Here is a 101,274-nt window from a genome sequence, read left to right as displayed (position 1 = left end):
TCAGGGATCCTGTCCTTTTCTTTTTTTTTTTTTTTTTTTTTTTACTTATTCTCTGGGGTTTGTGCCGAAATAAACCGCTCCAGCGGCTGGCGATGCGGAGGGAGGGTTGCCTTAGTCATTTCCGAAGGGCTTGTTTCGGCGGAGTACACCGAATGGCTCTGCGAGTCTGGCTGGGGCTGTGTACGTGGGAGGAGAGACATTTTTATCACAAAGGTAAGTGGTGTGGCACACAATAGGTTTAGCTTGGCTCTCTCCACCTGATCCACGTTATTAACACCGCTGATCTGGGTCCTTAAGGCTAATCCATATGCAATATTGCTCTGAACCAAACCCAATCACCAAGCTGTTTATCACTATGCATTATTCATCGATAGGCATCTTTGTACATGCATACATTAAATGTTAATTTAGAGGCATCTGTGTCCAAATGGTTACCAAGCACCTTCATAAGATTCAGGCGAAAAAAACCACCAAAAGCAAAAAATAAGTAAATAATAATAATAATAATCTCAGAGCCGTTTCCCCCTGCAAGCCACACCCAAATCAATGCATTTTTACTAAATGGTGGAAAAAAACCCAACACCAAGGTCACAACCAAGTGAAGCCCTGTAATAAATGCACAGCACAGTGATAAAAGACTCCAGACTAAAAGGAAAGAAATCAGCCTGCAGCGTGGCCCTGAAGGATGAAGATGATGTGCTCTGGTAACTAATGAAGGAGGGAGAAATCCAAAGACAGAGGCCCTCCAGGGGAAAAGCTCCACCTCCTTCCCCTTCTGGGACCGTAACCGTGGATCAGCCAGGGCTGTAGCCACACTGATCTCAGGTGCTTTGTCGGGGATTGGAGGCCAACATATGGTCTCTCAGGTACACTGAAGTCCTGTATTATTTAAGGTTTATAAATATTAATAGTCATAGCATTGCTGATCAGGCAGTCCACAGAAGCTGCAGAGTGCTGACAGAGGCTCCAGCAAACTGAAAGCCTTGAAGCGACTGTGTTGACACGTTCTGCCGTTTGCTGAAAGGTATGCAGTGGCTTTCAGGGATAGCCTTAAATAAAGCTCATTCATCACTTGGCACATCCTTGGAAGATGCTCAGATGGCCACGGACACAGGCCTCTGTGGAGGGATGGAAAGAGAACCGTCTGCCAATAAGCTAGCCTAGAGGCTGTGAAGGGACTGAGACAAGATTGAAATCCTGCAGACAAGACCACAACTTCCAAACGTTTCAGACCTGATAAAGGTCGCTCCCAAAAGCTGAGGTTTCCAACCATACAGCTCTGACTCTCTTTTCCAATAAACCCTCAAAACACGGACAACAGTCACATACTGAACAGCCATCTCCAAGTATTTCCCCTTTCCACAGGCACCTGAGGACGCTCTCAGCAGCGTCTGCAGTTATTTTGTGTTCAGCTCCAGTTGTGCTCACGGGAAGTCCATCAAAGACACCTTACCACAGGCTGATCTGTTGAGTCTCTGGTTGGCCTCACATATCAAACCAAAGATGACTTCAGTCACCCATGTGGAAACTCAGGCACTCCAAAAGAATCACTGAACTAATAAAAGGAATCCTCCTTTGACAGTATTCTGCTTTTTGGATATTTCATAGGGTGTTTGTGCATTACTCTCTCTGTCTTTATGGCCCTTTTATGGACACTGAAAAATACTGGGGTAATTTCAAGTTTTTATTCCAACCTGTGAAACTCAAGTATCAGATCTTGAGAAATGTCCAGTAGTAGCAAATTCTACTCATTCTTTTTCTTACACTTGAACAGAAACATTTTGATACACCTACATGACTCCACAGCTTTATTCCTAGGATATTCCTTTTCCTACAGGAAGAGTGCTGTCCTGAGTAAAGCTCAACGAGCCAGTGCACTGGGAACTTAGACCCCCAAAATCACTCTGACTTTGGGACCAGCCATGGAAACTTATTATCTACGTGAGTCCCGTTGAGCCTCTATAATGTCTGACATCCAGGTCTTGTTTAAGATCCCAGAATTCCCAGCCAGATATATGAGATTCCTTACCAACTTTGTTATCATAAAAAGAGCATAGGCTGATGCAACTTACATTTGAGTTTGTTTACAGCTAGTTAGCATGGCACAACTTCTGGGTGGTAATATATTAAACCAGCAACTGGATATACCCATGCTCTAAGCACGGAAATAACCAAATTTTGCTGAAAAATCACCAGACGCTGATAATCAATGTGTGCTTAATAATCCCATAGGGTGTCTATTTTCACTCTGAACCACAGAAATTACTTTGAAAATGACACTGACCCTCATCTGAATTTCATAAACCCAGCATCAATAAGAAAAATTCCTCAGATAACAGCACATACTTAGCCCTACTGACAACAAAGGTGGAGAAACACTGAAGAGTGGCATAAACACAACCTGAGAAACGAATCGGGCCAGTTGGAGTTAAACTGGTAGCCTTCAGTCTCCATGCAGCAGATTCCATATTCCAATCCTGTAATGAGTATTAATTGGTTCTTGCAATGTCAGAGCGATACAGGTATGCAGAGTAGAATAACTAACTTGAACACTTATTTGCAGATAAACTATTTAGCAATACATGAAAAATTAGTTAATTTTATCAGTTAATATCATCCACACACCACATAATAAAAGGAACAAAAGAGGGAAACTGAGTGGAATCGCAACATCAGGTTTTCTCAACATCATAACACTCTGGACGCTTCTGGGCAAGTGACTTCTAGTAGCAATATCTCAACACCGCAAAAAAGTAAAGTGATGAAGAGAGCTTGCATGGCCTGCCTGAAACGGCAGAGGAAAGCGGTGGCAGAACTGGCTTAATTTAAGCTTCTTTTATGCTACTGCACAAAAGTCCTAAGTGACATAAGTACTCACTACCTTAAGCATTGCAGTACCACATGACAAAAGATAATCCCTGCCTGGGGATTTGCCCTGGCAAAGACAAGAAAAAGGATCGCAGGAAGAGCACGAGGATTTCACAAGGATCCTTTTGCAAAAGAGTTTTACAATGATATAGAGGGGAAGATGTGAGCACAAAGATATGAAGGAGGCAGGCTCCTCGTCAAACAAGTGGAAAATTAGGTCTCTCTACTTACATACTACTACTCCCTCTGGGCTACAGTGCTCTGGTATCTGTGGCCTGCCTAGAAAAACTCAGGAGCATAGGACTCCTTCACTAACCTGCGTTGCATCAATGGCTCTAGTGATTTCTGATCTCCTATTCCGTCTGGCCAAGCCGTGCCAACTTACTTCTCATGCATGAAATGACGAATGATGCTTTATCACATTTCATTGCCATAGTTACTTACGCATGCAGGGTAAGGCTGAACAATCAACCTTGATTTGAATTAGAAACAATGCAATCTAAGCTCTACGTTGCTTTATTTGCCTACCATCCTTAGGTGAGACAATTGCTGCAAATCCAGAATTTTCTTCATTATTTAAAGATTAAGAACCCAGCCAGAAATTACAGCAGTATATTCTGCCATTAAATTGCCATTATTAAAAGAAATGACAGCAACTACTTCCAAATCTGGGGCTCCTCCTATTGCAAATAATTAATTATTAATACTACCAGTGGGTGCAAAATTTATCATGCAAGGCAGGGTCCCATTGAAATTCGGATATTTGCAAAAGCAGAACTCCAGAAAACCTACATTCTCCAGTGAAAATGAGCAAAGAAAGAGACCGGCATGAGCCACCATGACTTACAGAACTCTAGCCTGGGCCCTCCGTAGGACAGGGCCCCTAAGATCTAGCCAGGGCCAGGGTTTTCATGGCAACCAGATACCTGGCAGATAATCATGAATGTAACAAACCCCTTGCACAGGGCAGATTTACCTGTCCCTGGCTGCAGAGGTACCATGCTCAATGCCTCCAACATCTGAACAGTGGCCCTAAGGAGCACAGGTCAAAACCTTACCAGAGAAAGCTGCAGTTACCCATACAAATGAATTAGGTGTTTGTGCCAAAGCATGGGCTTATGGTAGCTGAAGCGCAGCTGGCATTCACACTCAGGAGCAAATTCAAGTGAAAAAGTAGACATTTTTAAGTCAATGGCAGTCCTTCAATTAAAATTCATTGGGTCACAATTTAAGAATACAGTTTTGTCCTCAGAATTAAATCAAGTTGATATCATGTTTTCAGCTGGGTCCACTGAGAGGAGACTCCACGGTGAAGTTAGCTAAATGCTTTTACTGAACGTAGAGGAAAATCTTCATGATGCCTGGCAGCATGGGGCTAAAAGCAGAGATCGAATGACCACTCTTATATACACTAGCAAGTGATTTTCAAAGAGAAGCTGAACAAAGCTTGAATATAAATCCACAACCAAATTTCAAGGATGCTCAGAGCAAGGACTTGATCGCCTGTGCTGACCTCTGCAACCGTCATTGCTTACAAAATTATGCAGCCCTTAAAAATACCAGCTTGTTGCACGTGCCACTGCCAGTGACTTTCCCTGCCTGACCACAAGCTGGGAAAGCCATCGTTCCTCTCTCTAGTTGTTGCCTTACCTATTGCTGATCCCTGCATCTGACCCTGTGATTTTCATTTCCTAAGGTGCAGGCTCAGTATCAAGAGGTGGCAGTGAATAACTATATTTCCAGAATATTCCTTGAACATTAAGAATCAAACCAAATCCTAAAATGCTTCATTGGGTTGGAATTGTTCTGGCATAGCACAAAACCTGAAAGACCAAGTTGTCTACAGAGAAATCATTAACCAGCTTCCCTTCGGGATATGATAATTGCTGGAGTGGTTGACAGCTTTTCTTGGCCTTGAGCACTCAAAGACAAGACACATTATTTCAGAAACATTAAGGACCAGAAGAAAGTCTTTTGATAAATGACTAAAGTCCATTCAAATGCTGAAACAAAGCTCATTTATTTCCATGGTCCTTTTTATTTCTGCTTATCCTATGCCTCTCTTTTCCTTTATGGTTTTGTCCTCAGCAACCTCAACTAATGTAAACCAGCCCTGGTGAATTTCTGCCAATCAAGGTTTGCTGCCAGTGGGTTTTAGTCCATGGAAACAGATGGTCTGAAAGCCACATTGTGCCACTGTGCCCACAGCCAATAGTACAAATATTTAGTCAATTAGAAGGGGATTTTCCAAAGGCACAAATGGAAATCAGGCACACAACTCCCATTGACTTCCAGAGGGAGTGGAGAGCCCCACTGCCTTCAAAACCTCTTCTTACTAATTCAGTCTTTATAAAATAAATGCATGTGAAAGGTACCAGCCTGCTCTGAAAAGAGACATTTTTCAGCTATTCCCAGGATGATAATCATGGATAGAAGCAATAGGAATGTCTCTGAAGTGTTCAGTATTTAAGACAAAAGTTCCAGCAAAACTGCTGATTTCATTAAGGTCCGTAAATGTCCTGTGACATTTCGAAGCCTTGCAATAGGTTGTGTGGATTGATTACAGCTGAGGATTGAGGTATGCTTCTTCCAGACAGTGTCATTAAGAGAACTCACCCGTCTAACCGCAAAAAAGTATCATTAAATATTAACATTTCCTCTGAACACCTCTCTAAGAATATGAGAGCTACTGGCTTACCACCATTAAAATCTGTATGGAACTGGGACTCAGCAGGAAATAGCTATTGATTTGTGGACTGGAAATGATTTAAAATTTTGCCAGCGTTTTCCCAGGAAAAGGACCCAAAATGGACAATGACAATCTTTACTATTGCAGCATGGCTTAAAATAGAGACCTTCTAAGTCAGGGAGCTCTGGTCAAAAAGCGAAGGAGAAGAATGGGTGAATATTACTGTTTATGTCCTGTCACCGGGGTCTTTTAGGCTGCTCTCTATCTCTCCAGATAAGATCTTTCCATTGCAAGCATGCCAGAGCTGTGATCCACATGGCTTCACGCACCTTCTAAGGACTATGTTAATAAATAATGATGGCAACAATAATAGTAAGGGTCATAAAGCATATCATGCTCTATGAATGATTCACTCATTTGACTTTGAGTGTTACAGCTCTCTGGTTTCCTTTAAGACAGGACACAATAGCACTAAAAATAAAAGTCAGCATTAAACTCGACATGAGAAGTATCCCAGACTCACGATTAATGCATACTACTTGGCTTAACATGCTGCTATTACATCGAAGATGCAGTCCAGCTTCACCTTCCCTTTCAACTGCTCTAGAATTGCTCTCTCCTGTCCCTGCTATTTCACAGCAATTCCTGTAGCACTTCCCACTAAGTGGAACTGCCTCCCCATTTACTGGAATGGAAACACTTAACTCTACAGAATATTCTGGGGCATCATCTGCTGTGTTGCACTCATAATATAGGATGATGGGCCACCATACAGGATGATGGGCTCAGAGAAGGCTTCCTTGGACACTGAAACCAGTTTTCTGCACTCACAGGCAGCGATGTAATCAACACTTGGATCAGAACTATGCTTCGAATATTCATTACACATGCGTGCACACACGCACGTCCCACGAGCAGAGACATGTTTCCCCTATCCCTTATCTCAAGACTTTTCACTGTAGAGATCTGAGCTACACAAGTTAAAAGAAAAGAGAAGGAGGGCACATCCAGGGTCCAGGTAAAGAAGGGATGCTGGGTGAAAATGCCCAGGTGAGTTCAGAAGATGTTACTTATGCTGATGGTTCTGTTTACCAACATCACTGGATGAAAGCTCTGCCGGCTCATAGCACAAAAGCATCTCACCCCTCTGTGCTTGGTGATGGCTTTAGAGCCTATTTTGAACACATCGCACCGGGCTGCACAGGTGGGCATTTAGGAGACAGTTCTGAATACACTGCTAATCCTGCTTACACACATGGAGTGACTTACTTGGTGAACCCAAGGAGAGAGAAAGGGAAAGTCCATCGATAAAGGTAAATAGACTATCATGCTTTATTCTGCAATAAAAATGCCAACCAGAGACAATAATACCGAAGAGAGAATCACTACACTGGAAAGCTATTGAACATTATGGCTAAGCTGGGCCATCGTACCAGGTCGATACCATTTCCAACTGCAAAGACAAGGAAGAACCCTACTAAAGCAAACAGATTTCCAAGTAGTGCAACACTTTCAAGTGAAACAGATAGAACTAAAGCTTCCCAATATGCTCAATATTACTACCGCAGCATGTCCTGTGCTATATAATATTATAAACATACACAAAAGACGCAGTCTTTTCCAAAGGTCTCAAGCAGAGGTTTTCTTGATGACCAGTGTTTCAAGGGACATGCTGAACTGGGATTTGGTTCAACGGCAGAAAGAAGAATGTGAAGGACAAATAGTTAAACAAAAATTTCATGCTGGAAATTCCAAAGCAAAAATCGAGTCAAGTCATCAAACCTCAGAATTTGGAAAGCGAGAAAAAGAAAAACTTCACTTTTCTTCCTTGTTTTTACAAAGGTTTCTCTTCTCTCCAAGTGTGATGTCTGGGAGAACCACTGCTAACTGTTAAGAAGCATTAGTGTTGCCGAATTTAAAAGTTAAGCTAAGAAGAAAAAGCTTCAAGCAGAAACCTGCACTGGGCTGTCTCTGTACTGCTCAGTTTCTTCATTTTGCTGACACAGCTTGACAACCTCACCAGGCCATACTGCCCAGCAGGAGAGAGTTCAGTTACTTCTGAAGACGCCTTCAGCTAAGCACTCATACGAGGCACCGAAAATCATTTGTCATTTTTGAAAATCTCATCTCATTACATTTTAAATAGACGGGACAGACAAAGGCAGCATTATTAGCCTCACTGTACACATGGGAAATGAGGCATAGAAATTCAAATGACCCACCTAAAACCGCAGAAGCAGCCTGTCACATGGAGCAATAGCAAGACGCTGGTCCAGGCTCTTGTTTGTCTGTAGTCAGCCCTATTTGGGGATCCTCCTAGCCACCACCACTGCTCTGTTCACTCTGCCTCCGTAGTTTTCAGCCCTTCTTTCTAGGCAGGGGCAGAAGCAGGCAAAAGCCAGGAGTAACAGTAGTAGTAAGAAAGAAGCAATGCAAAAACCAGACCTCTTCGTGCTGCTCTGTAGAACCCATTAAGTCTGGGGGCGTTGCAGTTGCTGCTAACATGAACCAACGTCCTCATGTTGCGCTTATTAAATAAATCTAATCTTATTAAACTGCATTACAAGCTTTTATTTCAGAAATCTGTGTGCCTCCCAGATCACCCAGAGAATTAACTCCTGAGTGGACTATGCCTTTCCTCCCCACAGCTTGCAGAAGGCACTCCTGACAAAACCATCATCCCTGCCGACTACCTAGCTCCCAAGGACCAGAACAGGCTCAGAGCACTTTGCATGCGTTACAGGCCAAAGCCCTAGTTGCAGCTCGTTGCTTTGCAGCTGCGACTGTCAGGACGGGAAACCCCAGCAAGCAGCAACGGCTTCCCTTGAATTAGGGAGGGAGGTGACAGCATGGCGGGCGCTCCAGTGAGGGGATGGGAGAGGCCCTTTGCATCTTGCTGCCATCTGTAGCACACTAATCAGAGGGCTGCCAGCTGCTGCTTTTGAAAGGAACAGTAATGTGTCACCAGCACATGGAGACCCCTCATCCTCCTCTGCCAGGGTATCCCTGCACAGCCAGAGACATATGCCAGTGTCGCGCCTCACTTTCCCTGGGCAGGATGAGGCGTGACACACAGGGCGATGGTTTCCCCCACCGGTGAAATGCATACTCTCTTTTAAACAGTAAGGGAGGATGGGAGCATCTAAGAAGCTGCTTTAACATCCACATAAATTTGGTACTGGTGTTTCAAAAAGAGAACAAGTTGCATACCCTCCAATATGGGCTGTATATATGGAAATACTTGTTTAAAATCATCCCAAGAGCCTGTTGTAATTCAGTGAAAATGCAGGGTATTACTAACTCTTCCAGAAGAGCAGTACCAAGAGGTCAGGCTCTGTGTTACACTCTCTGCAAAACAGCCTTTCCTCCCCCTTGTATGCTGGGATTTTGTTTTAATGATCTGAGGTCAACATGAAACAATTTGTTAAACAAACTTCAGTGAATCAAAATGTAACATTTCAGACTGACCTGCCTTCCACCTGATATGAAACATCTCATTTGGGGGTTGAACAGGTTTTTTTTTAAGCTCGAGTTGTACTTTTCGTAGGATCAAAGGAAATGTTTGCACAGAAAGACATTCTGACTTCAAAACGAAGAACTGCAGTTTTTCAAGAACCAGCATGAATATGTTAACCCTTTAAAGAGAAAAAAAGGAAAGGAATTCTCTCTCAAACAATTTGATGAAGTGTTCAAATCCATTTTAAGCATGGCTCAATAGATAGATTTGATACTCACTTCACATATTTGGATAAAGAATATTCACAAAGGCCTCACACTGTAACCACGACAAATCTCGAGCATGGACAATGCCCAGGCCCAAGCAAATTTAGCTGAGCTACCATTTGGAAGACACACAGAGTCAGGGAATGCCCCAGGGATCCCGGCATTGCCAACACTGCCCCACTGCAAGTGTAAGAACATTTCCAAACAACGAGCATGGCTTCAGTATCTGACAACAGTGCTCTAAGGAAGACACACGTTACTCTTCAGCAGCTTCAATACTGAAACTGCGATGCGAAAGAAAACGGATCACACCTACATCTCCTGACTGATCTGTGCATCTCCTTGCAAACAACCAGCCCAGATTCAGAAACACGCGATGGCCTCAGCAGTACTGGTAGAGCAATTCTCCCACTGAGATTTATGCTACGATTAAGGTGTTTTGCAGAATTCAGTGCTCCATACTTTGAAGTCTGAGCCCCAGAATATGGCAGAATTCTCCCCAGGTTCAATAGTGCCCAATTAGTTTTTAATCTGGAGCAGTTTTTCCAGTCTTACAGAGGAAAAACAAACAAACAATCTCCCTCAAATTAGTCACCATTTTCTTTCCCAAACAGAAGCCAACAAATTAGCATTACAGTGGGAAATATGCATCGGCCGCTCTACAATTTCCTGTTCGCTTTGCTAATGTGTGCAAATGTAAGAGTTAGGCGGAGGGCTCTAATCTGCAAGGCTTCTTTGGCTAGGTATGCAGTGAAATAAATACACATACTTGCGTGAGCCTTTACAAGCAAACCCTCCTACTTTAGCACGCTTACTTCTCTGTTCTGCACTGCATACCAAAACCTGTCAAGAGAAGCAGCATTGTCAGTTGTCTGCTATACCGGAGGGGGAATGAAAACTGAGGCTCCTCACTTGGCTCTGCAACTGACTCGCTTGGTGACCTTCGGCATGTCACTGCCTTCACCTGCGCCTACTAAGTGGCAATAAAAAACTGGCTGGATGGCCGAGCCCAAAGAGTGGTGGTGAATGGACTTAAATCCAGTTGGCGTCCGGTCACAAGTGGTGTTCCCCAGGGCTCAGTGTTGGGGCCGGTCCTTCAGTATCTTCATTGATGACCTGGATGAGGGGATCGAGGGCACCCTCAGTAAGTTTGCAGATGACACCAAGTTGGGCGGCAGCGTTGATCTGCTGGAGGGCAGGAAGGCCCTGCAGAGGGACCTGGACAGGATGCATCGATGAGCCAAGGCCAACTGTATGAGATTCAACAAGGCTCAGTGCCGGGTCCTGCACTTGGGTCACAACAACCCCAGGCAACGCCACAGGCTGGGGGAGGAGTGGCTGGAGAGCTGCCTGGCAGAAAAGGACCTGGGGGTGTTGGTCAACAGCTGGCTGAATATGAGCCAGCAGTGTGCTCAGGTGGCCAAGAGGGCCAATGGCATCCTGGCTTGTATCAGGAATAGTGTGGCCAGCAGGACCAGGGAGGTGACAGTGCCCCTGTACTCGGCACTGGTGAGGCCGCACCTCGAGTGCTGTGTTCAGTGTTGGGCCCCTCACTACAAGAAGGACATGGAGGTGCTGGAGTGTGGCCAGAGGAGGGCAACGAAGCTGGGGAAGGGTCTGGAGCACAAATCTGGTGAGGAGCGGCTGGGGGAGCTGGGGTTGTTTAGTCTGGAGAAGAGGAGGCTGAGGGGAGCCCTCATTGCTCTCTACAACTGCCTGAAAGGAGGCTGTAGCCAGGTGGGGGTCGGTCTCTTCTCCCAAGTAACAAATGATAGGACAAGAGGAAATGGCCTCAGGTTTCGGCAGTGGAGGTTTAGGTCAGATATTAGGAAAAATTTCTTCATCAAAAGGGTTGTCAAGCACTGGAGCAGGCTGCCCAGGGCAGTGGTTGAGTCCCCATCCCTGGAGGTATTTAAAAGATGGGTTGAGGTGGTGCTTGAGGACATGGTTTAGTGGTGGACTTGGCAGTGCTAGGTTGACGGTTGGACTCGATGATCTTAAGGGTCCTTTCCAACCCAAACGATTCTATGATTCTAATACTAATTATCTGCAAAGATGATAGATTCATTAATTCTTTAGTGAGTAGCAAATTATTTCAGATGTGGGGATTAAAGAACAAAAAACCTCAGTAACAAAATGAAATTACTTAAGAGGTCTACTGCATTATACGCTAATTAATCAGCACCTCAAAAACCAGGTTTGAGAAATTTTAGTGTTAAGGTAAGTAGTTATTTTCTAATAAGAACCTGTGCATGACTTAGCACAAACAGTATACACATCATCTGAAAGTCCAGTCGGTTTGGAGGAGCAGGATTTTAAAGCACATCATTTTTCAAAGGATCTCTTTCAATTCAAGGTAGGACAGATTCTGTGAGCCTAAAATATATTCACAACTTTAACAAGCAGCAGCAGCAGCAGCAAAATTCAAGTTAAGGCAAATCCTGAAAAAACATTTCAACAGCATCTTGGGCAGCATTGGGGAATAAATTTTTTGGTCATGCAGAAACGATGCTCTAACTGAGGATAAATTGCAGGGTGCTGAGAGGAGATGGTTACCACTATCTCTAGGAACAATAAGTTGGGAAGCGGGTTTGATTCCTGTATGAGAACACAAGGAACTCTATCTCTGGAAACCCGTCTCCTCATTGGAGATAATGATTCAGTCTCTCTCTCACCTGTGACTCTCCTCCAACATCCTTTTTTTTGGTAGCTACCCATATACGTATAGCCTCTAGCACTAGGTCATTTTCAGGGTCATGTTGTTTCAGTACCGTTCTAAAGAAAATTTGTTAATGTGCCAGCATCCCCAAATTCCTGAGCGCTTTGCCCGGTTCTGATGTTCGTTCTTTTGACCCGAGCAAGCCACTTCCCTTCTGTGGGATCCATCTACACATTTGTTAAATGGCAGCAATAATATTGACCTGCTGCTCACAACTGGTTAAAGAATAGATTCACCCGTGCTTTATGCTGTTTTCCACGGTAGCAGCAAGTCCCAGAGGGAGAGCCTGCTGGCAGAAGGAAAAGAGCCGCATTGTGTCTGGAGAGGGGATGCCTGGATCGTGATAAAGGAAGACAAAGTCAGCCTTCAGAGCCCAGCACTGCTAGCTGCCGAACCCCGCTGGCCCTCGTTCATCTCACAAAAACACCACTATAAACTGCCACCTCCCAAAAATGCCCAGCACTCCCTCCTCCAAAGATCCAGACCGTTGCCTGCATAAAGCTGCTTGCTCCAAATTTCTCCTCTGTGTGTACAATCGACATATGGCGTGTTGTTGAATGCAGAGACAAAAGGAAGAAAACGCAGGCTCACAAAGGAACCCCCAGCTAAAAAGCACCATCCATTCATGGGTTAAAAATGAAAGCAAGCCTTGAGGATGTTTGAAACAGCAGGGTATCAGCTGGAGCCTGCATGGAGGCTTTTCCCATTGCCATTCATAACAAAATCAGGAGGCAGAAAGTTACTATAGCAATGGCAACAGAATGCAGCATGGGTGCTCTTCAGAGGGCAGGAAGAGCTCTTAAAGAAATGCAGGGGTCTGTTCTCCTCATCCTTCGGGGCTGCCAAACACAGATCAGCTCCAGTTTGCCAATACACCCCCCTCTCTATATAATGCTTATTGTAGATCACTGAATTTTAGCTTCAACAGCTTAAGCAACACTGAAATGAGGCCCAGCTGAAGACAAAAGACGACCATCCACCCACTTACTCTCCAGGTGCTGAAAGCAGCCAAAAAGTAACCCATGGCTGCACAATAAAAAGCCTGGGCTCACTTTATATGACAAAAAGCACTGGGCAGTAAAAACATCTGTGGCTACAGACCCCTCCACTACTGCCTTTGTTCAGACAGTTTATCACGCGTTATAGCTTTGGAACCGATTTGCCCACTTCCAACACGTTGAAGTTTTGCTGGTGGATGGATGTGATCACGCTGGCCAGCACCGTGACAAGTGCATCGCAAGGGATTCTGCAGCACAGATGTTCAGAATCAGATTCAAACCTTGCCATAAGTTTACCTGCAGAGCTGGACTCAGTGACTGACTGAGCCCCTACAAGAGGATTCGGCACAAGTAAGGCTTAAGCAGCACATGAGTCCTGGATGTGGCTCATCTGAAATGAATGCAATGTTGTTGGTTCAGCTCTAGGGATCAAAGTTTCCATACCTGCTGAGGCAAAACTAAGCTCATCTCTTAACAGATCCAATTGTCCGGACAAAAACGCAGAAAAGACCTGGGGAATACTGGACCAGAAGGACTGACTGGGACAGAGACCAGCCCTCTGCAACTGCAGGCAGCCCCGCAACACAGGGCTGGTTCAGATGCATCCATACAAGACCCTCTCCCTACACCATAGATCATTTTCTAAAAGACTAAAATCACAACTTAAATATTGACCAGGAGAGATGCAGGGCATGTTGAAGGGCTATTAAGTGAAAATAAAGAGACTATCCACCAAAGAACATTACATTATGAATGTAAATTAAAGCAGCCATAATACCTGTTAACCCCTGGGTCTTTTAACAGATGATGGGAGCACAAAAGTGGCTTAAAACAGTCACTCATGTCTCCCTCCCGTTTATCCCCATGTCAAATCGAGCAATTAAAATCAGACCTGTAGGAATTTTCCCATTCAGTGAAAGCTTTGGGCTACGTTTGCACCCTCTATTACAAAAGCTGCGGTCTTGAGTCCTGCCACAGATCTACAGTGTAGAAAAAGAGCAGACTGAGGCCACTTTTACATAAAAACTTTTCCTTGCAATCTGTATTTTCATTTCTTTATTAGCAGTACCACCCTCTTTAACCATTCGCAAGGCAATGATCAAACCAGCAGCAAACATTTGTCCCCACGTGGTGCCTGCTTTAATTTAGTCAGCTAGATGGCAGGCACTTCTGATTGCCCGTCTGACGGCTTTGTTTGCCTAATAGATCTTACCTTGTCTTCTCTAATTTTTAGTGCTGACCAGTTCTCCGCACAAAATGGGGGTCTGCAGCAAGCACTTATTTCAAAAGAGGCCTCGTTGCCTTGGTTACCAATCATCAAGCCTAGGCCTTTGCAAGCTCTGTCGAAATCTACCTTCGCCTTGGTTTTGTCCTGTTTTTCGTACTACCGAGAGATTTCTGCTCTCAGGCAGCGCAGCAGAAAGCTGGACTTAAATGAATAAATTAAATAAATAAAAAACCTGAGGGAAATGCCCTCTGATGTGCATCATTCATGAGGCCTTGCATAAATCACAAGGTCAGTGAGAAATAACAAAAACAGCAGCAGAGGACACACCGCTATATTAGTTTAGCCACAACGACTACGCAAGTAGGTTTAACAGCAAAATACGCTCAGCCTACGTCCTGAGGAGCTGGCACTCTCTCTGCTGTCAATTAGCAGCGGCGGCGAGACAGAACTGAAACTGGGACATCGCTGGTGCTGTGTGCGCCTAAAGCCCTTGGCAGTCCCTGCCACACAAAGCCCCAATCTTCATAGTCCAACGAAGGCATGGGAGGAAAGAAATCCCGTTATACCCATTTTACAGAGGAAGAATGGAAGCTCAGAGGCAGGATTTCTAAAGAGCGCAGCAGATGGGTTTGCAAAGTGAAGGACAAAGGCAAGAAGCGACAAGGCTGTAGCCACTGCTTAGAGATCCTTACCAGGGGCACACATTCGGTCACTTCATACAGCCTGTATCCCTCACTTGAGCCCGTTTTGAAACCACATCTGCTCAGTCCTCGCCCGGCACCAGATGCACAAGATCTGCCTCCCCATCTGTGAGCAGCCTCCTCTTCCTCAACACGTAACTGCCGACACGTGATTTCTGTTCTGTCCAGCGGAGCCGACTTTAGGCCTATGCATTATTTCAACCTACTCAAAAAAGCGCGTAAGTCAGCTTTGAAGGCTACACACAGGCCCTAGACAGGGGCGGGGGGGTGTATTTGGCGTATGCACTCAAACCAGCTTGGATTAAGAGTGCTGAAGAGTCATCAATACAGCACAGACCAAAATTTAGACAGAGAGATTAATCAGTGCCTACTTTTGATAAACAGATACATCGAGAGAAACTTTGATGTGTCAGTGGATAAATCTAAAGAAGAAAATGAAGCCAAATCCAATGAAAACAATGCTTACTGTTTCTGTTAACTATTCTCCTGTTCCTAGAAACTATTTTCTGCATCCACTATTACACAGTTAAAAATAATATCCAATTTTATTTTTTAGCACTGGCTGGGAGAATTGATTCAGAGCCCACTAAAACATTAACACATACTGAGAAACGTCTCTGCATTCTTCTGCGTAGAGAGCAAGTTAGATTCGGTTAATCCCGTTTTTGGAAAGTACAGGCCACATTCTTAGCAGTGTAAATCAACGTGACTCCATTAAACAACCATTCCTATCTATGTTTATGGTATTTCAAATTGTCACATCAAGTGCCAATTGTACATGAAATAAATAAGATATCATGCAGCTCTCATGCTCCACCTATATTGAATTGAAAAGGCCACCTCTAACTCTTCACCATCTCTTTCAGTGTTGCAAGCTTAATTAGATCCTCCAGACAGAAACAATCCACTCCACACACAGGACTGCCAGAAAGGAAAAAGAAAAAGGAATTTTAATTGCACTGTAATCCTTTCAGCTAGGTTTCTTGCAAACACTACATTTCAGGGACCTAACAGACTAGAACTAAAAGCAAAATTCACTATGAACCTTTAAAAAGAAAACATACTAAAATAAATATGATCTGCAAGATCCACAGACTGTGTTAATCTCCAGGCAGTTGGCCATGCTGTAGTTTAATGTAAGGAAGTAATATAAATTAAACCATTTGTCACTCCTAACCCAATGGAAAAAAGGAAACGGCCAATTTGTCAGCTGACTTTGCCTTCATTGTAATTGCTGTATCCATCTTTCCTGCTTCTCTGAACCTCACCACCACAGGCCGTAGTCCAAGCTGTCAGCAGTTCTCACACGGTTCTTCAGATTGTCGCTGAGAAAATGTTTCATTCTATAGTTCATATATCTCGATGAGAGCCCTATAAATAGACACTATTTTCTACCCTTGTTACTGTGCTGTATCCATCACCGTAACAACAAAATTACCTTTCAGCACTGCATTAAGTCAATGGTTCTCCAACTACAAAGCGCTAATGTCTATGAGGCCATGGTAAATGGTCCGCTGAGCCATACTGCACACTAAAATAAACTACATTTTCATTATGAGTTCCATTATGATAACAAAAGCGGTCCCAATCTCCACAAAATATTCAAGGTTGACAACAGACTGCCAACCCAATTACTGACAATACAGCCAAAGATTTGCCAAGAGGACTTAAGGTCCAGCTCCCACTTTGGTTTGTGGGTGCATCAGGCAGTGCTCTGCTGTACACGAAAAAGAGCTGGGAGGATGTGTATTGGTGTGGCTTGCTTAGGGAGTTGACTCTGGTGTTATCCGCCACCCAGACCCTGTCAGAACCTCCAACCCAAATTCCGTTCGGCAGCACTTTATTCCAAGCCAGGCAGGGATTATGGACTCGTGCCCGTTTGCTACATTCACCCAAACAACGAACCTGCTCCTCCACATGGAGCATACAGGCTAAATCACGCAGCTGCCGAGAGTGATTCTGAACTCTTCCCACAGCTCTCCTCACACGTACACAGCTGCCTTCCTTTCACTACAGTTTTAAAGCAAAGTTTACAAGAAGCTTTTAGTTTTGACCATAAAGATGTCAAAGCAAAACTCCCAATAACTTCCAAAGATAGGGTCCTGACAGGCCTTCTGCCAGACGTGCAGTACTAGGTGGAGCAGCTTAGCTGTGCTGCTCTTCCAGGTTGCAGGATGTGATGATTTGGGACTTCAAAGGGGTTTTGTGTAGACGTGAGGGTGTTTTGCAACCCGTGTGAAAATCAGATTGCATGTGCTCGTTGTGCTTGTCCCTGATTGCCCTAGTTAATGAGTTTTTAGTGCACTGAACCCTACTTAATACATTGCTTAATAAAGTGAGAGTAATTAATCAATTATCCAAAGGGCCCAGCTTATGATCATTCTTACACACTTATCACACGCGCCAGAGTCCTTTCCCCCCCTCTTTCCTCAGCATCACAAATCACCCCTTTTTGATGACTGGCCCCCAGGCACAACGAGGGACCTCTCTTCCCCAGGACAGTTGCAGGCCGGGTGGTATAACATGGCTGCTGGCCACACTTTGTTCCTGTTGTGTGATCTTCTTTACCAAAACTGAACGCTGCTGAGCTGTCCGTGCTACTACCAGTTTGATATTAACATTTTAATTGCAATTGCTTGTATTCTAGTTGTGAAGTGCAAACCTATTGCACTGGGTGCTAGACAGTCGCTACGGTCAGACTGAGCCTGCTCCAAACTCTTCATGACCTAAAACTATCATTTGCTTCAATACACAAAATTGCCATTGCTGACAGAGCTCCAGAAGTTTTTGCTGTTTCTACTTGGCTTTTTCCTCAGACTATCTCCTACTGCTATGCTGACCTTGATGGACACCAAGTCTCTCCTCCTACTTTAGCCCACTGAAGCTTCTGACCTTCTTGCATGTTCCCTCTAACTCAAGTTGTCCCTCTCTCCCCCATGGCATCGCAAGAGTAAAACATTTGGAAGTCATCCTGAAAGAGGAACTACTATAAATGGCCAGACTTTGCTATTTACTCCCCAGAGCTGAGAAAAAGAAATGTCTTCCTTTATCTTAGAACTAACAAAATGAACTAGGGCTCCTACAGGAGCCCTGTTTCCTCCTGTTTTCTGTGAGGAAAGCAGAATTTCTTCCACCTTAGTGACAAATGGTGTTTCACTTCCAGTGGCGAGGGGGGGAAATCCTAAGCAACCCTTTGAAATCACCTAAGACCTTTACACTCCTCACAACACATTTCCACAATACTCTGGGGGTCAGTGTTCTTTACTGAACTCCACAGTGAACAGCTCCGGGATACATCTGGTTTGCCTGGTATCTTTCTGGATGTAGCAAACATGCAGGTTTCTTTTCTTGCCGGAGGACAAGACAGCACCTGCATGGCCATCTAACCTTAAAACGCGGGGGGCAGGAGGGGAGTAAGCCTTGGATAGAGTACAGAAACAGAAAGGACTTAAATATCAGACTTCCACTGAAAAAAAGCCACCCTAATTTAGGCAAAGATCATCACAGGACTTCAGACCATCATATTTCATTCAGCTATGCCTGGATACGTCTGAATACATCAGGGTCAGGCCCTGCCAGAACAATTCATCCAGTCTATGACTCATTCTGTCCTGCCCTCCTTCCCTTTGCTCACTCAGACACAGGCAAAGGAGAGGCTCTCAGCTGGACAAGTCCTTCTGTCAGCTCATCCCTGTCATATGAGACGGGGAGGCATTGAAACCTGCAGTTCTTAATAATTCCATGGGGTCCTGCGTAGAGTTGGACAAAACAATCCTTCACCCCTGAATTAACACATAAGCACGAATAAATTCAACAAGAGCGCAGTACCAGACACAAGTCTGATCAAGGAGCGCATAGCAGAACGAGCAAGCTAGTGCAAACAGACCCACATACCAGAATGGGTGGATCTACGGTGACACTCGGGAAATATTGGGTCTGACAGCCAGGCTGCAGCGCTGGAGGGCAGCAACTTCTTGCCACGGTGTTTGTTTTTCTTATGATTTCTGAATCAGGAAAGTCAGGCAGCTGATCCTAGAAATAACAGCTGGGAGCAGCCCAACACTCAACACCATTGTCATGAACAGCTCTTCTGAAGCTCCTGATGTTAAAGGGAGGGCGCAGAATAGAAACCCAGTGGCCAGACGCCCATCCTGACATGAAAAACCCTAAACTGTTTACAGCAAGGATTTCAAAAGTGCTTAGCAATTAAGATTGCCGACCTGAGATGTCTTACAGAGGCCTAGACTATTAGTGTGCCTGCCTCCAGCAAACTGTGCATCAAATTTCCTGGCACATGGGAACAGAGAGATCTTCTCATAGAATGTCCTTGGTTGGAAGGGACCCACAAGGATCATCGAGTCCAACTCCTGTCCCTGCACAGGACAACCCCAAAGATCACACCATATGTCTGAGGGCGTTGTCCAAATGCTTCTTAAATGTTTCCATGGCAAGGAAATAGAGCTGAGAATCAGGGAAGGAAGAAGGCATTGCATTTTTATTTTCATTTATTTATTTCCTCACCCCCTTCATTTGTCAGACAGAGACCCTGAAGGAAGCAGGAGGAGGCCACTAAACAGGAGCCTCAGCTGCAGGGAGCTTTAAATCCCTGGAGACAACCTTAAATGGTGGTGAGAGTCTGTATTGCTTTGCCAGGACAGAAAGCAGAGAGGAGCATGTGTGCTAGCAATGCACACAGCCTAGTTTTACAACAGCCCTCTGAAAGAGTTTAGCTTCTTCAGTAAACCCAAGGTGCCCTAAGATTACTACCTATGGTACAACAGGCTGTAATCTATGGGAATCTATTTATAACTTTTCCTATAAAGTTCTTAGAAAACTACCTTTCTGAATCAGAGCTATTTTAGTAGTCAACCAGTGAAAGAACAGCCTACAGCAAGATCAGGGCATTAATTGACACAGAATAGTTACGTGATGCTGTTCAGGCTGGAGTTGTTTGCAAGCATCTGTGAAAGCACCTAGAGAAAAAGCTGCTTATTGCTGAAATCCAGGGAACTCTACGTCCCTCTTGGAAGGGACAGAACAATGCAGGTGCTTGGAGCAACGGGGGTGGGAGGATAAATACAGCTGCAACTCAGGGAAGACAACAGTGATTTCTTTTGCAATACCCACACATTGCTTGATTGCTACCTGGCCAAGCAGAAAGAAAGGGAGGGCAGTGGCAACACGTCACCGTATTTAAATGGTTACCAAGAAACTGGCTGAAGGGAAGAAAACAAAGGCTCCCCAGCGGACTGGCAAGCAGAACAGAAACTCAACCGCATTCGTACCGTGGTTTTACCAGCCATTGCCTGCACCGAGACACCAGCCGCTTCCTAGCTGCTAGCCCTCCCTCTGCAGACTGCTTTGTGAACCTGCTTGGATGCGATTCATCTGACAAGCTAGACAATTTCTAAAGAAAGCCTCCCTTCACTTACGCCTGCAATTAGGCTGGCCATTGCCTTCTCGTCAGATTAATCCAAAATTATGCATCCACCAGTACTCTGCGAGAGATTACAGCTCAGCACAGGGACAGCTGTTACAAGCTTTATACTCAATTTATGTATAAAAGGCCTTATAAAAATTTGTGTTATCCCACCCTGGTATGTTTAGAGGAAAAATACACACAGATAGAAAAAATACGACCTAACAAGTACAACATAAGGCCATCCAGGCTGCTGTGATTAAATGCTTTACAGAAGCACCTTTAGGCTAAATCCTATTCCTTATTTCCCTGTCTGATCCTAATACTACAAATGTGTATCACACCTTCTTCTTTGCTCATATGACCATTCAAATAGATACTGATTTTACTCATTTTATTCCCCTTAATCTTGGGCCAAATCTCCTTGTACTTATCCTCAAAGAGAAACACAATGTAATTTATGCATCAAGTGAAACTTTTTCTTTTATCTCAAAGAAGTATCCCCCCACTCAAGAGGGGGAAAAAAAAAAAAAAAAAAAAAAAGACTGCAGACTTCCTTTTAACTATTCAAAATAGTAAAGTATCTTTACAGCTGTGAGAAAATATGGTGTCAGTTTTACCTAGGCTATAGGTGACTGGGTTTTTTAAACCTTTCAGAATTACAATCTGCTCTAGCCAAGAGCCAGATGTTGAGTTTCCTTCAGATGTTACACAGGACCAACACACACAAAGGCCACATGACAAAGAATCAGCGTCCACTGATTTAATTTTATTTTTTTTTAAAAATCAAGTGTGGTTTTCTAGGGAAGTTGTTGCTTTACCAGGAAGGGTAGGTTGCCGGAGTTCTTGGTTAATCAAGCTGCTGAAGGGTTAATTATCTCTCAGAATACACATGGGGTGGGGAAGAAATCATTGCGGGGCGCCAAGTTGCTAGGGAGTAGAGGTTTCAGGAACAAAAGGCAAACGGGTGCTTGGGGCAAGGAATCTCCATCCCTCTCTTTGCAAAGCATCATGTGCATCTGCAGCATGGTATTAGGGATGACTAATAATAAACTGTAGTGCTGGGCACCTGCTAGACTAATTGCAGCACAGCATGTTCGAGTGCTGTGCGGAGAGCATCTGGAGACAGAACTGAAGTCAATGCAGCGTAAGAGCTCACAGAAAGAAGCGTGTTAGCATGCTGGCTCCCGAGTGCCAGACCACTGCTAAATCTCTGCTTTGGGCTGGGGAACGCAGATCCCTTTAACAAGACGACAGAAGGAATAGCTGTCAGTTGAGACTCCTATGCTCTGTCCCTCACTCTGAAGCCTGCAGAAGCCAGTGGGAAGACTCGCTCTGGCTTTGAATCAGGCTCTCTGCTGCCAATGTGCTGCGTGGCCATGGCAACCCAGAATCGCCTGGGAGGTCGCAACACTGGCGAAGAGCTTTGCCTTCGCTTCACAAGAGGTCTGAGTGAGGTTCACTTCTGAGCAGAGATCTGGCGTGAGGCCTGGGCAGCACTTACGTCCCACAAAAGGCGGCCTGTACATGAGGAACTTGACCCATGTCTCTTATCAGTACAGTTGATGAATTGGAGCTGCTTGTATTGCATACAGTCATTCCTCAGAAAATAAGCCTTTGCTTGACCCTGTTGAAATCTACAATTCCCAGTGAAGGATGAGGCGTAGCACAAACTTGGGTTACTGTAACTCTAACCCAGTGCCCAGCCTGCCTAGAAGCCTCGGCCTCTCTTCCCCATACTTTAGACCAGTCCTCTTTTGACAGATGCAAGGACGCTGGGTAGCACCCACTGCTCCTGCAGGACCCTCGCAGGAAGTTTCCCCACCCCGAGCCGCTTTGCCGCAGCTTTCCCCCAGCAGCTCGGGTGCGTGACGCAGCTTTAGCGTACGATCTGTCACGCCGAGCCCTCTGACAGCACGACGACGTCAGACGCTAGAGAGCAGGTCTTGCAGCCAACACAGTCCTGCACGGGCCAGTTCATCAGTCTGAAAGCTCTTGTTCCAGGTTGCTAGCAAATTCAGGCAGAGATGATAAAATCAAATATATTTAAGCAGCTTTTAGAAGCTTGACCAAAAAGACATAGAAACTTACTTCAGGAAAAGAAAAAAGCGGCTGATGATTGAATATAATCATAGTTCTATGGAAAAAAACAGTGGTGCCAGCATAGTACATTTGAATGTTAATCAAGCCCCATTTCTCTTAAAGTCAAAATAAGAAGATATTTAGCGGTGCATTGGATAAAAGCCTTCAGGAGGTTTAAATTATTCTGTCCAACCAATATTCTAATCGCTCTGCCTAACCTCTAGAGATCATCATTAGGTTTCTGGCTCGCTGCCCCACTGCATGTGATAAAAGCATTTCAGGCTTACCAATGAGGTTTTCATCGCTCCCCATAGGAGGTCTGGGAAGGCCGCTGGATTCTGCCTCGGGAACAATGCAGATTTCCTCGCCGATAAAAACGGTAGGGAATAGATTATATAACAGGCTCTGTGTATGCACTGGAAGAGAAAGGATCTTAACATGACAGCATCGGTCATCCCACTTCGTACCATCTACATTCTGATGCGCAAGCATGTCTATAGGCTTCAGCTATGCCGCACGACAGAATTTGCCATAATGCCCCAGTTTGGTTCACACAAATAAGCTGATATCCACAGACACCAAACACGGACCCGCTACTACGCGGCGAGGCTCCGCATGTATTAATTTATTGCGGAAACAAGGCGACAGATTTTCAGATCCTGACCCTCATGGTACAGTTCATGCGGCAATCACATTGCCTGATCACACTGAACAAGTACAGTGTTGTGGTGTATATGAATGTGAAATACTCACATTACACTTCATCTATCAAAAACAAGAGATTAAAAATACCCTTACTGACTCAGCAAGCTAACATGCAAGTCCAGTTCAGACCAGTAATTTAAGATTAAAGACCATCATCTCATTACTTCACTAAGATACGGCCCACAAAAACAGCTCACCAAAAATCGAGTTCCACGCACTTTTGAATCTCATAGGAATATTCTTCTATAGGAATAGAAATTTAGTAATTGCTTCATGGGTCATCAAATCTGGCCTTATAAGCAAAGACAGACATACCATATAATCTACTTCAAAAACTAATCAAACCAGAACAGGTCAGAGAGCACACATCAGCATACAATTTGCTGACACTAGAATTATCTACACTGGCTGAGAATCTGGAAAAAATATCATTGGTGTTTGAGATCTTTACACAAAAGGACTATAGAAATCTTTTGCTTTTAAATGACGACATTAACACCTTTCTATGGTAAGTTAATATTTCCATTTTACAGATGAGGACCGAGTCACAAAGACTTTCCTAGAGCCCATATTAAGTCAGTGGCATAAAGAAGGCTGCTCCTTTAAGTACTCACTCTGGAAAACAAAACCACAGCTCATGTTTCTAGCCCAATAAAAATAAAACTAACCTTAACGCTTGGAGAACAAATTCAAAGTAAACCACATTAAAAAAAAAAAGAAACGGTCAAGTTCACCAGAATGGGTAAATAGTAAAATAAACTGGTAAGAAAAAGGTGTAACCAGTGAAGTTGTATAGCTTGTACTGTTTTGGCTTTCAGTGGATGTGTCAATTATGCATGCAAATTTGCATGCTCAACTAGGTGTGTACATCAAGAACAACACACAAGCGCTTTGGGGCAAAAAAAAGACATCTTCCCATGTTTGTAGAATCACAAAACCTGAGTCAGAGGGTTAAGAGAGAGACAGGCTGGGAAGAAAATCTCTTCTGTTGTGCCTTTTCTCCTTCTTTTTTGTTACACTCATCCAATTACCTATTCATAAATGCTCATGACTGACTTAATACTTCCAGTGCCACTGCGTTTGTCCTCCTCCTGCATTCATCAGCCTAAGTATTGCCGGCAGCTCTTTGCCTACTCTCCGGAAACCCGTAACTCTTGCGCAGAAGTACTGAAATCTAACCCCCCCCCCCAACTAATTTTACATTAGCTTTGCTCTGACTGCACTCCCAAGTGGAACAGCAATGATTTATAAGCGACTCTCACTTTTGCAGAAGGAACAGAGCACTGTTCAGCACCAGTCTCTCTCTCGCTCGTACACATTTCTGCTGAGAAATAAAAGCCCAAGCGTGAAAAGTGCCAGAAGACAACCTCGTGAATAGGCCTGCTGTGGTGACATCACTTATCATACCACTACGGTACCAGCCAATTGAGGAGGTTTCTCGCGCAGCCGTTATTTCTCACCTAGCAGGGAAGCCTATCGGAAAATGTTACAGCGCTGGGAAAGGACTCACTCTTATTGTTGATGCTTATCTTGCCACACCTCCTCTCTTTCCCCTTCCCACTCCAGCGTGCATACGCACACACATGCACATACACACACAGAGAACACAGCAGAGGCAAAACAACAACGCGTAGCAAAAATCCGTTTCTGAGTATGAGGCTTTTGGCAGTGATTCACAGAAGAACTTCCCGCTGGTTCTGGAGATCCTTGGTTTTGTTCAGCAATTTCAGTGGGAGGAAGGAGCTTCCTCTTCCAAGTCACTGATCATTTTAACTCATTGTTACGACACTGTGCAGCTAACAGTCTGTATTTCTATCCCAAATATATTAAAAGCAATTCACCTCCAGCCAGATAGCCCAATCACGCCTGTAACCCTGTGGAAAGACAGCAGGGAATTTAAAGCTAGGGTTATGTTCTCACTTTCCCCAGATATCTCTGTTAATTTAGCTGGACAAGACCTACTTCTTAGCACAGAGAAGCAAAGCCCAACATCAGATATGGGTAAATTGCAATGCTGCAACCTGAGGCTTTCAAGTGCATGCTGTGTTTACACCAGAGGTACTTCACTGCAGCTGCCATCTAGGAGGAGAAATAGGGAATCGGCACATAATATTGTCACAGGATGAAGCAAGTATTAAAATAATTGGTAGGAACCCTGGAGATCTCTTCTACCTCTCAGCCAGTGCTCTTAAGGAAGCAGCTGTAATTGTCAATTGCTTCTCACTCGGAAATAAAATGACCATTGGTCCATCAAGTAAGCAACCCTGTATAGTCTTTTGGTTCTGGTGCAGACTACTCACGTGCGAGGAAAAAAAAACAGGCCCTCTCTGAGAGAATTCAAAAGGAGACTAGGTTGTACTCTAGGCACACAGCTTTAAAGCCACGTAACTCGGCAGCACCTAAAAAGCCTATGAGTACCAACAGATTTTTATGTCACACTCACTGCAAAAATATTTGAGCACTGCTCCAAGTCCGGAGAGCAGAGTCACTACAAGGCTTTACTTGCGAGTATGCAAAGATCAAGCTGAAAAATCCAACTCCGGTATCCATCTTGCTCCTGTTGACTCCAATATGAACATTTGTTCCTAGCTTATCAGTATTTATAAAAACATCCGTATTTAAAAAAAAAAAACAGAATCCTGCAACTAGAGCTGCCTAGATAACGCCAGGAAAAGGAAGGCTCTGTGCTTTCCCAGCGCTGGGGCAGCCCAGCCGCACCAAACCCTGCCACGCTGCACAGGCGGCCACTTTCTGCAGCTCGTTCAGACCTCGGCCGTTCCGCTACGCTGCTAGGTGCAGGTAGGGGTTATTATGGACCTCTGCCCATCGGAAGCTGACTGCAGAGCACCGGGCAGATGACCGGGACTTTTGTCAGTGCCTGCTTGTCGTGGTTTAACCCCAGCCAGCAACTAAGCACCACGCAGCCGCTCGCTCAGTCCCCCCCGGTGGGATGGGGGAGAGAATCGCAAGAGTAAAAGTGAGAAAACTCGTGGGTTGAGACAAAGACAGTTTAATGGGGAAAGCAAAAGCTGCGCGCACAAGCAAAGCAAAGCAAGGAATTAATTCGCTACTTCCCATGGGCAGGCAGGTGCTCAGCCATCCCCAGGGAAGCAGGGCTCCATCACGCGTAACGGTGACTTGGGAAGACAAACGCCATCATGCTGAACGTCCCCCCCTTCCTTCTTCTTCCCCCAGCTTTATATACTGGGCATGACGCCATACAGTATGGCATAGCCCCTTGGCCAGTCTGGGCCAGCTGTCCTGGCTGTGCCCCCTCCCAGCTGCTTGTGTACCTGGCAGAACACAAGAAGCTGGAAAGTCCTTGACTGGTGTAAGCTGTACTCAGAAAGAACCAAAACATCAGTGTGTTACCAACGTTAGTCTCATTCTAAATCCAAAACACAGCACTCTACCAGCTACCAAGAAGAAAATTTACTCTATCCCAGCTGAAACCAGGACACTGCTTGATTCACTACCCTCTCACCAACACCTAACTAGTCTTTACGAAACTCAAATATTGGCAGCTATAGCTGCTTCTTCATCTCATCTCCGACAAGCAAAACACTGGCAGAAATAGTGACTTATTTCTGCAGGCTCCCTTCTCTATGAAATTCAGAGCTGTAAGCAATTATGTTTTATCCAGCACCAGTGGCAGTGAACACTGGTCACAAAGCATCCTCCAGGCCTTCAGGGGGACTTCTCAGACAGAGAAGTCCAGAAGATGATTCCAAGTTTGGAGCTGAATCCCAATTTAGCTTACTTATTAAGCCTGCACCACCCTCTCACCTAGAAACACGACAGACTACTTTCTTTATAACCTACTTCCTTTGAGGTGAAAGCAAAACAGTGACTCCTGAACACGCACCCTCCTGGGCTTTACCAGATCCAACCACACAGATCAACCACAGATTAACGGAGTGCAAGATCTAAGTGACCACGTACCCACCTGAAGACATTGCAGATCTCGTGGAACCAGGAAACGCACCACAAAACAAGGCAATGTTTTGTCTCAATAACTGAAACTCTCCATGAAATAGGTGGGTACACAAAGAGACTGTGCTCGCTCGTGGTATTTGACCAGAAATGAGAAGCAGCATGAAAACACAAGCAAATGAAGGAAACGGAAGGAACGCTCAACAGAGAAGACTGGGCAGACGACAGGAAAGAGGAGTGCAATGAAGCAAGATGAGAACAGAAGCATCCAAGCAATGAACTTTATGGTGAATAATGGAAAAGCAGAAGCAAGAGGTTTTCAATCAATAGTACGCTGCAGAGGAGACATGTTGCTCCAGCTGCAGATCTGTCGGAATGGCCTCAGAAAGGCTCTTTACATGTGAAGGACAAGCAAATTGCTTGCTCCTGTTCACAAAATAATCTGGAAGAATGATGACTGTAGCTGCCATTTGAAATGCCACACATGCACCTTTTATATTTTGTTTGGTCAAAAGCTCATGTAACATTTTTAAAGTAAATGAGGAATAATTTTTTGGTTTTTTGTTGGTTTTTTTGGGTTTTTGTTTTTGTTTTTGTTTTTTAGGAAAGGAGGGGTAACAAGTATGTTTCACTGAAGATTTTGCACACATCATTTTTCTATTGGTCACAGATAAATGATTGTCTCCCAGCATGTATTTACATGCATGTTACACGTCAGTAGTAAAAGGCTGTGAAAATTCCCAGAAAAGATTTGTCTTAAAATAGAGAGATTTTCATTAAAACACTTATTTAGGAGACACAGTCTATAAGGTGTATGCACCTGAGAGGCAAAGGCTCCTTCATCTACCACAGAAAGGCATTCCGGGATCCAGTGGCTGAAATTTAAACTTCGGTCCAAAGTAAGATGTAAGTTAAAGGCCGTAACAGCTGAATCAGGTGGGAGGTCCAGCACAACTCCATACACTGAAATCTTTGCAAGGATATATGCATCCTTCTGTGACCTAAATTATATACCTTAACTGTAACAAACAGTTGTAGGACTCACTATTCTTCCCTTTCATTATATACACCAGAATAAGCACTTACGGTATTTTCTGGCCTTAAAATTCATTAATCTGTCTTTAGAGAACAAACTGCAAGTTAAACAAACTGTACCAATGAAAAAAAAAAAAAGTCTCTCTCAACAAACTCCACAATCTTATCAGAAAAGCATCAGGAAACAGTTTAAAATAGAAAACGCTAGTTTCCATACTCTCAATTTTCTGGCAGCAGCTCAAAAAGTTAAGTCATGTTTACTTTCCTTAATGGAAAACCACCACTCGCTCTCCCCCTAATGTCAAGACTAATCATGCTTTAAGTACTGCAAGCAGAAGTTTGGCTGATTCAGCTGCGCTTAGCCAAGCTGGCATACAGTGCAGGACACAAAGACTGATTTAATGAAACGGAAATTAATTTAGCTTTTTCTTTTTCATGTGGAAGCTGTATGCGGCACGAGATTTCTCCAGGAGTATCCTAAGGTTTTCGTTTTGTTTTTAAAGTGATGATTGAACTATACAGCATAGTTCAAGAGTCCTAGCATTTTATTTGGTCTTCAAGACCCAAAACACAAAGGAGTCTTCATCTGTAACTGCGTACAAGGCAAAGATCCTACAAACACTTGCAACAGAATCAGGATTTCATTTTTAGACAGAATTTTTACATGTATGCACACACACACACAAATGTATAAATAACATTTTTATATAGAACTTTTTCATAAAACACAGAATTCAAAGTAAATTCTAATCTTTTCATATATATACAGTTAAGTTTGAAAAAAGTAGGACTCAACATCGCTTGTCGGCCTCACGGGAATAGCTAAGTTAGCTAAATCTCTAGCTGCATTGTAGTTAAGTAAAGGTAAAAGGTAACTTCCCCAGGACGTAACACGAAACACTTCTTGGTGCTGATTACAGAGGAAGGCAAGACACTACGCAGCTCATTTGTCTAGCTACATTGCATTTAGTTGAACAGGTAAGCAATATCACTATGCTGCCCTAAATTAAGTACGCAAATAAATCCCTTCTCTTCAGTCTTTACTTGAACGCTCTCGTACTCGAATGAAAAGAAACTTGAAGACAGTCCTCAAACTCCATCAAAATGTGATTTATACCAGAATAATCTTAGTGCAAAGATACTGCTGCTTTATGCAATATTATCTTGCATTTATTCTGGTGCAAAGCATTGCATTACAACCGAAAAAGTTTTGACGCACACAATGAATTTTTTTTTCCTGCCACACCTACTAAATAAATGTGTTTATCTCAGTCGGCTGCAGAGAAACAATCTGCTCAAAACCCCCACAACCCTGCTCTCCAAAGCAGTTTCCAACTTGTAGTAATTCAAAGCTTCAAGCCCAAGTTTCGCTGTACGTCCCAGACATCTAAACTTTCTGGAAGTAGGATTTATAATTTTATCTATCTTATTCCTCCGAAAAAATAAATAAATCCCATTTTCACAAAGTAGCTAAAATGGGCAGTTAACAGTATCAGAACGATGACATTTCACACTTAGAATGAACAACTCTCCACATGATACTCCTAGAAATAACCAGTGCTCTTGAACCAAGAATATGGAGGCAGATTAACAATTAGGGTTTATGTCCCTTATTCTTTAATCTGCAAATTTAACAGAATTAGGAAACAGAAGAGAAATACAAGGAGTACAACAGAGTTGACCAATTATACAAAATCTCATTCATTCTACTTTGCGTTTCGTATGCCACTACATTATTTTGCTTTAAAAGTTTTCCTTGACAAGGTGCTGGAGGACTTGGCGCAGGTACACAATGCTGACAATGGAAATATGTTTATTAAGTGCTTCAGGAAAAGAAGTGGATGATCCCAAGTCACTAAAAAAAAACCCAAAACCGCAAGCAATCTTTCAAAAAATTATTCCAGTCTATAAACAGCAGCTTCAATGTTCATATAGTTTCACAATAGTTTCATAAAACGTTATACAAAGCAGTCCTGTAAAAAAAAGAAAATGGAAGAAAGAAAAAGAGAAGAGAGACGCAGCATGAAGTAATTTCAGACAACCAGTTTTGTGAGAGCTTTAATGGCACAAAATGTTTATAAGCTACAACTTATACATGTACTGTAAACTGTATATGTTACAAAGTGCTAACTAATTTATGAAGAATGCATAATCACTTTGGCTCAGTTAACTCCAATATTTCAACAAATGTCAATTAAAAATTTGAATTTCTAACAATCTTCAGCTTTCACTTTTTAAAACAGTAAGTAAATATGCATTTGCTGCAGTTAAGTTAGCCTGCTGCATTTTTAATGTGCGAGTTTATGCATTTTTTTTCTTGATCCTATTTACAAATATTCTAGGCCAGTTTTCACTGAATGTAAGAAAAATGAAGCCTGCATTTTTTTTCCAAAACTGTAAACAGGTATAAAGCTTTTTAAACAACATTTATCTTAACAAAACTTCAACTATCAATAGTTGAAACCCCTTTTCAAATTATACAACAATCTGTTTCTGTTCATTGTAAAACTAGAAGTTGTAGACTTTCATCCAAAGCTTATAGTAGGGTATCAATAAATACTGCATTGTATCATAGCAAGTGTTACAGTGATCATGTATCCATTCCTCATCTATAGTTTTCACAATTTTTACTTCACGGCTCCTTGAAATATTTTAAGCTGTGTTGATACTCTAGCCACAAGCTTGCAATATTATTTATCAGATATTCTGAAGAAGAATTACCTTCTAATTTAGAAAGGGGTAATTTTTTTTTTTTTTTTTTGAAAAAAGTACTCCCTACTTAGTAAAAATCTATTTTTCCACTATTCCAATTTCCATACAAAACAAGGTGCTGTAATTAAAACTGAAAGTGTTTCAGCCTTCCTCCCGTCCCCTCAGTTTTTAGGACTGTAAAATGATGTACTTGATACTATCTAAAACACCCTTCACCACTTCCCCCTTCCCTCCCCCACCTTTGGGTGAAACCCAATATCCACGCTTGAAACAAATATGCAGTTGGAGGCAACTCAAGTGCCACTAGTATTCACAACTAAAAGAAAAAAAGCAGATGTCTTCAAGAGGATTTTTTGTTAGACTGCCCTTTCACCCTGAAAGCATCCTCTAACAGCATTCAGAAGTAGAGAATAAAAATAAATACAGTTTAGCAGTGAATTTGTACTTAACTTTTTTACTTTCTGGGAGCTAAGTAAGTTCTTTTAAACCAAATCTCAATTGGGATTTAGCTTCTATGCACCAACTGTTTCAAGCGATCACTGCTATATCAAATAATCAACTTTTTATAAAGTCTGATGCAAGCAAACAATTATAGGTAGCTGTTCTCTCCAAACTGGCTGACTATATTTTCTTATCATTTTCTACAAGCCAGCCGACTAAAGTTTTTATTTAAACGAGATTTTTGCTAGTCTTAAAATTAGCATTGGTTCCCTAAATACTTAGTATTAAAATCTATACCATATTTTTTTTTATATATTCATATATATATAAAAAAAAGAGTATTCTACCCTTCAGAGTCATGCTACATGTTCTGAAATCCAATAAAATCTATTTAAGGACATGACTGTCCCAATGCTTTGTAACAATTTGGTACTAAAGCTTCACATTTTGAAAAGAAGTGTCACTGAAGGAGGACAAGGCTTAATGTTCCCTAAGATAAAAGTTCAACAACATTAGTGAGAAGTCTATCTAACATGAGACATCACGAGTGACTTTCAGATTCCATGTATCCCCAAAGGAGATTGTACAGTAAACAATGAGAGATAGGAATATTGAAAACTCATTTGCAGAAGACATTTCAGAGCTTTACAACTTCTGAATCTTTACGCACCTGCAAGATTGTCCCCCTTAAAGATAAGTCAAACGCTTCACTTTCTGAAACTGCCGTATCATCGTAAGTGTGAATGCTTCCACAACAAACAGAATCACATCCTTTTATACAGAGTCTAACTACACCTACAGCTGTTGGGTTCTTCCTTAATTTAAAACTACTTTTAAGAGGAAAATTTCACATTTAAAATTTTCCCTTAAGAAAACAGGTAAGGAAAAGAAAAGCTTCTTCACATGCAAACAATGCAACTTTTCTAATATTTTCTAGGCATCAGAGAGGTTTTCCTACAAGGAATAAGGAGCTGACTTCATAGAAAAGACAAGATTACAACAATTACCTAATATTAAAATATGCTGATGGATTTAGTTATCTTACTTTAAAATTTATGCAGTCTTTGCCTCCTGCAAATCAAACTGTGTTAGCCAATACAAGGGGCCAAGTAAAGTCCCCCAAAAGCTGATTTAAAGTGGTTTTTATTGCCAGTGATTTTGTAGTTTATTTCACAACCAGCTTGTTTTTCAAAAGAAAAATTCATTTTCACTCCAATCAATAATTTTCTTCCAAAGAGACTGTTAATTTTATCACCATAATACAGTCAACATTTATACCATGCACAACTGCAATTTAAGTCAGGTTGCACTTAAGGAGGCAACAGCATCACTGATAAAATTAAAACTTGCTGGTGGCATTTTGCATTGAGAGAAGCCCTTGCAACATATAGACAGTTGTAAACTCCGTTCAGCAACTCTGACGTGTCTTGCAGGCCAAGAGGCAGGGGAATGGGAGGAGAGAGGGAAAGAATGTGGATAGCGAAACACCTCAACAGAGTTCCAACACAATACTGAATTCCAGAGTTAGCGAAAACCTGGATATGGAAGGAAAGGGTGAAGTCGGGGTCATGCTTAAAATGGTCTCAAGTCAAATGTACTAAATGAGACAGTAACACCTTCACAGGTCACGTGGATTTCCAGGTTTTGCACTCCATCTTTCAGTAAGTGCTGGCTGAAGGTGTGGTCAGTCGTTTTCCAATGTAGATGCTGAAATAAAAAGTATAAGGCATATCGTATTTCACAGAAATACTCCCTGTTTTCCAAACAGTCCTCACGTACTCAGCTATTCTAATTTGTCTTTCAAGTCAGTCAGACGAGATTCTTCCAAGGGCTTCACGTTCCTTCTATAAAATTACTTAAAGAGGGAGATTTTCAGATGAGCCTAGAAGGACCGATGCTATCCACGTTCAGTAAAAGTGGGTTTCTTCAGGTCCCAAGCTCATTTGAAAACCCCAGTCCAAAAGCTTTTGCGTTGTTTGTAGAGTACCTGACACAGGGGGTCTTGAACAGCCGAGCAACACTCCCAGATTATTCTGGTAAAACAAATAAAGTACTGCCTATAAAGGGAGGGGGTGAGCTTTAAAACACTGAGCATTGAGGATCTACGCAAACGCTGACCTCTAACAAATAAATCCAGGCAAGATTTAATTCGCTGCAGAAATACACAATTTTGCTATGGTACAAATATCTTACAATATATTCTCATATATTCCATCCTCCTAATTTATTTGATAGTTTACAAGAATTTAAAGAGACACTTGAACTACATCCCTAGAAACAAATACGAAGCTAAATAAAAACATATTTTGAGTACATGTCTTTGCCCCCATCACAGAAGAACGTAAGACAGATAAACATAACGTAAGGACTTAAGCAAGCTGACAGATTATGTTGGATAACGCCGGCAATGAAAACATTGCTGAGCAGTCGTAGCTGATCTTGCAGGACACATCCAGCATTTCACATATCTTTCTTTAAGTATTCAAACCTTGACTTCCAGTAATATCACACAACTGCAGCATTAGAAATTAAAAATTACAGAGTATGTGCCATACACACAGAACTTCAGCATCATTATTTGTACAATGTGTTTTTGTAATGGTTAGCAAAAGTTACAGCAGTTTTCCACCTATCCTATTCATACTTTCCCTACGTTATAACCTGAAGCATTTAAGTAGAAGGCGTGGATAATCAAATGGCACACGTTATAACTGCAAAGGTTATTTGCAAATTCGTTATAATCCATGCATTTTCAATACAAGAAACTTGATCTATTCTAGAAATAAAACATATTAATAGCTGCAAAGTTTGAATTGCTGCAAAGTTTTCCTGCATTTCAAAAAGTGCACCAAGCCCGTCTTGGGCAAGGTGCAACAATACTCTAGTTATTCTAGATAAAGCCCTTTTCAACAGGCACCTGACACACAAGTAAAGTGGAAAAGCAAAGCCAGATGCAAAAGTTGAAGTGAGAATTAGATTAATACTTACCCTAGTCCCAAAGCCAAAACATGAGATATGAACAGAGATGGAATGAAAACCTTAAGAAATTCTGCAGAGAAAATGCCACCTTTTTTCATTGCTCCACTTTTTCTCATACTTAAAGACACTGAACGTTTAGGATGTCTGAAATGAAATTCCCTGAAAGAAGAGGGGGAGGGGGGAAAAATTCAACAAGATTTTTTTGTTTCTTTTTTTTTCCCCCCACACAAATGCACAGATCTCTGTAGGAACATTTTTTTTTAAAGTACAAAGAGCTAGAGATCAAAGCAAAAGATCCCTTACATAGAGTAAGGAATCAAAGAGAATAATAGGAGGTATTGTGGAGAGACCACTTACACAGACAGTATAGAGACAAAGGGAGCAGTAGCTGAAGAGAGAGGTAGGTCCGAGAGAGGGAATTTCAGGATGTGATTTGTTAGCAAGAGCCTCATTTTTTGTTCCAAACAGAGATACAGAAGTCTGCCAGATTTAGACAGCATCCTCTATTTTAATAAAAATGCTTTGCATTCAAGGATCTCAACGTTTCCCCTTCCGTGGATGAACATTACATATTTTACATAGAAAGAAAAAAAGGTACAGAGAATTTAGGAGACTTGCTCAACACTATTCCATTCAATAAGCCAAAACTAAATCCCATGAATCCCAGCTCCAAGTACCCAGCTCTCCCAGTAATTATAATTTTGTCAAGCAACCTTGTAATCTGCTTGCTGTGGATTTATATTACTTTCAATGAAAAGGTAATTCTGTTGCTATTAAGATTTTTATACTTCATTGTTTTGACTTTTTGTAGCCTCCCCAAAGAGAAATATATCTTTTTCTAAGATGATCTTATTTGGAGAGCCAGAGTAATTCCATGCAGTTGCGACTTATGATTCTTCTCTTCTTCATATAAAGGAATATTCATTAAAAAAAGAGTTTAACTCACTTGGGAGGAATGTTTTCAGGCCTACTTGACCAGTCTGACACCCAGTCAGCACTTTTCTTCAAAACTTCCAACTCTTTCTCTCCTTCTACTGCTTCTTCTTCAGACTGAAAATACAGAGGGGACAAGCCTTATAACACTCAATTAGCTCCTCCTTATGGTGTTAAATTGAGAGCGACAATAACAGCAGTAAAAAGATAAGCACCGAATGGTGGCACCTGATAAACGAGCAAGTGTTCTTGGCCTACTGATTATTGAGAAGAGATTTTATTACGCTAACAGGAGGATCTGCAGAAGTCAGTATACCACAAATGTTATTACTATATCCAGGACTTCCACATCATTGCAAGTTGTTTGTTTGGGTTTTTTAAAACTGACAAAAAAAAGGACTATTTTAATCCTAAATGTAATAAACCAGCATTATGCAAAAAATATTAAACAAAGTTTTTACAAATGGCAAAAACTAAGTTGATGGCATTCGATTTAAAGTGTACAGAATCTGGCTAAAGCACGGAAAGAGAGCCAAATAAAAAGGTTTCAAAAACAGTATTTTGACTTCTTTAAAGGTGTTATTAGAAATTTGAAATTTATATTACTTGCAGCTAGAAGCTTCTACTGGGTGCGTCCCAGATGCAGTAGGGAAAGGCAAGCACACACTACAATTGTCTTGATCCAAAGATTTAACATTACATCATTAGATGCAAATGTTACCATATGGGAAAAAAATAAATCAGAAAGACTAGAGAACGCCACTGACTTTGGTACAAACTCCTCCTTAGTATTAGAACAATTTCCTAAGTAACCCCTAGTAAAATAAGATAAACCACTTACAACATTAAAGTAGGAACCATACCAAAACCAGACGTAATCAAATAGGACAGTCACAAAAGTGAGACGGCAGACCTAACCAACAACTTCATTCAGATCATTCTGGCTCTATAGGGCAGAACTGCAACAGCCCTACTGTTCGGCCAGGTCTTTGACAAAATTAAATGCAAGGTTTCATTCTTCCAGGAATGCTTTTTATTTATACTGCTGAAGACAGCAAATTCTATTAAATGATCAAACTAAGAGTTCAGCATTAGTCTCCTCTCAGTTTGTATTATGGAGATTACTCACTATCATGTGAGCTGACTATCTGTAGAGCAATAAACCGAACACCCTGAAATCTTGTGCAGAAATATAAACATTTCAAACACAGGTTCGACACACAGAGTGCAAGCAGAGTGTTAAACCATAATATGACTGCTACTAAACAGGCCATTTCTCAGGTTTAGAGATGGAGCCTCATTTTTCCCCTCACTCCAAAGCTATTAATCTCTACAAGTCAAATTTCAATTAATACAGAATGTAAGCCTAAACAGAGTTTACTAACCCTGCCTCGTTGTTAAAAAATAATTGTTCTGGAATGTGCTTTAATTTAATAAAACTTTATTCTGGAAACAACCCCTTAAAAGAAAAGATAATTTAGTTAAACTGACATAAGCTTGAGTGCACAAAAATTTTTCACTGTACCTATTTACAGGGACGTACTATATAAAGTTCTAATAAAAAAGATTGAGTAAAAACCTGCAAGAACAAAGAACAAGACAAGCAAGCAGCCTTACCCAAATGACTAAGCGACACCTCCAAATTTTAAATAAATACGGTTTATAGAATTTATTTGCTTGTACTGCAGCTAACAGCCAAGTTTAGGGTCTCAGAATGAAAAAAAAAATGGCTAGCAAGCAGTAGCTTAATGCAATTTTTTTGATATGTAAAATACATAACATTTTAGACCTTTTGACATGACAGAGAGCTTGCTCTACCCCTCAAGTACTCCCAATACTGATCTATATAAATATATGATCTATACACAATATCCACAACTTTAAAAAATATTTTTAAAAGTTAATGTATTTTAAAGGGTAATGAAGAAAATACCTGAGAACTACTGTCTTTACTTGTGTGCATTTCCACATCAAAAGTTATCTGTCCATCTTCTTGAGGTGAAGGGCTAAAGAAAAATTGATTTCATTATGTCATTTTGTCATACTACACTCTGTCACCTAAAGAATCATTCGTGAAAATAGCATCTCAGCTGAATCATTTCCACATGCACTTCTGCACACTATTCAGATGAGTTATTGACTACGCTACCCTTCAGATCACAAATACCGTTAAAACAGTCTTCTAAAACCCCTCATCTTTTCAATTTTTTCCCCATTTATAATCCTACCTTTCTCAACAGGGCTGACCGTCCTCCCACTGAAGCAAAGAAAACATTGCCCAAAACTACAACTACTACACAAAAGATGTAGATCCCTTCCTTCTTTTAGATAACACTGCCAGTATTGTGAATTATACCTCTTTTTGTATCATTAAAAGCGGAAACATTGCACATCAAAACACCTTTTAATGCTGGGCAAGAATACATATTCCCCTTGTTAGCCTCACTTTGAATATTAAAAATTTGGTAATCTACTTGAGAAATTAATCAACTATCGCACCTCAACCAAGGAAATGCTAGAGAATTTAAGTCAGGAACAATACAAAATGCTGTATGATGTACCAATGCAGGTGTGTCTCATTAAAACACTAAGGGCATCTTTTTAACGTTACTTAAGCTTTCATGAGAAAGGTATGTTTTAGAAATATCCAAAAGAAACCCAAAGCACCACATTTAAGAGCAACTTACTGTTCAGAACTTTTAGAAAAGAATACAAAATATCAAAGTACCTCCCCTTTCTTGTATGTTACTTCAACTGTCAAAAGGGGAAAAGAATTACCAAAAAGTTAACAAGTGAAAAATTAAGTTTAAAAGAAAAAAAAAAAAAAGAAAAAAGAGGAACCTGTCTTCATTCACTTAAAACGTGGGTAATGATTAAAATAATCGTATGCTAGTAAAAGAAACTAGACAACCATCATCTAGCAAACATTTCTGGTTAGGCTGGCAAGTACTGAACTACTGACAGCTCGTTTCTTAGCAACATAGATGTAACAAACTTTATTTTCTATAAACGTAATCATTCTATTTGAAATACTCCCATGGATTATTTTCAAACAGTCTACTACATTCAGTAATTAAATCAGGCCTAACTAATTTTAAATAGCTTTTATATCTGATCAAGCACTTATATAAGCTACACAGTAGACACAACAGTTAGCGTTCACCCAGCAAAACCAAAGGAGGCATAAGAAGAAAGACAGCTAAAATTATATATAGAAACTGCTCAAGTATTTCCAAAATTGCCCCAAAACTTCCTAGAAAAAAGGTACAATGAACACATAAGAATATCATAATGCTCACATGTGCCTCGAAGGATTATATTGCTAAGTAAGAAATATTTTGCCTTCACAGGAAAAAGAGTAGAATACTGAAAGCAAGGAGTACAAATTCTGAGAATCTTTTTTTCTGTTAAGTCCAGAAATATATTTTATTATGCTTGACTAAATATAAAGCAGATGTACATAACATTATTATTAATGAGCCAGTAAAATTAGAAAATTTTTATACCATATGTGATTTATGACAATGTGAGATTTAACTGCGGTGTTGATGTGACTTTCCCGCTCCTGGATTCCTTCTCTTTCTGTAGCAACGATGTATTTTTCAAGTCAGTTGTCTTATTTGACAGCCAGTTATCATGAGCCAGCAAGTGCTCCAAATACCAGAGCATGACAAACTTAGGCCTGAGAAAAAGCTTTACCCCCCCGTTAACATCTACATTGGCTAAAAACTGCAATAAATTGCATGCAGGACAGCAAACGTTTCTTTACCTGTCACAGTGGGAACTACCTCTTGAACTGCTCTGTCCTGATTCGTGCTGGGCGTCCAGGAGAATTTTTTCCATGTCTCCATTGTGGATGGAGGATGACGAAGGGACATGTTCCAGACCTCCGTTTTTCCCATTGCCATTATCATTGCTATTGCCATTGCCGTTCATCTGTAACTCCACCCAGGAACCTGTTGGGCCAGCCAGATGTCACTTCATTAAAAGGAGCGGAACTAAAACCCATCTTAAGTTTATCAATTACACACAGAAAAAAACATGAATATGGTGAATTCAGATAACATACACTGCCGCTGGGAGAAGGCTCACAAACACGTCCTGCAGACAAGAGTGACATGTTTCTTCCTCTTGCATCAACAAAAACACCCCTAAAAAGATATGTTTTGTTGCTACCTGCTTCCAAAACTAGTCAAATGAAGTGTCCCCTCTCTCTTCAACTATTAGTACTTTAATAGGCCACATTTCTCTCTGCAGTTTGAAGCTTCAATTATCTATGTATCACACAATTACACTAGTCGCTCCGCTTCCCTGTTCTACTTTTACGTTCCTTTTTGAAACAAAATTTTCGTCCCCTAGCCCTCTATTACACAACTCCCCGACCTGTGATTTTATATTCTCCTTCTTCCCTCTACTTCCAAAGGCCCCGAATCAAACCCTGATTTTTATATACATCAGGCAGGCTGCCATTCTCGGGCCTCATTCAACTTTCTTTGCCCTGGCCCTCTAGCAAACATCTCCCATTCGACGCCGTCTGCCACCTCTCCTACCCCGCCATAACCGTAATGGGTCATACCACAATTCAGACTAGCAGAGGCTTGAGGCAGGCCTTACGTTTCCTTACACGGCTGAAGTACCATGCTAACATACATTTCGCTGCAGTTAGATTAAAAGATTTTACTGCTAATAAGCCAAAATAAAGAACTGAGTAGCATGAGAAAGCCAGAGTTCTCACCTGTAATAAGTTAATAATTTCAGTGCCATCACTTCGGCCTCTCCCCCCCCACTTTTTTTTCTTTCCTTAGCCAGGGAAGGCTGTATAGCCTACAAGTTGAGATTTACTGTTCCCCCCCCCTTTTTTTTTTAGTTATACCTATGGGATATCCACGTGTGCACTGAGATTTGACAAAAGAGCAAGAGTGTATCATGAATGATAAAAGCCTCTGCTAAAAAGTTCATATACTCTGTAGTTAGGTTGAGGATTTTTATTTTTAAATGTCTTCACTTGTACTTCATGTGCAGATTAACTAAATACAAACCAGTATTTACTGGTATGTTCATTAGTGACATGTTTCAACTGGAAACAATTGGAAATAAACAGGTTTTGGAAATATTCTTAATTCATAAACGTACCATTTAATGTCCTGAGTGGTAAAGATAGAACAGACTTCTACCGATCTACGTGTTCCAAATACATTCCCTATCCAATTGTAATTCCAACCTTCTCCTTAAGACGTACAAGAAGAATCATTTGACCACACAGCTACTTTATTAGCCATGATTACGGAGGGAAAGATCTCCAATTTCTCAAAAACGTACTGTTTTCAATGCAACATTATTTCCCATTATCAGTCAGGTAATGATTTCACACATGCACATTATGTCATCACAACTCCTTTCTAATTTAATTTATGCCACCTGAAGGTGAGCACTTTCAGGTTTTTTGTGTTTGGTTGATTTTTTTATTTTTTTAAAGTTTTGACATCTTCACCACTGGGGTAAAAATATTCAAGAAAAGAAAGCCTAAAGATACAAATACAACAGCCAAAACTACTCCTTAAACGTTATTTGTACAGGTTCTAAGTTTTAACACTGATTTCTTGACTTCTGAAATGCACCTTAGAGTGCCTGCACTTATTTTTTTTTATAGCGAAGGTTTGGCTCTGGGAACTGTATCAGTGACACAGGAAGGGATGTACGTCATAACGAGCTCACCTATTTTCAACTTGATTTTGTGAAGCTGAAACAGAGTTTATCCTTAGTACCAATTATTAACTACGCCATTATACTGATGACCATGTAAGCATCATACTCTTAAGAGTCCTGGTGGCTTACGGTCTGGTTTCCCCAAGCTGTATTCACAAACAAGGAATTTAGGGTGCGCACAGAGCTCTTGTGCACAATCACACGAGGGACACCAACTCTGTACGACATGCGGGGCTTTTCAGATAATGAAGTGTTAACCGGGAAAAGGCAGCCTTTGCTCAGACTAGTCAGCATGAGACAGAGAGACTGTATTATTTCAGATTTATGATTGCTGGTGCCTAAATTTCAAAATAAAAAGGTCACATTGAAAGCGCTATATCAGGAAGGTAGATTTGCCTTGTAGCAACACCTTTACAGCAAGAGGCCGCACCTGCAGAAAAGCACGCGGCAACTGCATTTAGAAGACAGTTAGGCCAGAAAGCTACACGTTCCCCAATAACCACTTTGGAGTAGAGACCATCTATTGGGAGAGTTATAATGGTCAGGATCTGCAAAGACATCTATTATTAAAAAATCAGCAGTGAGTGACAAACAATGTGAAAAGAACAGAGGGCGAAGATGCAAGGGGACGTCCTCCTCTGACACCAGGCACGGGCAGGGAAAAGCCCAGCGGAAGATGATCAGAACTGGTTGCTCTAGTATGCAGCTACTGAACACACCTCCACAGCACTTAAGATTATGCACAAATAAAATCTTTATTAATGTTTATCCCGGACTGACAAAACTCGCCGTTTATCTAAAACGCGTTGTGGCCATACTAGGAAGAACACTCAAATTAAACTGTGAGTAAAGAGTCCCAGCAAGTCGAGCAGTAGTTTACATGACAAGCAGCACGTTCTCCATCTGACCTCACTTTTAATGAGTCAAAATACATTCAAGGAAGCGTAATCTGACATCAAGCTAAAACATGCTACATACTCCCACGGGCACTCACAACCGGTTTGGGAGAGGGAGCCAGAGAGCCCTAGTAGTTTCAAAGACCGATTAGAGGGACGTAAATCCCTGCTTCTTTCAAAAGATGCACAGGAATGTATTTGAGAATAAACCGCGCAAGTAATAGAGAGTGCTTTTTGCCCCAAGCTTTCTTCAAAACTAAGGAAGTTACATTAATCACCCACATGAGAACTTTTAATTTTACCGTATTTCCAATTTGACAATAAAACAGGAAATATGGTAGAATTAAGAGTGGTAGAATTGTCCTCCCTTCACAAATCACATAACACACGCTTTGGGGGAAAAAACAAAACCCACAACTGTTTATATGAATGGTATTTTTCTCCAAAATTGTTTGAATATTGGCCATGTGCGAAGGCTAATTATTTCACTACGAACTGATATACACTGATTTTAATTACATGTTTTTCCATAAGTAGTTTAAACAACGGTAGCTAAACGTGTGGGGAAGAGGGGTCTCATTTTATTTATTCACTCTGTGATTTCATTTGGGTGGCTGGGTGGGGAAATATCAAGGACAATATATAAATTACATACATATATACATTTTATACATATAAAAATACTCTAAACTAGTAGCTCACAAAAAGTCTGAGCCATGGTCAACTTGAATAAACTAAGAAATATCACTTTGACAATGAAGTACACCATTAACCAAAAAAAAAAAAAAAAAAAAAAAAAAAAAAGATAAAAAGAGAGAGAAGAAAAGAAAGCTGTTCAGATTCCCATAATGGTAATTATTAAGCAGATTTTCCATGGCAGAGCTAGATGCGTTCCTGCCTAAGGTGGGATTTCTTCTTTTTGTCAATATGTAACAGAGCTTTATAATAATTAAAATATAGGAAGCATCTAGAATTCCCAGAGCAGGCAAGCAAGCCTTTTTTTTTTTTGTGAACCCAGCAAAGCATAGATTCAGTTACCAGTTTTATTCTCAGGTCTTCTAACCTTTGATTCAAGTGCTAAGGGATCTTTGAATGAAAGGCCCTAAACATGCACAAATGACATACAGAACAAAATGAATAAGTGTCTAAGCTCATTAGCCTGAAAAGGTTCACTGAAAAGCTTCTATAATGGCAGAAAATGTACCTATAACACCAAAGCATTGTGGAGCAGCTGAACATCTGAAAGCAGTCCTAAGCCTACGTGGAGCTGATTGGTTGCATTTGTTTTGTTCACGGAGCACAGACCATCAAACATTTCTTCTCATACCTTGTGCTCACCACCTTCAGTAATCACATTGATTTTGCTAAGCCTTTATGTGCTGACCCAGCGATAAGAGCTACGTGGGCAGATCCAGCACAGGCTTACTGTGCACTCAGCCCTTGTTGCTCCTATCTTACAACGTGTCCCACAGAGTAAGTTAACATGCTAACAGAAAACAAAAAGGAAATATTAAACTATAGAAGCATCAAAGATCGCAACTTCTAAAGTAAGCATCGAGTTAGGCACTAGGCATGTCGCAACTTCAAGACAGCATAATTGTTATTTAAGTACGCTAACAGCCCTGAATAGTTTGCCAAAATACCTGTTTGACTCAGGTGAACATTGTTGTAAACTGCCATCGTTATCACACGGTGTAATGTTACCATAACACAATAGCAGTGTTATGAAATGGGCATAGTTTATTCTTCTTTAATACAATTCACATTGAGTTACAGGAGATCAACCAACCAATATACTTCATTGTCAGTTCGACTTCATTGTAAACCACGAAGGTAACAGTTAATGATTAATGCAATTTATTCACTTCTTCAACTGCAGTATCCTTAATAATTACAAACAAATGAAAGGACACACTGAAGTAGCTGTTTGAAACGAGGGAAAAGCATCTGCCAAGTAAGTACGAGAGCCTACATAAAAACCACCGACGTGCCTTACTAGTGTTATCCTCGGAACAAAAGGATGCAGCAGAGCAGCTGACATCGATGCCGGATATAGAGGAAAATAGCTCACGTCAGTGGTATTGACTCAGCCACTGAATAAACTCATTCCCACAGTCACGCTCCTCCCCCTACCCTGCTGTATCCCCATCTTAGCTGTTAAGACCAGCCACCGAATAAACTCAGTTTAACCACGAAACAAACCCGCTCCTGCTCTCCACGGCTCGCAGCGAGCCACGGCGCTACCTCGCTCCTCCGGCTGCGCTCGCCGCGGCCGATTCACCTCAGCCGGGCCGGCTGCCGCCTCAGCCACCAGCGCTCCGTGCGGAGCAGCCCGGCCCCGCAGCCCCCCGGCCACGGCCCTCCCCGCAGCGCCCCGAGCGCTCGCCCCACTTTCGGCGCGCAGCCCCCCTTCCTTCCCCGCAGCCCCCTCCGCCTTCCCAGCCCCGCGTCCAGCGGCCCCCGCTGCCCTCGGCGCCCCGGGCTCCGCGGACACCCCGGCACCCCGCTCCCGGCCCCGCTCCCGCTCCCGGCCCCGCTCCCGCCGCGCAGCCCCCGCCGAAGCGCTGCCTCCCCCCGCCCGGGCCCCCTCAGGCCTCACCACCCGCCTCTTCCTCACAGCCCCCCCCCCGGCGGACGCCGCCGATTGGCCCCCGGCGGCTCGCGCGGCCCCGTCCTCCGCCAATCGCGGCCCAGAGAAGGGGGGAAGGGGGTCGCGGCCCCCCGGGCCCCCCCGCCCCATCTGCGCCCCTCTCCGCGCGCTGACGGCGGCCGCACTCACTGTTGAGGCCCGGCTCGGTGTGCGTCCCCTCAGCCGGCGGGTTGTTGTTGTTGTTGTGCTGCGGCGGCTCCTGAGGGCTGGACATGGCGGCGCAGGAGCGGCGGCTGAGGCGACTGAGGAGCCGCTGGGGTTGGGACAACAACAACAAACCCGGACTCCGCTCCGGGCCCGGCCACCCCGCCTCCTCGCACTGCGCAGGCGCGGGCCGCGCCGCTCCCGCCCTCCGCCGCTGCGCAGGCGCCGCGCGCCCCGCGCACCATGGCGCTCGCCGGGCTCGCGCACGTCGCGCCGCCGCCGCCGCGCCTGCGCCGGGGCCGGGCGCGCTGTGAGGGAAAGGCGCGGGAGCCGGCGGGAAAGGCGGGCTGCAGCGGCCCGGCCCTCCCCGGCGGCTCTCCGGAGCCGTCCGGCATCACCGCCCTCCCAGGAGAGACAGCTGATGGCGTTCCCTCGCCCTGGCTGGAGGCTCAGCCCCAGGGCCCGCAGCCGTTTTCCAGGCCGTGGATCCTGTTCCGCTTCCAGCAAGAACAAGATCGGCATTCACAGCTCTCTGCTGTCAAACCCATATCGCCGTACCCATCGAGCCTCCAGCTCAGACGAGTTTCCACATGAGACATTGCAGCAAATCCTCCTTCCTAAGCGCAACGGGTGTGAGGCAACCTGTCAAACCTGCATGGCGCAATGGTGCGAGTCTCTGAACGCTTCTTTCCCCTCTCATCAGTCTTCGTTTTGCCTCAGATAATTTTAAGCCAAGTAGTAGGTCCACGTTAAGACACTTTGAAAGAACTAATGGTTTTTAAGATTAAAAGTAATACCCGTCTGAAATGATAGTGTTTAGCAAACAAACCAACCTCGTGCATGGCAATTTTTTTTAATTATTGGCAGACAGTTAGAGAAGATGGCATCTGTGCAACAAAATTGGACGCGTTCTTAACTGGGATGCAAAAGCATAGCTATAAAAAGTGAAATTATTACTGTGCGCCACAGTTTCCTTTCAATATGAAAATGCAGAAGCAACCTCAGGCTATTTATGCACATACCGCAGTCCTGAGAATGGGAGCAACACTGAATTTCCATGGAAGAGACTTTCAAATGCAGTGGGATGCAGATGCAGACATCTGCCTTACCCTGCTGAGGTTTCTTCAGTCGTAACATGAGTAGCGTCTGTACCAATTATCTATTCTAAGTAGCTTTCCTGAAATGATAACATCTAGAAAATAAGGTTCTTCTAAATCAGTAATTTCAAGATAAAAGTCAAAATCAAGCAAGTCAGTTCCTCAAGGCGGAGCGAGTTTTCATAGATACTTGGTATGGCTATTGGCAGAACTTTTCCTGGGATTCTTCTGTTCCTAATCTCCTTTTTCACTGACATTCTCTAACAAAAAGAACCAGCGAGACTAACTTCCTGACAGATGATTATTTAATTCACCTTCACAGCTTGAGAAACCAACTTTACTAACCTCGCTCCATCTGACATGACTTAAACTTCGAGGTTTACTTTGAGGCCTAGAGTCTTTTTGGTGGAACTTTGTAACTGAAGTCCCATCTCATATATATAAGCGTTTTGCTTCCCAACAGCAGTAAAGGAGCCTTTTATATCATAAACCCCTCCCATCAGCAGCCATGAGAATATAAATTGTGGCTTTTCACATTACTGTACCCGTAGTAGGAGTTCAGTAACAGTAATACCGTCAGAGACTGAAGTCACACTGATCCATTCCCATTCGTGTTTTCTTTTGTTACCTCCCCATTACACATGCAAAGAAATGGCGTTTTTTCTGTTTGCGCCAGAACTATTTCTAGCTAGAGAAAAAGCCTGTATGTACAACTGTCACAATCGTCCCATACTAAATACCAGTTTGAAATCTTCTGTTCGTCTTTGCTATGTTGACACGTGTCCAAATACCGAAGCGTGGACATTCGAAATGTGCCTTTCGTAACGTTGACCTTTCCTACCAAATTGACTGCATACCCTGCGTGACTGTATCAAACGTCTAATCTCGTGGAAAATCTGGATGTCCCTCGGATATCACTGGAACAGAATTAGCTACAGGTAGTAAAAAGAAAGCAGTAATTTAAATAATTTAATAAAACAGCTGTTTACGGTAGAAGGGCCGCAGATACATTCTGGATTGGAATCAGAACAATGAGCTGCTTACGATTTTGAACAGAAAACCTGCCTAGGAAACCCTCTCCTACTTTGCAACCCTAACACTCACAGGCTAGCATCATGAGTATTTGTCACCTCCATCATTCAGGAAGCACTGGGCATAATACTTGTGGCATGAATATTTATCAGTAAAGTGGGACTATTAAAATTTGTGAGTCAGAAATAAATTGATCAAGATTATAGAGTGAGTCAGCGCAGAGCCAGAAATAGCATTCACAAGTCCTGACTTTCAGCCCTGTGCTCTAACCACTACACAGGTTCCTTAAGGGAGTTGAATGATGTAATTAATGTTTGTAAAGTAATTTGAATCCTCGGATGGAAAATGCTATGACAATAGCAAGGTTGGAGGGACAGAAAACCACGTTAACAGAAGAGAAACAATGGCTGTAAACTCCTGGGAAAGGCCTTTTGTACTGAAGTGCAATAAAAAGGTTTTGCTTCTAGAAAGTTATAGGAAGCCTTGAAGTTGGTTGAAATCAAACAAGTAACAAGCCACCCGATTTATGTCAAAGAGCTGAACCAAGCTAATCCCACTGGTTTATTCTCATGGTTCCAAGGTGTTCTCATGTTTGAAGCAATTTGAGTAAAGGATGATCTAAAATCTTAAACACGCTGCGATTACTTTTCTTCATTTAGTACTTCTATGCCCCAAGGCTGAAAAAAATGCTAACCTGTTGCTAAGATGGATGCCACCCCAGCACCCAGCAACCACAAAGGCATCTTTTCCCTACGCACCTCAGTTGGTTTCTTTATGCAGGAGGTAGCGATGATGTGTACTGGAAATGTTTTTCTTGTATCTTATATTTAGCAACAACCGATCAAACACACAGTCCTTGCAGACGAGTAGCGATTCCCAAGAGGACTTCGAGGGACAGTCACATCTAACCTTGATCCCTGGCGTTTCTGAAGCCCCCACCTCTCTTTGGTAACATTTTGCCTCCTACTGGAGAGCACCGACACAGAAAAGCCTGCGGCAGAAAAAACTGCGAGTGCTGTTCTCTTCTAGAAGAGAAAGAAAAGATGAATTTTTTGCAAAAGGTTGAGATTATTAAAATTCAAGGGTAAATTGTGTAGCACAATGGAATTGACAGTTTCTTAGTCTCTCGGCTGTATCACAGTAGAAAGAAACGCTTACTGTTTTTATTCCAGCCACTGCTATCGCTTTCTTCCACCGCTCATTTTTACGAGCCCAAACCTTTCTATACCAGGTTAAAGAGCAAACATAGACAAATCACTCAAGACGCCGGTAGCCATTACACAGCAACCTCACTTCCAGCACACCTCTCCCCACCCCGATTCAATACACCAGTGCTTCCATGTACAACAGCCCATTACATGGGAAAGGGCAGGCAAAAGGAAACATCTCCTCTTGTTCAGTTACAGTCAGAAGCGTACATTGTGAGCGGGGAGACTACACCTTCTCTACAGCCCGCGATGAAGAGCTGAAGACCAGTGCGCAGGAAATTACTTCCTAGCGATGTCCTGCCTAACACTACCCAATTCCCGAGCTGCCAATAAAAGAAAATGTCAAAAGATTAGTATGCCAGCATCCAAGAAGGGGAAAAGTACAGGTTTCTGCTTATCAGCACTGAACTTTTTCCAATTAGGCTGAGAATAAAAGAATATGTATTTAAATAATAAGAGGGGCAAGTAGGGTGTTGCTGCATATTCAACGTTTTCAAGGCAGCAGCCACTTCTCAGCAGGAAAATGGTGAAGGGACTTCAGCCACAGAACCTGCCTACACCTCAGCATCGTACCGGTCGGATAACGAACTTACACTGAACATTAATTGTTGGCAATAGTATCGCTGTGGTTTAGAGTACCGTTGTAATTTGGCAGATACTAACCCCATAAGTGGTGGTTGTTGGCATTTAGGTAGCATCACGGGCTTCAAGACAAGACGCGAGGGAACAGAACTCCTCTTGCGTATTTAGTCCAGCATTCGAGGACTGAGAATTGAGAATTTGCATTGGTTTCACCGGGCACTGGAAGAGACCGCTGGAACGGAGCGGCTGCTTTTCTGTGAGTCTGTGTGTTGGTGGAGGGCAGAAGTACCCCAACAGCCACCCTGCCTGGCAGGCTGCCTAGGATAAGGCCCCGAAATCGCAACGCAGAAGCTAGCAGAGTGGGTGTCGTTCAGTGTGCAGTAGGGATAGAGATCAGCAATTGCAAAAATACCTGTAAAGAAAGAAAAGGAGAGGGACAGGAAAGATAAAAAGCAACCTGACAAAATGTATTCTATGCATACTTTTATTAATAAAATATAAGATTTACAGCATATGTCAATGGACAGTGTGCTTAGAGAATTATCTAGTTGGATAGTATGACACCAAAGTCAGTAGCTGGTTTTGGTGAGGGTAAATTAAACCTCAGATGACACGCCAGGGATCACCGCTACTGACAAAACCAAAAATCTTTCCCAGGACTAGCTTTGAAACCCCTGAATCCATCCCAACATGCACAGCTGAGGTCCGAGAGGCAGTTTCGCTTGAATGTAGTATTGCTAGGAGGCTGCACTTTGTTCTATGTGAAATCTACCTGTTCAGTCCTGTGTCGTCTTCACATCCTTTTGTGTCTGTGCTAAGCAACCGTTCCAGTATTCAGTGCATCATCCGGGATATACAGATACAGACAAGAGCAGCAGTCTTGACACCACGACCCTCAATCTTCCCCAAATAGCAGTCGTTAAACCTATACCCTTCTTCGCAAAATGGAGATGAACCGTACCAGCTCTGATGCAAAAGCAGCGTCTGATTACCTCTTTGCCCTTGCGATAAGGAAAAACCTTGGCCCTGATCCTGTGAACACCTATACACATGATTAACGTTACTCAACAAGTTGCTTCCTTAACTATGAGCAAGTATAGTCATTTGAGTAAAATTAGTCACATGCTCTGTGAGTAGGAGTAGGGCCTACTAGTTTATTCACCCATAGGAAAACAGTTGCTGTCCCTGGGGCAGTTAAATTTTTTACAAGGCTAACAGGTGAAGAAAAAAAAAAAAAAAAAAAAAAAGGTAAAACCCTTACAAAGGCTCATGGTCAGGCATGCATGTTACAAGACAAATACTGTATTTAAGAGAACCAGATCTAATAAATATTAGAATTTTTACATTTTCAAACCACTGCACGAGGACTTAAAGAAATTAAAGTATGGTTGCAATAGTAGTCTTGTTAACAACCTCTAACCCAGCCATAATTTTACAGCAGAAACAGTATCTTAGTTGATCAAATAATAGAGGCATTATAATAACCACCTATAACTAAGCCACAGAAATAATTTAAATATAGGTAACTGAAAAGTGAAAATTCTCCCAGTCAAGGTAAGTTCACTACGACTTTAAACTTCACTCTGAACATTTCCATGAAGGAAGAGTAAACCTAAAAGCACAATTAGCAAAAATATCCGGAGGTAAAAACTCATGAGCCTTATAAAGCATCAGTATCTAGTTCATCTTTGGATAAGCCTTATTTGCTGAAGAGTTTACATCTCTCAAATAACTATGAACACTTATTTCATGCAGCTTCTGTACTCCACGTATTTTCTGACCGTTGCACCATTTAACATTTTCTGTAAGTGCAATAACTTTGCAAAGCCAAAAGCCAGAAGAAACACTTGCATGGTAAAACTACATTTCCACTCAGTTACTGATAGCAATAAAATACAGAAAATAGAGCATCTCAGAATGCAGTGCAGTAATTATCTATGTAATCACTTGTATTTTGTACTACATAACATCATACTGCCAGACAAGAATTCAAACAACTCTTTAAAAAGCCACAGGGGACTTGGTACTCTAAAGAGGGCATTAAAGGTATTGTCTCCTAAAACAAGGCATTAAAGAAACCAGGATGAAACTAAACATTAAGACGTTAGTCCCATAAAATGGATTTTAAAACCTGAAAATTCTATTCCTGTTCCAATTTAAGCAACCGTTTAAAAAAAGAGCCTTTAAGGATACTGGAACAGTTAACTGACCTGTTCAGATTATGGCAAAATGTGACAGCAGTTTATGGTTTTGAAGTGGAAGTGGTCAACGCACACCACGGCTGGTATTCTCGTCATTCATGAATGAATGCAGAATCTGGTGAAATCCCTCCCTCTCTTCATTCCCATGAAAAATAATTAATACTGGTTAAAATCATTACAAAAAACATCATTTTATTTTCATGCATCTAAGGTAAAACACAGAGTATTTGTATAAAGAGGTAGATTAAAAAAAAGAAAACAGATTCTCCATTCTTTGTCACTTTTATTCAGTAGTTTGTTTGTTTTTTTTCCTTATTTTCTCTTTTTTGGTGCCAGACATGGCAAGGAGTGATTACAGTCAACTGTTTATTAAAACATTTGTTGCAACACAGACCCCCTTTACCACTGACCCCAAACGGACCCATTTCATGTGCTTTATTTTGTTGTTTTTTTTGTTTGTTTTTTTTTTTCTATACACCACCACCAAGGCTAGGTGGAGGGGGATGAAAGGGAAAGGGGGAGTCCAGGAGGCCAGAAGGAGGAGGAATGCTACAAGCCACAGCAAGAATGAGCTGTATTTAATAAAAAAAGGGGGCCACGAATGATACAGTAATGAGGTTACACAATTAAATCCCATAGCATGATTGAAGGCTTTCCCTGTGTTTGACGTCATCACAATGGAAGGCATAAAAAGTGGAGTAAACCGATGTTGATACAGTCCAATCTAGTCCATTAGGCAAGATGGTGCAAGTAGTCATTTAAATTAAAAAGTGCCCTATCCTCACCTAAATGGCTAGCAGACATGGAGAAGAACGCAGTGACGGATCAACAGAGCTTTCTCCATGTAGCTATAAAAGTGTGTTGTCATATGGCACATTTTTAAACACTGGAAAGGGGTGCCATAATGGACCTCTCATTCTCTTTCGTTTACAGGTACAAATGCTAGATTCAACTATTTCAACTATGCAGGAAGTGGACTCTTCAGTTAGGAATGCCAACCCTAATTCATTTTGTCTTGAAATATATACAAGTTGTTTGTAGTAGCTACGGCAATGATGTTCTCCTTAGGATGCCAGGCTGTGTGTAGAATCTTCTTGTTGAAGTCTAGGCTGTCAACACTGATTTCATCCTTCTTTCGCTTACCACTTGCACATACTTTACGTGGCTTCAAGACGGTGCGGGGTTTATTGTTTTCCCGGGATGCCTCTAAGGTGATGTCTCGCTTTGTGTTTCTGTCAAACATCCTGAAGAAGTTATTGTAAGATCCCGTCATGACAATGCTGCAGAGAGGGGGAAGGAAGAAAGTTAACGGTTCAGTTGAAAATAACCTCTCCTTTTATGAAACCTCAGGGCCCCGACTAAGATCATGCCTCAGGATATAAGCGGAAAGCAGGCATCCTTGCCCATACCTTCTACAATCTAAAGTGAAACTAAGGCATTTGAACATTTTATAGATTTTTTTTTAAAAAGGTATCTTTTTCCCTAACTGGACCTTTTAAAGGTACACACTTTGTTATCTAAGCACTTCAATTTGCTTCTCATGGACACACGGGGAAGTGATCTTAGGGACATGGTTTGGCGGTGGGCTTGGCAGTGCTGGGTTAACGGTTGGACTCGATGATCTTAAAGGTCTTTTCCAACCTTAAAGGATTCTAGGATCTCATGAAAGCCAAATATATCGGATTTTTAGCCATGTAATTTTAGTTACACACAAGTTGCATGAATTTAGGTACTAACAGATCTCCTTTGTGATACCTTACAGAAGATCCTTATTCTGCATCAGCTTTTCAGCAAGACAAATACACTTGCAAGTTTCCCTGTCCTTCCTTTGCCTCAAAAAAATATTTGAACAGACAGATACTGAGTTAAAACCAAAACAAAACTATATCTGACAATACTGATAGGGATACAATTAGCTGATTTAGATCTAGCAAATAAGCAGTTAATGACAGGATTAACACAAAAGCGATAGCTGTCTTAAATGGCATTATTGGCTAGTCAACCATGCCCGAGCGAGGCAAACTTGACAACTCATTGTGAGAAACAAAATTCCTAGAAGGTTTTTCCCAAGTGTTCTACCTTTTGACAAGGCAGCTTAAATAAAAACCACACAGACACAGGTTCCCCAACAGCCCTGGTGTGGATTCTTACAGTTAGAGCATCAATCACACATCAGGGTTTGAGTACATAGGCCTTATTCCCATACAAATCTTTCCAAAGTTGGATCATAGCAGATGACACAGAAAAAAACAACACAAAACACCCAAAAGATAAACACTAGGGATAATAAACCTAGCGGATTAGGGTATTGGTAGTATTTCACCAGCTCAAGTTTGCAGAAAACCATCTCTAACCTTACTGCTCTGCCCATCTCTCCAGTTTAAAGCGGCTGGAACATTTGATTAGTATTTCATTCTGGCAAAGTGACAAAACTCAATTTCTAGTCAAATTCTACATCTCTTTAGTACACTAAGGCAATTCTCTATAATCCTATGCTACAACATCGAGGGTTAAGAGCTAATACACATATGTTAAAGTCTACTGAAGTACGAAAATATTATCCAAGCCAGTCCATGAATAAAACCAGACATAACTGAGGCCATCCTTCAAGTTGCCCATCTTAAGAATAACTTGGAAGGGTATTAAGTGCATATAGAGGATTAAACTTGCCTGTCTGATCCATTCCAACAGCATTCAAATTTGTCAAAAATGCAATCGTTCTCATACAGCGAACAAAGTTTACTTCTGAGGTATTCATGCACCTGGAAAAAAATTAGTGAGATAAACTGAATCAAAACTGAACTTGCGTGCCTGTAAAATAACCTTCATAAATTCTGTTCCAAAAGTAATGAAGTATCTGACAGTGCTTACACCCTACTCACGGGAGCACACCCCGCTCCCTCCTCGGACTTTACGGATAAAGAGCAAAATGAAGAGATGCGTGACTTAACATACTCTGCTCTACAGAGATTTCAAGTGAACTCAAATAGTAGCAAGTCACTCGGGGTGGGGAAAGAGACATCTCCCAAAACTTGGCAGTTCTTCAGAATGCTTTCCCTATCTGAGCAGTTGTCATATGCTCGCTACCCTTTTAGCTATCTGAAAGGATTTAGACGTTGCTTCTTTCTAAAATTCTTGCTTTGGTGACTGATCTTCCTCCTACGTATGATGAAGAAGATCCCTTCACAAATTTTCTTATAAAGACCACCCCACAGCAATCCTCAGTGCCAGCTAAAAACTTCTTCTGCGAAGGAAATATGTTTTACCTCCTATGTTCTCCAGGAAAGAACAGGAGAATATAAAGTCAACTGAAGACTCTAAGAGAGATGTGCTATCTCATGGCTGAAGATTACCTTTCCACATTTCCATTGTGTAAGAGGGAGGCTTTTTCATACCCAAACATGGTTTTGGGTTCTGCAATCAGCTTGCAAATAGCAAGATCCTTTAGCACGTGTGTGGAACCCACAAATCTCATTGATGCTTTGCCTGGACATAGTGATCTATAGACAAAAATTTAACTGCCACATCAAGACTATTAGTAAGACTCAGCATCCTTCAAGGTTTTAATTTCTAGCCTATGTCATCTTCACCGAATACCTGGTATGTTTCCACAGGTCTATTTTCCATATTTAAATCCCAGATCTTCACTGACAGGTAATCTCTAGTCATCATATATCGACCACTATGGCTAAATTTGACATCAGATATGGAAGAGATGATTTCAGAGAAAAATGATCTGTTGCTAGGATCTTCTGGTTCTTCAAACACTGTATAAAAATAAGATAGGCATTTCAAGAGGTCAGTTTATCTCTCTTCCACTACAAGACGCACCCAAATTAGGTTAACATTTTCTCAATAAGCTTGCCACATTGGGCTAGTCTGCCTGCATTATACAGAATAACTTTCAACGAGAAAGCCTTATAATACAATTGCCACACTCTGAAATATTTTATTTTCGTAGCAAGTCAAGGTCAGCTTCTAAGTAAGTGAACTCCTCGCTAATATTCGGAGTCTTTATTCATATGTAAGATATCAAGCACCAATTACAGGCCAAACTCAACTAGTGTTTGACTTCCTGAAGTCTGCAGAAAGCCATCCCTAGTTCTATTGTCTAGGCAGACTCCCCAGCTTAAGCTGCTAATAATTTTATTCGCTACTTTTACTCTGGCAAAATATGAATCTGATTTTACAATTTTTTTTTTCAGATTTTAGGTTTTAAGTCTATTCAATATACTACAGAAATCCAGTACAAATATACATACACACACTTCAGTGTTTAATAGATTCTTATTGAGTGCTTACTTTCATCTAACAGCAAGATATCATATCCCACAAAAAGACAATAAACAATACAGGACAAAACTTACATTTTGAGTGTCTGTCACAGAGTGCTGATGCTCTCATATCACAGAGACGAATCGTTCCTTTACTGCTGCTGTATACAAATGTATTACAGCTGTTGGGGTGGAACTCTGCAGCTGTTATCACCTCTGTGAGCTCTTCCATGTTGGCAGGCTTAATATCTACAATATCTACAGCATTTTGTTAAGAAATTTTCTCCAGTTTTCGTAACATTTTTCAGCTTTAAATGTATTCAGCAATGCTTCTTCAGTTCACTATAGTACACAGAAATAGCCAAACAGAATTAAAACGAGCCAATAAAAGCAAAATAACGCTTGAAATTTGGAAGCAGGACAAGACTTCCATGCCAAAGACTGTGGGTCCCAGTCACAAACTGGCTAAGAGTTAAAATCAAGTACCACAATTTGTCTAGAAATCAAGACCGTTAACATTGCCTTCTATATCAGTTTGAAGTTAATTCTTATAACAGTTAATTGAATGAAGTTAATTCTGCTTAATTTTTTGCTCCACTTCAGCAGTAATTAATTCTATACTACATGTACGTCACCCAAGTTTTTTCACATAGAACTTTATTTTGCTTAAATTCTAATTACACTACTACATTATAAAGAAGGCATGTGTGATTTCTGCACAGGATCCTGCTGATTTGTCCACAAATCTCTGCTCCAGCAACGGGACTGAATATATACTCCCGTGATCTTACTGCCTGCAACATTTGTAGGTGCACATGTGGGAGGGGCTGACGGTTAGGTTCGAAGGTAAAAAAAAAAGAATAAACATTGTTGAGATAAGGATGGTACTCCTCTGACTTGCTTCCTACTGCAAGTCAAGAAAATTTTCACAAGACAGTTTACTGTAATGCTGCCTTCCCAAACTGCCCATCTAACTTGAAACCTTAAGCTTTTTTCTCCTTTAAAGGAGTCTGTTTTTCACCATGCAAATGACTAGTTCTCCTTACACTGCTCATGCTGAGCTACCTCTCCAGAAGTAACAGTCCTTACAACTACTAGGGAGAAATAACCAGGAAATGAAGAAACATGCTATATAAACAGCTTTTCATGAAAGGAAATAAAATCCAACAGGTTTGTTGTAGCCGAGCTGTTCCCATCATACAAAACAATGCAAAAAAGATACTAAAACTTCTGTCTGTAATTTCTAGGTGCCACAGGTTAATCCGCAAGTCATCTGCAGATAAGTACGTTTCATAATCGCTATTAATGGAGATGGAATTGATGTGATACGTGTGAGCATTGGCAAATATTCTTCGTGGACTAGCTTCAACCATGAGGTCCATGGGCCTGAATACTGGCACCTGCAAAATACAAAGCAATGGAAGTTTGAAACGCAAATGTACTACAAACACACTGGCACTCATAATTGCAGTCCTTCAATACACCAAGCCGATTAAAATATCTCAAAATCACCTCAGAAGTAAATGTGTCTGCCAGCTGGCATCACAGAAAATGTAAAGTTAATGATGGGGCAGTTACTCAGTGAGCCACAGGTTAATCTGTGTGCCGGGGGGAGGGAAAGGAGAAATCACTTGAATGTGGCTAATTCACAGAAAGTGAACTACTCACCCGTAGTGTTGTAACTGTAGTAGGATCCCTATACCGTCCATCTTCTTCCTTTAAATTATAACCTTCTGGTCTTTTGTCTCTTTCACTGATTTTCCATAACTTTATTGTTTTATCTGAAATGAAACAGCCATAGTTTCAAACCAAAGCTCTAGCAAAGATACTAGTCTTCACAGTTGATGCACTTTAACATGAAGCCTTCAAACAAGACAAGACCACCTACGTGTACTAAAAAAGACAAAAATACTTCTTGGAGAAAATAAGACAAGATAAAAAGCATTAAAAAGACCTCCTCCACAGTTTGTTCTTTTTATAAAAGTTATAGCAAGTTTCAGTTAGAATCAGGATTGTTATGAATGACTAATATAAGCTCTCACACAGTTATACACATACAGAGGTTCTGAAGTTATACACATACAAAGGTAACAGCTTAGCTAAGCCCCTTTGCTATAAAGCAACCAAATCAGAAATGACTAATAACAAAAACTGATAATAAAAAACTAATAACACCCCATGCTGTGGCGATTCTGTATCCCGTTAAGCCAGAACAGCACTATAGTTAAACAGCATAATTCTTGCGTAGCCACATCCTTAGATACTTGCATTTAAAACCAACTTGCTTCCAGCCTTTTGAAAGTGGAGAGGATTAGACAAAATCCTAATAGCAAACCTATGTAGCAACAGGTTACCATGCAAAATTAACTATTAAGTCGTAACTTACCATTTGTAGACAATAAAAACTGAGCAGCATTTTTCTGGGGTAACCACCTAATTTTGTTGATCTTCTCTTCAATTTCTAAACTTTTCAAGTAGTCAAACTCTGGTTCATGGCTTTGAAAGGTACTGTAAACATTGTATTCTCCCCTACTGTGAGACGGGGTTTTGTTCTAAAAAGAGAATTAAACGATCAAGATATGTATGCAATATACAGGATGCTTTTCAAGGCTGCAGGCAGAAGCCAGAACTAGGTATTTATGCAGCAAGATATATAGGCAGACTGCTAATTAGCATAAGAATAGGTAAAGACGTCTACACTCTATTGTTGCCTATGCCAGATTTGCTGCGAGTATCCTTTGGTGTACAACTTGCCTTATTTTAATAAGCCTGTAGAACAGACAAAATGTAATCTTTTGCAAGAACTTGGTTAGAGTTTCTACTGTTCTGGCTAAGAAAGCATTAGAGAAGAGACAGATATTCCAGCCGCTTTTGATTCGTAAAGTTTCCAGAAACTTCCCTCAGTCACGTGAATAGTATCTCCAGCAAGTTGTTACATTAATTCTGAGCAGCTGAACTTACAAACTAACATTTCACCTAAACATTCTAGGCACGATAAGTTGTTTGTTTTTTTTTTTTTTTTTTAAAAAAACTCAAAAATCTTCATCATTCTCATCTTTAATTTTTCCACCTTTGTTTTTTAAGGAGAATATTCCCCAAGAGTACTACACAACTACACATATGGCAAATCTACTCTGTGGCTAAGTTCAGCTTGCTAGGCACACTATGGAAATCCCACGTCACCTCTAAATTTATACAAGCAGCTCCACTATTCTGGTTTGTAATCTCCACACTCCCTGAGACCTTCTAAACTGCTTAAGAAGCTTTTTCTTCCTCATTCTGGAAATGAGCAGAAAAATGGCTTTAGCACCTCTGCTGAATACTTCTTTGACATTAAAAGTCACACCTGTAGTTAGCCTGTTCAGGATGGAAATGTTTGGAAAACTGAAAAACCTCCAAACTTGCGTAATTCCCCTTTCAAAAAGCTACATTTTAGGCAGTGGCTTCCTAGCATTAATATTGCACTGCATGGACCGAACCTTAAATTTCCTCCAATGGGTAAGGTGACAGAAAACTGGACCCATTTCTGAAATAGTGCTCACTAGATGTTCCTGGAATTAATTCAAGCTTAATTTTGTGATTCCTGTTCCACCCATTTCAAGAGGTTGCACCATCAGATGCCTTTCCTGTGATATATTTTTGACTAGGGACTTTGCTCCTTCCTTCTCTTGTGTGTCTCATGTCCATCCATTCATCTCATCCCTTAATACCTCACTAAAACATACTTCTTGATATGATCCTTGCTTACCCACATTTGTCACATGCCTTTCATCATTTTCTCTTGCTTCATAGGCTTACATTAATAGCTGGCAGGAATTCTTACATTTTACAATAAACTGTGGGGGAGGGAAAAGTGGACAAAATGCTTAGAAATAAAATTTGGCACTAGCATACTGTACCACACCTATCAATTACACTGGCTTTCCCACCCTAGAGAACGGAAGGAACTTTGTTCTAAGTTTCAGTTAGACCTAACAAGTTAAGCAGGGTCACTGCATAGAACAGGCGACTTCAAAAGTAAATCTATTCTGCTTTAGGAAATGCTGGCCATGATTCAGGGAACTTTCCTTCAATTCCATACTTACCGTAATGACTGAGTCTTAAATATACTTCTTATGTACTCTAGTAAAACTCTACAGGACTAGAACAATATATAAAACTGATAATATATGAAATCCCTCCTTGGGATAAAAGCAAAACTTAAACCACCCGACTGTCTCGTGGCACTCAAAAAAAAAAAATCGAAACAAGAAGAGGTGTTAGCCCAGGTGCCTTATGTGAAATCCCAATTTAGGTAATTACAGGCTGCCTACACAAATTCCTCCTTCAGTTTCAATTAGATACAGTATTCACTTCCTGCCTGATACGTAGGTAAGGTCACTTGCTTCCCATTGCAGAAGGGCTGCCACGTTCCAACCCAGAGGTGGCAGCATTTTGGCAGTGGGTAAAGTTACACAAGCTTGTAGAACTCTATACAGTATAGACTGCTTGTGTCTTAGTGTTTTTCTTCCTGTATGCCTGGTCTGTAAAGCACTCTGGAATGCAGTGTGATAGGAGGTGGTTCATAAATCCAACCAAAATAGTCAAACGATTGTCTTTTAGATACTCTTACATATAAAACTTGCTCTAGACAGTTGTGCGTATGGCGTAACTAACTACTAATGCATTCGGGAATCCAGTCCCCATTGTTCATTCCCTAAACACCGAGGAGTCAGATTATGCCAAAACCAGTTCTGTGCAACTTAATCTGATAACCCAGGTGGTTCTTACTACACCTAGATTCACAGATCATAAGGATATGAGCCATGGGTTATGCATCAAAAACAAAAGTAGTCATTTAAAGACAACTCACTTGAGAATAGGCAATTAGCTATTTAAGCGACGTTAAAGGATGCAAGCTAAACCTCAGAGTTTAAAAAGAACAAACGAAAAAAACCTAAACAAACAAAAAAAAAACCCAAAAAACCAACACAAAACACCACAAAAGTTTGTGCCCAAAACTACAGGAAGATTACAATAAAGGATACTCTACATACTATGTTCATCTCAGACTCTGGCCAAAGCAACTCAGGAAGAGGCCAGTCAGTCAGGAACACCCCACTAGATGGCACCAACTGACCGGAGTGATTTATTTGTAAAGAGAGGGTAGTGCACTCCAGTTGCCTGTGTACCAGCAGAAAGCAACTTGTTCTGGTGAACTGAGGAATTCTTACGGTTTAGGATTTTTAGAATTGAAATTGCATGAAATGCTAAGGAAAGAAGTACCCTCTCTACAACTACTTGAAAGGAGGTTGTAGCAAGGTGAGTGGGGGTCTCTTTTCCCAAGTAACAAGCAATAGGACGAGAAGAAATGGCCTCAAGTTGTGCCAGAGGAGGTTTAGGCTCAATATTAGGAATGAAAGGGTTATCAAGCACTGGCACAGGCTGCCCAGGGCAGAGGTTGAGTCTCCATCCCTGGAGGTATTTAAAAGGTGGGTAGACGTGGTGCTTAGGGACATGGTTTAGTGGTGGACTTGGCAAGGCTGGGTTAGCGGTTGGACTCAGTGATCTTAAAGGTCTTTTGCAACCTAAATGATTCTATGATTCTATTCTAAGTAACAGCATGACTTTTCTAGGCAGTGAGATGACAGAAGTGCCTTTTTATCCTCTCCCTGAAATAAATTCTAACCAAGTCAACTTCTAACTTTGGCCTTAGTTAAAAATCAAGCACTCCACCTCAGCTTTCCCACCTTTAACGTGGGAGTAGAGGCCCTTTCCTGGCATTAGAAGATTTGTCTGTAGAATTCTGCGAAGACCAAAACAACAAGTATAAAATGAAAAGATACCTTTACTACTATAATCTAATAGGTATTGGGGAAGGGAGTTTCATTGTGATGATTGTTTGGGGTGGCGGGTTTTTTCTGGTTTTTTTGTTTGTTTGGTTGGGTTTTTTTGTTGTTGTTGTTGTTTTTAAAATCCTTTGGTGGCTTAATTTGTATCAGTTTTCATAACAGGAGGCTATCCTCTGAATTCACTTCAGCACTGCAGTTATCCTGTTATGTTCTGAGCCTAATATGAAACTTTAAACAGACTTCACAAGACCAAACCCTTAATTCTCCCTGAATTTGTGTCTTTTGTTCACACACAAGATAACTAAGTGGATTCAGTTCTCATCTCTGATTTTAGTATTAGCTAAGGTACTCACTGCATAAAACAGCTTACAAAACTAGAAAATCTAACTTAAAGCTTCCATTGCGAAGTATCACACCAAAATAAAAGTAACAGGAAATATTTAGTTATCTCTATTGATAAAAACAGATTGCTGTGGTTGTCAGGTAGATTAATAATAAGCCGTGCTATTGCTCATACGCAAATACTAATATTGACTGCTTATTTTAATATAGATACACTAACTTCCAGTATTAGAGCTATCTAAAGAGATCAGCATAGACAGTGACCTGTTTCATCCTCTGAAGACCAAACAAGAGATAATAAAGCAATAGGTTTTGTATCATTTTGCTGAGAAATAGAAATAAACCTATTGTACTAGACACCCTTTTCGAACTCAGGTTTTAGGCAAATACAGTGATTGCGTAAATGGGTAAACATCTGAAAGCTAGCTAAGCACATGTGTAAAGAAACAAGCTTACGCTCTAAAAGAAGAGATGGAGGAATTCTGTACCTGATGCAGAGATGGGATGCATCAGAGAAAGCAGATCTCATGGGGGACAAAAAGCTGTAATCAGTATATTTACAGCATAAAATTAAAAGTAAATACATCGAGAGCAGCAATTCAAACTTTCTTTATATTCAGAAACAGTGATGCAGACCCACGCACAAACATACTTTCTGTGGGGAAAAACAATTTGTCAAGGCATTGATGTTTACACGCTTTGCCTTCACTACACTGGAAGTTACTTTCCTTCAATGTTTTCCACTCCCATACTTTAAATTATATATTAAATACTACTACCAGCAAATACTGTTCTGTATAAAAGACAAAGCAGCTAGTCAGGCTGAACATTAACTCCAAATGCAGGCAAAATTACTGCAGACATGAAGAAATACCACAGCTCCAGTTCAAAAGCAGCATGGGGGATGTAGTCCTATAGTTTGAAAAGAGAATTCCCTCTGAGACTTCCACGTGATACATTTTAACCAGCAGAAAACCCTGGATCCTTGTAAGGAATCAATGTTGACAGAACCTCAAACTATTTTAACTGATTGATATCAAAATGGAAAAGGACATCTTAGGTCACAGTTACATACTCACTCAAGGGCAACTTTTATTTCCCCAGCTACAGTGAAATCTGAAATAATAATCACAGCCAACTACAGTAATTGTAAAATGACCAACTTCAGCTTCCCCCAGGTCTTTTTGTGTCCTACCCCCCCTTTTTTGTTTTCGCTTTAAACACTCTTTAGACGACAGCTGAAGCCCAGAATGGTTTAAATTAATTTCTAACAGTGTCGCAAAGTTCTCAATAATTTCTTCACTTTAAAACGTCATTATTTTAATCACTTATTACACAGGCATGCACTTTGTGTAAAGTTTCTTATAAAAGTATGCTCCTTTTCTGCAAAAAGAAAATGAATGGCAACAGAGGAGAATACTAAATATACTTTAAGTAGTCAGCACTCACCTCCTGCTCCTGTTGGAAGATGACAACTCTACCTCCTTTGTCTCCTGTTGCTAACAACTCTCCAGAATGGTTAAATTCTACTGTAGAAATGATATCCGCTGCATAGGAACAAAAATAAACCCCACAAGTTAGTAATTCTTCTAAATACTAAGTGGCCAAGAAAGCTACAATTATAAGCAAGAAAGAAAATGCATACTTCCATTCAGTTTAAGTATACTTATGTTACAAAATACAAGTAGGGATTTCTTCAAAAATATAGAAGTAATTTTTTAAAGCTCTACGTTTGAAAACCCGTTCCTAGTTCACCATGCCAGAGTTACAAGTTCAGTGTTGTGCACTAAATTGTTTTTAAAGGTTTTATATCATCACTTCTTAGAACAGTTTTTCTGTTACGACTGCTACCCTAGTACAGTATAGAAATGGATTTTCAGCATGTGCTGTAACAGCAGAGAGAGACTGTATATACACATTCACACCTTTATTTTCTCCATTCTTTCTGATAGAAGAACTGGATACATTCATTATCCCTATGATCTCAAAGCTTTTTGCCCCTTTTTTTTTTTAAGGACTCTGCACACATTTGACAACTTAAGGGCAAAACGTATCAGGGTGGAGATGTTCAGACATCAGTGCCTAAGGAATGCAAGGATGTGGAACAAAAACAGCTACGGAAAATTAAGAAATAAATTCAACAGTCTCTAAGAAACATGAGTACCTTTTCTGGATGAGGAAGGTCTACATTACCACAAGTTTTTTTATATGGGGTACTAAAATTAAATTGTGAATATACATAGACAAAAAAACCTGTCATGCCTAGTACCAAATTGATCTGTTTATACAGGGGGGAAGAAAAAAAAAAAAAAAGAGGACAAATTACAACTGAAGCTTAAGCATACCAATTCACGTTTTCAAACGCACACATGCCCCTTATACCTTCAAACAGTAGAATCAGAAGCCAAACCATTCTTTGAACGCAAACTCCAAATTGCAATACAACTATATAAATCTATTTTTCTGCAGAAGAAAGTACCTAAGATTTTTACATATGCAAGTCTTCAGGCTCTTTTGCTTTCACATCAGTCTAACACAGGTAAACAATGTATTCTGTTGGACGGTTTCTTCGTTCTCCGTTTTAGAGTTAAAAAAGGTCTGGTACCTGCTCTACAGACTGAAAGCTACTGCTAAACAAAAGATACAGTCTGGATTTAAACAGACACTATTGTGCAGCCTATCACGGAAGCTATCTTATCGTAGACAGCAACAGAGTTCTTTCATTTTGAAGAAGTGAAACATGCAGGATTTTCCTCTTATTCATTTTAATACTAAAATGAAACTTGCATCATTCTCGGGTTGTCCCAAACGCATGGGCGGTGGCCTCTGAGGACATGAGCAAGCTGTTCTTTAATAACTGCATTACACAGCAGCTACAAGCATGCAGCCTATCTGTCTGAAAACTGCACAATGCAAAGACAGCCTAGACAAGCAGGCCAAACTCGGCTGCAAAATCCTCAAACAGAGGCAAAAGATGCCGAGTCAGATTCTTGGCACAAACAGGTATGTACAGCTCAGTTGTGTTTTCTAATATACAGCATAAACTGCCGTATAAAAAAAAGGATAAACACAAGATTACCCTATCTCCATCGACCTCCCTTGCTATGATTATCTGGCACTGCTGAAACACAAACAGACTGCAATTTCTCAAGAACACTGTGTTAAGGACGTATATATGATGTAAGCTTGTATGTAGATAAACCAGGATCCAGATCACACATAGGAAAACCTTGATTTGAGTGCACATCATTTTTGTTTTTCCCCTGAAGAAGATATGGCATGCAATATGTACCTTTCACAGGTGAACAGGGCATAAAGATAATATACAATTAATCAAATCCAGTATGCAGAAAGAGTGAAGTGCAAACCAAGCAATCTGATTTTGACTATTCCATACAATGCAAACCACATTGTTGTAATCCTCTGATAGGAGAAGAGCTTAAGAAGTTACCAATTAATTGAAGAAAACCAAGGTAACTCAGCTCTCAGTAATGAGAAGTATACAGAATGATTACTATTTTGAAAAACAGAGATTTAACACTGCAAGCTAAGCCAGTCTTAAAACAGAGAAGACGATACAGCACATTATCAATCTAAATATGTGCATGTACGTGGAAGTAGAACAGCAAAGAAAAATTTGCCTTAAAAATGTTATACATGCATCTAAGAATAGATGGATAAATTCATCATAGTACTTACTCGGTGCAAGTCACTGAAAAGTTTTACAAGGTGAAAAGCCTTAGGCTTGAAGCTTTATCATCATAGGCAGCAACAACAGCCAGAAAAGCCTTAAATTAAGAGATAAAACCTCCATTTTCTTAGGTCTGCTGATGTAATACATATTGTATTTAATTATACAGGTCTCATGTATAGCAGAAAGCTAACCGCTTTTCTGTAACAATTCTAGACATTCTCACTTTTTGCATTTATTTTAACTTCCAATATCATCCAAGCTTGGTATCAGTCATCTTCAAGCTGATACAAGTCCTGCTTTGTCTGCAGGCTCAAGTGCATGAACCAACTTTTAGTGCTAACATCCCCACACCTCCTGGAAGTCCAGCAGCCTCAGTCAGTGGTGACAAGGTACTCCAAACTCTCCAGTGCCTCATCGACACTATGCAAAAGATATTTTCAAGTACTTGGATCAATTTTAAATTAGAAACAATATACATTCCTTAGCAGCAATCACAACAGAAAATTATTAATTAGTTTTTAAACTCAAGCTACATCTATAGAATCTGATGTGCCTTCTACACTGTAATCTTGGACTGTTCCCTTCCCAAGGACAAAACAAACATGCTAAAAAAGTAGGCAGAAAAAATGATTTCTGCTTAACTAGTCCCAAAACAGGGCTGAGATGCATATTTTATACAAAAATCAGTACTGAAGAGCAAAGCAACCAATCATACATTTTAAATCCAATAACTCACCATTAAGAATATTGTATTCCCATACCTTGGTCAAAGAAAGAGACAGACATCAAGGCACTGGTGTTGAACTGGGCGGATTTAATAGTGTTTGAGAATTGACAGGGGAAGCATTTCATCTTCCGCAGTGCACTGATTCGCTTGTGTATTTTCATCTGTATTAACACCCTCGTTGCCAAATAAAATCAATGTTATCCTTTTCTTTTCAAATGGTAACTGCAATTCCTGTGATAGTTACATGTAGGGTTATTTTAGTCCTCCAGCGCTGCAACGGGGAAAAGAGCATCTATAGAACACGCTGCCTTCTCTCTGCCTCCTCCCTTTTGTGCATGCTATTTTTGCTACATTCTCTAGGTGGGAGTCTTGCAAACACAGAGGGCTGCTCTCACTGTCCAGAAGGTTGTAAATGATCCCTTCTGCACGCAAAGAGCACTAGGGAGGAATATCTGAGGGGGGAGCAGATGTATAGGTGCTCCATTGTCACCAACACCAATGGCTTCTGGAAATAGGATGCATTCTATTGTTTACTGCTGAATCCATTTCAATGCCCTCCTCTGCAAGCACCAGTGTCAGAGATAAATAACCACCAAAACCTTATCTGATAACCATACCCCACACAGGATACAGTTAAGATAACGTTATCTGTTAATAGACTTCCACAGTTACCCATGCCTTGAGAGATCAGATTTGTGTCTCTCCTCCCCCCAAGCATCTTGAGACATCTTTGACACCAAGATGAAGCGTGACATTTAAAATACTACAGGGCAACATCAAACACACGAGATGAGGACAACATTGTGACAAAAGCAAAAAACAGGACAGAAACGTATATCTACATTCCTGTAGCATACCTGCAATACCTGCACTAGGTTTCTCCCTCTTGCATAACTTGGGATAGACAGTTCAGGGGTCACTATAGTTTTTAAAAGTACTTCTTGGCACAGATGTATATGGTTGTCCTTTAGTTCCACTTAAATATCCCTTCATAGACACTTGTTAATGCCATAGAAACACTTTCAAGACTACTAAATATTTCCAAATAATGGTTTTCAGTGATCTACAAGCAAAGGGTGGGGGGAATCACCTACACAACCCAAAGCCCATTTACTGCTGTTGCGCATGTACATCACCATGGGAAAATGTTTTGCAGCAGGTTGAGTGAAACGCTATAATCAAACACAGAACTACTGTGCAGTTGTATCCCTGTATCAAAGAAACAAAACACACTACAGCCAAACCAAGACAGAGATATTAAAAATCCTACTGAACTGTAAAGAGAGGCTTCTGGCCCCTGACCTACCAGCACACGCCAACAGGGCAGTCTGCTTTCCCGGGAGTCCTCAAAACCTCTGAACAGCTCCCCCAGATACAGCAGCTCCCATCTAGTTTCTTGCAACTGCTGTCAAGGTTGCTTTTTCTTCTGCACATGATCTTTATTTTCACAACCTGCTCTAAGCTTTTTATGTATTGCTTCAATGATACATCTTCACTTTAAGTGCTCCAATAGAAATCAAAACCACCGCAAGGCCTGGACACTTATCTTCCCTAGATTCATGTAAGACTAGCTTTTCCCATGGTAGACGTGGAGACAGGAACCTGAAGAACCAAAGGAATCAAAACAAGGTGTCTAGCTTTGACAGAGAACGGGACAGGGTGGGGGAAGACATTTATCTCGAAGTTTTAGTAATGCTTCAAGTAACATGTTCACCATTCACCACGTGAAAGCGAGACATACCAGAAGCTCCCAAGCAATTCTTAACCAGTGGGAGATGCACACTTCTGCTAATTAATCATCTCACAAGAGAACAGCCACTCAAAACAAACCTAACTTGTTTCCTAGTGGGCTTCTGAAGATAACAATCACCATTTCAGAATGTTTAGTCAATATTTATTACACCAACTTTTGCTATTTTGAGTAATTCACCTGTCATGTCAGGCAGGATACAGATGGTTTGAAAAACTGAGGCACTGGGCCAGTGCACTTACGAAAGATGACCAGTTCAAATAAAAATAGGCAGATTACACTGTTCAAAGATAGAATAATAAAGGAATCCAACAGATCTCAAATGCCTTTTCCCCCTTTAAAGGAAAGCAATGTTTGCAATAAGAACTCAGCGATAGACATTAAAAAACATTTTTACACTTTGGGGGCCTTCCACACTTTTCAGTGAATGCTGAACAAGAACCACACATGCACTATCATGAGCAAGTTTTCTGAAATATTAGAGAAAGGGCAGTGCTGAAGTTTTACCACTGTCAACAAGTCTACGGAATAAGGGAATAGAACAGCTTTATCAATCCAAACAAGCCAAACCATACTGTAATCCAATGACTTAGTTCCAGAAGGCCCATTGTGAACCTGAAAAGCAATTCTCTATTAAATTTGTTTCCAATAATAGAATAAAAGGTATTTTATTAGTACAGAAGAGGCTATCTATTTTAATGTACCATGAACTTTATATAAACTCTGCTTATAAAACATGCTTGGTAGGCAAAACATGTCACCTACTCTACAGCAGCGAGTCAATCATGGCAGTGAACAAAGAGCGTCTTTATTTCACCAGACCTAAAAGGTTTCTGTGCAAGTTTTTGGAATCACGTTGATCTGCTGCCTAGGCAGAGAGCAAGTAAATCAGTATGTTTACACAAGTGGAGCAATCTCCTGATGCTTCCAAGGACTGAACAAAGAATTGTAGTATTTAAAAAGCATTTTGGTACTTCTTCATTGTTTATACACCTTCCCAGTGGCTCAAAATACCATTTCTGGAATTTTCCAAAGGAGCAACTCAAACAAATCTTGTGCATAATGTCGAGCAGATTACTTATAGGTTGGTAATTCTGTCCGAAGGAGTAAAAAGACAATTCACTGACCAAACGTGCAGCCCACCTCCTCAGTTTGCCAGCCTTAAGTATGGAAGAAGCTATTTTGATCAAACTAAACATCAATTGATCATTCCAAGGATACTTCAGAAACTGTCTGGAACGGGAAACATTAAGAAACCAACTTTTAGGATTATTATTAAAATCCAAGGAAGCTCAAAAATCCTCAAATTGAAGCAGCAGCACAGGAATGGATAAACATCATAGGGGATAAAGACAGTGAAATATCTGAATTCAACGCACAATTACTGAGCATACCTGAGCCATTCTTCCTAGATTATCTCTAAAGATAGTCAACAAGCTCAAAACTGAGCAAGAGTATCTATCTGTCCAGGAGAACCTGAAGACCTTAAGAGTCTGGAAATCACTTGTGAATTGTTTGGTCCTTTCTAATCCAGGGTAGAACAAAACTTTCAGATTACTAAACAGATGCAACTTCCAAAAACTCAAGCTCAAGTCACAGCTAATGACAGAAAATTGTGAGGTTTTATTGGACTTTCTTGTTTCTAGTAAAGATTCTAGTTTGGAGTTATGTACTCCATTGTTGGGGGGAAAAAACAACACCAGAGAGAAGACGAAAGCTCCTCCAAAGCTTCAAATATTTTAAGAAGCTACACAATACACTCTGAATGTCTGAGTCATCCCAACATCACCCCATTGTTTGCAAGATTTTGATTTACCACACTTATCAAGAGTCCTATTATATTGTGTATTAAGTCTCTGAAGCTAGACAGTAAAGTGTTAATCTCAAAGTGAACAGGAAGGCTGTTTAAATAAGATTAAGAAAGAGTGACTCTACGTGTGTGTTTGCAGAGAAGAGAGCTCCTAACACAGGATACCACAACTATACGCACCAGGGAAAGAATAAGAAAGCAAAATGGCAAGCACTATTTAGACTGATGGTATAAAAGGAAACACCCTTTGCATTCCAGCCTCATCCCTAATTTATGTATGTAGAGAGGGGGAAGGGAACACAAGGATTGCATACTTTAAAGTTACCATGACTGGTTTTACTATTGCCTTCATTTCCCTTTTCTTCATTCACTTTCAAGAGTGATTCTCTGCATTCATTCCGTCTCTCAGAAGTGACTAGGCAACAAAACCAAAGGCAGCTGGGAGAAGGCATTCCTACTGTTCAATTTATTTCTCAAGAGTCATTCCAGAAGTCCTTTAAATAGACCTCCTCTTTACTAGGAGAGGGCATTAAAAATATATTAATTCCTCAGAAATATGAGGATGGGATGAAATACATGCAACACAGAAGTAAAGAAAGGGGTTACCCTTGTGGCAAAAATGTTCACGTCTGTGCCATGAAGCATTGCAAGAGCCAGCTGGTTACTTGTTCTCTCCTAAGTACCAGTCCTGCAATACTGCTGCACACAAAGAGCACACAAAGCACCTTAACAGCCGAGGGGAGTGGAATCTGTATGATGGCCAGCTAGCTTCACACTGCTGCTGGCCCTAGCGGTATTAGAACACAAACACGCCGGAGCCGAAGATGCAGTTCAAGCAGCAGACAGTAATTAAGCTGGTTTTGTTGGCTTGTGCAAACCTGGGAAATCTACACACAGGGAGAAAGATTTACAGAGTGTTCTCTAGCATTCACATTCATTCCAAGTGCTCCAGGCCCTGTGATGCTGAAAATAAAAAACATGCCATCATCATGAACTCATCATTTTCCTCATTGATTCTGAAAGCATTCTAGTCCTGTTTGGTAAAGATGTATTTAAATGTTGAGACACTCCCAGTCCTATTTACATATGTATCTCTGCATAATATATATGCACAAGGTACCAGTCTCCAAATAGTGAATACATGTAGTACTTCACATCTGAAGTTCACTGCATAAACTACTCACCCTAAGTAAAAACCAAATATAAACGTTGTCAAGCAGTCCTAAAAACCATACTTTCCCTCTATTTCTTGGACTTTCCTTTATTCCCATTTCTTTTATCCACTCTTTCTTCTCCCCTTCTTTGCCAGTCTTTGAGGAAAAATATCACTTTCTGGAACAGGCAAGTCCTAGTTCAACTAGGAGTTCAACTTTGGATTCGAAAGCCTGAGTGATTTACTCATTATTATTATTATACACCTTATTTTTAACTTTCTATTCAGTTTCCTAAAATAAAGGTTGGACCCCTCCTGATAAAGCTTTTTCCTGTAGCTTCCTAAGTTACATTAACCTGACCAATACCTACCTTGCAACTCTGATTCAGTTCACAGTGGGCCAATACATAAGCAGGGCTCTACTCTTCAATGGCAAAGCATGGCTCACATAGTATCCTTAAGTACGCCGCATCCTTCTGAGATTACTCTTTATGCTGCCAAATCTACATTACTAGCAACGACAGTAAGAACTCTGTTATCACCAGCCTTCAGAAGTAGGAGCTTGAATTCAGTCACTTTTTTGAATGGAAGCAGGAACAGTACATGCTACGGGAAGGAACCAGTACTGCAAGACAACTATTTCATAGGATACACGTGTATTAGGACAGCTTTGAATTTACAGATGCATTTATAACATGTTCTTAGATAGTCTAGAGAGAATGCAACTTAAGTACTAAGCTCAAAACAATGTTATTGTGTGGTTTTCTAACTTTATGAGAACAACTACTTTTGTTAAGCCTTCTTAGAAAACACAACAGTTACTGAGCCGCAAACTTCCATTCCCTCCCACTGAAATAATACAGTGATACCAGCCTTAATCTTGTTGCCATTGGTTTTATGTAAGGCTAGTAATTCCCCTAAATAGCTTTACTAGGCTCAATGCTTAGAGAAGAATACAGCTCCAAACCCATCTGTCCTACGCAACAGAAGCTGCTCCTGTCTGCAAAGCAATAGTGAGAAGATGGCATTAGAACTGCAGAGAACAAAACTGGAACAGAAGTGACTCTCAAAAACCTTTACAAGTCAGAATAATAATGAACATGCAGATGAAGTATTTTACCAAGATAATAGTAAAGTAGGGAACAGAATCACCATCTACCAAAATACAGTGCCTCTCATCTGGAAAAGCAGCTCCTTACACATTCAGAAATCTTTAAGTGATCTTAAGTTAACTGTGATATCAAAGCAACTTCCTCGTTTAAACACAATTCATAGAAAGCACACTGTGTTCAATATTTCAGTCTAAGTTGTATAAGCAGTACCATACTAAATATTTTAATTCTTGTGTTTGGTAAACAATTCCTGTGCCTCACTGGGCAACTGCTGTTTGTGGGCCAACATTAGTAAGCTTCAACATCTCCATTCAGCTCAAGTTTCCACCATCACATTTATCACCAGTTTCCCCTGTGGTCCATATTCAGACCAAGGCAAGAGGCCAATGAACGAGCGTGCTAAAACAGCAGCAACTTTCAGAAGTAGCAGAAAGTACTGCAGGGAACACTATAATCACCACCTCCGACAGACACTACCACCACCTCAAACTTTTGTGAATGATCCCTAACAGATTTCAGTTACATTAAGCAGTTTGGTTTTTTGCTAAGCTAACAGAGTTCATTAAGACTGAACTGAAGGCATTAGATGAACAAATTTGCTGGGAGGGGGCAAGGAACATGCTCAGGAGCAACCACATCTCCAGACGGCACAGCTGTATTTGCAAAAGGCTATCGAGCCTACAACCAAAATGCCAATTAAGTGCATTTCTGTCTATATGTAGAGTCTCCACGAGCTTACACTTACAACAGTTTCCTAAACAAGGTTAGAATTTGGCATTGCTAGAAGAGAAAGGAAATTGATTTAAACCTCAGACCACAGGCTTCCTGTCTCCATCTATAGTAGGAAATTCAAAGTCTCCAGTATACACGACTCCAAGACACCTGTGGTGGCGTTAGAGAAAACAGAGATGACAAACAGTAGCAACTCCAAGCACTCTGAAAACAGATGTGTCACACACTAATGTGAACTGATTGGTCCATGCTTCCTACCACTTACAATGACCTAAAAGTTTCATTTTTGTGAAAGGAGTTAAAGCATTCACATGAAAAACTAGTATGAGCTGTGGGAAAGAACTTTTACACCTTAAATTGATTTAAAACTGTGATCCACCATGGAACTGGTGAAGCAACACCTCTACCACAACTGCTGTAACCACCGGGCTATACACTTGACTGTAGAGGTTTTATTTCTGCTCACCAAATCTGGCACTGCATTCTATAATTCCTTTTATGCAAACTTCATTGTAAATCCAAAGAATAATAAAAAAAAAAACAAACCAAAACCCTATAGGTCTAGTGTATGTTAGCTGAAAACAATTTTGAACTATTTCCTTGAAACCATTTCATCTGATGAGAACTAAATAGTTTTGGGTTTGTTTTTTTTAACCCCAAATTAGTTATTAATAAAGCGCTTCAAAAATTACTACCAAAAAATCTTCTCATATTACACCCATAACAACAGCAGATAGAAGAATGTTCTCTCTATATAAACAAATGCAAAGCTGTTTGGTTTCTGGATAGAAATCATTAACCCTCATCACCTTGATTAATTACTTTCTATTTTTAAACCTTAAGACATTACTGCAGTTCCTTTCAGAACACATGCATAAGAAACCAATAGGCACATCCCCTTCTTCCACGAGGTGACAGAGAATAAGTTGACCACAGCAGTATCTTTACTTCACAAGAAGCTGCAAACCAACAGAGTTCCCAGCATGTTGTCTTGCCCCTAAGCTAAACATCATCTGTCTGGGAGAACAGAGTAAGGAGCACTCAGTCTACTCGCATTCAGAGAAGGGGGAAACTTAATACATTTACAACAGATCAGTTCAGATGCAAACACCACAAAAAACTACTGCTGACTTGGCTGCCAACACTTAGGCACTGCACGTTTAACTAATAAGGTTAACCTAGCTCCAACATTAGTTCATGTAAAAAACGTTCACACTGTGGAACTAGCGAAACATTAGTTGTAGCTCTGTCGGTACAGTTTCAAGTCCTCCAGGAGCTGCCTTCACCCACGTATTACTAGGACCTCTAAGGGTGTATTTTATGCATACACCTAAGCGGATCTATCCTATGATCCTTCCCATCCTGGAATTGAATCATAGAATCATAGAATCGTTAAGGTTGGAAAAGACCCTTAAGATCATCAAGTCCAACCGTTAACCCAGCACTGCCAAGTCCACCACTAAACCATGTCCTCAAGCACCACATCTACCCTTCTTTTAAATCCCTCCAGGGATGGAGACTCAACCACTGCCCTGGGCAGCCTGTGCCAGTGCCTGACAGCCCTTTCAGTGAAGAAGTTTTTCCTAATATCCAACCTAAACCTCCCTGGCGCAGCTTGAGGCCATTTCCCCTTGTCCCATCACTTGTTACTGGGGAGAAGAGACCGACCCCCACCTTGCTACAGCCTCCTTTCAGGTAGTTGTAGAGAGCAATAAGGTCTCCCCTCAGCCTCCTCTTCTCCAGGCTAAACAACCCCAGCTCCCTCAGCCGCTCCTCATAAGACTTGTGCTCCAGACCCTTCACCAACTTCGTTGCCCTCCTCTGGCCACTCTCCAGCACCTCCATGTCCTTCTTGGAGTGAGGGGCCCAACACTGAACACAGCACTCGAGGTGCGGCCTCACCAGTGCCCAGTACAGGGGCACTGTCACCTCCCTGGTCCTGCTGGCCACACTATTCCTGATACAAGCCAGGATGCCATGGGGCCTCTTGGCCACCTGGGCACACTGCTGGCTCCTGTTCAGATGGCTGTCAACCAACACCCCCAGGTCCTTTTCCACCAGACAGCTCTCCAGCCACTCCTCCCCCAGCCTGTGGCGTTGCCTGGGGTTGTTGTGACCCAAGTGCAGGACCCGGCACTGAGCCTTGTTGAATCTCATGCAGTTGGCCCCGGCCCAACGATCCAGCCTGTCCAGGTCCCTCTGCAGGGCCTTCCTACCCTCCAGCAGATCGACACTTCCACCCAACTTGGTGTCATCTGCAAACTTACTGAGGGTGCACTCAATCCCCTCCTCCAGGTCATCAATGAAGATAATGAACAGGACCGGCCCCAACCCTGAGCCCTGGGGAACACCACTCGTGACCGGCCGCCAACTGGATTTGACTCCATTCACCACCACTGTCTGGGCTCGGCCGTCCAGCCAGTTTTTAACCCAGCGCAGAGTGCACTTATCCAAGCCGTGAGCAGCCAGCTTCTCCAGGAGAATGCCGTGGGAGGGAGGGTGTGTCTGTGCGTGAAGCTTCTTACAGTCGTCTGCAACTCTGGAAGACTACCACTAGCCAAATAATTCAATCTGCAAGTTACTGCGAAGTGGAGACATTACCAGTCAAGACAGAGCCATTTTTCAATTCAACGCAAGATAGATCAGCCTGAAAATACCTCAAACTCAATAATAAGGGGTTATTTAATACCTGACAAGAATTCCCTTGAGTCTCTAAAGGCATCCTCTGCCTTGAAACCACAAATAGCATTGTTCTGGACTTTTACAATACCCTATGAAAGGCAACTGAACCTCAAGGTGGTCTGAAGCACCACCCAGATATTTTTAATTCAAATAGTTTCTAGTCTTTGGAAGAGGCCTCCATATTTTAACTGGAGGAACAAACCTAGTTAGGAAAGCAACAACTAAGACAATTCCCCTCTTTAGATGTTTAATACATAGGTTTAGAGTTTTTCCCCTGAAAAATACCCTGAAGAATCTATTCAAACAAATGGGATTATACCTTACTTTATTAGTACTGCAAGCATATTTAGAAAGAGTAATAGATGTGCATACATACACAGGGAACGTTTTACTAGGGGGAAAAAAAGCAGATGATGAGCATTTAGTTTAAATCTCTTAATACACATGCTTCCCCAAACTCAAGTATTCCTTAAAATATGACAGGAAGTGCCTATTTGCTTTTCCTATTCACACTAATTCAGGTCTATTGTTGGCTGAAACAAAGGTCTTTCAACCTGCATCACCCGTTCCCAGGACATTTGACACCAGTTTATTAATATCATAAACATAAGAGGCATAAGTGGCAGAAATCCAGAGCCACTCCTGGTGCCCGTCTTAAATAACCTTAGAAAGGCGGGTGAATAATCTCACAGGTTGTGGAACTACAACGTTTATTCACAACTAGGAACAAGCAGTTAAAGGTCACAGCTTCTCCTTGAGCCTGTTCTTTGCAGCCACTGCAATACTATATAATAAAAAAAAAAAAAAAAACACCCTCAAGTCTGTCCACAAGCTTTCCTCTCTCCAACCAGCAGAACTGTTCTGCTTTTAAACAAAAAGGTAACCAACAGCAAATCCAACATTTCAGCATTTTTAAATACCAGCCAGCTGTTAAATGTGAAAGCTATCGTGGGGTTCAGTTTTCTGAACATCACAAAATTCAACTGCTGAGAGCTTCCAACCTGTGAAGCTTAAATCTATTTTCAGGTGGGGAAAAGGGAAGAGTGGCCCACCTACTGAGGGTGTGTCACACCTAGTTTTGCTCAATCCCCTTTCGATCGCAATGAAAACTCTATCACTCTGTCAGAAAGGATGTTTTTGATGTGAAATATAAACAAAAGCAACAGAAACATGAAGTAGAGAAAAGGCACTACCTAAGCAACATCTGTGTTTAAAAACCTAAATGCATTATAATTCTTAACTTACTTCTTTTGAAAGCATCATCTACTAAATAAAAAGTCATCTGACATTTTAGATACCTGGCCTAGGTATGTTTGTGCCCCACTCTTGACACAGCATGCATCAGTTACACTTAACCTGGAAACTTTAAGTGTCCCTGTTTAGATGCAAATAGAGAAGCCCAAATCTTAGGCTTCGATCAAGTGCCACAGAATTCTGGCAATCAACAAAGTTTGTAACAGCCCAGAACAGTCATACAACCTAGCCTTTATAGGAGTGGTTTAAATACACTAAAAGAATTGAAAACAAACAAGTGTTCTTTGGTGCTGCAGCAATAAAACTATCTAAAAGCAACTTTTTTTAACCCCCAGGTGAAATCTTAGCTAAAATGTAAGCCCAGTAGAATATGAAGTCTATGGTTTGCTTGAAGAGGGGAACTGGCAGTACCAGTGTTCTCTGCTTCTACAGTTGATACTATAGAGGAAGAGTTTTAAGTACTAATGCAGACACAGTGATAATGGACTAAATGACACAAGAAAGAAAAAAGAGCTTCCTTCCCTTTGAATTCTCCTGTTTCAAACATCTACTGCTACAGGGATTGTGCCTTTCAACCATACATTATCCCTTTAAACAAAGTAATTGTACTAAGCAGTAGAATATACAATCCACACTAGTTATATTTCCATTACAGAAACACTGTTCAGCCAGCAAAACCCTGATTTATGAGAGGTCTTCCTGGACAAAGATGACAGAAGGGTTAAGTTGTATTTGTATTGTGTAGAATTTAGTTGGGGAGCTACACATAATTTTTGTCCTTTGAACAATCAGATCATACGTACCTAATTACAGGGGAACAAAATTAACTGTAGAAGGAACTAACTTCATGCCCACAATTGCTTCATGTAAGATCCCCTTAGGTGCCTGAATGTTCTGTCCCTATCACTCACAAAACTGAGAGACTTACTGAGCAATATAAGGAGAATTGAGACAGAAAGGCTTACAAATAACAGATTTGATTATTTCTGCACTAATACAGCATTTGTCTAGCCTTAGTCCTCTGGTACATGACTTGTTCCAACATATTTTCTGTCTGCAGAGCTTTGCTTTACAACGTATCATTAATAAAGCTACAGCAAAACGGTTCCTGCATACCTAATTTCCAAGAAAGTAACATCTCAATTTTAGCGCTGCCGAGGACAAAAATTCAGGTTTAGCAATTTTCCAGAATAAACGTTACGCTGGAACAGAGAAATTAAATAGCCTCTATTCAGAGGAGAACAGTGCTGCCATTTCTGACCTCTCTGAAAACATACCTGCTGACCTGCAGATAAAGATGATCCTATTAACATATGCAGAGCAAAGATTCAGGAGACCAGAACTCCATCTCAAGCCACTGCTCTCTGGAAAACCTGTATTCTTAGAGCTTAAGTTGCAGTACTACATACTTACTAAGCTCCTTCAGGATTTACACATAATGCTAACAGAAGTGCTCCATAATTCTCATAAGACACTCTATGAAATGCAAGCTGTACATAGTATGAGGATTCCCGAAAATGCATTAAAAGAATTGGAAGAAGTTTTATTCAAACTTCCATTCTTCTCACTATGATAAACATGTTAGCAATTTATATATTCTCCAAAAACAGGCTAATTACCCCTTGTAGCATAAGTGCTTTGCTGTATTGCCTAGCTGTTTTATTTATACTTCCATTTTCTCAGGGAACTGTTCAAAAAAGAAGTGTCAACAGTTAAGCTGCTCTTCCCACTAAGTTATATCCAGTTAATAGCACAAAGTCACTGCCTTGGTATGGGTACCAGGCCTAGTTTCCATTTGAGACCAGCGTGCAATCCCCCCACAGACATTTTAGGTGTTCCTTCACCACAAGTGATTTTAGACATTACGAAAAAAGTCATTCAAGACTATAGGTAGCTAAGTTCTCAAATATATGCTTCTGAGACCACAGAATCTCCACAGATGAAGGTTTTTTAATAAACGACCAACAGGAGTAATAGGTATAGTTGAAAGACTTGCATTTAGAGAACATACGAACAAGCTCCCAAGGTCCTGTCAGCCCTATTCTCTGTGATACCATCCTCGTTCTGTTGTGACAGCTGATAAACACATTTGTTTGATAACCAGGGGCCGAGAAGGACACTGAAGAGCCTACCACTCAGAGCATGGATTTCACAAACGTCAAAGTTATTTTCATGCTCTTTGATTCCCTTTAAAAGGGGATTTCTGCTTTGTTAAAAAAAAATATTTAGTAGCAACAGGACTAGCCGAAAATCAGCCCTGTGAACTACGTAACTCACGGAAGTATTTACTCACCTCTTCTTCTAATTCACAGAATGTTTACAAGCTTCTCCTCAAGACTACAAATTACCTTACTCAAGATAGCTTACACCAATTATAACTGAACATATCTACACGAAAGTTGCCCCTGTATTACTTATTCAAGATGATGTTCACCTACATAGTGCTGAAAAACCTGCACTACAAAATTAGCTGTGCATTACTTCACATAACCAAGCGTCCAATCAGTAAAGATTTTAAAAGGATGCTTTAATTTGGATGTCTGTTCATTGAAAGAATAAATCATTTCTATTTCAAGTTGTATTTACTTGAACCATTATCTAATGCCTAAAGTCATTAACTAGTGGCTTTTATTTAAAAAAAAAAAAAAAAAAAAAACAACCAACTTCAATACTAAAAGGAAAACATACCTGCTTCTGCTTACATTTGTTCATTTTTATTATCCTTTTTTTCCTTATGCTCAAATCAGGTGATTCATGAGTCCCTAACACTAATTTGAATCAGTAACTATTTACTTCTCAATTCCTGCTGACAGCCCCCCCACCTCAACCTATAGAAACATTCCTTGCATCCACTCTGTATCTACGCCGAAGTACACACTAATGACATAGGCTAAATAGTTCCTTCAGAAGACCTTACTTTAGATCTTTTCAGGGGCTTGTTTGTGTTCCGAAGTAGTACAGAGCTATTTATGGAAAAATCTCTGCTGGAATCACAGCCAGAATTTCAATAGGCTGCACAGCGCCGAGAAGCCAATGGTTAGTCTTCTGTTTGCAAATAACAATATATTTGGAAATAACATACTGTGCTATTGTTTTGCATGTACATAACAGAAGCCTTCAGGCAATGCCTTTCTTGATTTGTCACCGAGAATGCTACAGACTAAGAGCACTGGAATATCTTGATTTTTCTCTTTTTGCTGAAGCCATTCCAAAACATTAACTGCAAGTTAAATATTAGTAGCAGTATTTTAGAAAAATACCATAGTTTGGCAATGCCTTTCAAAATCAGCTACTCAAATTCTGTGACTTGGTGTGCATTCCTGTTGTAGATATGAAAACAAGTCTTAGAAACTATCATGCTGTTTCAGACTCTTCTCATACACTCTTTGACCAAAGCTTTTATTTCAGGTGCAAAAGCTAAGGCCAAAAATTTCTAAGGCTTTTAATCTTTATGTGTAGAATGCAAGAGATCATTGAGCCTCAGACAACGTGTAAAGTGCCTCCTTCTAAAGGAGGAAAATGAAAGCAAAAAATCACTCTTACCTACCATAACGGAAGGGAGGGAGGGAAGGAGGGAGGGAGGCACACTCACTAGATGAATTTCAGGCAGCTTGCCGGAGAGCACAGCGCCTGTGAAGGTCACAAGTACAACTGAAGTTTCCAGCAGAGATGAATACACAGTTCTGACTATTAAGTGACTGTGGAATAAAAATTTCTGATTACTTCACTCGCTATGGGCATTCACTCCTTTATCAGTTCATTTTACTACTTAATGCCTTTTTTAGTGGCACTGGGAACCTGAAAAAATAGTCTTCCCTTTACCAGTTGCCTCTTCTTTTTTTTTTTTTGCCCCACTTGGCAAGTATTTTCCTGTGTTTCTATTCTGGCCCAAGCATACATGCCTCAGCTTCTTAAAAATTTTTTTTTAAACAGAGGCCATTGCTAGTTTCTGGCCTGGACTTTCAGAGATTCTTAACACTCCCTTCTCTAAATGATGCAAAATGGAATCTACAAGTCTTAACAACTCTGTAAGGCAGACGCTTATATTTATAAGACATCTTAAAAATACATATAGTCACTAATCTGAGCAAAATACTGACCTTTACTTTTAAGTTAATTATTTTACATCTCTCACCTTCTCTATCTACAGATTAGGACCTTTTTTTTTGGATTTTGGAAGAGTTCTATAACAGCTGAAAACAAGGCCGAGAGTATGTAGTAGTATTACTGTCCTGCAAGGATCTCAAAGTTCATTGCAGTAACTTTTAAAAGTTTTGGAACTTCATTTTGGGGAACAGGCACACTAGTTTTACAGATAAGGAAAACAAAGCATGGAGGGGTTAAAATGATTTAGTGACCTTCCAGATGAAACAACTCTGGATGATTAATTTCAGTTACCTCCATTTCCAGTCTTCCTTTCTGTCAATCCTTCCTGCCCCCCCCCCCCGATAATTAAATTTAAATCTAAACTTTAAACTTGGTAAAAAGTAAAAGAATAATAACAGTTCTGTAAAGAAACTTGAGCCTCAGTCAAAAGACACTGGTTAGAAAGAAGATGCACTGGAAGGTGCCGAACAACTTGCAGTTGAATGTTACATAATTGTAAAACTTCTGGAAAAAGAATTGCAACATATACATAAACAAGCTTACAAGACCAAAGAGGGCTGCGTACAAGATCTTCTCTTGATGACTTCTTCAAAATGATAGCAACCAGCAAGAGGGAAAGATTAAGCCAGAAGTGCTCCTACACAGGATGCAATCACTCGGTCATGCCATTTTTTCTAACAACATGCATGCTTACCAACCCTTGTGCAGGAACATTGAGCAACAGAACAGAGAGATGACCTAGTAGCACAGTTGTAGATGGCAACTTAGAACAGACTTCCCTGCTTTCCAGAAGCAGCAGAAAGATGAGAATGCTACAGAAACAAGTAGATGTCCGTTATTCCCAGGTTTGATATGAGCTTCTTCAGGTCAAATCAAGGAAAAGAATCCACAAGCTCCAGTGAGCCAACCACCTGATGTGCAGAATCTCCAAGTGGTTTGGTTTGGTTTGTTTTAAATGCTGTCTTCCCACTGCACTTTCCTCCGAGGCATCTAAATATTGTCAGAGACAAAATTGCTGGGTTAAGCACAGCATGTGTTCTGCTCCAGTAACAGAACTGGTATGTTACCAGCCCCCACCACTTTCAAGAGTGGGTTATGACTTCGAAAAGGGTCTGGAGTAAAATGAAAGATCCTCGATATTTCTTGAAAACAAAAAAGAGGGGAAAAAAAAGTAAGATTCAGCTAAAAAAAACCCAAGCCCCCCAAAAAAACCAAAACAAAAACATGAAGCTATGATAAGAACAGACTGAGAAAAGGCTGAAGGACTATATAGAAAGTTTTACAATTTTGGTCAAAAAGCCATTCCTGCCAGTTCCACATTCCACTAAAATATCTTATGAATGCTTCACTACTACCTCTATAAAGCAGTGCCATTTTCTCACTGCTAGACTATATAATGAAAAAGTTGGCAGACTTTAACTTCAATCGCTGTTTGTTCACATTGATCTTTTAGAAGAGGTGTCCTCAAACATGAATCTCAATTCACTGAAAGCAGAGTTTTTCCATATGAAAGGCAGTCTATGAACAAGCACATATCAACTGTAATCACGAGAAGGCTGAGGAAGAGGCTGAGCAAGTTGTTCACAATGCCATAGTTTCACATGTTGCCTTAAAACCCATCTCCAAGAGAAGCAATCCATCCATTCACCTCACATCTCTTGTCCCATTCCTGTAGCACCGCTACCTGTTCCAACACAAACATTTGTTACAGTTTGACAAATCCGTCTGGGGAAGCCAACGCAGGACAAAATTAACCGGATAGCAAGTAATCCAAGACATGCAATTTTCCTTCAGGTCCGTTTCCCAAAGTGATCACTCTGCAGCTAAGCGACCATCTGTGTCAGCTCGAAGGAGTAACTGGTAAAGGCACAAGGAAGGACCACCTCTTTCCTGAAAAGCAGCAGCTACTTGAAGTGACAATGAACCTACAGGCAAGTCAGGATGCAATTTGAATTCTAATTCCTCTTTCCATACCAAGGCCACACTTCACTCCAAAACAAGATGAACACTGCAATCATTAAAAGATAATCCAAGATTTTTTTTTTTTTTTTTAAATTATCCCCAATATTTCTGTAAGTGAATCCTTACACAATGCATCATGAACAGTACCTGAGGAGTTAGGGTTTTGTTATGTAATTCCATTGGAAAAAAGTCCAGGAACTTTCAAACAAGTGTCTGTGAGAATCATGATATATTTACGAGAGTTGAAGCTAAAGATTTATGTCTGTATGTAGCTCTTGTCTGCTGGACCAATTTACTTTAAAATTTTAAGTTATTTGAAAAAAAATATGTCCTTCAGACTATATTTATCAGCACTATACACAAACACACATAGGTCATAATTTCCACAAATCATCTTCTAACCGTCTACTAACAGGAGAAAAGCCAGCTGACATCACTACTTTTAAGAATCAAAGAATGATCCCTGAATACTTGTTATATTCATCAAGGAAAAAGGAAAATAGAGCCACTAGCATTTAAGAGACAAGAATATATTAGAAATTATTCCAAATTTTAAATAAGCAGCTATAGTCTGAAGTCTCAATTACCTTAACTGTTCCTGAATATATGCAATTATCTTTTCTCAACTTCTCAAAAACATAGAGCGCCAACTGTGTGTGTTTGGAGATCACATTATTCCCAGAGCATTAATTTAAGAACTGCAATTGAAAATGCAAAAAGAAACATTTCCACACAAAACGCGTTCTACGTACCTGGGAAATCACTCTTTCTTACAATACAACTCTTTTAAACCCTCTTTTCCTGACCCTAAAATTTTCTTCCAAAATTAGATGCAAGCATAACTGCCTAAAGGGTTTAACATGTGACCTAAATACACTGGTTTTCTTAATGGTGCTATCACTTGTGGATTGCTAAGAGGAAAATACATTTCTATAAAAGAATGGCTGACCAAATTAATAATTTCTCCTCCAGTGCTTAAAAGAAGCATGGTAAGTTAGAAGAGAGAAGCTCGCAGCCACTTCTGTTTCTGTAACCAAATTGCAGTCATGCACAGAAGCCTCAACTAATTATTTTCAGTAATATTATTAACTGACGGTAGCAACACCCTACCTGATGTCTTGTTAGCCAGCACCTTCATTTTAAAAGCAAATGTAACAAACCAAAACCTTCCTGTCACAGAAAAGAACAAGGCAAGACCACCATCGTGCAACACTACCTGCTGCCCAGAGCAATGTCCTAAAGCAGTCCCATTTGGGGAGCCAGAAAGTGAGCAACAGTATATTCAATAAAGGGAAGTCCTGCTATACAAAATCATTAACAAGTGCACACACACACAAAGTATCAGTACTTTACCTCTTAAGAGAGGACACCTTTTTAGGCTTTCCCTATTTTCAGAAAAGCTCAGGTAACAGCATAAAAGAATGACAATGTCCTTTCTATTTCCAGCTGACTTGCATACTAACCCTACAAAAGTAGCATTTAGCTAGTGCATGCTTTAAGAGCATAACTGACCTATAAAGCAATGTAACAAAGCTATAATTACATATATTCCACTCAAGTTTAAAATCTAGAAAACTGTCCAGATGTAGCTATTTTGACCATAAGACCCACCGCTGCTTCTTGAAAGAGATTATCCTAAACTGGTTTGGATCAAGTATCATACTTCCCCTATTTCTCTCCTTTTATTTGCACAGAAACATGGTAACTGTTGTCTCTATTCACATTCACAACATAAGTGCCTACCTATGCCAGGAGTTTTCATTCATTTCAATCATTTTTTTTTTTTTTTTTTAAGAAGGGTAATCCTCAGTTTCACACAGTTACTGAACACTGACATTCTGCAAAACTTTTCACTCCATACAAAAAATACTGTAGACATAGTTATTGTACTGCATATCAGAGAGCATTGAAAATATGAAAAAAAGGTCTGGAAAATACCCTTAAGGCAGTTACAAAAGCATCTTATACTAATGAAATTGCTTTGGGAGCACAGTGTTTCCTGAAGAGGAAAGAACAAACGGTAGCCTTAATTTGGTACCATCGGTAATTGATGGTTTTACTACAGGAGGTACAGTACATAGCAGATTTAATTGTATGCACACTTAAACAGCATCTAAAACAAAGAAGGCCTAATTCTACAGCATCTCAATGCAACACAATACATTAGCTTAGGTGAAGTCAAAACCCCAAACAAGGGATCAATCTTTCAAATCATATTAAGAGTGATAAGACATGATAAGAGAAGATTATAATTTGTCAGATTATCTTTTTAAAGTGCTTTACAGTAAAGCAATCAGTAAGTAATCCATCTTCCAATTAAGTGGTATTCTTTTCTAGAACAACTTTCAAGAAAATAAACTGTACTGATATTTACACAGCTCTTTTTACTAACAGAGCTGGTAACAATGCTAAACCAACATCATTCCCACATACTGCTTGTGTGGACAGTGAAGGAAGAAAATCTATTCCACATGTACTAGTTTTGCTGCAGAAAATTGTCAAAAAGATTATTTACAACACAGTGATAAATGACTCTGTGTGTGTGTTTGCACACATGTACATGATGTCTAATTTCAAAAAATCTAGAACTGTCACACTGCCCAGCAGTTTGACAACTGGCTTATACCTACCTAGACCCGTGCTGCTGCCAAATGAGGCAGTCCTGCATTCTCCACCTGCCCTCAGGCACAGGTTTTCATCACCCCTTCTTTACACCTCTAGTGTTTGCACATCCACACAGCCTTAAATTCAGGGATCTGATCGACTGCAATGTAACCCAGTAAAAATCTACAGGTCCATTTGTTTTCAACAGCAGCACAGCCTTGGACCAACTTCAGTCTTTACATCTAAAGGATGATGATCACCAGTGATGCAGGGTCTCTGTCAAGCATTAGTGCACCATAGCAAAGCTTCAACAATTTTATTTGGCCAGTATTTTAGTTCAGGCCCTTAAGATTACTGTTACAGTATCGGTGGTAGATATATTCTATTGCTGACCTTCGGATAGCACATGTTCGAAGTACGTATCTTGAACAGCAAAGGTTTAAAGTCCCTTTTATCAGTGGATTTTACCATTTGTAGTAGCATAGCACTTAAGAGACCAGGGTCTTGTGTTGACTGTACATAAAGTCCTATAAAGAGACCAACCCTCTTCCAGAGTTCCTTGTGTTCCTTTGAGCCACTTGATCACTCTCTACGCTATGCTGGCACCAGCAAACACAGAGCACTGAGAACCAGATCAGAGTTCAATTCAGCTGAAAAATAATCCAGTCAAACCACAATTTTAAGTATTTTTCAGCTGGATCAGCTTCCCAAACAAGTTCATTGTGCAGTAACATGAACACTTGTGCCAGCAAAGTGAGAAGGAGTGCCTCTTTAAGCAAAAATGCTGCCAAACATGTAGCCATGGCCTAAATAGGCAAGTCAGAAGAGAACAGAAAAAAGAAAGGAGGGGAAGAAAAAAAAAGAGGCAGACAGTACAGCTAGGAATACCCAGCTCTTAACTCTTACTTCAGCACTGCACCCACTAGGAGTTTTATTCTTCATTTTAGTTCTCCCAAAACACATTCTATGAAGCTACAGCTACCACAGAAACCCATTCCTAGGGTAGAAATACCCAAACCAGAATCATTTAGGTAGCACCTTTAAAATTAAAAGCTATGAAGTTTCACAAGGCTGATCAAGAGTCGTAATCCACCAGGACTGCCACCGATAGCCAAGCTGCATTCATTTGTACTGCTGGAGTCTCACAGCTTGATCACTATAACCGCCATATTTATGACAGAAAAACATCACTCCTTTTTCCAACTAATTTTTAATTTAAGCAAAAAAGTCCAAGAAGAGCAAAGCATCGCAGAAGTAACAGAACAATACTGGTCAGCATGACTGACAAGCTGAAGTGCCCTAGCTACCAAACCCATGTCAAGAGAGAATACTGAATAACTTCTAGGGAGCTAAACAGCCACTTACTATTTAGCTGTTTGCTCAATGCTCTTTGTTTTGTGGGACTTCACACTTTAAATGCACACTTTAGTCAATCTAGACCAGCAGTTCCTAGAACACAGTAGCCTATTTCTCTCTCTCGATACAGACAGTCATTCTACAAATGGCTGAAGATAAAAGAGCTAAAATACAGAAGCGGACTTAGGAATACAGAATAGGAATATAACCATGGGTCTCTTTATTTACCCGCAGCATATTTCAAACTACCCCTTAAAAACAAACCTATTACTAGTCATTGCTCCTTCTAACTGATGTTACCTTATAAGCACACAGAACACAAGCACAGCTCTCAAAAACCCAAATTAAGCTCCCTCCCACAACTATACCCCAATCTTTCTTCAGCATCATTATTGCAACCTCTCACGCCTTTGCTCTAAGAATTTTTCCTCCCCTCCTATTCCATCAATTCCCATTAAAAAAGCCCATCACTGACTTCTATAATAATGCCATTGTTTCTCTTCTGTGACTCCTGCCCACAAATACAGATCGGCAGAAGCCCTTCTTCCCAACTGATCCCAGCAACATCCCTCCGTCTCCAAGGTATAGGCCCCTATTAGTTAATTGTTGGTAAGCCTACAGAACCAGATGTGCCACCAGGAGTAACAGTCTGGTAGGACAGAGCTAACCAACTTAGGCTCAGCAGCTCTAACCCACTATTACAGATACATGTTACTTGACAAAGAGAAAGCTTTCTGGTAAGGCAAGAGAAGACAGTGAACTCCAGATGGTGGTAAACTGCTTTTTACAGCAGTCCTCATTCCTGGCTTCAATTTTGCTTACTCGGAGATAACTATTTTTGTGCATTGAAGACAAACTACCATTACTGAAGCAACAACAGTTCTCATAACTGCTCTGCAATTTTGAAGCCTGCCAAAAATAAACATGAAACTACTCTTGAAAGATATAACATACCTAGACTCAAATACAGAAAGCATTCCTGAACAAGAGAGAAGTCAAATCTCATTTATATCTCTGACCACACACATGAGCTGGCTAGGGATAGAAATGTAAGAGACTTCATCTGTTCATCATCTGAACAAACTGAAATACACTACAGCAATGTTTTGGCTATAGAAGAGGAAACAAGTCATAGATTATTAACAAAGCAGCACAGAATGGTTAAGCATCAGACTTCAAAATTAAGTCAGTAATCAGCACTCACAGCAGATATTCCAGTACTTCTTTCAGAGACAATTCCGGCATGAAATAGTTAAACAGCTTGTCAAAGATGAGTGGTAATTACTCAGGGTTAAAGCTTAGGACTTAAGTTCCTGGCTCCTAGCCTTGGACCCAGACTATCAGACTTTTACATATCTTTGGATTACACTTGAAAGAACATTTAGATACAGCAGCTTGACTCTTTTCCTTCTGCCAAGTAATTAAACAAATTTGACTTAATTTGTTCTGAAGTACGAACTCATTCCATTAAGCAAGTGTCTAGTTTTCAGAGACAGTTTAAACTCACAATTCTTAGTTGTTTCCAACTGGAGCTGCCATTATGCCACATCTTGGAGAACATAACAGCAGAAGAGTAAAAATAAGCCCCAAATCAGTGAAACTGCTGCAGAAAATCTTTGTAATCCTTTTCTATAATCATGCCCATAAAGGAAACTTCCACTAAGAAAACATGGTAATGTCTGCTCTCAAGTATTTCTGGACAGTTAAGTCTTACTTGCACTGAAACGGTGACAGCGCAAAAGAAAAAAAAAAAATCTATGCATTACAGATGCTTTTGATAACCCAATCACCGAACCTATCAAGGACTCGGTGTTCTCCACTGGAGAAGTCCTGTCTAATCTAATCTCCTGGCTCTGGATTCTCCAGAGCATACGGAACAAGTTGAGCACAGATATGTTGTAGGATTGGGCACAAGCAAGACAAATATGAAATTAAGACGGGAGGAAAACTTCCATTGAGCAAAGAATCAGCTAGTTGAGAAACAGAGGCAGCACAAGTTACAACACCCTTGCGCTTATGCAACGGACTGCTAAAATCACAAAAAGGCAAACTTTTGCCATCAGTTAAAATTAAGGACCCCAATTATAATGAAGCTGACACTCAGATTTCAATCTATAACCTGATTTCTATGCTTTACTGTGAGATCTGATAGGGCCAGGCCACAGCTTACAACCATACATACCAAGAGGAGAGAGGCTAGTTCTCTGCTCCTCGCACATCCATATTCCCCAAGTTAAAAGCTTTGCCGCTACAGGATGATACAGGCAGGCCCTAGATACAAACTCATTGCCAGCTTCTTTCCTCAAGCTTTAGTAACAGCTTTCCCCCTTCTTTCCCTTTCACCCTCATTAGCTCCAAAAGAAACACTGTCACGTCCCTCTATCACGCAATGCACAGAAAGCCAGAAAATTAAAACCTGTATGTATCAGAGTTCATGTTTCAGCCATCAAAGCCACCAAATACTGACTTTGTAAGACAGCTATTCTTGCCTAAGTATCTAAGTGAAGGTTACGAGGTCAGATCTGACCTCAAATCTACTGGAAGCTACATACTAGCACCCTTAGCAAGCTTTTTAAAGTTGCTGCCACTATTACTGTATTCAAAGTGTTACTCTCCATTGGCCTGTTTTACAGGCAACATTGTAGAGAGACCACTGGGTTTGCATTCTGCTGATTAATGCAATGAAATGGATGCAGTTTTCTTGGTTAACACTTCTTTTAGTTTTGTTTAAGCTAGCTTTCCAACATAAATGTTGCAATATTGTATTACGAAAAGGAAGAAAACAGAAAGTGAAACCTCCCATTTCTTTCAGGTTTGTTTTCTTCACTTCGTTTTTAGTGAAGTTTCAACATTCCACAACAGAAGATAGTTTTTAAAATTTGAGCTCTAAAGGCATTCAAAAAACAAAAATCCACACCCTAGGTACTACCATACACAAATTGGCACCGTCCTCGGTCACAGACATGACTAGAATCCACATTTGTTAGCTTGCAGACCACAGTGGTTAAACAATGATTTAAGTTTCAGACAGCAGGATTTTCTTTAGCTTTCACCATGGTGCCTGCCACAAGAAAGCAGACAGAAAGGCAGGGAGGGAAAAAAGGTCCTCAGACGAGACTCAGAGCCACCGTCAACTTGTCCTTGGGTATTCTGGAAGACCAGAAGCATGCAAAGCTGCTGTTCCAAGAACCACACAAGGCTCCGTTTCATTAAAGTGAACCTCAAAGCCAGAAATACAGCTAATAAAAGGAAAAATGTGACCAGCTTGATACGTTATTAACCCTTCCAACAGCATCACAGGGAGACATTACAAAGCGTAACAAGAACTCAAAGGATCTCATAGAAGCTAAACTTGCACTTGGATTAGACAGCTGGCTTTCACAAATTTCCAGCATGAATTGTGGGAGCCGAATATGGAGGAAGAGGAGAGAATTTCAGCTCAACAAATTCATGACAACCAAGTGTAATACCAACCTTGGGACCTCACTCCAGGCATTTAAATTTCAGGATGTCCTGCAGTATATCGAGGCTCTGGGGTTTGTACCTTAAGACTAATACTAAGTCAGTTATAGCTGAAAATGAAACCAAACTTCTCTTTGCTCTTTGGGTCACAAAATCAGAAGGCTACATCTTCCATAAAATCAAAAATGGACGTTCTCACAATTTTTTGGAAACCATCCTGACTGGCTTGCTGAAACTGAAGCTAGTTAATTCACTTACAGTGAAGGCTTCCCTGAACTCCACCCACTACGACTCCAGCAATACACAGTACAGCTGCTAACCTGTCAGGAAGCATAAGGCTAGCAAGTTATCTTTCGTAACATGAATACTTCAGAACTGCGAAGGAAGTTAAGGACAGACTATTTCCTGATTTCTGCATTTCCAGATTTCTGCATTTCCAGACCCCTGTAAAAGCCTATAAGATATATGTATTTTTTATATATATATAACTCATTACTATTATATGCATGTCAACATGTCTATTTTAATGAAGCATTATTTCAAGCTCTTGCCACACAACCACAACTTCTTCAATATTTGTACTTAATTAAGGATTTAGTTTGATATGTAATTAAAATAAAGGTTACAGAATGTAAAGTCTGCCGAGAAATAAATTATACTACATCTAACAGTAGTTTTGAGTTCAAGCTTTAAAAATATATTTCCTGAAGAATTTAAAATTCGACTTTAAAAAAATTGTTACAGCTTTCTTGTTTCCAAAAGCCATCTTTCAGCTTGTAAATGACAGGAGTCTTTGAAAGTGCATCATTTGCCACATGCTACAGCTAATAAATAAAAACAAGTCACTTACGTTTATAATGATTTTTTTTTTGGCCTTTGGAAGTTAATTTGAACCACACGTCAAATGGGAAAATTATGGAAACTGTAGTTACCGCTTTTCTAAATACAACATTAATCTTACAAGTAAGTCAGAGCATTCAAGATATGTAAAAAAAAAGAAAAAACCCTAAGAATTACATAAGTGACAAGGCCAACTACTTGCAAAAGAAGAATTTTAACTCATGATCTTACAGGCTGTGTTGTGCAAACAGGACTTTATGGCCAAAGAAATGTAGAAGTCAGTGGGACTTTCTCCAAAAAAGATGGCAGATGAAATTTTGCTCTCTGGCACAGCAACTGAGCAGCACAGGGAAAGCGTGATTCCTCTAAAGATCCCCAATCCAAGTAAAAGAAAACAACAGATACATTTTTTACAGTCACAATTAGAGGCAGCCATCTTAGTATAAGATGACATTTGTCACTGCCAGCTTAGAAAAGTTTTAGGCAATTTCCAGTATTATTTCAAACACAAAACCCCTCTTTACTTAATAAGTAAGCATGCACCAGTATTCAGATTTCTTCCTCTTCTGGTTAATAGAAGCTGGAAAGATTGGGAAAATTACTTGATCTTTATCTAGTACTTAGATCTTCAAAGAGTACAAACATTAATTAATTCTCACAACACCTCCCTGTGGAACGCAAGTATCACATTCCCCATTTTGCAGATTAGGAAAAAACACAAATCAAAAGCTGAGTGACAGGAAAAAATCTACCAATCTTGGAAAACAATTCCAGTAAAATATTTAAGAAGCCTGAATCCAACCCTTCTTAAAAGCGTGCAGATGAGTACTCTCAAACCATAGTTTACTCCTGAATCTGGGTATCTGGATGCACATTAAATGTCTATTTGCTTTGCTCAAGCTGCATAAAGCAACACTGAGATATTTTAGTAAGAATGCATTCATATCTCCCTACCTAAGGAGTAGTTAAAAAGTCAGAAAACATTCAGTAAAAAATATTGCTCTTACCTTCTGCTACATCATCATCTACAGCGCCTTTCACCTGAGAAAAACACCACTGAATGTCATTTCCTCCTCCAGCTCCTAAAAAACACAATCAAAAAAATGAGACCCCCCACAGCAACAGAAAGAGCACACAATAGTTACCAATTGAAAATTTCAGACAACATTGTACACGCCTACTTCCTCAGCAACGCTGTCGGCACAATTACAAATTGCCCCTCCCCACCTTTTTCCTTTACAGATATTGTTTTTGTCATTAGTGGTTTGCCAGCGTTCAATGCAACGTTTGTCAAAAACAGTGCGAGCATAAGCAGCAACAGTGATAAAAGCCTCTATCACCAAAAGCTCACTGGACTAAGTAACATTGCTACTGCTAACTTTAACTGCGCATTTAAAATGAGAGTGCATGAACATCTTACTTCACACAGAGCTTCTTCCTACTTTAGAAGTCAGAACCCTCTACAAACATACACACACAAACAACTTCAACAGTAACTGTCAGAAAAAGCTGCGCATTTTTGGAAAATTTCCATCTTTCGTTCAATATAAACCAAGCATGCTATTCATTTCCTTCTTTTACAAAAACATTGAACTGAACCTACATACTAAAGGCTTAAGAAAAAAAATTTTACCACAATTTTAGAGTCTCTTCGCAGAAGTAACGAAAGCAATTATCAGCCTTAAAAAAGCAGCAAATCCGAGCAGAAAAGCAAACAAGCAATCTGATGTTAACAAGTTCTACTACCATAGAAAACGGATCGAAGAGAAAACTTCAGGAACATTACTGCCTCGGCGGAAGGCAGTGATTCATTTGAACCCTGCCACCAAAACACACAAAAAAATCACCACCCATTTCTTTTGCATTTCATTCTGAGCAAATCACTGCAGGGCTGAGTACATACAGGAAGAGACTGAAATGGGCTTGCCTCTTTTTTTTTTTTTTTTTTTTTGAAAGCCACTGTCAAAATGGAACTTTTCCTCAGCACAATTCAAACAGGCTGAGCAACAGATGGCATTTACACATTAATCCAGAGGTCTGTTATAGCTTTTGGAATAACAAAGAATACAGAAGGGACTTCTTCCCTCTTCTACACTAAGTTAAGGGGAGGAAAAAAGTCAAAGACATGGAAATTAGAAGGCCCAAAATAATCTTTCCAAAGAAGACCAAGCATCTCAGAATGTTAAGTGCTGGAATACAATCAGAGTCCAGTTTGCATTTTTTGCTTGCCTTAATTTCTTTCCTGAAGTATTACAGACATGCAAGCTACATAACCTGACAAGGTGAAGGCAAATACAAGCATCCATCTATGCAAGAGATGTCAAAATGCTTTTTGCAGATACATTGGAAAGGTTTGCCACATACATCTCTCTACCATTCCCCAAAACCTGTACAACCCATTTTCTTTCCTCTCTCCAACCTCTTCATTTGTCATTTAGCAGCTGGCACCACAGAAGCATTTAAAGGGGACAGCTTGTAAGAAAAATCACTGCTCTTTCTACTTAAGGCTAAAATGGTGTTTTTCATACAATTTACTTGAACCAAGTTGGCATATTCCCCCCCCCCCCCCACTACAACAAAAAGAGGAGGGTGGAGCATGGGCGTATGGTGTAGGGGAAAAAAGCAAAGCACAAACCTAATACAGCCTCTCATGCTTGCTCCTCCAAATGCAAAGCGCTGAAAAGACAAATCGTTTGCGGAGGAGGGGGATGAATGTATTTCCAAATTAAGAAATCGCAAGGAAAAGTAAGAAGGAAGAGATACCTTATGCATACACACTTCTAGCCTACCAAGAGCACTTTGGGATGCAAAATGGGGAGCAAGAACAGGAAGGAATGAGAAAGAAAACACAGAAAGACCTGTATTATTTAATTACATCCTGTACCCAATTTTACTCTCATTTGCAGATGCTTAAGAGCTGCACCCTACAGAAGGGTGCAATTGTACTCTTGACACAAGCACGTCTGCACCCTAAAACACCTCTCCGTGCACAGCAGCACTTCTCTGCACGGTCCTCACTAACTCCACCTGAGAAATAAATGCAACATACAAGCACATTTAGAAATCCAAAAAGCCTGTAGGGGGAAAAAAAGAAAAAAGGCAAAAGACCCACCCTGTCTGCAAGCCTCCTGCACACTGAACTTCAAAATACACCACTTCCCCCACCGAAGCCCCTCCACCTTGCTTCTTTCATGCCTTTTTTTTTTTTTTTTTTTTTTTTTGCGATAAGGGAGGGAAAGGAAGAAGGGGTGGGTGGGAGGAAAGCACGATTTCCCGGGGAGGGGGGGGATCAGGAACGCGCAGGCGAGGCGGAATGGGAAAGCAGGGACGGGGGAGCGAGGCAGGGGCAGCCGGCACGCCGGCAGCCGCGGCTGGGGAAAGGCAGAGGCAGGCTGCGAGGCGTTCCGCAAGCGGGGGAGAAAACCCCAGCCAGCCAGGGCGGGCGGGGGACGGAGGCGGCGCTGCCCGCTCCCCCGGCCGGCAGCCCCGCCGCCCGGCCGCAGGCCGCTGCCGCAGCCTCACCTGCGCCCCCCGCCCGGCGGCGGCGGCAGGGGCCGGTGCCCCGCGGGGGCAGCCTGCCCTTACCTGCCATGTTGGGCTCGCGATAGCGGCCGCGGCGGGTCGGGCGGTCTCGGCGCTGCGCGGCGGGGCCGCCGGTGCCGGGCGGGGGGCGGCGGCGGGGGGCGGATGGCGGCGGATGGCGGCGGGGGTGCGGCCGGCTCCGCTCCTGGGGCTGCCCCCGCTCCGCGCCTCGCTCCGGCCCCCCCCCAAACGCTCCACTTTCAAAATGGCGCCGGCCGAGCTGGGGGTGACGTCACCCGGCGGGGGGGCGGGCGGGGCGGGGCTCCGGGGAGGGCGGGGCGGCGCGGCGGGCCCCTGGCCGCCCCCCGTAGGGCCGGGCCGGGCCGGGCCGAGAGGGCGGCGGGGCGGGCGGCCGGCCGGCGGCCCGGGGCCCAGCGCTGGGCCTCGCCCGGCGGCCGGGGCGCGGCGGCCGTCCGCTCCGCGCTGGGGCTGGCGGCAGCCGCGGCGCCGGGCCTTTTCCGGGGCCTCGTCCCCTGCGGGGCCCCCACGACCTCCGTCCCCTGCCTGCTCGGCCGGATGCTCCGCACCTCACCCTTTATTGTACTCCTTCACTGAATCTCCCCCTTGCTCGTCCTCCTCGTTTGGGTTTGGTGTTTTTCTTTCCTCCACTCCCTCGCTTCCTTCTGCCATTTCCTCACCGGAGCCACATAACCTGTTCGATGCGCATTTTCCACCCTCTTGGATGCTTTCCACAGCGTCTGCAGACTTGGTCTCTTATTTCACCGGAGAACCCGAGCGCGCCTTTGCCGTTCTCATTGCTATTCCCTGCATACACCCAGCCATGCTTCTGAGCCATTTTTAGCCTTCCTCCACCTTTCACGCTGACAGCCAGCAAGATCTACAAAGAAAGACTTCCAGCCGAGCCCAGCTTGGCACAACTCCTGCTGGCTCAGAAAGGATGAAGGCTCCTTTTTCGCTCACTGGGTCCCAGTTAAAGTCTCAGCTGTAGTTAACGTACAGGATTGGAGAATTGATTCGGTACAATCTATTTAAGATCTTGTGAAAGTCATCCGTTTCCCTTCACAGATGTTTGTGCAAACGTTTTCTTTCAGGCTGGATAGAGCTCGCTAATCCAGATTTCACTTTGAGATTCATGAGCTCATCCTGCAAACCCAGCACTACCACCACCTCACAACGTGCCTTGAAACAAGTCTCCTAAGTCATCACGTACGCTAATTTTGCATTTCCAGCTCAAAACACCTAAGCGGCTGCTGTTCTTAAACAGAAGACCATTCAGCTCCCAGTCAGCTACAGCACAAAACACAGAACTGTGGGAACTGAACACCTCCAAACAAACACACAAACGCAGTCAGGCTCCCAGTGTTTGAGAGTAACCACCAGAAACCCACAACTGGCCCGGCTTAGAGGCTACTTTGGACAAATGCAGCTTTATCTCTGTGTCTCTGATAAAGACTGCACATGCAAATAAAATTATTCTTGGAAACAACGATAAAGTAATGTTTGAAAGAGCACTCAACACAGACAGGGCATTCTAAAGAACTGCAACTCACCTAAGTTTGGGAATATCTGGAACGCAGTATTTTGCTTAGTCCATTTTGAGAGCAATCCAAAAATCTAAAAACAAACACACTGCAAGTTTGAAAACATCCACCATCAAGACAGGCTCTTTTTGGATCGCTACAGCATTAACACCCTTCTCTTAACATCCAGGTCCACGTTTCCCAGAGCTCAAGAACAAATTCACTGAATTCTACAAATTTGTGGCCATGTTTAGTCAATACCAAATTGAGAATGAAAGCTGGCATTCTTCTTTTTCCAAGATTCCTTAAAAGCATCCTTTTCACCCTTAAACAGAATCGTCCTGCAACCATTTATCAGAAAAATTTGCAAATAAAGTCCAATTCATCCATTGCCTTCTGTAGAATTACTGCAGAATTTGGCCTTCATAGTAGAATGAGCACTGTTTCAAGACCTTCTGTTGCTTAAAAAAAAAAAAGCAGAGACCTGCAATTAGCTCTGTAATATAAATTAATGAAGCTTTAGTACATACCTTATAATTAAAACAAAATGCCTCTTAGAAAAGATTTAATATCATGGTGCCAGAAGGATGGATCATAATTCCAAAATTTAAGGTTTTGTTTTGAACTGAGCTACAGAATATAATGAAGTATAATAAATAATTAACATTAAATCACAGCCAGGGTAATTAGTAAGACATCTTGGGAATCACAATCTTTGCTTGGGTGTTCACTTGCTTGTTAATTCAGACAACACAAGTGTTCACGCTACTATTAATGGTTCGTGCAAATTAGCCAGAGTGCATTTTGCAGCTCTGATTCAAAGTTTGTAAGCACATACTTGTGCCCCTTTGATTTCACTGGAGTTTAAGCATTTGTTCAGCTGCTCTGGGGAGATAGTAACTGTATTATGTTAAATTTATACACAACCACCGACAGCACAAAGCTTTAATGAGCATTTACCTATTCCAATCATGCTTTAAATACTAATTCTTACTCTACAGACAAACCCCGTCAGCTCAGACTAAAGAACATCTCCAGGAAACCGGAGGGACGTAGAGGGCCAAGGATCCACGGAAGAGCATTTCTAGTTGTATTTGTTAAAGGCCAGTGAACTACACACAAAGTGGTCGGTTCACAGCAGCAGAAATAAGCTGTAGAAGTTAGAACAACGGAAAATTCAAAACGTAAAATGCAGCTGACAACCAATAAAAAAAAAATATATTAATGTCAAATCACTGATCAAACAACTAAGGCCCCAAAGAGCAACTCTATCCGCAACCCATTTTGTATCTGCTTTAGTTTCCCAGTAATTTGACCCGTTAGACAAGACTGTAATGAATTACAACAATTCAGTTTAGAAATAAAGGGAGTAATTATCACCAAAATTATCACTGGAATTTAGTAATAGCTGAGCCATGTGAGGTCACATGCAGGTTAACATCAGGGCAATGTAATTCCCTACAGCATACTCTTCTGTGCTTCATTCTGTCTAGCTTGAAGTGGCTCAGCAATAGGCTTCCGTTGCTTTTTGGGAGGGCGTTTCACAGCCTAACACCATTTGCTCCTAGAAAATGTTTGCTAATATTCACCCCGTGTTTCCCCATTCTTAATTTCACATAATTGTATCTACGCATGTAGCCACTTAATTAACAGCCATTATCAAAACAGTGCTGAGTCACATCTTGGTACTGCCACATGGAAGTTCACGCTTAACAAAAGGTCAGGCAGACCCTGGTTCTGCAAGGAGTTTCAGGCAAACTCACAGGGTAAGCTGCACGCGGTGCAAGTCCCAACCCATCTAACGTCTTCGCGTTACATCAACGCCAACCTCGCTCAAGCAGGTAGGCCCTTAATGCTCTTTGCAGCGTGCCAGCTGCCATACCAGGAAGCCTTCTGTGGGCATGCAGAACTTTCATTTGCTTTTTCTGACAGTCAGGCTTTACTCAGCCCGAGTTCATTTTAACCAGGTCCCAGCTGTAAAGCCCCAACTGCCAGTGGCCAGAGATTTTCAGCTAAAACCAAGGTTTAAACAAAGGTTTAAGCATTTCCAGTTCCTGCCTCACTGTCCTAAACTCGAACACTACAAAGACATATACTGAGCCCTACTTCACTAGAGCAGTTCCACCGAAGTCACTGGGTTTTATTTTTGGAAAGGGAAACAATGAAATTAAAGTTTTTAGCAGTTCTAAGCATCTGTACTGTTGGGGAAATACTCAGAAGTGGCATAAAATGTCATCCTCCCCGATCAGTCATTGGGCAGTTTAGCTTAAGTATTAACAATGACAAAAAGCAGAAGGGGATGGTACACAACTTTCAGTTCACTTTGCAACTGCCAGTAATTTTCTAGAGAGCCATTTCCCAAACAAAACAACGTAACAGTACTGTCTGCTGGGTCTGTAACTGAGCGCCCCAAACTACTCATCACTGAGCAAACTTACGCAATGAAAGCTCACTAACTCTGGTAAACAAGCAGCTTGTGTCATCTCAAAGGTGTAGAGTTCATCAGATTAAAGCTCTGCTATTACAAGGGGAAGCCTCAGCATTTTCTTTCAGAAATTACCAAGGCTTTTTTTTCTTAACTTTAGCTTGGTACAAGCAAACAGAAAAGCTAATTAGGCTTGGAAAGAATTTCATATATTCATTACAGTAGTAGTTTGCAAGACAGGTTTGAAACCAGCTCCAAAGTTGATCTGTTTGGAGCAGGTCTAAATTACAATGATTGAAACCACAATTTGCAAAACATTAGTTTAATGAATTATTTAAGCACAGTTTGTACAGGATTCATGCACCTGAATTTTGGCTGGAGTTTTGTTTTAAAGCAAGTGCAAAAATACATGCAAGGATACAGGGAAAACAAGGCTTCTGGAAAAGAAGAAAAAAAGTCTTAGAGGTAGACAGGAAGCACCTGTTTGGAGGGAGAAAAACAAGTATTTTTCAACTAGGAGGGCTTGTTTGTGAGGGTAGGAGGTATCCCAGTATTTTGGGGTTAAAAAGTAAGAAAAGAGGGATAACTTGAGATGCATACAAAAATGATGTTATTATTTTTAAGTCTCTTACTACTTTTTTTTTTTTTTTTTTTTTTAAAACAAACTGTGGTTAGTTCTATGGGAGGATGATTCCACCCAAAAAATAAGAGAACTGTTATGGGAAGCTAACAATCCTATTGAGGCTAAAACTGCAGCCATGGGAGAAGATAGGAGATTCACAAGACTTAGATTTAGCCCTTCCTGTAACTTAGTAGCTGCAATTAACAAAGCATATAGTTCAGGATCACCTGGCACTTTGAATCTTCCACGTCAGAATCATTTGGACATAACTTGGAACTCTAAAACCTACTAGCAGTAGGAAAAATGAAACAAAATGAGAAGAGTCATCCAAAACTAAGCACCATGAACACAAGGCAAGGCACTCAGAAAGTGTTTTTATTCTAACAAGAATGATTAAACACTGAACTACATTGCTAAAGAAATCTGCAGCTCATCCACTACCAGGCACTTTTAAAAGCAGATTAGATAACCACCTACTGGGAATAGCCTAAGTAGAGCTGCTCCCTGCCTAAGGGTAAGAGATGCTTTAGTCCTTTCCAGCCCCAGATTTCACCATTCTACAAAGAAAGCACATTCTTCAGCTTGAAAACACAGGTTCCTTGTACCAGTGACAAAATCAAGATGCACCAAAACCAATAAAACCATACTCAGAGAATACTTTAAAAAGTATTAAGACTTCCTTCTCCTATTAGTCTTTAGAAAGGGGATAATTAACATTCCTCAGTGTCTTTGAATACATTGAGATCAATGAAAGGAACGTAACAGCAATACCAACAATTATAACAGGATATTATCTAGGGGGGGGGAGGGGATGGGGGGGACAACAACGCCTCATGCATAGACTTAACTGATAACATGCTGCATCTCTAAGAAGCACAGAGTAACTCACAGGTAAAAAGAGCCTTAGTCTTCACCACCTTTATGAGGCACATTGCAGGAAGGGGAGGAGCTAAGGCAGAACTGCAGAGGGCCTTGAATAGTTTTCCTTTGGGTTTGCTGGTTTTTTGCTTTTTTTTTTTTTCAACCTCCAAATTCTCATAGCCTATACACAGAACTGTTTCTTTTTAGGAAAGGGTTGCAGTGTTATTGAGGGAAGAGAAGTGTTCATTTTTCCTTTCTAATAAACCTACATAGGTGATCTAAATAAGTGAAAGAGAAGCCTCAGAGACTTTTAGGAAACAATTTTGCTTAACAAAAGCAGGAAGTTGAAAGCAAATGTGTTAAAAACAGTGCCGTCTATAGGATTTCCCTGTTATTTTTAATAGTGGATTTTAGCATCTTCTGTTTTAGATTCTTACCAAGGCAAAGTACTTTCATGCATTAATTAACAAGCTATTACCCTTCATTATGAACTGGAAGAATTACACCTGTGCAGGTTTATTTCAAAAGGGATACATAAATATAAGTCTTAGCTCAAGCCCTGTAGTTATCTTGTGTGCATCGCTGAAGCCATTGTTACTACGTACATAAAAAGCCAACTGATCTAAAAAGAGCACGATCAGCTCTTTGGAATCATGTTTTTGTACTTTGAAGAAGCCTGTAATTTTAATAGCATTTTGCAGTAAGAAGTTAATTGCTAGCTCTGTGTGGTGCTAGCAGGGTGTATGAACTTATCACATCAATGATCTGACTTTGCCAGGAGAAACGTTCCTTAAAAACCATGGATTGTGGGAAGCGATGATTAAATATATAATTTGGAATAAAATGCCACTGTAGTCTTTGAACTCAAGCATTCTTGCTCTTGATCCTAGGCTCTAGTCAAGTCTTGTACTTTCAATCAGCTTGGTGTTGCTAACTTTTCATGGTATTTAAAGGACGTGCACAGATTGATGTCCTAAGCCCTGGAATCATAGAAAGACATAAGAAATTCAGCTGATATTTTTCAAGGAGTTTTCAGCTTTTGTGATTCCAGAGGGAAATGTGAAAATGTGACTTCTAAAACAAACACAAAAAAGGAAAACACATGCAAAGACCCTAAAATATTACCTCTTTAAAACTCTCTTGATTCTTAAGCCATACCGTAAGTGGAAATATTAGTAGTAACTTACGCTGAGTAGTAACACTATCACTCTAGTATTTCTCGAGTCATGCGTGCAAAAAATGACGTGTGCAGGTAACTAGCATGATTGGCTTTAGTCATTCATTAACTTACTCCTCAATGTATGAGTTCATTTACCTTTCGGTTTCATTTTTCAGTAACAAGAGCACAATATTTCTAGCGTATTTTTTAAGTGTTTCAAGCTTTAATTTAGCAAACATTATTCAAGTATTTGCAGCTGAAACTGTTCTGAAACACTCCTTGCTTGCTTTGCCACACAGTTCTTCTGGTAACAGGTTTGTAAAGATCTGAAGGTAATGCCAGGAATGAACTGAGAAGGGAAGGAAGGGAGGCCGAAGCAGCAGAATGAATTGTTCCATTCACATGGCTTTTCTGCTAGGGAATAAGTTAACATTGTAAACAAGAGAGAGGTGTGGTTTGCAGATCGGACAGGAAATCCTTAGTTCTAATCCTTGCTGTGTTGTTGATTCCCTTGGAGACCTCGAGCAAATGCTTTCTGCTCCTATTTTTTAATTGGAAATAAACTGGGGATGATAGCACTCAACTAGCTCATAGGAGCAGGCTTTCAGTTAAAACATTTATAACATGCTTTAAAAGCAGCTCATGGCACACAGGCTTGAAATCAACTTGGCTGCTTGTCTGAGGTTATTTCCTTACCCTGCTCTGAGGACCAGGGACCTTTGGGGTCCCAAGTCACCAGTGCGCATGTATAGGCTTTGTTTTTCTCATTTG

General features: G+C 41.1%; 2 protein-coding genes across 6 annotated transcripts; both read right to left on the bottom strand.

Moving 5' to 3' along the window:
• Positions 1 to 31,505: 31,505 nt before the first annotated feature.
• Positions 31,506 to 44,734, bottom strand: LOC309601864 (BCL2/adenovirus E1B 19 kDa protein-interacting protein 3-like). Its single transcript, XM_082335079.1, has 6 exons — positions 44,547 to 44,734; positions 38,935 to 39,121; positions 37,099 to 37,171; positions 35,179 to 35,282; positions 34,242 to 34,391; positions 31,506 to 32,960 (listed from the first exon to the last, which is right to left on the bottom strand). Exons 1-6 carry the CDS (start codon positions 44,629 to 44,631, stop codon positions 32,912 to 32,914), a joined length of 648 nt encoding a protein of 215 aa, XP_082191205.1. The 5' UTR covers positions 44,632 to 44,734; the 3' UTR covers positions 31,506 to 32,911.
• A 3,769-nt stretch (positions 44,735 to 48,503) lies between these two features.
• LOC309601865 (serine/threonine-protein phosphatase 2A 55 kDa regulatory subunit B alpha isoform) lies at positions 48,504 to 94,134 on the bottom strand (the record flags this gene model as incomplete). Of its 5 annotated transcripts, none has more annotated exons than XR_014230603.1 (12): positions 48,504 to 48,892; positions 50,691 to 50,816; positions 51,838 to 51,961; positions 53,352 to 53,443; positions 54,279 to 54,448; positions 55,049 to 55,213; positions 56,178 to 56,355; positions 56,624 to 56,736; positions 57,342 to 57,507; positions 62,578 to 62,675; positions 91,381 to 91,455; positions 93,959 to 94,134. XR_014230603.1 is itself a non-coding variant. In XM_082335082.1 (11 exons), 11 exons carry the CDS (start codon positions 93,963 to 93,965, stop codon positions 50,778 to 50,780), a joined length of 1,227 nt encoding a protein of 408 aa, XP_082191208.1. In that variant the 3' UTR covers positions 49,915 to 50,777. The 5 variants fall into 5 exon arrangements, 3 of the variants coding, with proteins under 3 accessions (XP_082191208.1, XP_082191206.1, XP_082191207.1); XR_014230604.1 differs by lacking the exon at positions 48,504 to 48,892 and adding an exon at positions 49,020 to 49,522; XM_082335082.1 differs by lacking the exon at positions 48,504 to 48,892 and having other exon boundaries at positions 49,915 to 50,816.
• Between the last annotated feature and the right edge of the window lie 7,140 nt (positions 94,135 to 101,274).

Source organism: Platalea leucorodia (genome assembly GCF_965183815.1).
Source record: "Platalea leucorodia genome assembly, chromosome: W".
Classification (NCBI taxonomy): Eukaryota; Metazoa; Chordata; class Aves; order Pelecaniformes; family Threskiornithidae; genus Platalea; species Platalea leucorodia.
Note: the sequence above shows the minus strand (reverse complement) of the source record. Positions and strands in the feature narration are given on the sequence as shown.

What these genes read in the sequence shown, in the direction of transcription:
- LOC309601864 (XM_082335079.1), bottom strand. Translation starts at nt 44,631, where the DNA reads ATGTCCAGCCCTCAGGAGCCGCCGCAGCACAACAACAACAACAACCCG. An exon ending in CACCGAGCCGGGCCTCAACA is followed by an intron (nt 39,122 to 44,546) that starts GTGAGTGCGGCC and finishes CTGGCCCAACAG; the next exon opens with GTTCCTGGGTGGAGTTACAG. An exon ending in CCTGAAAACATTCCTCCCAA is followed by an intron (nt 34,392 to 35,178) that starts GTGAGTTAAACT and finishes CTCTTCTTTCAG; the next exon opens with GGAATTTCATTTCAGACATC.